The sequence below is a fragment of the Planococcus citri genome, chromosome 4 (assembly GCF_950023065.1).
Source record: "Planococcus citri chromosome 4, ihPlaCitr1.1, whole genome shotgun sequence".
In the NCBI taxonomy this organism is placed as follows: domain Eukaryota; kingdom Metazoa; phylum Arthropoda; class Insecta; order Hemiptera; family Pseudococcidae; genus Planococcus; species Planococcus citri.
In genome coordinates, this window is record NC_088680.1 from 59,810,779 (window position 1) to 59,954,545 (window position 143,767).

Genomic DNA, 143,767 nt, shown 5'->3' on the forward strand with positions numbered 1-143,767 from the left:
GGACCAGCTCAAGGTTTCGATCAACTACATGACGCTCATCGTTACATGGATTTCTGCACATTTTTGCTCTAGAACACACTTCGCAGGTAGTTGTAGTGAGACCAGAATTCGATGGTATGCCCTCAATTTTCTCTAAAACTTTATCACTTGGATGCCCTAGGCGCCGATGCCAGAGCTTAGCCGTTTCACTGACCGTCAGTACTCGAAATAGACTTTATTCAAACCACCAACAGGCTCAGCACGCGTAACAAACTCTCCCTTCGGATCATACAAATCAATATCTCTCGCCAAATCAATATGCCATCCACAGGTACGTAGTCTTTCAGTTGATAACAAATTTGCCGAAAATTCATCAGAGTATTTTACGTTCGACATGTAATATTCCTTACCGTTAAGGCGCATGTTTACTGTCCCTATTCTAGATACCGTTACGTGCTGACCGTTTGACGCAGTATTCACCAACTCATGGTACTCTGAAGATTCGACGAAATATTTCACATCATTAACAAAATGGTTCGTGGAGCCAGAGTCCAGAACCCATTCAATCACCTTACGCTCACCAGAATTTCTCACACCAACGTCACTACGCTCCGAATACGCCAACATAGCGGTAGGTTTTAAATCAGGCACTTTATTTTTATTTCCACTAGACCCAGAACTCGAACTATTCGGACAAACGACGCTAATATGTCCATAATTTCCGCAATTAAAACACTGTGTTTTAGACATGTCTCCACCATGATAATTTTTATCGCCGCCTCCTCCGCCTCCTCGACCATTACCTCTCTCATTATTACGAAAACCATTTCCACGACCGCCTCCAAGACCACGCCAATTATTCGAACCACCATTATATCCATTATTATAATTACTACGACCACGATTATTAAAATGATTAAAATTACCTCTAAAATTACGACTAGAATTTTGATTAAAATTATTACTGTTACCAGGTACATTTGAATAGCAATTTCTTGCCATGTGACCTGGCTTTCCGCAACGATGGCACGACGGACGGCTCTCCACAGTTTGAAAAGCAGTCGACTTAACATTCGTACCGGACACGGACGCTGTTGGATTTGAAGACTCGCTCGATTTATACACAGAGATGATTATTTCACGAATTCCGTCGGCAGATGAACCGCCCTGTAGCGCTGCAGTAATTGTGCCACGAAGGGAATCGCCCTTCTGATCGTGAGGTAATCCATTCGATAACCAGGTCGACTCATCATCGTCTCCAACGTCGATACATTGTTTTCTGATTTGATCCGCGTACTCCTCTACTCGTTTGAAATCAGACAACTTTGTCGAGGCCAGCTGTGTCTTGAGCTGACACACCTGGGCCTTAGTTCTCTGACCCCAACGATCTTTCATACTTTGTATGAAATCGTATGGGGTGTCGCCGGTAATTAACTGCGTCGTCGAATGTTTAACTTGTCTGATAATGAACGCCAGAGCTTGATTCTTCTCATCTTCGGTACCTCGTTTATTAGCATCTGCGTCTAACACGTGACTCAGACGCATGGCTCGGAGACAGATGGTAATTTTTCTCAGCCATGGTTCAAAATCCTTTCCCTCGAACATAAGGGAACTCTCAACCGCAGGAGGTACGTACGGCGGCGGCGGCCCTGGATTGTTGGGAGCCATAGCTGCACTTTGACTCGTACTGGCTAATTTCAAAACTTCTTCTTCTTCTAGGCGCTTCGTGAGACGATTTTTATATTTCTCTAATTCACCCGGTGACAGTGAATCTAGATCGACACGTTCAGCTGCTGCGACTTGGGCTAATCGTTCCAAAAACTGTTGCCTAGTTAGGCTTGGCATTCGTTTTACTCAATACGTAGGCGGTACGTTGACCACGCTATTGCTCAGGACCCAAGATACTCCGACTTGGACCTCAATTACACAAAAATTACGAAGATACAACGTACCAGCCTAAATTCTCTAATCCGACGAACACGTGCACAACTGTCTCAACATAATACGCTCAAAAAAACCGTTAAATCGAATTAAAAAACCGCGTCTCTGCTAACATGTTGTTCTATGAGCGTATTTTACGCATAAAAACGAAATCGATTTAAAATTCATAAAATATTTGACTAGAAAATACTCATTAAAAACTCGACTCGTAATTTTCACCATTTTTTATTAACGAATTCAAAATCATAATAACGTATAAAATCGTATAACAAGTTCAGCTTTTTGAAGCAGAAAAATCTAAAGTTATACAGACTTATCGATAACGTTATTTAACAGAAACTAAAACTAAACCTAGCTAATAAATTAAAAATAAAAATATTCATTAGCTAGTAATAACATTTTACCGGTAATTTACCACGCATCGCTCATCAGAAACCACTCATAAGTAAAGTTAGAGGTGTTTTTTTTAAAAAAATGCATGTGAAATAGAAGAAACTGTCGATTTATCTGGAATTTTCACGATTTAGGGTCATGAAGGATTGAAGTTTAAGGTAAAGATATTGCAATTTGACAATTTTTTTTTATTTTTGCTGTAAATTGCGTTTTTGCAACTACCTACACCAGAAAAAATCGACTCGGGGTAATTGCAAAAACAATTTTTTTTTAAATTTTTACACTTACCTACCACAAATATTTTTTTGCCCTAAATAACTTGAAAATGGTTTGAAATTACAAAAAAACAAACTTCCAAAGCCACACGATGAGTTTCACGTTGGAGAAGTGATTAACACTTTCACTGAATTTTAAAATTATTGCTCTTTTTTAACGTTTTAGGGTCATTCCATGTCAACTCAACCAACATTTTTAGGTCATGTCCTTCGATTTTGCTCAATTTTTTTTACAATATCTACCCACCCAGTAAGTAAGAAAGCCGCAATCAGTTTGGTCCCAGCCCCCTCAGAGTGCGGCTGGGGGAGAGCTTCCATTATTTTCACATTGTCTCGAGGTACTCAATTTCAGCAGCGCATTGCTCCAAAACTATGATACTTTGATCAAAACTGATTTCACAGTTCGAAAGGGCATTAAATTTTGAACTTATTAAGTATTTTGAAATTTTCAAAAGTTGAAAGTTGAACTTTCAATTTGAAAGTTCAAATTTCAAAATGGTGCTGTATGTGGGAGCTACCATTTAAAATTTTGAAAAAATTTCCATAGATGTACATTTTCATACTTTTTCGAAATATTTATGTTTCGAGATGGCACTCGTTGACAGAGGGGGAGCACCCCCACCCCCAATTTTAAGTGAAACTTTCAAAAGTAAATCTGGGGCATGTGATATATTGAATTGTATGTTTTCGACCACGTTGAACACGAATATGACGTCAAATTTGTGATTGGACACCATCCAAGGCCCCCGGCAACTCCCCAAAGGGGGTAAAAATTCAAAAAAGTGTTTTGTTCGTGCGACACATGGAATAGTATGTTTTTTGTAACGCTGAATACGAATATGACGTCAGATTTTCGATTGGACTCCATCCACGGCCCCCAGCACCTCCCCAAGGGGGGTTAAAGTCAAAAAAATGGTTTGATTCGTGTGACACATGAAATAGTATGTTTTCGATATCGCTGAACACGAATATGGCCTTAGTTTTTCCAACTGACCTCACCCATGGCCCCCAGCACCTTCCCAAAGGGCTAAAAGTCCAAAAAAATTGTTTGGGGCCGTGGATGGGATCCAATCACAAATCTGACGTCATATTCGTGTTCAGCGTCCCCGAAAACATACAATTCGATATATCACATGCCCCATATTTTCTTTTGATTGTTTCACCCAAAATTGTGAGTGGGGGTGCTCCCCCTCCGTCAACGAGTGCCATCTCGAAATCTAAATATTTCAAAAAAGTATCAAAATGTACATCTATGGAAATTTTTTCAAAATTTTAAATGGTAGCTCCCACATACAGCGCCATTTTGAAATTTAAAGTTCAACTTTCAACTTTTGAAATTTCAAAATACTTGAAAAGTTCAAAATTCAATGCCTTTTCGAACTGTGAAATCAGTTTTGATCAAAGTATCATAGTTTTGGAGCAATGCGCTGCTGAAATTGAGTACCTCGAGACAATGTGAAAATAATGGAAGCCCCCACCCGCCCCCTGAGGGGGCTGGGACCAAACTGATTGCGGCTTTCTTACTTACTGGGTGGGTAGATATTGTAAAAAAAATTTGAGCAAAATCGAAAGACATGACTTTCAAAATCGCCTTTTTTTGGTTGAGTTGACATGGAATAACCCTTTACGAATATATTTGACGAGAAAAGTTATTTCTGTGACGAGTTTTTTACATAAAAAACATCAGAAATGATCAATAGTTGATTTTTTGTTCATTTTAGCGAGTTTTTTAAAAAAATTAGTTTTTCAACATTTTTTCACTCCCCGAAAAATTTTTTGGGAAATGGAAAAGTTATCGCATTTGTTACCGAATCAAGACCACAAATACATCAAAAGTTAGCAAATGACATGTAGAATAAAGTGAGTGTGTTGAAAATGCAAAAGTCGATCGTCAAATTTTCAAATTGCAATTTTCTCCACGATTTGTGGATCAAATTGTACCAAAATTTCACCATTGATAGAGAACCCTCTGAAGTATAAGTGGTACAAATTTCAGCTTCATCCGTGCAATAGTCTTCTCACAGCTCCCTCTCAAAGTGTCACTAATTAAATGGTGCTTTGCAATTACCCCATTCTTCCTTACCTATTTATGTAATCACTTTTAACAACGAAGCAGTGTATTATTTACAACCAGTTTTCTTTGAACGTCTAAATTCGCAAACTACACCGCATTTTAAAATTATATCTACATTCGAAAAAAAAAACTCTTTCTTCATACTTCTGAATAGGCAACCTAATTCACTCCAACGTTTCATTTTCAAGACCCACGTTCGTATTTTTAAAAAGTACCAAATAAACGCAACTGTACATAAATGGTTTCATCATCGGTCTAAAAAATTTCAAAAATCGTTTTTGATCACTATTTCACTCATTTTGAGGTGCATAAAAAATATCTTTTTGATGGTTTCTTTTCTCTTCGAATTCTGGGAATGAAGAAACGATTGAAAAAATTGTTGAAAAAATCACAGGCTTTCTGAAGCTACAAATATAATGGAAACTTGTACGTATTACCCAGGATTTTTTTTGGCACAGAATCAAGCGATATAATATGAATTCCATACTAGGTACGTACAAAAACACAAGACATAATTATATTATAAACATACCAGAATTGATCATTATTGTTCGTTGATATATCTAGGTAACCTTGAATAATACAAAAATCGAAACTTGAGGTTGTTTACGGAATCATCACCGAATTTTTCATTAGTCGCGAACAAAAATAATACATCAAACGAGAATGAGAGAAGTCGTAAGAATAAACATCGTAGATTTTAAAGCTATAAGGTACGAGTACCTACCTAAGCTAAAATTCAAAACCACCACTCGTTTCGTAGGCGGGAAAAGACCAAAAAAATAACGACCCCTGATTTGTCCATTAAGGGATGTATTATGTTTGCGAGTATATAGGCAAATTCCACGAAACACCGAAAAAGAACTAGCATTTTCGGGTCAAGTAAAAAAATCAGCACAATGAAGTCATCTTAAAAGCGGGATGGACGGACTAGACAATAGGAAATAGGTATAATGGAAGTGATCTTTGAAAAAATGACGCGAGCAGGTACTTTGAGACAACCGGTAAAGTACATAATTTGTAAAAAAATAGACAGGTGGAGATTTCTATAGGAATTGGGAGAAAGCAGGATTGTAAATTTTGTGCCGATGCCGACAACATATATGTAAAAATAAAAACCATGTACCTGAGTTACATATATAAAATGAAAGACCACAATACACAATACATTATGTCTCTGTATACATCCCTAAAGACCTAAATTGAATAAAAAATGATGAAACATTTAAGGATAAAGAGAAAGGGAAAAAAACGAAGGAAAGAAAAAAAAGTAGAGTTCATGAGAGGTTAAACCTTACATAAGGTTTGCCAAGTCTGCCCCAGTGTGTGGTGTGTATTGGAGTAGGATTGTCGGTAGGTTTTAAAACAGCAGGAGGTGAAGAATTAAGTACCATGTTTGGCTTCAGCCTGTCAACAGATATTTTGACTTGAGTGCCATTACCATTCTATTGTGAAATTTTTATCTGTTTTATAAAGCACATTGAAAGGACTAGTGTAGGGAGGGATGAAGGATGTGTTAATGTACTTTGGTGCATTTTTTTAAAAACAAAAATCCGAGCCTGCGAACTATCTGGACACCTTCGAGGAAATGAATCGCAGTTTATGTCATGTTTTCTTATTATTAATTAGTTTTAATCATTTTTTAGCTCCTTCGAAATGCTGGTGACATGACGATTTTTTCTTAAAAAATAAGAACAGTACTTACTTATGCTGACGTCTTCGTAAACATGTTGTGCTCTTATTTTCATCTCGTTGGGTATTTTTTTCGTCTGGTCTATAGTTTAGGCAAAATTTAAACAAACCTGTTTTTTTTTTTGTTTAGAGGAAAACGTGCCAGTCTGGCAATGAAGAAATGAATGAAACAAATTGTTGAGAAAATCGTAGGGTTCCTGATTAATGGTTATGCAAATTTGTCCTCTCATCTTTCTTTGAACATTCACTATTTGTGTGCTAAATACTTACCACCTCCACTACAGGAAGGAATCTACCTAGTACCTACCCATATACACTGTACTAGGCACAATCATAATATGAAATTAAACGGAAATGTTTTCAAAAAATACCTACTTATCGTTATTTATGGTGATCACAAAATACATTGCGCATGAATTTTGTAAGTTTACGTTAGTTAATGGATTTTGTTTTGATACAATTTCATTTTAAAGACGAAAAAAAAAGTTAACATATCGCCTCTGTATTCTAATGCGACGTGAAATATCATATCAAAAAAATGCGTCAAAATGACAAAAAATTGAACAAAAATTATACCAAAATTGAATTGAAATTCTGCAAAAATTACATGAAATAGGTACCTACTATTTTTAAAAAGAGTTAAAACTTGAATCTAAAAAATTACCAAATAAAGTTTCAATGTTTGAGAATAAACTTACACAAATACCTATAGGTACATTTTCGTTGGTATTTATGTGGAACCTGAAATTTTTTTGATCCATTTCTGATTTTGTTGCTGTATTGGAAATTAGGAGATAAAGTACTTATGTGAAAAGTTGATAAGCAAGAATCAGAAAAGACAAATTTGGTTGAAAAAAAACTGATTTTTTTTCAGGTAGACCGCGAGGTGAGATCTTTTTTAGTTTCAAATACACTTAAATTTGACAATATTTCAGATACGAGGAGAACTCACAGTGAAATATCGAAAAAATACAAATCATGTCAACTCAACCAACGTTTTTGAGTCATGTCCTTCGATTTTGCTCAATTTTTTTTTACAATATCTACCCACCCAGTAAGTAAGAAAGCCGCAATCAGTTTGGTCCCAGCCCCCTCAGGGGGGGGGCTTCCATTATTTTCACATTGTCTCGAGGTACTCAACTTCAGCAGCCCATTCCTCCAAAACTATGATACTTTGATCAAAACTGATTTCACAGTTCGAAAGTGCATTGAATTTTGAACTTTTTAAGTAGGTATTTTGAAATTTCCAAAAGTTGAAAGTTGAACTTTCAATTTGAATGTTCAAATTTCAAAATGGCGCTGTAAGTGGGAGCTACCGTTTAAAATTTTGAAAAAATTTCCGTAGATGTACATTTTGATACTTTTTGAATTGTATGTTTTCGGCGACGCTAAACACGAATATGACGTCAGATGCAAAATCAAGATTTCTTAACAGAACTGACATCTCAAACCTCAAACAGACGTCTTCGTCCTAGGTTAGCACCAGATATACTCAACTTCACCTAACATATCTTTCGCGTGAAATAGCGTATACCGCTGAACCGTAAGATGTACAAATGAATAAAATATTTTTGATTGGACCCATCCAGGCCCCCGGCACCTCCCCAAAGGGGGTCAAAATTCAAAAAAGTGTTTTGTTCGTGCGACACATGAAATAGTATGTTTTTTGTAACGCTGAATACGAATATGACGTCAGATATTCGATTGGACCCCATCCACGGCCCCCAGTACCTCCCCAAGGGGGGTTAAAGTCAAAAAAATGGTTTGACCCACGCGAAAAAACACCAGTTGTAAAAGAAAAAACCATTGGTAAACCAGTGGTAAACCAGTGGTAAACCAGTGGTTTCCATTAGTGGCATTGCTTTCCCACTGGTGATTAGTTACACCATTGGTGGCTATGGTGGCACCAATGGTTATCCAGTGGTTCTATTTGAATCACCAGTAGTACAGTATCACTGGTGCACATTTTCCCAGTGGTAATCATTTGTACCACTCATTTACCAATGGTAAATAAACATGGAATTTTTTAGAAGTACAAGAAGAGATGTATTTCTTTGATATGTAATATAAATGTGCCTAACTAATATCATTGTAGGTAAATTTCTTTCAAAAAATGAAGAAAACATTTTTTGTGAATTTTTTCAAATTTTTTCAAATCTTGCCAGTTTTTACTTTCAAGTAAAATTAGAAACTTGAAAAAAAATTAATGAAAATACTTCGACTTTTTAAAAATTGGGTCTCTTTCAAAAATATATGTTTTCAGTTTTCAGAATTGAGAGTGTATGGCATGGCATACATTTTGATATTTTTGAACTAATTTTTTGTAATTTTTAATTGACTTTTTTCCAATAATTAAAGCACAATTTTTTTTAATGATGTAAAAATTTTCCGACCCTCAGAATTTGGCACCTTAGGTATAACCCAACAACATAGTCACATACGTATAAGCAGTTTTTATTTTATAAAATCATGTACTTAACTTGAAATTTTTACAACCTAACAAATTCAGTATAAACCTTCTCACGCAAGGTGTAATAATCTATTGATCATAAACACAAAAAAAAAAAAAACTTGAAATTTTTTTTAAAGTCCAGAGTGCTGAAAATGGTATATAAACGCTTCAAACACCAAGTCTATCATCTTCCCCAGTGGCTCAGTAGGTTAGGCTAGGTAGAGTAGAAGGTAACAATGCGAGGGGTCCCGGGTTAGAATCCGACTCTGAGCAAGAAATTTTTTTTCATTTTTAAAATTTTTAAAAATTTTTTCAGGAAGAATCCTTTGTTCTAGGAGGGTTTACAATGGAAAAAACAATAACTGTGCTGCCGTAAATTTGTTTCAAAAACTATTTTCTATTCAAAAAAACGTACAAAATACCACTGGGAACAATTCCCAGTGGGGTTTTTACCACTGGTTCATGCCGAAAACACCAGTTGTAATACCACTGGTAATTTTCTTGGTTTTTACAACTGGTGTTTTTTCGCGTGGGGATTCGTGTCGTGGCACATGGAATAGTATGTTTTCGATATCGCTGAACACGAATATAGCCTTTGTTTTCGAAAATTGAAATAAAAAAGTTTACGTTATCAGATTTTGATAAGAAGGAAACCAATCGTATTTATAATGCACGTTTTTAAAATTAGTTTCAAGTTTGTGTTCAAGATACCTACCAAAGTTTTCGATTTTTCAATTCTTTTTTTTCAGTGTTACAGACACAAAGGAGTACCTGAAGCTCCGTACATGAGGTTTATCAAGTAACAAAGGCTATGTTCAGCGATATCGAAAACATACTATTTCATGTGTCGCACGAACAATAAGACACTTTTTTGAATTTTTACTCACTTTGGGGAGGTGCCGGGGGCCGTGGATGGGGTCCAATCAAAAATCTGACGTCATATTCGTGTTTAGCGTCGCCGAAAACATACAATTCAACATATCACATGCCCCAGATTTTCTTTTGAAAATTTCACCCAAAATGGGGGGGTGGAGGTGCTCCCCCTCCGTCAAGAGTCCCATCTCGAAACTTAAATATTTCGAAAAAGTATCAAAATGTACATCTATGGAAATTTTTTCAAAATTTTAAATGGTAGCTCTCACTTACAGCGCCATTTTGAAATTTGAACTTTCAAATTAAAAGTTCAACTTTCAACTTTTGAAAATTTCAAAATACTTGAAAAGTTCAAAATTCAATGCCCTTTCGAACTGTGAAATCAGTTTTGATCAAAGTATCATAGTTTTGGAGGAATGGGCTGCTGAAGTTGAGTACCTCGAAACAATGTGAAAATAATGGAAGTCCCCCCCCCACCCACTACCTGAGGGGGCTGGGACCCAACTGATTGCGGCTTTCTTACTTACTGGGTGGGTAGATATTGTAAAAAAAATTTGAGCGAAATCGAAAGACATGAACTTTCAAAATTGCCTTTTTTTGGTTGAATTGACGTGGAATGACCCAAAATTGAGCAAATTATGTACCTACCTATATAAAAATTGAATTGAAATTCTGCAAAAATCACATGAAATACTCACTATTTTTAAAAAGTGTAAAATCTAAATAAAATTTTTCTGAAAAGTACCATACCAAAAAATTTGACGAAAGTTTTATTTTGAAACGTTAAAAATGACCATAAATTAATGAAACGTCTACGGATAGAAAATAAAAGAAGCGTTCAAAATGCAACGAAACAACTAACAATTTAAACAACGATTCATACAAATATATTTGTTTGTACCTACTGCTGAAAAAGAGCCAAAGCTGAAATCTATAACAGTAATTATAATGTACGTTTGTAACGAAATCAGGTAATATATTTTATTGGAGGATAAATACAATTTCAACAACCATTTATGTACATACTATATTACCATGGTTTTACTTATTAAACGGGAAGATATCTTTTCTCACTAAAAGTAAAAATCGAACTGCAAATCGGTGTAGAATGCAGTGATCAACGTCAATAATTTTCAACTACATTATTGTATTAAACTGTTGAATATAATTATACATATAAGAACGAATAAAAATAAGTAGGTATAGTAGGTAGCTAGGTACCTATTGCAAAAATAAGAACATATTAGGTATGTCTATTTATCATTGCAGTACAAAAATTTGCAAACCATTTTTCAACTCTTTCATCATGGGTAAGTAAGAACTCAAAAACACAGAACACAAAGAAACCCCGAATTTAAATCTGCACACATTCAGATAGGTACTAATTATTGAAATCTAACTGCAACCAAACGATATGTGTATGTGACGGGCTAGATTACTTTTCGTGCGATATTTTCTGCCGCATAAGGCGCATTCGAAACGAGAGCCCTCCACATGTAAACGTTCATGCTTTGTTTTATTATGTACGTATTTAAATCGCTGGTTACATATGCCGCATTTGAAGTTTTTTTCTTTACTATGCATCCTTTGATGTGAAACAAGTTGGCTTTTGGAAGGAAAGCTTGTGCCACAGGTTTGGCAACGAAACGGTTTTTTATCAGAATGTACTCGCAAGTGCTGAATGATAGAAGTCCTATGGTTGAACATTTTCCCACAAACAGCACATTCGAAACAAGCGACCTCTGTATGCATATATCGTTCGTGCTTTAATTTAGTATGATTGTGCTTGAATCGTGCGCCGCAAATTTCGCATTTGTAAGGTTTCATTTCAGTATGAGTTGCTTGATGGGCAATGAGGCAGGATTCTTTAGCGAATGATTTTTTACATTTCGGACACAGGAATGGCTTCAAAATATGTTTTTGCTGATGCCATCTCCAAGAAGATTTACTGGAATACGTTTTATCGCAAATATTGCAACGGTATGGAGGTGAATCCTGCATCAATACTCCTCGTACCTGGAGGAAAAAAACTATTGAATTAATTTTGTGGCTATTACATATTTTGCAAGTTACAAGTACATGTACCTACTGTTCTTTCAAATGATTGTGTGTAGCCTAAATGAGGGGAAATAATATTTACCTACCTACCTATTTTAAAAAAATGGAAGATTCAAAGGTATGCGCCGTCCCTAGGCAGTCGGAAATTTGCCGCCCCCGCAAGACTTTTTGGCAGAATATTTGCAATTTCTGGGGGTGGGGGCGATTTTTGTTCAAAAGCGAAACTTTAACAATTGTAGTAAAAAGGAGTAGCCTTTAAAATTTCTGACAAAATAGCGAAGCTTTTGACAATTTTTTGAACAAAATCAGATGATCTGGATTTTTCGAAAAAAATCACAATTTATAACCATTTTAATAAAACTCAAAAAATTTTGTCAATTTTTAAAGTGCAAAAAATTTTTGATAATGTGTATTAAAAAAAACCACACAAACAAACGTGTAGAGAATTATTGGTAATTTAGAGTCAAAAAGCGAAAAGGAAAACTTCAGCAAAAATCAGCCCACCTTATAAAAAGTAATCAAATGCAAAAAAAAAAATCCCGCAATTTCTGAAGATGAGCGCGACTTTTTGGAATTTTTTACAAAAAAAATCAACACTTTTTAGCCATTTCGCTGAAAAACGAAAATTTTTTCATTTCTGAAAAAGAAAAGCGTTGACAAATTTTTGCAGAAAGGAGTGCTTTTTAGCTCAATTTCTGGCAAACAGTGAAACTTTTTTGAAATTTTTGAAAAAAATTAAGGTATAAACATTTCTAAGTTGTGAAATTTTTAACAAAATTGAGCTAAAAAAAAGTGAGAATTTTTGACAATTTCAGCAGAAAACTGTAAATAATGGTACACATGATTATTGGCTAAAAAATACGATTTTTCACAATTTTTGTGGAAAAAACGAAACTTTTGGACAATTTGGGGAAAAAATGAAAGTTTTTGGAATTTTCTGCAAAAAACCGCAGTCTTTGGCCGTTTTTTTGCAAAAGCGAAAATTTTTGTCAATTTTTGAAAAAGGAGAAATTTTTGAATATTGTTGTCAAAAAACAAGATACCTATTGACAATTTTAGCAAAATGCAAATTTTCTGTATTTTTCAGCAATGCTGCCAAAAAGCGAGAATTTTTGTGAATCTTCTGGCAAAAAAGCAGGCCTTCCTGGTAAATTATTGGGACAAAAATTATACTTCTTCCCAATTTTTGGTCAAACAAGCGGGACTGCTGGAAAACGTTTTCCAGCAGTCCCGCTTGTACTTCGAGGAAAAATTGGGCTGTTTTGGAATTTTCTGAAAAAAAACAATCTTTTGCCATTTTTCTAAAAAGCATAAAATTTTGACAATATTTGAGATTGGCCAAAAAAGCAAAACTTCCGAGACAATTTTTGGAAAGCATGAAAATTTTTTGAAGCCTTTTGCAAACGAAAAATTTAAACCATTTTTTTAAAAAGCAAAAATTTTGTCAATTTTTGAACAAAGCGAGAATTTTTGACGATTTTTGTCACAGGGCTAAAAAATGGGGGACTTTTTGGGCATTATTAGCAAAATAGTGATATTTTTGACAATTCCTGTCAAACAAGAGAAACATTTGAGTAATTTTTCGAAAACAAAGGTGTGACTTTTTAGTAGTAAAAAAGCAAAAAGGAGAAGTATCGATAAGGTCATTTTTTGGGCCCGGACAGTTATCGACTCGACCACTCTTAAAATGTTGTAATGAATATACCAAATACGAATCCGTGGTTAGTTGACCCAAAATGACCACTTTTTGAGCTCCAGGGGTTCTCAAGGTTGCGAATAAAGAAATAATTTTAGGAATCACTGAGAATTATTTTCAAAAACTTTTTTAGCGTAATATATCTGTTTGAACCTGATAAACGTCATGCGAGATGATTTTTCTATTTTTGACCCTCGAGTGGCAGAAATTGGGAGGTTTTGATTTTTTGAAAATTTTGGAACCCCCATTTTGGACCTACCCATTTGAGCCTCGCTAAAAAGCTTTCTACAGTTAATTAGTATCTGAAAGACGTCCATCTTACCAAATTTTTGAGCTCCATAAAATTTTGCGCTGGTACTCAAAAATCCAATTTTCCAATTTTTCACAATTTCGATATTTTGGGAACCCCTGAAAAACTAGAAACATGCGATTTGCGCCAAACGTAACCTTTTGAGGTATATATTCAACGTAATTTTGAACCCTTTTTTCAGAGCCCCCCACTTTAGGCACCCCTAAAAAAAAGAGTTTATACATATTTTTTAAAATAAATTGCAGAATTTATTTTTGAAACACACCAGCAAGTGCTCGATAATTTTTCATATGATTTTTCCTGTAACATTCAAAATTGAGCTATAGTACTTGCTAGTGTGTTTCAAATGTAAATTCTTCAAATTATTTGAAAAAATATGCATAAACGCCTTTTTTAGAGGTGCCTAAAGTGGGAGGCTCCAAAAAAAGAGTTCAAGATTACGAATATGCAGGGAGCTTAATTAAACATTTTCATTCGGAAAATTGAATATATACCTCAAAACGTTACGTCCAGGGGTTCCCAAAATATCGAAATTACGAAAAATTGGAAAATTGGATTTTTGAGTACCAGCGCAAAATTTTATGGAGCTCAAAATTTGATAATATGGACGTCTTTCAGATACTAATTAACTGTAAAAAGCTTTTTAGCGAGGCTCAAAGGGGTAGGTCCAAAATGGAGGTTCAAAAATTTTCAAAAAATCAAAACCTCCCAATTTCTGCCCCTCGAGGGTCAAAAATAGAAAAATCGTCTCGCATGACGTTTATCAGGTTCAAACAGATATATTACGCTAAAAAAGTTTCTGAAAATAATTCTCAGTGGTTCCTAAAATTATTTCTTTATTCGCAACTTTGGGAACCCCTGGAGCTCAAAAAGTGGTCATTTTGGGTCAACTAACCACGGATTCGTATTTGGTATATTTATTACAAGCTTTTAAGAGTGGTCGAGTCGATAACTGTCCGGGCCCAAAAAATGGCCTCATCGATAATTCCTCCTTTGTATAAAAATCAAAGTTTTGAAAATGTCAACTAAAAAAGAAGGCTTTTTGGTAATTATTGATTTAAAAAAATGATACTGATTTTGTCGCGATTTATGTTAGAAAAGTGAGAATTTTTGCAATTTTTCGTGTTAATAAAAAAAAAACGTGACTTTCGGGTAATTTTTGGCAACGAAGCAATTTTTTGCGGGAAAACTGACAAGATAATTTTTAGTTAAAAACGAGGTTTTCGGCAATTTTTACAAAAGGTGAGATTTTTCACTATATTTAACCGAATTCGAGACATTGACAACTTCAGCAAAAGACTGGCCGATAGAAGGCAGTGCATCCAGTTGTGAAAAAATAAAACATCGTACCTACGCTTGCGCAAATTGCATCGTTAGTCAAAGGTATATGACTTACCCAGTTGACCACATGCTAGCAAAAAGCTAGCGTTTTATTCACGTTTTGATAAGTTGCTAGCAATTTACTCGCTTTTTGTGGCCAGCAATAATTATCTCGCTAAAAGTAAGCGATTTTCTTGCAGTTTTTCGCTAGCAAATTCAATTCTAGCAATTTTCGAGCTGTTTTCCAGCGACTCTCAGCTAGCTTTTACTTCACTTTAACTTGCTCGCCTTATGCTAGCGTATTACTGGCGGATACTTGCTCGCAATTCTATGCTAGGACAGTTCAAGAAATATTCTCGCATATCTCAGCTAGCTTTTACTTCACTTCATACATGCTCGCCTGATGCTAGCGTATCACTGATGGATACTTGCTTGCAATTCTATGCCAAGAAAGTTCAAGCAATATTCTCGCATATCTCAGCTAGCTTTTGCCTCACTCTATACCTGCTCGCTTAATGCCAGCGTATCACTGACTAATATGTACCTGCTCACAGTTTTATGATAGGAAACTTCAGGTAATATTCTTGCATCTCTGAGCTTGCATTTACTTAGCTATCTGGCTCTAAAAAAATGTAAGCATATCTCTAGTTTCTGCATCTGGTGACTTGGCGTTTTCTTTGTAGTCAAATGATAGGAACGTGCTACCAGATCTTACGCATTTCTCACCAGTAAACCTTTTTCTGCGTTATTTATTGTAGCAAAATGCGAGCAAATATATTTTCCATCCCTCAGCGCGCATACAAAAATCATTAAAAATATTCCTGCATATGACAATAGGAGTAATTGCACCCCCCTCCCCCGCCGATCTTCCGGGGCAACTTTTTTCTTAAAGGGGACAACAAAATTTCATCAAATGGACATGGAAAGCTGTAGTTTACTCTACACTCCAATTTCAACACCCTCTGAAGACGACTTCAGGTGGGTTCAAGTCATTTTAGAGCCTCCAGTAGGCTTTTGAAACTTTAAATTCCCACAACATTAATTAATCAATTGGAGTTGGCAAGCTGAAATTTACTTCGCAGGTTTCAAATGGTTTTGAAGCTTCCAGCTACTTTTAGGAAATTCCAATTTTCCAAAAAACGCCATACAACCTTCGAAAATTCGCTGGAGGCTCCAAAACGACATGAAATCCACAAGCAGTCGACTTCGTAGCGTATTAAAATTAGTTTGCAGAATGAATTTCGACTCTCCATCTCAGTTTGATGAAATTTTGTGAAAATTTAAAGTTTCAAAAATCTGCTGGAGGCTTCAGGAATTTTCAAAGAGTCGCTGGAGGCTCCAAAACAACTTGAAATTCACCTGCAGTACTTCGTAGCGTATTGAAATTAGTTTTCAGAATAAATTTGAGCTTTACAACTTCAATTTGAGTTTCAAAAATCTGCTGGAGGCTCCAGAACTACTCAAAACAAGTTGAAACCGTTTCCCATCGATTTGGCATGTCGAAAATAGGGTATATCCCAAATGTCAGGTTTCTTGGTCAATTTGGTAAAATTTCGATTTTTTCTCACATTTTGGCCAAAATTTGATTTTTGAAAATTCACCGAAAATCGAAAAAGGTACTTTACCACTTGAAATTTTGACAGGTGATGAATTTTTGCATGATCTTTCGATCTACGTTTGTAAGGTTTGAAAAATTTCGTGAACGTCCTATGTTGAAACGCGAAATCTGCGATTTCGGCTGACCTTTCAATCAAAATTGCCGCCATTTTGTAAGTAAGGCCAATTTTTTTTCAGCAAGTTTGCTTTAAAATGTTCCTTAGGATGTCCCCCATGTAGAAAAAAAACACTAGTTCTTCAAATTTACTAGTAGTTTTTGCAAAAATACTACAGGTTTTTCAAAATTACTAGTAGTTTTTCAAACAACACTAGTGGTATGAAGTGGATTCCTAGCAGTAATTTATGAAAACCACTAGTGATATTTTTTCACTTGTAGTGGTACATCACTGCCTCAAAGAATTACTAGAAGTTCTAAGATTTACTACTAGTTTTTTGCATTGCATAGTAGTGGTATATGAGTAGTTTTTAAAGAGAATAACTAGTACTTGTACTCACTACTAGATCTTACAAAATACTAGTCTTCTTGCACCACAGGTCCAAAATGATTACTGTGATTGCTCATTACCACTACTAGTTTTTTGATTCATACTAGTAGTGAAATACACTAGTTTGGAAACAAAGTGATAAGTAATCCTATTCACTACTGGAACTTTCAAAATATTAGTCCTGTTCCACTACAGCCCTAAAGTGATCTCTGTGATTGCTCATTATCACTACTAGTGTTTTTATTAATACCAGTAGTGGTGTACACTTGTTTCGAAATGGTTTCTTAATAGCACCACTATGATTTCTGTTATTTGAGAAAATGTTATGATATTCTCAATGGGAAAAAATTTAAGGTGTTTTTTAATAAATGAATCCTAAGATTACATCAGATCTGAAGTTGATTGGTCACCTGCATTCTTTTTTATCCGTTGGTAGCGATTTTTTTATGCAACTCTGAGAGTAATACTTACTTCAAGTTTTTTGAAAAGTTTCGCAAAAATGTTTAAAATAATAGAAAATTTTTGGTGTTGAAATTTTCATGCTGGTAATATGTGGTATATTGTTTTTTTTCATAAATTTTTGATATACCTATTCTGGCTATTCTGAGCCAAAAAAGCCTAAAAACTACAAAAAGACCAACATATTGTGTAAAAATAGTAAATGAAAACCGTTTTTCTTGTTCCTCTAATTCATTTATTTTTATTTTTACAAGTAGGCTGGCTACTTCATTCCCCCCAAAAAATAAAAAATTCATGAAAATTTATGTTTTGCGCATGATATATGTGTATAAATACTGAAAAAATATTTTATTCGTTTTTTAAAATTCATTTTATTGTAATTTTTACTAGTACCCCACATTATCTGTAACTTCTAACTTGCTAAAATGGTCAATTTTGAACTTTTTTTTTTGAAAAATCATTAAAAATAGGTAGTGAAAATAATTTTTTGAGGCCACAATTTTTTTCAAAGATAGGTAAATGTTTTTTTGTTTTTTTAATGTCACCAAAATTTTTTTTATCAATTTTAATAAGCGTTTTCGTCTATGTACCCCATATTACCTGTATTTATCCTACTAGGATTTTCAAATACTAGTAGTAATTAGTATGCCAATTTAATACTCTTAGATAAAGTATCGAGCAGTTTCTTTATAAGCCGAATGTTTACCCAGTCGATCTATTTAAATCATCTTAAAAAAGATGAAATGTAAAGGTGAGTTAATTTTTGGAGGTGAAGGGATGCAGGGGTGTGGATAGTACATCAAGGAGCGGGGAGATGTGCGACCTCGAAGGTCCCGCAATTACCGCATTGTGATTGTAAGATCATATTACTGTATGTACTATAATACAATGTCTTACACTACTAGTAATGTAAAATCTTAAAGTAATTTTGTCATTTCACTACTAGTGATTTTTTTGAACCACTAGTGTGTTACTATGCTCATCATGAATAAATACTAGTAGTGAATTGGAACATAAACTTCTAGTCTAGTGACCCTACTAGTGGTAAATCACTTCTAGTCAAGTGACCCCTACTAGTAGTTAATTACTTCTAGTAATCATTATTTTACTAGTGTTAAAAAGTGTTCCAATTCACTACTAGTATTTTTTTGTATTTTTTTTGTGCTCAACTAGTAGTTTTTTTCTACATGGGCCCCTTTAAGGAAAAAGTTGTCCCGGAGGATCGGCAGGGGGTGCAATTACTCCCATTGCCGTGGACTAAAATGTTGTTCAAATGTTTTTGAAATTTTTCATTTTCATGGTTTGTTTGATACTTCATTTTCAAATTTTAAATTTTGACAATTTTTCTATTTAAAAAAAAACAACTTCATTTTTTATTTAATAAAGAGATTTTTCAACCTAAGCGCTAGCATAATGCTAGCGAATTGCTAGTGTCGATCTCTCTCATGGTATAGTTTGCTACTCTTAGATAAAGTGTGTCATCAAGTTGAATATAAGCTCAAGGTGGTATCTTGTTGAAAAGTAAGAAGAGTGTGACATCACTCTTCTTATACTATCCCAAGATGCTAGCGTTATGCTACCTCTGAGCTGGGACAGTCGCCTAATTTTTGGAATTTCCTGGAAAACTACCACTTGTTAAAGGTAAACACCCAGAATTTTTAAAAATTAATTAATAGCAATTACTTTACTGATCAAAGTTTTTCTACGCTAGCAAAATGCTAGCTTCTTGCTAGCATAATTTGCGCTAGCGTAAATGGTGCCGGAATATGAGACACTTTTTGCAAAAATTGCTAGCAAATCAGTCGCGATTTAGTCGCATGTACGTAGCAGAATGCAGAGCAAAGTGCCAACAAAATGCTAGCTTTGTGCCAGCTACGTGCTAGCTATTTGTGCACAATTCTGCTACTCTAATGCGACCTAATCGCAACTGATTTGCTAGCATTTTTTTAAAAAAGTGTCTCAAATTCCGGCACCATTTACGCTAGCACAAAATTTGCTAGCATTTGGTCAACTGGGTAGATGTACTAACCTTTTTTGGAATGCTGTCGGAGGTTTGTATCGTGATAGCTACGTTAGGGAGTTCTTTTTTCTTTTTAATAGAGCGAGTAGACCGTCCCTCAACTCCTTTTTCTCGAGGTTTTGAGTACCCAGCTGAAGAAGAGGCCTGTCCATTGCGCTAAAATGATCAAAAATGAATGTTGTGCTGAAAATTTAATTGGCCTGAAGCAGAAAGCTAATTGAAAGCATACCAGTTATTCTTACCTGGCACACATTTAGCTCATCATTACAGTTTGGTCGTTGGGTTGTCATTTGCTCTTGTTCCATCCGCTGTGTTTGCCCCACGTGAGCTTTATCGAAATGTTCATTATTTGAACTGGTAACGGTATAACTCCTATGTCTGTAAACAAAAAATTAAAAATCTATAAAAATATAATTTATTACAATGTTGATATAAAAAAAATGCATTTAGGTATCGCTTACAACTGATAGTTAATTTGAGAATTGACAGAAATATCACTGACAACCTCATTGTCGTCGAGTATTACGTTGAAGAACACACAATCGGCCGCTTTCGTCGGATCAGAAAAACAGTTCTGTAAATCTTCTGAGGTGGGATCTAGTAAACAATTTCGTGAAATTTTTAATATGAAGCAATCTATACCTAATACATATGAAATCCTGTAGGTCAAGTTTTTTATGTGTACATTTTTTTGGAACAAAATCATTTTATTTACCCTGCACAAAAAACTTACTTACCATCTTCAAAACGTTGTTGATATTGAACTTCTGCGTTGCAACTACCGCCATCCTCTAATTTTTTTGGGGAGCTGAGAGCGTTCAAATTTGGAAATTGATCATCTTCATCAATACGTTCCTCATACGCTTCTGAGAAATAAAAATACAAATTACATTGTGATAGGTAATTAGAAGCCTATATAACCTTGTTCCTTCTTTTGAGAAATGAGAGAACCATTACCAATTTTGCCCCCGCCCCTCTGTTTTAAAGATCTATCCGGTATGTAGGTAATTAAGAGATGGTGAGAAATCGATATGCTATGTTATACCTATAGATAGGTTGGTAACTATAGGGTATAGGTATGGTATACTTTTATTAATTCAATTTTTTTTCATTTTCTACTCGTTGATACCTAACTTGGGTATTCAACCTTAAAATGGAACTTTTTCCAATAGTTAATTAAGGGTTTTGAAAGGCTTTTTGGTGATATAGGTGATATCATAAAAATCAGTGTTGCTATATACTTTTTTCTTACGAAAAATTAGCTCAAAAAGTTTCAAAACGTAGTTTTCATATCGTTCCGACTCTCAAAATTGCATGTTGAAAGCCCGTTCTTTTGAATGACTGTGCAGCCTATGTAGTTTTCGTATTGTTCCGATTCTTAAAAATTCTGAAAAAAAAAATATATTATGGACAACTTTTCATGCTGAACAACATATTGAAAAATTGGGATGGCATTAAGTATGTCGTAAAGTGGATTTTAAAAAATTGAAGGTTTGCGAAAAATGCGATTTGTTGATTGAAAACATGAAAAAAATGTTTTGACTGGTGAAGTTGATCCATTTTGACCTCTATTTTTACGTATCCGTAGAAAAAATTGAAAAAACCCCTTCAGTCGTTGAAATGAACTCGATCACAAAAAAATCAAAATTCGAAAAAATTCAAAAAGTAAACGAATTTTAATTTTGTTTGCCATGAGTGGTGTTTTTATCAACTTTTTCATGAAATAAGTACGTCAGTAAGAGGTCAAAATAAGACGACTGATTAAATTTAAACTTTTTTTTTGATGTTTGAATTTGAGAATTCAATTTTTTCGAATTTTGATTTTTTTGTGATCAGTTCATTCATCAAGTATTTAGGTTTTTTCAACTTTTTCAACGGATAAGTTAAAATAAAGGTCAAATGGGCCAACTTCACCGGTCAAAACTTTTTTTCATGCTTTAAATCAAAAAATCGTATTTTTTCGCAAACTTTAAATTTTTTTAAATCGACTTTACGACATGGTGTCATCCCAATTTTTTAATATGTTGTTCAGCATAAAAAGTTGTCTATAATATATTTTTTTCAGAATTTTTGAAATTCGGAACAATGTAAAAACTACGTTTTGAAATTTTTCGCGCCGATTTTTTGTACAAAAAAGAAGTGGCAACACTGATTTTTATGACATCACCAAAAAGCCTTTCAAAACCATTACTATTGGAAAAAGTTCTATTTTGATAGGTAGGTATCGCGGTTATCGAGTAATCCACTGCTGAAATGGATGATATTTAAAGTTCAAAGAAAACTTTGACACCCTCTAGCAGCCTTTAAACAAGGTCTAGAGAGCTGTGGTTTGCGTCATTGGAGATCCCTTCAAAAGGTCTTTCCACAGGAAAAATTTCAAAAAAATCGCCGACCGTCCATACCACTTTTTGGTCGAATTGGCGTGAAATGACCCGTATGCAATACCTACTAATCTTTTTTAGAGTGCTCCTCAGATAGTCGTATATTTGTAGTTGTACATATTACAACGATCATCGTTCGACTTTTCTACGAATAAGATTCAGTACCTAACTAAAAAGTAACTAGACAGACAGCTAAGCAAAGCTTAGCTGCAAAGTGTGCGTAGCTAGCTGCCTTTTCTACAGCTATAACCGTTATTACATCTAGGTAGTGCATAAGTGAATCAACCATGTCACAGTGATGAGAATTTTTGAAACTCTCACTGCTTCAAAATAATAATTGTTTTTCAGTGTTTTCATATTTTCCAAATTACAATAGGTATTTCAGAATAATTTATAAGCTTGTATTGCTTCTAAATTAAGAAATTTCTAGTTGTTTTTCATAGTTTGCATTGTTTTAAAATTTACAAAATTTCAAATCAATTTCCCGAATTCCCCATCGCTAAGTACAATTTCATAAAGTTTTCAATAAATTTTCAGAATTTTGCAATGCTGCTGAGTTAGGAAATTTGCAATCAATTTTTAGAATTCACATTGCCTCTAAATAGTCAAATTTTGAATAATTTTTCAGAATTCTTATTGTCTTTAAATTAAAAAATTTCAAATTCAATTTTCAAGTTCATATTGTCCACAAATTGTAAAACACTCAATTTTTGGAATTCACATTGCCTCCAATTTTTCTGAATTCTCATCTTCTTCATAAATATTAGGTACAATACTTATTTCATATAATTTTCAAGTTCACATTACCTGCAACTTACAGAACTTTTAATCAATTTTTGGAATTCTCAGCGTCTCTAAATACAAATTTTCATATTATTTTTTTTAGGATTTCCATTGTCTTCAAATTTATATATTTTCAAACCAATTTTCAGAACTTGCTTTTTATTCTAAATTAAGAATTAAATCTTATAAAATATGTTAAGAATTTGCATTGCCTCTAAATTACACGAAAAAAATATTGGTAATTTTTAATAAAAAAATTAACTAAATACTGTTATTTAGCACAATTAAGTACCAGATCCCATTCAATAATTTTTACTGTAATCGTATAGTAAAAATTATCATTTTAACCCTTAAAGACCCAGGCTAATCCTGAGATGTTGTGTGAAAATGCTTTCAATTTCCTGAATTAGATCATCACAAGCATCACTTTAACCTACAGTTTGCCCCCCAGCCCCTTAAAGCTGTCTCGTAAAAGCCGTACCAATTTATTTGATTTTCCTTGAAAACCGAGAAAGCAAAAACCCCAATGAGGTCAATCATGGAACTGAATGATATAGTATCATTAGGTGTACTGAATGAGTGAAAGCATATCCCCAAAGAACACCCCACCCCTTTTTGGGGGGCAAATTTTCAAAAAAGTTGGGATAAAAAAATTGGACCCATGCTCCATTTTTGGATAAACATATTGATGGTAGACCCTTCACAAAATGAAATCATGAAAGGTGTGAAAATGGTGGACCAGAGCGATTTTTTGAAAATTTGATTCGCTTGTCTCGATAAAAACCTGAAAAAACAGAGCATGAATACGCAAAGTACATAATATGGGAAATATTATCAAGTAGGCTTGAAATGACAGAAACAAGAATTGAAAGGAACACAGATGCTTTTAACAGCACATAAGTTCAGATAATCTACAATCCACCCATCAAATCTGTTTATCACTCCGTGGATATTCTTTCTCGATATTTGTCACCAAATAGTTACATCCTACAAAGGTTAGCAGTATGATTGTTTTTCTGCAGAAATATCGAAATAGGTTTATCAACTACTTTGAAAAGCTTTACACAGTCAAATTGCAGCACTCCCTGGCATTTCATAATGTTCAAGCATTCATGAAGAAGTCACTATCCCTTCCCAATCATAGATAATGTAGTTCTACATCATGAAAATTGCACGAGCAGAAGTCGTCGTTTACAATCATGAGATTGTGTCTAGCTTATGACTACAGGATTCAGGGGATTTGAGATTCAGTAAAAAGCTTTCAACTGTTGTTCAACCACAACTCTGAACTTTTGAATGTTTTGAGAAATTCCTGCTGAAGTTGATATTCTTTCTCGATATTTGTCAACAAATAGTTACATCCCGCAAAAGGTTAGTGGTACAATTGTTTTTCTGCAGAAGTATCGAAATAGGCTCATCTACCACTTTGAAAAGCTTTACACTGTCAAATTGCAGCTGTCTCTGGCATTTCATAATGTTGAAGCATTCATGAAGAAGTCACTATCCCTCCCCGATCGTTGATAGTGAAGTTGTACATCTTGAAAATTGCTTGAGCAGAATTCGTTGTTTCCAATCATAATATTTCATGATGTTGAACTACACTATCAATGATCGAGGAGGGATAGTGACTTCTTCATGAATGCTTCAACATTATGAAATGCCAGAGACAGCTGCAATTTGACAGTGTAAAGCTTTTCAAAGTGGTAGATAAGCCTATTTCGATACTTCTGCAGAAAAACAATTGTACCACTAACCTTTTGCGGGATGTAACTATTTGTTGACAAATATCGAGAAAGAATATCAACTTCAGCAGGAATTTCTCAAAACATTCAAAAGTTCAGAGTTGTGGTTGAACAACAGTTGAAAGCTTTTTACTGAATCTCAAATCCCCTGAATCCTGTAGTCATAAGCTAGACACAATCTCATTTTTCTGCAGAAGTATCGAAATAGGCTCATCTACCACTTTGAAAAGCTTTACACTGTCAAATTGCAGCTGTCTCTGGCATTTCATAATGTTGAAGCATTCATGAAGAAGTCACTATCCCTCCCCGATCGTTGATAGTGAAGTTGTACATCTTGAAAATTGCTTGAGCAGAATTCGTTGTTTCCAATCATAATATTTCATGATGTTGAACTACACTATCAATGATCGAGGAGGGATAGTGACTTCTTCATGAATGCTTCAACATTATGAAATGCCAGAGACAGCTGCAATTTGACAGTGTAAAGCTTTTCAAAGTGGTAGATAAGCCTATTTCGATACTTCTGCAGAAAAACAATTGTACCACTAACCTTTTGCGGGATGTAACTATTTGTTGACAAATATCGAGAAAGAATATCAACTTCAGCAGGAATTTCTCAAAACATTCAAAAGTTCAGAGTTGTGGTTGAACAACAGTTGAAAGCTTTTTACTGAATCTCAAATCCCCTGAATCCTGTAGTCATAAGCTAGACACAATCTCATGATTGTAAACGACGACTTCTGCTCGTGCAATTTTCATGATGTAGAACTACATTATCTATGATTGGGAAGGGATAGTGACTTCTTCATGAATGCTTGAACATTATGAAATGCCAGGGAGTGCTGCAATTTGACTGTGTAAAGCTTTTCAAAGTAGTTGATAAACCTATTTCGATATTTCTGCAGAAAAACAATCATACTGCTAACCTTTGTAGGATGTAACTATTTGGTGACAAATATCGAGAAAGAATATCCACGGAGTGATAAACAGATTTGATGGGTGGATTGTAGATTATCTGAACTTATGTGCTGTTAAAAGCATCTGTGTTCCTTTCAATTCTTGTTTCTGTCATTTCAAGCCTACTTGATAATATTTCCCATATTATGTACTTTGCGTATTCATGCTCTGTTTTTTCGGGTTTTTATCGAGACAAGCGAATCAAATTTTCAAAAAATCGCTCTGGTCCACCATTTTCACACCTTTCATGATTTCATTTTGTGAAGGGTCTACCATCAATATGTTTATCCAAAAATGGAGCATGGGTCCAATTTTTTTATCCCAACTTTTTTGAAAATTTGCCCCCCAAAAAGGGGTGGGGTGTTCTTTGGGGATATGCTTTCACTCATTCAGTACACCTAATGATACTATATCATTCAGTTCCATGATTGACCTCATTGGGGTTTTTGCTTTCTCGGTTTTCAAGGAAAATCAAATAAATTGGTACGGCTTTTACGAGACAGCTTTAAGGGGCTGGGGGGCAAACTGTGGGTTAAAGTGATGCTTGTGATGATCTAATTCAGGGAATTGAAAGCATTTTCACACAACATCTCAGGATTAGCCTGGGTCTTTAAGGGTTAATAAATTTTGCTATAGGTACCAATAGTAAAAATCATTTTGTTTTAATAATTTTTACTAATTCATGATAATAAAAATTACATGTTTCAATTGTACAAAAATTAGTTTAGTTACTCATTTTGAAGTAATTTTTAAATTATAAGTAAAAAGTTAAAAATTATTCATGTTAAGGTAGTTCTTACTGTATGGCTATAGGTAGACAAATAACTCAATTTCAGCATTATTTTCCCCCCATTATCATGTACTACATTAGGTAACTCCAAAGCATTTACCTATCCAATTTTCCTACGAAAAATCTGTCACCTACCTACTTACCTCACGGGGATTCGAACCTGGGTCCCTAAATTTCCTATTCCTACCTACATGCCCTAACCACTCAGCCACGAATTCACTACGAGGGTTAGGGCATTAAAATAATATATTTGTTTGGTAAACGCCCCACCAAACCACTCCCACTTGGAATTCACAGCTAACAGACCGGGGATGTAACAGGGTACAATGAAACACAGCTGGTGATGGAATAGACTGGGGGTATAGCAGGGTACAATGAGCGGCAGGTGTTCTACAAGTCCCCTTTTCCCTTTTTTAGGATTTAATGCATTAAAATAATGAACTAAAATTGCAATTACTCAGCAATTACCCATCCGAATTGAATGAAAATTAATCTATTCCCTCCGCCTTAATGATTCTCAAATGGTGTCCAATAGGTACAAAAAACGGTTGGATAGCTTAAGAGAACATTCATTGTAATTGAAATTTCAATTTCTCAAAGCGAAACCAATAGTGTGCTACGCACACTAAAAATATGGTAAAAATTCTGAAATTTTTGAAACGTTAGGTATATAAAATTAAACTGAACGAGTATGGTGGTTGGGTAGGTGTACGTTGTAGTCAAACAATTTTCTCATTTCTTGCTTCTTCAAGTAGGTACTAGGTACAAATAAGTATTTACCTATACTTACTAACCTTTTTCGTAATGTTTTGTAGGCAGTGCCTCCGTAATACAAGAGCTGTTGTCCTGTTTTTCTGAATAATAAATGGTCACTATTTGGTGGCGAGTATTTTCTGCTATGTTTCTGTCGATTTCTGCTGGCACAACTGAAGAAAAAAAATGAATAAAGTTAGATCCCAAAGTTGCTTCATCACTTGAACGTATAATCTGGTTCCAGATGAAAAGTGCTAATGAGCCTACCATCCTTAAATCGCCCTGAAAGGGGCAAAATATAAGCGAGAGAATTCAAAAGATCAAATTTACTCCTCTAACAGAAAACACCTCACATCACGATAGACCTGAGTACTTGAACGAATAAACTTATCTGATCATGAAAAATATAAGAATCATACGGTACTAACCATTGCATCTCTCGTCCAGTCGCTTGATTCTTTTTCTCAATTTGGCTACAGTATCTTCGAGATGAGAACATCGTTTTCTTAATTTGAAAATTTCAAATCGAGAACATTTTGTTTGCTGTTGACTCTGTTTAACTTTGAGTTTTCTCTTCAACTCCAATTTTTTTGCCTTGGTAGGAACGTCATCGTCATAATTACTCGTGATGTCTCTAAAATTCCTGCAGAATTGCTTATTTGAAGCATCGGTGGTAGTATCATCTAAATACGAAAGCAAAATTATAAAATCATCACAGTCATCAAAGACGTGATAATTGCTGTAAGGTTACTAAAGCACATTATGATAAAAAAATGAAATGTGTTTTACTTTGAAAGACAGAGCTGTATATCGCATTTTTCGATGTATTTTTATCCAACGTTGGGTTAGAAATGTTGATAGAATTGCCTACGTCTTTATCTTTCTTTAATAGCTCTTCAATTTCGTAAGGCTCACTGAAATTATGCATTGTCATAACAACCGATCCGAATAAAACATCAAAAACGATCGTTTTTCAAGCAAGTTTACTAAATGGGAAGTAAGTACACAACGATTCTATGTTTTAAAACTCATCTGTATCACTTATGCAAACGCAACACAATCACTGTTTGAATATTCCTTACAACATTATGCATGCGGATACGGTCTGATTATTACATAATATTGACAAGAACATGGTATTATGCACTTTTCACGATAAAGTAGTGTACAGTTCACAACCAGTTCTCTTCGAACGTCTGATTCACGAAGTCACACCCTTTTAAAAGATACATTCGGGGTATTCGGGGGAAATAACTCTTTCTTTTTCTGCATACTTCTGAATAGGCTATTCATTTTCGAAACCCTTTCTTCGGTACCTTTGTACAGGGTGCCCAGAAATATCGAGTACCTCAAAGAAAGTTTTCTGCCAAATACTTGAGATTGGTCACAGTGAATGATAATAATGATAGCACATGATTGGTTGTTGAACTGGAGAGATAATATTCCACCAATCATATGCATATATTTCACGTTACCAATGAAAAAATAGATACATACGATTGGTGGAATCTTATCTCTCCAGTCCAACAACCAATCATGTGCTATCATTATTATCATTCACTGTGACCAACCAAAGTGTTTTAGTAGAAAACTGTTTTAGGGGTACTCGATATTTCTGGGCACCCTGTACCTACATCTTTCTAAGTAGGTACCTACCAAATAAATGCTACGATTTTCCAAAGAAATCAGCTGGCTAAGTAATATATTTGACAACATCGTAGGTCAATTTTCAACTTTTTTTTCAATTTGAAAGAATTGTGCAATAAAAGGGGACGAAACAACCTTGAATGAACCATCGCAAAAGTTTGAGGTTTTGTTTTCCAATAATCAACTCTTTTTGTAACGTGGTATTAAAGCTGAAAGTTTCAAAGTTTGAAAATAAAATTACACAAAAGCAAACCTATTAGTAGGTACATTTTCGTATGTAATTTATGTAAGTAGAACCTGAGAAATTTCATGATTCACTTCTAATTTTGTTGCTGTATTGGAAAGTAGGGGATAGGTACTTATGTGAAAAATTGAGAAGTAAGAATCAGCAAAGGAAAATTTGGTTGAAAAAAATTGAATTTTTCAGGTAGACCGTGAGCTGTGGTCTTTTTCAGTTTCAAATTCGAGTACTTGAATGTAACAATATTTCAGGTACGAGGACCATTTAAATTACAAATGCCGCGTACAAAAACGGAAAAAGTGGACGTATCACCTCTGTATTGTAAAGATAAGTATCTACAAATCAAAAAATTACATAAAATTGAACAAATTTATATCAAAATTGAATTGAAATTCTGCAAAAATCACGTGAAATACCTATTTACTATTTTTGAAAAGTATAAAATCTAAATGAAATTTTCCCGAAAATTAGAAAAAAAAATCGACTAAAATTTTGTAAAGCAAAAATGACCATAAATTGATGAAACATCTCAGAATTTGAACGAAATTTTCTGAAAATTGCGTACATAATGAATCATTTTCAATAAAATTGTTTGAACGCCATCAAAGTAAAACAAAATTTGTCAAAAATTAGGTATACTTATCTAGGATCTTAAAATCTGTGCAATGGGCATTAATGTGACTAAAAAATGTCAGAAATTGGTGAAATTTTATTGTTAATCTTGGATGAACTCAACAACAATTGCTTAAAATATCATTTGTAGTCAAAATTTATTCAGTAAAATATTGTAAAAATCAAAAATATGTTTTGTCGTTCAATGAGAATAGTAGGGGAAAAAAAGAAAGAAAATAAAAATAACCTTATCTAATTCGAATCGTGATTCAAATAACGAAAAAAACGCTGGCGGTGTAGGTTGTGCCAGTTTTGAAAATATAATTGTTTTCATGTTTTCCCCTGTAGCCCAGTCAAATACCAGAAAAAAATAGGTGAACCCGAACATTATTGCGATCAAAGGTTTTTTTGATAAATATTGTCTAGGGTGGTATGCTGAACAACATACTAAAAGTCCCCGCTCCTACCCCACGAGCTAACCCCCCCCCCGTGAATTAAAGTCCCCAAAATCAGTTTTTCGTCAAGAACTCCTGAAATATTACATTTTGAGTAAAATGAGCTCAGTGATCATTTCATCTCCTCTCCAATACCTACCTAATGAGATATCGACAAACTCCCTAACCTCAAGGGGGTGGCGCTACGACCCCTCAATGTGACGTGATTTTAATAATTTTACATTTTATGACTTGGGACTTGTAACCTGTTCTGATTGATAAAATGAAGTCAAACTTGGGGAATGAATTCTTTTGGGAGCTAGAGTTGATCTCTGGAGTGGGGAGGGGCAAAGTTGAAAATTACAGAAAGGTCATTTTTTTGGAGGGACATAACATGATCCCAAATGGATGAAAAGGGTCCAAAATCATACCATCGGACAGTACCCTATCTGTGATCAACATATCCAAATTTCAGCTTCCTAGGTCATCCCCACTCCATTTAAAGCGGAATTAAGGTGAAAATCCCCTTATTTTGCCCCTATTTTCGGTTTTTTCCATCTTAATAGGAGTGGGGATTACCTAGAAAACTGAAATTTGGATATGTTGATCACAATGGAAATACTGTCTGATGGTATGATTTTGGACCCTTTTCATCCATTTGGGGTCATGTTATGCCCCTCCAAAAAAAATGACCTTTCTGTAATTTTCAACTTTGCCCCTCCCCATTCCAGAAGTTAACTCTACCTCTCAAAAGAATCCCATTCCCCAAGTTTGACTTCATTTTATCAATTAGAACAGGTTACGAGTCCCAAGTCATAAAATGTAAAATTATTAAAATTACGTCACTTTGAGGGGTCGTAGCGCCACCCCCTTGAGGCGAGGGAGTTTGTCGATAGCTCATTTGATAGGTATTGGAGAGGAGATGAAATTATCACTGAGTTCATTTTACTCAAAATTCAATATTTCAGGAGTTCTTGACGAAAAACTGATTTGGGGGGGCTTTGATCCACTGTGGGGGGGGGTTTAGCTCGTGGGGTAGGGGCGAGAACTTTTAGTATGTTGTTCAGCATACCACCCTAGACAGGGTCAAATTGCATTTTAACTGGGCTACTGAATTTTCTTTACTTTGGAACTATCACGCTGAATGAGCAAAAACCAAAGTTACAAGTGCTCAAGTTGATTTTTGTCCTCTTTTAAGCAGCTTGAAATGTTCGGTGAACATTTATAACTCGTTGCAGGCTTCAGAATGGTCTAAAACTAGTTATTTTTGAAGGGGTGTTGAAAAGTTTTTGCTATAAATAAAAATATAATCTTCTCTCTCTAAAAGTAAAAATCAAATGTAACGACGAACGCTACCTACTAATTCTTAATTAAATTATTTTGTTCAACTGTTGAATAATTATACATATACATTACCTACGTATTAGATAATTACCTATGTAAAAATAAATAAAAACAAGTAATACTATAAAACAAGAACACATAGGAGGTATGTCCATCTACCATTGCAATAGAAAAATTTGGAAACAATTTTTAGACTCTTTTGCCATGAGTAATATGAGAACGCAAAAAACAAAGAAAACCCGAATTTGAATCTGGGCGCATTTAGATACATAGGTACTAAGAATGCACTCGCAGGTGGTCAATGATAGAATTTTTATGGATAAACAGTTTGCCACAAATATCGCACTCGAAACAAGTGACAGTGCATACGTCGTTGGTGCCTTAATTTGTCGTAATTGTTCTTGAATCTTGCGTCACAAATGTCACATTTGTAGGGTCTTGTTTCAGTATGAGTTGTTTGATGTCTATTGAGGTGGTATTTTCTAGCAAACCGTTTGTCACATTTTTGGCATTGAAACAGCTTCAAATGACTTTGCTGGTGTCTTGTCCAACACCGTTTCACGGAAAACGTTTTATCGCAAACATCGCAACAGTATGCAGTTGAATCTTGAATCAATGCTCCTCGCACCTGCAAGAAAAAAAAAAGGAATTAATTTTGTGGTTGTTATCATTTTGCAAGTTGTAAAACGTGTTCTTTTGAATGACTGTGCAGCCTGTATGAGAAAAAAAATATTTCCTAGCTGTTCAAAAAGTAAAATACCAGAGCACTGTACGTATCGAACAATTACCTATAACATACGTACTTCATACACAGGCCATTCTACGCCAATTCGACCAAGAAGTGATGGAAGGGGGGCGGCGATTTTTTTGACATTTTTCCTGTGGAAAGTCCTTCTGAAAGGATGACCAATGACGTAAATCACAGCCCTCTAGCCCTTTTTTGAAGGCTACTAGGGGGGATCAATGATTTCAGTGCACTTGAAATATCATCCATTCAGCAGTGGATTACTCGATAACCGCGACACCTATCAAAATGGAACTTTTTCAAATAGTTAATGGTTTTTGAAAGGCTTTTTGGTGATATCATAAAAATCAGTGTTGCCGCTTTTTTCGTACAAAAAATTAGCTCGAAAAGTTTCAAAACGTAGTTTTCATATCGTTATTTCGACTCTCCAAAATTCTGAAAAAAATATATTATGGTTAACTTTTCATGCTGAACAACGTATTAAAAAATTGGTATGGCATTATTTTGTAAAATGGATTTTAAAAAATTGAAAGTTTGCGAAAAAATGCGATTTTTTGATTTAAAACATGAAAAAAAGTTTTGATTGATAAAGTTGACCCATTTGGTCCATATTTTTACATATCTGTTCAAAAAGTTGAAAAAAACCCTTTCACTCGATGAAATGAACTCAATCATCACAAAAAAATCAAAATTTGAAAAAATTGAATTTTCAAATCCAAACGTTAAAAAAAGTTTAAATTTATTCAGTTGTCTTATTTTGACCTCTTTCTGACGTAATTTCATAAAAAAGTTGATAATAATCACACTCAGGGCAAAAAAATTAAAATTCGTTTATTTTTTTTAATTTTTTCGAATTTTGATTTTTTTGTTTTTCAAAATTTCTCAGCGAATACCTAAAAATATAGGTCAAATGAGTCAACTTCACCAGTCAAAACTTTTTTTCGTGGTTTAAATCAAAAAATCTCAATTTTTCGCAAACTTTCAATTCCTTAAAATCCATTTTTCAAAATAATGCCACCCCAATTTTTTAGTATGTTGTTCAGCGAGAAAACCTGTCCATAATATATTTTTGTCAAAATTTTTGAGAGTCGAAACGATATGAAAACTACGTTTTGAAACTTTTTGAGCTAATTTTTCATACGAAAAAAAGTGGCAACACTGATTTGTATGATGTCACCAAAAATCCTTTCAAAACCAGTTTCATTTTGGTACGTATCGCGGTTATCGAGTAATCCACTGCTGAAATGGATGATATTACAAGTTCACTGAATACTTTGACACCCCCTGGCAGCCTTTAGAAAAGGGCTAGAGGGCTACGATTTGCGCCATTGGTCATCCCTTCGGAGGATCTTTCCACAGGAAAAATTTCAAAAAAATCGCTGACCTTCCCCCCTTACCACTTCTTGGTCGAATTGACGTGGAATGACCCACACTCTACACTAGTCAGATTGAGAACTCGCGCAATAATAAAACAATTTTTACCAATGACAAAATTTCTAAAAGAAAATTCAAGTACTTAGGTAAATACAAGGGTTGTAAGCACTTGAGATAAAATTTCTCTCCCAACGTTTTAAACATTTTTTCCAGGGATATTCAGAAAATGTCAAGAACCAAAAAATGTCATTCATAACAATAATGAAGGATTCAAAAAATCAAAAGTATGCGCAAGCTTGCTCTTATTAAGGAAGTATAAGAGTGCACCAGTATAGTCGGACTTGGTGTGAAACGTATTTCACGATGGAGCTAAATGTATATAGATGTACTGACCTTTTTTGGAACGCTGTCCGATGTTGGTATCGTGGTAGCTACGCTAGGGAGATCTTTTTTCTTTTTGGGAGAGCCCGGAGAGCGAGTAATCCGGCTCTCACCACCATTTTTTCGGCGCTTTGAGCACCGAGCTGAAGGAGAGGCCTGCCTATTGTGCTAAAGTAATCATAACATAAATGTTGTGCTGAAAATTTAACTCCCCTAAAGCTACTTGAAACCATACCAGTTAGGTACTCTTACCTGGGACGCATTTAGCTCATCGTTACAGTTTGGTTGTTGGGTTGTCACTCGCACTAGTTCCACTCGCAGTGTTTGCCTAACGTGTGCTTTATCAAATTGTTCATTATTTGAACTGGCAGCGATATCACTCCTATGTTTGTGAGAAAAAATTAAAAAGCTATACATGAAATTTATTGCAATGCTTTAATTTTCGGCATAGAAGTAGGTATTATGTTTCGCTTACAATTGATGGTTGATGTGAGGACTGACAGAAATACCATTACCAATTTCATCGTCGTCGAGTGCATTCACATCATCCGTCGCTTTCGTCAGATCGGGCAAACAGTTCTGTGAATCTATTGAGGTGGGATCTAGTAAACAATTTTTCGAAAATTTAAGTACCTACCTACTTATAACATGAAATCTTTCTAGTCAAATTCATACATTTTTCTGGAACAGAATCACTCCTAAACATTACTAAGAGGCGTGACAAAATATTGTGTCGTGAAGGCCCCCTCCCCCTTTGCAGTATTTTTCATGCTAATTAGCCAGAGGTGGTTCGAACAAATTAAGGAAAATGGTGTTGGAAACGAAAATTCTGAATAACTAATTTTGAATGTTCAAAAATGATAAAAAATTTGAATCGTTTTATTTCAAGATTAGCACTAAAATCAAAAATTGAAAATGCGAATTTTTTCGTATTTTTTTAGCCTTTAGGCTTTGGATTCCAATTTGAAAAGAGAACAGAACCTTTTCGATTTTGCCCAAGCAAAACTAAGGCTAAAACTTTGAAAAATTTACAATTTTTGAGGTACAAAAAAAACCATCTTTAATATAAGTTGATTTTAAATTTTAATAGCTTCAACTTTTGAAAATGTTAGAAATAGTTTTTGGGAAATTAAAATATTACCTACCTATCAAAAATAGGTAAATATTAAGACGCAAGTGAAGTGAAGGCAAATGCTTTCGAAAATGAACAATTTTTCAAATAGGTATGTAAAAAAAAACAACATTATTATCAATGTAAGAAGTCAATTTTTTAACCCTCCAACTTTGATCAGAGAAAAGAAAAGGAAAACGGTGTGGCTCGATCTGACCCAAGTGAAGGGAGGGCAAAAATGTTTTTAAAATTGAAGAAATGAAAACCCATGGTTCTTGATAATTTTTTAATTATCCCTGCTTACATAATTTATTCCCAAATTTCCCAACATTTTTCAACTTTTCCATTGTTCTAAAATTTCTCAACTTTTCGCCTAAATTTTTCTTGGGGTGGGGAGAGGGAATACATGTTCGGCATGCCTCCAACTTTACTATTGAAAAATGTTTTCAAATTTTATAACCACCCTCCTCTATGATTTTGATTTTCTTGACAAGATATGACGAAATTTGTGTTGAAAGTATTTTCAGGAATACTCGTATAAGCATTCGCGAAAGTTCCAATGGGTGCAACTACATAGAAAACAGAAGTACATAGGTAGGTAGGTACTCATTGTGAGTTTATCGATAGGTACGAAATATATAGCTATTCTAGTGGAATAATGAACGTGTTACTCATTGTCAGAATGATTTTTTTTGGCACAAAATCAAATGATACCTATTCAAGTATGAACAACATAGTTATTAAACAAGTACCTATCTATATGCGTACTAACCTCCTTCAGTTTTTTGCTCAGGTGTCGCATTCATATCACGACTGTCATTCGACTTTTCTCGCAAAAAAATACTTAAATTTGTTTTACGAACATCTTTGACAATACTTTGAGAAGTTTCTACGAGCTCAACTGAAACATTAAATTACTCGTATGAGCTCAAAGTAGTTTTCCCATAATTTGATTTAGCATTTAAATGAGAATGTCAGTTTCACTAAAAAATGATTTTATGAAACTACCAACCTTCATCAGGTAATTGTTCAAGTTGCTCCTCCGAATTATGGAGACCGTCATCGCTCGATATTTCTAGGGGAAGCATGAACGACTCTGCAGAGCAATAATCTTCAGTAACCTCTTCGATAAATTCAGCAAGCGAATCTAAAAAACAAACGAATTTATGATCCCGAAAATGTTTTTATAAAAAAAAAATTTGTTAAATAAATTTAAGAGTTTTTGCCGAAGTTGTCAATTTTTTTATCTTTTTTCAGTTCAGAGCTGAACTTAAATTTCAAAAAATGGTCTTCTCAAAAATGTTAGTTATTTTTCTAGGAATTCAAAAAATTTTACAAAAAAGTCATAAATGCGGATCCGCCCTTTTTCTGCGCTCAAACTCCACTTTCCCGGCAGTTTTGCGGAAATCTGACATCACCAGTCGATCCGCCGTACTTTGAAACCCCTATATCCGTGAAAAAAAATTTCCAAAAATGTGACTTGGTCCCTTTCTGTTCTCACTAATTCAATTTAAATCAACAATTTTTTTATTATTTTTTTTCAATTTTTAAATCAAATTAACAATTAGAAATTTTATTTTTATTCTTATAATAAATCAATTTTGAAATGTAAATTTATTTAAAATAATTTTTTTTATATATTTTTTTTGAGGAGTAAAAAATCCATAGCTTTCATACCCCTTCAAGTTGAACCTGCTTGGAAAAATACTACCTACTTTTTACCATCGAAATTTCTTTAAAAAATTGGATTGTTGGGGAGGATTCTCATCTCAATCCCCCCTCTCCTAAAAACCCACACCCTTTTTAGGTAGGTAGATACTGTTTTTTGAATCATAAACACATGTTTAATTATAATTTAGGTACCTTGTGTTGAGTATCTACTACAACCTTCATCAGAAAATTGTTCAAGTGATTCGTCCAAAATATGAACGGCATCGTTCGATATTTCTAGGGGAGGCATACTCGATTCTGTAGAGTAACCATCTCCATCTTCGGCAACCTTTTCGATGGATTCTACAAGCGCAACTGGAAAACAAAAACACTTACTTAGGTACTTAATAAGACAAAGTTGTTTCTTTCCATCAAACAAATTTCAAGATGAACATGCAACTCACAATCAAAATGGAAAAAAATGCACTAAAAAATTGAAATGCATTCAAAACAACCATAAAAATAAGCCAAAATTAAAAACTTTTGAATTTTTTCTTTCACCCAGCTCATGTGATTTAACAAGTACCTTTTTTTGAATGGTCTTCAGGCCACGCTGCATCTGCGTTAGAAAGACTGTCGATACACTCTACTTCGGAAAACATAGGCAAATTTGCTTTACAAGTAACTTCGGTAACATTTCCAGTAATTTCTGTGCTTGCAGTCGCATCTGAAATTTTAAAAAATGCCTATTTTTACCAATTGTTTTTTTTTTTTTTTTGGTACGATAGGTACAAAATCGAAGAATATGCTCTGTCTGTATCTGTATTAAATGAATTCGTAAAATTTTGAAACGTTATAACAGAAAACTGGATGCATTAGGTACGTGCATACGAGAAGAAAATCTTATTGTTCCAGATGAAAGGTGCTAATGAGCCCACCCTATTCTTTATTCGCTCTGAAATATACTATACTAACCAAAGCATCTCTCCTCCAGTTGCTCAATTCTTTTTGTGAACTCGGCTACAGTATCTTCGAGACGAGAACATCTTGTTCTTAATCTGGAAATTTCAGATCGAAAACATTTCGTTTGCTGTCGACTCTGTTCATCTTTGAGTTTTCTCTTCAACGTCAATTTTTTTGCCTTGGGAAGAACGTCATCGTCATAATTACTCGTGATATCTTTAAAATCCTTGTGGAATTGCTTATTTGAAGCATCGGTGGCAGTATTACCTAAATCAAAACCAAAATTATCAAATTATCACAGTTATCAAAGACGATAGTCAATGAACCAAAGTATCTAGATATGATAAAAAAAAACTATGCGTTTTACTTTGAAAGACAGGACTGCAGTATATCGCGTTTTTCGATTCATTTTTATTCACCGTAGGGTTGGAAATATTGATGGAATTTAGACCAGATTGTAAACTGTTGTTAATTGAAGGTGCGCAGCCATGTTTCCCTTTTGGTTGCCTTGAAGGAACACTCGTCGGTATCAATTGAATCGAGATTGAGTAATCACCAATTCGGAAGTGTTGGTCACAAAGTCGGAAATCCGGTTTTATCATGTCAAAGGGTAAGTCGCAGAAGGCAGCCCACTTCTGTCGAGTGTCAATATCACTTGGAAAACTAGAATTTTAAAACATTTCAATATATCGAATGTCTGCCTTTTGAAATGATACTAAAACATATTTGTAATGAGTTCATCAGATCAATGTGCTCACCAAAATAAGGTAGGTACCTACTCCTTACCTAAAAAATTCGTTGGCTGAGACATATCCACATACGATGCATACGTCTTTATCTTTCTTAAATAGCTCATCACTTTCAGTTTCCATTTCGTAAGGCACACTGAAATTATGCATTTGTAATAACAACCGATCCGAATGAAACATCAAAATATGATCGAATGCAAACAAATTATTTAAATAAAATATTGAATAGGTAACAATGGTTTTTCAATTGAGATCACATACCTTCTATGAGCAGATGGAGAACTCGCGGATTCTTCTTTCGGAAAACTATTCTGTTTCAAGTTAACGAACCATAATTTTTCACCATACTGAATAAATTATGTACAGCGAATACACTTCTTGTTCAAGGAATTACCCATAGATATACGTTTACAACAAAAAGTTCTCTGTATCACCTATGCAACCACAATACAATACTCTCCGAATATTTCTAACAATATTGCGCATACGAGCACTGGTTGATTATTGCAATGATAAGAACCTATCTATTTATGTTAGACGTCTAATCCATATGATTAGGTATGCGAGATTTCCTTTCGTCTTTCCTTTCTGCAAACATTCGTTTTTCGTGTGCTAAGTATATTCATGTAGGTAGGTATATTCCCCCATCCCATGGTAGTGATGATACGCTTAGGCTTAATCTCCCACCTGCACAAAAGAGGAAGGACCCTACCTACCTAGGTAGCTGTGTACTGTACTAGGCACGATCATAATACGAAAATAAATTTAAATTTTGACAAAAAATACCTAGGTATCTATTATCTACTCATTACATATTTCTAGTGATCAGAAAATAAATTTCGTACGAATTTAGTAAGCTTACGTTAGTTTTCATGGATTTTGTTGTGCTACTACCTACTTCATTTTTAAAACGAAAAAAGTTGACATGCAAATATTAGGTACCTCTGTATTCCAAGGTGACGTAAAATATCGAAAAAATGCATCAATATCAAAAAATATCTAAAAATGACAAAAAATTGAACAAATTATATCAAAATTCAATTGAAATTCTACAATAATCACGTGAAATACTATTTTAAAAAAGTGTTAAATCTAAATGAAATTTTTTGGAAAATTACCAAAAAATTTGACAAAGTTTTGTTAAATTTTGTAAAGTTAAAAATGATCATAAATTAATGAAACATCCCAGAATTTGAACGAAATTTTCTGAAAATCGTGTACATGATGAATCATTTACAATTAAATTAATTGAACACCGCAAAGTAGAAAAAAAAATGTAAAAATTTCATGTAGGGTTATAAAACTTGTGAAATAGGCGTGAAAATGACTAAAAATTGTCAGAATTTGGTGAATTGTTATTGTCATTGTCATTTGACACTCTTAATCGAACTCGAGAACAATTGCTTGAAATGACATTAGTTTTTCAACATGAAGACATTTTTTTCTCCAAAAGGAAAAATGGAACTGCAAATCGGTGTAGGATGCATTGACCAACGCTACAATGTAGGTACAACTTACATTAGGTATTATGTAAAAATTAATAAAAATATAGTAATACTAAAATGAGAACACATAGGTATGACTTTCTACCATTGCAATAGAAAAATTTGGAAACAATTTTTCGACTCTTTCGCAATAGTAGATAAGTAAGTAAGAACTCAAAAACACAAACTCGAATTTGGATCTACACACATTTAAATACTAATCACTGAAATTTAACTGCAATTAGATGATATGTGATTGGCTAGATTGCGTTTCTGGCGATATTTCTTGCCGCATAGGGCGCATTCAAAACGAGAGCCCTCCACATGCAAACGTTCATGCGATATCTTATTGCATAGTTGTTTGAACAGCTTGTTGCATATTCGACATTTGAAGTTTTTTTTTTTACTATGCGTTCTTTTATGGTCATCAAGGTGGCCTTTGCGAGAGAATCTTGTGCCACAGGTTTCGCAACGAAACTTTTTTCCACCAGAATGTACTCGCAGGTGGTAAATAATAGAACATTTACGGTTAAACATTTTCCCGCAAACAGCACACTCAAAACAAGCGACTTCCGTATGCATAATTCGTTCGTGCTTTAATTTAGCGCTGTTGAGATTGAATCGTGTGTCACAAATTCCGCATTTGTATGGTTTCTTTTTGCTATGAGCTGCTTGATGTCTAATGAGGTGGTATTTTCTAGCAAATGGTTTCTTACATTTTGGACACACGAATGGCTTCGAATGTTTTTGCTGATGTTTTGTCCAATCAGATTTATTGGAAAACGTTTTATCACAAATATTGCAACAGTATGGGGGCGAATCTCGTGCCAATGCTTTGGGTACCTGCAGGAAAAAAACGATTGAATCAAGTTTGTGGTTGTTATTATTTTTCCAAGTCCAGTTATTTTAAATGATTGTGTAGCCTATATAAGAAAAAATATTTCCTAGCTATTTGAAAAAGTAAAATTATTAAAGCCTTCCACATTAGGGTGGTCCTTATTTTTGAAGTTGGTTTTTTTCCGCTAAATTTTTGAAATTTTAAAATTTCGAGTTCCATCATCTCTAGAACTGTAAGCGTGGGTAACTTGGAACGGGGGTGTAACTTGGAACACTTGTGACTTTTTATGGTCTAGTAGTGGTCACACTGGATGTATGGTGGCTAGTGTGCTCTACGTGGTCTCATATTTTTCGTATGATTGTCGTCGATTTTATGCAGCAATCATACCTTATTATTTTTTATACCTTGGTCTTATTAAAAAATGAAGAAAACATGCTTTGAAAATCGCCAAAAATTAATAGTGTTGAAACTTCTTTTACCCAGCTATTCTGATAAAGGCGAGTGAAATAATTTTTCAAAGTAATTACAGTATGTGTTAATAGCTACAGAATGGCGTTGAATTCAAACCTGTACCTGTAATAGTTTCAAAATGACAGCCATTTAAAAAAAAAATTCATTTTTGTTCCAAGTTTTTTACCTGTTCCAATATTTTTTATAATTCTCAATTTTGAGATAATTTAAAAAATGAAAAACCCATCTTGTAGGAAATTTAATTTGCAACATGATAGTTTTTTTATTTTTTAAATTAGCTTAATATTTGAGCGAGTTATGTCAATTTGAAAAAATTGTGTTTCTATATAATTTTTTTTATTGATAAAAAACAAGGTTTTCGAGTTTTTTTGTCATTGTGAGTGAATAAAGCATTGTTATGATTTGGGGTGGGAGGGGATATTATTTGTTGATGTTTTTCTTCAATTTCAAGGGTTCCAGGTGCTTGCCAGAGCTATCTAACAGGGGAAAACAGCCAATTTATTTGAGTGTTCCAAGTATTTATTTTTTGGAAAAAACTTGGAACACCTATTTTTTTCAAAAAAAGAGGGTTAAACAATTTTTGGGGCACTTGATATTTACTACGTATCAAAGAGAACAAAGTGTCCCAAATTTTGAGCCAAAAAAAAAATTTCCATCGATCAGTCTTAAAATGATTCAAGTTTGAATATCTCAGTGTTCCAAGTTACCCACGCTTACAGAAGGTCCTTTTTGAGTAAAAAAGCCTCTCATGGCGATTTTGGCCCCCTCCCATGAAAACCAACTGACCCCCCCCCAGAATAGCTGAAATTCGTATATTATGTGAGATGTCCTAAAATTGGTTGTTTTTGGTCTTTCCTCCTTCCAACCCCACAAAGTGGTGTCCTTTGGTGAGAAAATAATTCCATATCTTTTATTTTTTCCATTTTCAAAAAATTCGGGTTGCGGTGGGCCCCTCAATTTTAAAAAAATTGAAAAAAAAACCAGAAAAATGTTTAAAATTTCAAAATTTCGAGTTCCATCGTCTCTACAAGGTCCCTTTTGAGTAAAATAGACTCTCATGACGATTTTAGCCCCCTCCCATGAAAATGAAGCTGACCCCACCAGAAAAACTAAAATATAAATTTCAGCTATTCTGGTGGGGTCAGCTGGGTTTTCATGGGAGGGGGCTAAAATCGTCATGAGATTCTATTTTACTCATCACCCGAGGTCACCACTTTAGGGGGTGGGAGCGGAAAAAATCGCACATTTTTTTTGCCATGTAGTTAAGGACCACCCTATTCCACATAATATTTTACTCTACGTAGGTACATAGGTACCTACTTCTACATTCTACACTAGATGCTGCTCACACATTGACCAACATGTCTGCAACAATTTCCAGCAGATATTCGTAACAACGTTGATTTACCACTATCTACCTGATTGTTACATCTTGAAAACAATAAGAGTGCACCAGCGTTGTAGGTGGATGTTTACCTACTTACTTGGTGTGAAACATATTTCATGGAGCAACGTATATACTTATGTACAATTGCACAATACAGATTATTGCTTATAAGTATGTAGGTGTACTAACCTTTTTTGGAACACTATCCGAGGTTTTTTTCGTGGTAGCTATGGTGGGGTGTTCTTTTTTCTTTTTGGCGCCACCAGTAATATGGCCTTCACCACCATTTTTTCGACGTTTTGAGCACCCAGCTGAAGAAGAGGCCTGCACATTGCTCTAAAGTGTTCAACATAAATGTTGTGCTAAAAATATTGTCTCAAAGCTACTTGAAACCATACCAGTGTTACTCTAACCTGGCTCACATTTAGCTCATCATTACAGTTTGATTTTTTGGTTATCACTCGCTCCAGTTCCACCCGCAGTGTTCGTCCAACGCGTGCCTTATCAAATTGTTCATTATTTAAATTGGCAGAGGTATCATTTCTACGCCTGTGGAAAAAATTGAAAAGCTATAAATGTATTGCAATGCTTTAATATTTAATATCAAAGTATTATAGGTAGGTATCGCTTACAATTGACAGTTAATTTGAGCACTAACAGAAGTACCATTGGCAGCTTCGTCGTCGTCGAGTACCACGTCATCGGTCGCTTTTGCCAGATCAGAGAAACAGTTCCATAAATCTTCTGAGGTGGGATCTACTAAACAATTTTGGGAAAATTTTAAAATGAAGTACCAGCTATGCAAGTATGAACACCATACTTATTAAACAAGTACCTATCTCCGCATACTAACCTTCTTTAGAGTATTGCTCAGGTGTTGCATTCATATAATGACTGTCGTTCCACTCTTCTCGCAGAAATATAATCAAATTTGTGTTACGAGCATCTTCGGCAATATTTTGAGCAGCTTCTACGAGCGGAACTGAAAAAACAAAATTACTCATATGAGCTCAAAGTAGTTTTCCCATAATTTGATGTTGTGTGATTAAATGAGAATGTCAGTTTGGCCAAAAAATGATTTTATGAAATTACCAACCTTCATCGGAAAATTGTTCAAGTTGCTCCTCCGAATTATGGAGACCGTCGCTCGATATTTTTAGGGGAAGCATGAACGACTCTGCAGAGCGAAAATCTTCAGTAACCTTTTCAATAAATTCAACAAGCGAAGCTAAAAAACAAACAAATTTTATGATCCCAAAAATGTTTTTTTTTCAGGAGTAAAAAATCCATGGTATGCTTTTCCTTTCAAGTTGAACCTGCTTGGAAAAATACTACCTACATTTCACCATCTAAACGTTAAAAAAAAAAAAAAAAATGGATTCTTGAGGAGAATTCTCATCTTGATCCCCCTCTCCTTAAAACCAGCACCGTTTTTAGGCAGATACTGTTGTTTAAAATCATAATAGACACAATAAACATATTTAGTTACAATTTAGGTGTACCTTGTGTTGAGTATCCACTACAACCTTCTTCAGAAATTTTGTCAAGTGGTTTCTCCGAACTATGAAGGTCATCGTCCGATATTTCTAGAGGAGGCATACTCGAATCTGTAGAGTAACCATCTTCATCTTCGATAACCTTTTCGACGGACTCTACGAGCACTGCTGAAAAATAGAAATAGGATCACTTAAGCATAAGGGTAAGCTTGAAGTTGCTATCAAACTAGCACACACGTCACGTGCAGGGATAAAACCAAAGGATGACTACAAAAATTGGAAAATTTTATGATTTTAACGTGTTACATGCCTACCTACTTACAGAATGAATCTAAAAAAAAAAAACAGACAAGACTCCCCTCATAAGAAATATCCTTCTTTTTTATATAGGTAGGTATGTACTTCTCGAAGTACAAAAATTTTTAAATGATGTTTCAAATTGAAAAAATCTTTGATGCCAAAAAAATATCTGCATAATTCCTCTTTTACATAAAAATATTTTTTTTCTTTCTTTTTGAAATTGAAATTTCCAAATGGTTGACCTCGTTTCCCTTGAGCCAACTCGTTTTGCTTTTCCTAAATTAAAGATATTTAATCTTCTCTTCAAGCTCATGAAGCAAAAAAAAACACCTGTAAAATTTTAGCGAGTGAAGCGGAAAATTTTGGTAACAAGATTTGACATTTCTAGCGACCCCCCCCCCCCCAGAATCCACTTCAGTTCGCACTGGTCACATTCTGCTCATTGTCTATGTAGAATGAAATAAGTGTGCAGATATTCTATGACTCAATTTCATATGATTATGTGTGCAATTATCCAATACAACTATTATTGAAAAATTTCAATTTTTGCACGAAGTGAAGTACATGGTGTACTGAGAACGAGGCGGAAGTACCAACTAACTTTCTTCAGAATGCTGTTCAAGTCTTTCTTCCGCATTATGCAGATCGTCATCCGACATTCCTGGTAAATGAAGGGTCGAGCTTATGTCTTGAGTATCTTTGAGAACATTTACGAGAGATTCCACAAGCGCAACTAGAAAACAAGAACACATTAATGAGGCAAAGTTGGTTCTTCCCATCAAACAAATTTTAAAATGAACATGCAACTCAGACGAGAAAAAAAGCACCAAAACATTGAAAAAAAAATCACAACAACCATAAAAATGAGGCAAAGTTAGAAACTTTTGAATTTTTTCTTCCAATCTGCTCAGGTCATCAAACTATAACGTAGTACCTTTTTTTGAATGGTCTTCAGGCGGCGCCACGTCAGCATTGGAAAGACTGTCGATACACTCTACTTCGGAAAACATAGTCAAATTTGAGTTACAAATAACTTCTGTAACATCTCCGGTAATTTCTATGCTTGCAGTCGCTACTGAAATTTTAAAAAATGTTACCTACTACTTACCTACTTATTACTTTTTTTAGTAAGTAGGTACAAAATTGCACAATATGCAATGCCTGCTGACCTGGTTCAGAATGCTGTTCAGATAGTCGTATATTTGTATTACAAGGGTCATCGTGCGAATTTTCTGGCAATAAGAGAGTCAAACTTTGGGGCTGGCGAGTACCTTCAACACAATTTACGGCAGTCTCTACAAAGGAAACTGAAACACATGAGTACATCATTGATTAACTATATAAAAAGTAAAAAATAGGTATGGTAAAAATTCGTACAATTTCGAAATGTTATAAAAGAAAACTGGACGAGTTAGGTACTTAGGTAGGTGTACCCTGTAGTCAGCATTTTTTCATTTCCTGCTTCTTTCAAGTACGAATAAGTGCCTATACGAACCTGTTTCATGATGTTTTGTTGCCAGTGTTTCCTTAATACAAGAGCTGACTTCAGATTTCTTTGAAGAATGAATCGTCAGTCTTCGATCGCGAGTATCTTCTGCTGTGTTTCTGTCAATTTCTGCTGGTACAACTTAAAAAAAAAATGAATCAAGTTTAGTCCTAAGATTGCTTCATCACATGAAAATATATCTGTTGAGCCCGGCCTATCCTTCATTCGCCCTGAAATGTACGAATAAGCGAGAGAATTCAAAATTTCAAAATTCCCTAATCCACCGCAATATACCGACCACGAACTCTTTTTGCTGAAAGTATTTATCTGGAGAATTTTTACATCACTGCAGGACCGAGTCGTTGGAAAAATTACCTTATCCTATCATGAAAAGTAGAAGAATAATACTGCACTAACCAAAACATCTCTGGTCCAGTCGATCGATTCTTTTTCTCAATTCGGCTGCAGTATCTTCGAGACGAGAGCATCTTGTTCTTAATCTGAAAATTTCAGATCGAAAACACTTTGTTTGCTGTCGACTTTGTTTAACTTTGAGTTTCCTCTTAAACGCCAATTTTTTTGCCTTAGAAGGAACGTCATAGTTATAATTATTTGTGATTTCTCCAACAATCCTGAGGAATTGCTTATTTGAAGCATCGGTGGTAGTATTACCTAAATACGAAAGCAAAATTATCAAATCATCACAGTCATTCATAAAAGAAAATAGTAGATGTACCAAAGTATGATAAAAAGAATTATGCGTTTTACTTTGAAAGACAGGACTGCAGTATATCGCATTTTTCGATGCATTTTTATTCAGCGTTGGGTTGGATAAATTGATGAAATTTGCACTGGATTGTAAAATGTTGTTAATCGAAGGTGCGAAACCATGTTTTAGTTTTGGTTGCAATGTTGGAACACTCGTCGGTATCAATAATTTACGTTGAATTGAGATTCGATAATCGTCAGTTTTAAAGTGTCTGTCACAAAGGAGAAAATGCGGCTTTATCATGTCAAAAGCCAAGTCGCAGAAGGTAGCCCACTGCTGTCGAGTGTCAACATCACTTGGAAAACTAGAATTTTAAAACTTGTCAATAACATCGAATGCCTGCATTTTGATAATACATAGGATGCTAATGTAATGAGTACAACAGTTCATATTGTGCTCACGCAAATTACCCCTCACCTATAAAATTCGTTGGCTGAGACATATCCACATATAATGCATACGTCTGTATCTTTATTGAATAGCTCTTCAATTTCGGTTTCCATTTCGTGAGGCACTCTGAAATGATGAATTGTTATGACAATAACCGTTCCGAAATCCGAATAAAACATCGAAAGGTAATCGAATGCAAACAAATTATCGGAATAAATTTATTGAATATCAATGGTTTTTTAATCAGGTTCACATACCTTCTAAAACTAGATGGACGAGCATCATCTCTGAACTGCCTCAAGTTATGGTTTTTAAACTGATGTGAGGCAGAATGACAGCAGTCGATGTTATGCACTCGTCTCGCGGATTCCTCTTTCGAAAAATTATTCAATAAATTCACATTGATAAAACATGAAAACTTCGATAAAATAACACAACGGTTTCACTTTGTCTTAAATTAACATCATCCGAACAATCATTTTTCATTACCGAATGAATTTCAGCGAATGCACACAGTCTTTTACTCAACTTCTCGTTCAAGAAATTATGCATAGATTCGGTTATAAAAAACGAAGTTCTCTGTATCACCTAAATAACCACAATCCAATCACTCTTTGAATGTTCTTAACAATATTTTGCATACGAGCACGGGCTGACTATTACAATGATAAGAACATGATATCTACTTATGTAGGTACCTGAACCTACCTATTTATGTGAGCACTTTTAACGACGAAGCAGCGTACAATTCACAACCAGTTTTCTTTGAAAGTCTGAATTCGCTAAATAACACGTTTTCATATTGATACATTCGAATAAAAAAACTCTTTCTTCATACTTACCTACTTCTGAATAGGCAACCTATTTCACACCAACTTTTCATTTTCAAGACCCTTCAATGCCTGGATAGATATGTTCGTATTTTCAAAAAGGTACCAAATAAACGCAACCCTACATAAATGGTTTCATCATTGGTCTGAAAAATTTTAAAGATCGTTTTCGATCACTATTTCACTCATTTTGAGGCGCATAAAAAATATCTTTTTGATACTCCCTTTTCTCTTCGAATTCTGGAAATGAAGAAACGATTGAAAAAATTGTCGAGAAAAATATCATAGGCTTCCTAATTAGTATGATTATGCGAAGAGTTCCTTTTGTTTTTCTTTGAGCATTAATTCGTTTTTGTGTGCTAAGTAGTAAGTACCTACCTACTGCATATTCCCACATCGCCTGGTAGTGATGATATGCTTAATCCCCCCCCCCCCTACTAAAAAGGGAATAAATGATAGTGTACAATCTTAATAGAATTTTTCTGAAATAGGTAGGTACACCAAAAAATTTGACGAAATATTGTTGCATTTTGTAAAGCTAAATAAAACATAAGTATAGAAGAACAAAGTTTGCCAAAATTTATATGAAGGGTCATAGAATTAGTGAATAAATGGGCAGTAAAGTGACTAAAAATTGTCAGAATTTGATGAATTGTTATTATGACTCTTGACTCCTAATTGAACTCAAGAACAATTGCTTGAAATATCATTATCGAGTCGAAATTTGACTAAAGTACATAGGTATTGTAAAAATCAACAGTACGAGTAGGTTTTGTCGTTAAATGGGGACAACTACAGTAGCAAGAAAAAATTGAGATTCATGAACGTGATTTGTAGCTCATCGTAATGAATCTCGATTAATTAATTACAGCTAGAAAAATCATTCGAATCTTTGATCATGAATCACGTATGAAAAAAAAGATTCAAATCGTGAATCTAATCATAAAATTTTTGACACGAATCATGATTCAAATAATGAAAAAATTTTTAAAAAACAGCAGTCGTGTACGTGCGAGTTTTGAATAAGTATACCTATCTAATTTTTTTCATTTTTCCGCTGGAATTTTCTAATTAGGCTACATTAGAACTGGATCTCTTGGAATTTCACGGTAACTATCAGAATCAGCCGACAAGATGCCCATTGCCCAACGAGCACCAACCAATGTTACATGTGCTTGATACGATAGCTGCGTTTTACAAAACAAAATCATAAAACATGAAATACGATGTTGTGTTGTGTGATCTTAGTCTTACGAATGTGCGAAGTTTCTTACGAACTACATAGATAATTCATTTACTTACTGCCTACCTACCTACCTAACAGGTTTTTTCTACATGAAGTTATATTCTCTCTAAAAGTAAAAATCAAACTGCAATTAGGTATAGAATGCAATGATCAACGCTATATTTACTAACTTGTAAATTATTTTGCCAGAATGTTAATATAATTATACATTCGATATTAGGTAAAAATGAATAAAAATAAGTTTTACTAAAATAACAACACATAGGTACGTCTATCTAATGTACCATTGCAATAGAAAAACTTGGAAACAATTTTCCGACTCTTTCATCGGGTAGGTAAGAAGAACTCAAAAACACAAAAAACAAAGAAAACCCGAATTTGAATCTGCACACATTTAGATACTAATTATTGAAATCTAACTGCAATTATATGATATGTGATCGGCTAAATTATGTTTGTGGAGATATTTCTTGCCGCATAGGGCACATTCAAAACGAGGGCCCTCCTCATGTAAACGTTCATGCCTTGTCTTATCCGATTGGTGTTTGAATAGCTTGTCGCATATGCGGCATTTGAATATTTTTTCTTTACTATGCGTACTTTTATGACGAACAAGGCAGTCCTTACGAGAAAATCTTGTGCCACAGGTTCGGCAACGAAATGGTTTTTGACCAGAATGTACTGGCAAGTGCTGAATGATAGAAGATTTATGGTTAAACATTTTCCCACAAACAGCACACTCAAAACAAGCGACTTCCGTATGCATATATCGTTCGTGCTCTAATTTATGGCGATTGTGCTTGAATCGTGTGTCACACATTCCGCATTTGTATGGTCTCTTTTCACTATGACTTGCTTGATGTCTGAAGAGGCCTTGTTTTGTAGCAAATTGTTTCTTACACTTTGGACACACGAATGGTTTCTTATGTTCTCGCTTGTGTAGTCTCAAAACAGATTTATCCGGAAACGTTTCATCACAGATATTGCAACAGTACGGAGGCGAATCTCGCATCAATACTCCCCGTGCCTGCAGGAAAAAAAACGATTGAGTTAATTTTGTGTTTGTTATCATTTTGCAAGTGACAAGTAAGGTACTGTTTCTATTGAATGATTATGTGTAGCTTATTATGAAAAAAAATTTCTTAGCTATTCAAAAAGTGGAATATCAGAGCCGTCTACATCTTGTACATACCTATGCATATGTGAGGGCGCATACGGAAAGGGACCTTACGACCAAAAACTCAATTTTTTATTTCTTCGCTAAATATTTGTAGGGACTCTTTAAAAATCTAGTAGAACCCTCCATAGGCCCCAATTTTTATCATTTGTGACGCTCTGAGCGATACCATACCATAAGTCGGAAAACTTTTTTTTAAGATAATCGCGTTTTCATGGAAAAAGTCAGAAAATATCAAAAAATTTTTTTTGTCGATTCATATACCTACTATGAAGCCTATACTTTGGAATGGGTGTACCCACCGATCTCAAACACGTCGTTTTAGTGGTGAAAAACCGGTTTTACAAAAGTGCTTTTCATAAAAAAATGTCAAAAAAAAAAAATATTATGATGTAACACCATTAAAAGATGAAGAAAATATAAAAAAAAAAAAAAAATTTAAAATGTTACAAAAATAACCCAAACTTTCAAAAACGTTTTTCTCAGAATTTTGGTTTTTGAATTTCAAAAAATACGCAACTTTGAAATTTTGCAAATTTGTCAGATTTTAATATTTTGAAAATCTGTTTGCACCATTGAAAAGAGGAAGAAAAACACTACCAGAAACCACAATAAAACGAAAAAAAATTTTGCCGACATATGGTATGGTATCGCTCAGAGCGTCACATTTCATCGATTTTTTTTTACTTTTAAGCAAAGCATGCATACATTTATCATTCTTAAAAGTTGAAAAATGATGCAAAAAATTTGAAAAAAGATGTAAAAACGCGTAAAAAATGAAAATTTTACAAAAACTCGTGACTTTAATAAGACATGAGTGGAAAAAGTCATTAAAAAAATTTTCCGATAGCAGAACTTGAATCAAAGACTTTCGGCAAGGTACATACACCTAGCCACCGGTATCGATTTACGAAATGTATTTTTTAACAATATATAACTAACTTTAATGTGAAACTATATAAAAAACACAAGTTGAACCGAAAAACACTGCCACAATCAGCAGCAAACGATTTTTATCAAAACTAATACCCTAAAATTCTTGATAATATCAACAGAATTGCTCGCTTTATCAACTTTTTAGTGCCTAATTTGGCCAGTACAGGTCATTGGAGGGTGTGTGTGAATGTGTGGTAATGTATAGGACCTTCGAAGTTGGAATAGCCATATGTAATCGTACCTTAAAACAAGGGAAATAACGCAAAACTTTAAACCCTCCTCTTGTGCAATTTTACTTTTGGTCGTTAGGTCCCTTTCCGTATGCGCCCTCACATATATACTTTACTTACATAGTGCTACATTCTACCTACACCAGATGCTGCACACATATTGACCAATATCTACTTCTGTAACAATTTCCAGGAGACATTCGTAACAACACTTTTTTTCCTACGTACTTACTCAAGTATTTTATAAAAATGAACGATTCAAAAGTAAGACAAGTATAATAACTCAAGTATCAGAGTGCACCAGCACAGTAGGTAGTAGGTAGGTGTTTGCTTATGTATTTGGTGTGAAATGAATTTCATGGAACTACACTCAATACACATCATTACTACTTGAAGGTATGTGTATGTGTACTAACTTTTTTTGGAGCACTGTTCGAAGTTTGTATCGAGGTATCTACGCTAGGAAGGTCTTTTTTCTTTTTGGCAGAGCGAGTAATCCGGCCCTCATCACCATTTTTTCGACGTTTTGAACACCCAGCTGAAGGAGAGGCCTGCCCATTGCGCTGAAGTGACCAACATAAATGTTGTGGTAAAAATTTAACTGCCCTAAAGCTATGTACCTACTTGAAACCATACCAGTTAGGTACTCTTACTTGGCACGTATCTAACTCATCATCACAGTTTGGTTGTTGGGCTGTCACTTGCACTTGTTCCATCCGCATTGTTTGCCCAACGTGTGCTTTAATGAATTGTTCATTAGTTGAATTGGCAAAGGTATCATTCCCACGCCTGTGGAAAAAATTGAGAAGCTATAAGTAAGTAAATGTATTGCAATGCTTTAATTTTCAATTTATAAGTACTTGTATTAGGTATCGCTTACAATTGACAGTTAATTTGAGGACTGACAGAAATACCATTGGCAACTTCGTCGTCGTCGAGTAAGTTCAAGAACTCATCATTGGTCGCTTTTGTCAGATCAGAGAAACAGTTCTGTAAATCTTCTGAGGCGGGATCTGGTGAACAATTTCGTGAAAATTTAAAATGATGTATTTATATCCTATACTTAAAGTAAGTTTTTCATGCATTCTTTTTTTTTTTTAGAAATTATTGTTTTTGGATTTTTACATAAAAATGGGACATTTTTTGATATTTCAGCAGAAGTTGTGACTTTCCAGTAATTTTAACTGGACTGCATCGGAGAGTCTTTTTTTGTTTTGGAAAATTTCACTTGTAAAAATTATTCTCTATTTTGATGTGAGAAGTAATTTTTCTACTCTTTAACTTTACTTGGAAAAAGGAAAAAGAAAATGATCTGCCCCCGAGCAAAGCAACAGCGAAAACTTTTGATAATTCGTAATTTTCAGAAATAAAACTCGCTGGTTTCGGTAATTCTGGAATTATCCCTGCCTGTACAGTTTTTTCCAAGTTTCCCAAATTTTCCAACATTTTTCGAGTCATTCAAGTTTTCCCAATTTTTTGAATAGGAAAATTTTAACACGCACACATCCCTTGTTCGGCACGCCTATGACTTTATTACTTTTGAAAAAACGTTTTCAAATTCGACGGCCTCCCTCCACCATCATTTCTTAGCATCAGTACCTGACCTACCGATGAGTATCACTAGATCGTAGACACTAACCTTCCAAATATTGAACTGGTGGTGCATTTGCATTATGAAGGATGTTGTTCGGGTTTTCTGCGCAAGGTAGGAGAATGATGAAATTTGTATTGGAAGTATTTTCAGTAATACAATTAGTATTCGTGGAAGTTTCAATCGATGCAACATTTATATTACCAGTATCTTCGGCAATATTTTGAGCAGTTTCTACGAGCGCAACTGAAAAACAAAATTATTACTTAGTGTGTGCCCAAAGTAGTTTCCCATAATTTGATTTTGCATTTAAATTGAATGTGAGTGGTTCCGGACAATGTCAGTTTCACAAAAAATTGAAAATATTATGAAATTAGTACCAACCTTCATCAGAAAATTGTTCAAGTTGTTCCTCCGAATTATGCAGACTGCCCCTCGATTTTTCTAGAAGAAGAATAAACGACTCTGCACAGCGATAATCTTCAGTGACCTTTTCAATAAATTCAACGAGCGAAGCTGAAAAACAAATGAATTTATGAGCTAAAAATTCTTTCTTCTCAAGAGGAAAAAATCCATAATTTTTTTTTCGAACCTTACTTTTCATTTTGAATCACTTTTTTTGGAGGGGGATAATTGGGTCCAAGCTAAGTATTTTTGTCATCTCATGGGGGGCGGGGGGAGCAAAAACCAAAAAACAATGTCATTTACTCACTTATTTTTTTAAAAAGAGGGATTTCGGGGATTGAATGTTTTTGAAAGGTATACCTAAAACCAATAGGTACTGTAGGCTTGAGAAGACGAAAAAATCCAATTTCTTTCGAAAAAATTTGAAAAATGAAGTGATATGTGCCCCAGTGAAAGACAGACCCAAAATTTTGAAGAATTTCCAAGATTTTTCTTACAATTTTAGAAGAAGCCAGAAAGTGCGAGACAGAGGTGAGTAATCGTTATCTGACCCTGTGAAACAAGAGCGCAGTATTCTTGGAAAATTACCACTTTTTACCATTAAACATTTTATATTGAAAGAACTTGACTGTTGGGGGAGCGGATTCCCACCCCAATCCTCTCCTTCCCTTAAAACCGGCACTGTCTTAGGCGGATACCGTTTTTAGCCAAATTTTTGTAAAAAATGATGGCTATTGCGGTAGGCCCAACTTTGGATAAAAAGGTCGGGGGTCAAAAATTTTGATAGTTCTCGACGTTTTGAGCTCAGACTAGACCATTCCCGGTGTGTCAGTTTTTATATATATATTTATATGTTTATATGTTTATATAGAAGTTTCACCGAAACTTGAATTTTTTACTTTATTAATCAAGAGACGTTCTAATGAATGAAATGAGATAAAACTTGGAGAATAGGGTTCTTTTGGGAGCTAGAGTTGACCCCTGCAGTGGGGAGGGTCAAAGTTGAAAATTACAGAAAGGTCATTTTTTTGGAGGGGCATAATATGGCCCCAAATGAACGAAAAAGGTCCAAAATCATACCATAGGTCAGTACCTCCATTATGATCAACATATCCAAATTTCAGCTTCCTAGGTCACCCCCTCCCCATTTTAAGTGAGAAAAACCACATTTTACCCCTATTTTTGACCCCCTCACCCCTAAAATTGACCTTAGGAGTCCAAATTTTCAGCATACAATGAGAGGGTGCCCCTTGAGTGCTTTCTGCAGGTTTCAACCTTCCAACCCCATTTGACCCCTCTCCAGGATCAAAAAAGTGGATTTTTGCGTGTTTTTTGACGTTTAGTCAAGCCTACAGCCCCTCCAAATTGACCTAGAGGGTCCAAATTTTCACAGTACATTGGGAGGATGTACCCGAAGTGCCTTTTGCAGGTTTCAACCTTCCAACCCCATTTGACCCCTCTCCAGGGTCAAAAAAGTGGATTTTTTCATCCATTTCACATATTTTTTTTGAAAATTTCAACATTTAGCCAAGCCTACAGCCCCTCCAAATTGACCTAGAGGGTCCAAATTTTTACAGTACAATGGGAGGATGTACCCGAAGTGCCTTTTGCATGTTTCAACCGTCCAACCCCATTTTTACAGAAAGGTCATTTTTTTGGAGGGGCATAATATGACCCCAAATGAATGAAAAGAGTCCAAATTCATACCATTGGTCAGTACCCCTATTGTAATCAACATATCCAAATTTCAGCTTCCTAGGTCATCCCCACTCCATTTTAGTTGGGAAACACCACATTTTCCCCCTATTTTTGACCCCCTCACCACTAAAATTGACCTAGGGGGTCCAAATTCTCAGCATACAATAAGAGGGTGCCCCTTGAATGCTTTTTGCAGGATTCAACCTTCCAACCCCATTTGACCTCTCTCCAGGGTCAAAAAAGTGGATTTTTGCGTGTTTTTTGACATTTAGCCAGACCTACAGCCCCTCCAAATTGACCTAGAGGGTCCAAATTTTCACAGTACATTGGGAGGGTGTACCCGAAGTGCCTTTTGCAGGTTTAAACCTTCCAACCCCATTTGACCCCTCTCCAGGGACAAAAAAGTGGATTTTTTTCATCGATTTTACGTGTTTTTTGAAAATGTTGACCTTTAGCCAAGCCTACAGCCCCTCCAAATTGACCTAGAGGGTCCAAATTTTCACAGTACAGTTGGAGGATGTACCCGAAGTGCCTTTTGCCAGTTTCAACCTTCCACCCCCATTTGACCTGTTTCAGGGTCAAGACAGGTTTGTTACCACATTTTTTGAAGGGGGAAGAAGAGAGTTGGGCGAAGCCCAAGGAGGGCCCCCGCAAATATAGGAAGGAAACAGTGGAAGAAGAGAGTTGGGCGAAGCCCAAGGGGGGTGCAGGGGGGACAGAGTCCCCCCGCTAACATAAGAAAGAAATCGTGGAAGGAGTGATTTAGGCGAAGCCCATGGGGGTTGTAGAGGGGACAACGTCCCCCTAAACGCAGGCGAAGCACAGGAGCGAAGCGAGGGTGCGAGTAGTTCAAGAGCCGGCTCAATGTTTCTTGCACAAAAATTTGGCTCTTACGTAGCGGCAGACTGCTACGACTTTTTTGAAATAGAAACACATACTTAATTATAATTTAGGTAGGTATAAGGAGGTACCTTGTGCTGAGTCTTCCGAAAACTGTTTAAAAACGTCATCGCTCGATACCTCTAGGGGAGGCATACTCGAATCTGTAGAGTAACCATCTTCAGTAATCTTTTCGACAGATTCCTCGAGCGCAACTGAAAAATAAAAGTAGGAAGTAGGAATACTAAGTACTTAAGCATAAGGGTGAACTCAGAGTCAGGGACGATAGGCTAAACTCCTCGTTCACATAAAAATTTAATTTTTTTTTTGAAGTTGGGTTTTTGAAGTGTTTGTCCTCGCTTTGCTTGAGCCAATTCACTTGTTTTTTCCATTATAAAAAATATTTTACCTTGTCTCCAACTAGTTCGTGAAACAAAAAGAAAAAAACAACACCTGTAAAATTTTAGTCGGTGAAGTGAGAAATTTTGGTAACATGAGTTGACAATTTTAACACCCCCCCCCCCCCCCCCCGAGAACCAATTCCGGTCGTCAATAGTCTCGTGTCACAAATGATTTACGTATTTTACTCATTGTCTATATAGAATGAAATAAGCATGCAGATCTTCTATGACACAATTTCATATGTGTTCAATGTTCAATCATCCAATCCCATTACTTTTGAAATGTTTCAATTTTCGACCCGTAGTTACATGGTGTTGAATGTAGATACTGAGAACGAGGCGGAAGTACCAACTAACCTTCTTTAGAATGTTGTTCAAGTCGTTCTTCCGCATTATGCAGATCGTCATTCGACATTCCTGGTAAATGAAGGGTCGAGCTTATGTCATGAGTATCTATGAGAACATTTACGACAGATTCCACAAGCGCAACTAGAAAACAAGAACACATTGATAATGGGCCAAAGTTGTTTCTTCCCATCAAACAAATGTTAAGGTGAACATGCAACTCAGACTAAAAAAAAGGCACCAAAAAACCGAAAAACATTCGAAACAACCATAAAAATAGGGAAAAATTAAAAACTTTTGAATTTTTTATTTCACCCTGCTCAGGTGATCAAACAAGTAACTTAGGTACTTTTTTTTTTAATGATCTTCAGGCGGCGCCGTTGCCTCTGCGTTAGAAAGACTGTCGATACACTCTACTTCGGAAAACATAGTCAAATTTGAGTTAAAAGTCACTTCTGTAACATTTCCAGCAATTTTTGTGCTTACAGTCGCAACTGAAATTTTAAAAAATGTTACCAAATTCTTAGGTAGGAACTTATTGTTTGGTTTTTTTTGTAGGTACAAAATCGCACAATATACTCTGTTTCTATAAATGTAAATACCTACTGACCTTTTTCAGAGTGCTTCTCAGGTGGTCGTGTATTTTTATTACAAGGATCATCGTTCGACTTTTCTGGAAATAAGGTGGTTAAACGTGGGTGCTGTTGAGTACCTTCAACGCCATTTATGGCAGTCTCTACAAGGGGTGCCTCCGGAATACAGGAGATGGCCTTCGGTTTTTCGGAAGAGTAAATCGACAGTCTTCGGTCGCGAGTATTTTCTGCTATGTTTCTGTCACTTTCTGCTGGTATTACAACTGAAAAAAAAATATCTAGTTATAGATGAAAGGCGTCCACCATATCCTTCATTCGCGCTGTACTTAAACGAGAGAATTCAAAATTTCAAAATTATAATCCACCAGCAGGTATACCTACCATGAATTCTTAACAGAAAATATGCTTGCGGTCGCGATTGAAATTTTAAAAAATGTCACCTACTGCTTACCTACCTATAACTTTTTTTTATAGTAAGGTAAGTAGGTACCAAATTGCACAATAATTATGCAATGCCTACTAACCTGGTTCAGAGTGCTGTTCAGATAGTCGTATATTTGTATTACAAGGATCATCATGCGACTTTTCTAGCAATGAGGGAGACAAACTTTGGAGCTGGTGATTATCTTTAACAACATTTACGGCAGTCTCTACAAAGGCCACTGAAAAACATAAATACACCATCGATTAACTAAAAAGTAAAAATATGGTAAAAATTCGTGAAATTTCTAAACGATATAAAATAAAACTGGACGAGTTGAGTGTTTAGGTAGGTGTGGCCCTGTAGTCGGAATTTTCCCATTGCCAGCTTCTCTTGAGTTTGAATAAGTACCTATAAGTACTAACCTTTTTCATGATGTTTTGTAGGCAGTGTTTTCGTAATACAAAAGCTGTCTTCTGATTTCTCTGAAGAATAAATCGCCAGTCTTCGATCGCGAGTATCTTCTGCTATGTTTCCGTCAATTTCTGCTGGTACAACTGAAAAAAAAAATGAATCAAGTTTAATCCCAAAATTGCTTTATCACATGAAAATATATCTAGAGAGCCCTCTCTATCCTTCATGTGCCCTGAAATGTACAAATAAGCGAGAGAATTCACAATTTCCTAATTATTATCCACCAATATACCGATCACGAACTCTTTCAACAGAAAGTAAGTATTTATCTGGAGAATTCTCACATCACTGGAGGACTAAGTAAGTAATTGAACGAATAAACTTATTCAATCATGAAAAATAAGTAGAAGAATCATACTGTACTAACCAAAGTATCTCTCGTCCAGTCGTTCGATTCTTTCTCTCAATTCGGCTACAGTATCTTCGAGACGAGAACATCGTGTTCTTAATCTGAAAACTTCAGATCGAAAACATTTTGTTTGCTGTCGACTCTGTTTAACTTTGAGTTTTCTCTTCAACGCCAATTTTTTTGTCTTGGGAGGAACGTCATCGTCATATTTATTTGTGATATCTCCGAAAATCCTGCGGAATTGTTTATTTGAAGCATCGATGGTTGTATTACCTAAATTGAAAGCAAAAGTATCAAATTATCACAGTCATCAAAGACGATAGTCGATGTACCAAAGTATGATAAAAATTATTATGTGTTTTACTTTGAAAGACAGGGCTGTATATCGCATTTTTCGATGCATTTTTATTCAACGTTGGGTTGGAAAAATTGATGAAATTTGCACTAGATTGTGAACTGTTGTTAATCGAAGGTTCAAAACCATGTTTCAGTTTTGGTTGCAATGTAGGAACACTCGTCGGTTTCAATAATTTACGTTGAATTGAGATTCGATAATCGTCAGTTTTAAAGTGTCTGTCACAAAGGAGAAAATGTGGCTTTATCATGTCAAAAGCTAAGTCACAGAAGGTAGCCCACTGCTGTCGAGTGTCAATATCACTTGGAAAACTAGAATTTTTAAAACAAGTCAATAATTATACTGAATGCCTTCCTTTTGACAAGGTATTACTTAATATTTGTAATGAGTTCATCAGTTCAATGTGCTCACACAAATTACTCTTTACCTAAAAAATTCGTTGGCTGACACATATCCACATACAATGCATACGTCTTTATTTTTCTTGAATAGCTCTTCAATTTCGGTTTCCATTTCGTGAGGTACTCTGAAATGATGAATTGTTATGACAACCGTTCCGAAATCCGAATAAAACATCAAAAGGTAATCGAATGCAAACAAATGGTCGGAATAAATTTATTGAATATCAATGGTTTTTTAATCAGGTTCACATACCTTCTAAAACTAGATGGACGAGCATCATCTTTGAACTGCCTCAAGTTATGGTTTGTAAACTGATGTGAGGCAGAATGACAGCAACCGTTTTTATGCACTCGTCTCGCGGATTCCTCTTTCGAAAAATTATTCAATAAATTCATATTGATAAAACATTAAAACTTTGATAAAATTAAAGTCATCCGAACAATCAATTTTCACTATTGAATAAATTGCAACGAATGCACATAGTCTTTTACTCAACTTCTCGTTCAAGAAATTACATACACTTAGATACGCTTACAAAAAAAGAAGTTCTCTGTATCGCCTATGCAACCACAATACAATCACTCTTCGAATATTTCTAACAATATTGCGCATACGAGCACCGGCTGATTATTGCAATGATAAGAAACGTCTACTTATCTGAGCACCTGAACCTACCTATTTATTTATATACTTCCAAGGATGAAGTCGTGCACAACTCGCAGCCGGTTCTCTTTGAACGTGTGATTTCTCAAGCATAGGTTTAGGTACACTCTTTTGAAATTATACATTCGGTGGAATAACTCTTTTTGCATACTTCTGAATATGCACCCTAATTCACACCAAATTCTCATTTTCAAGACCCCTTCACTGCCTGTGTGTGTTCATATTTTTAAATGGGTACCAAACAAATGCTGGAGTACCTACATAATAAGTATCAGTTTTTCCATCAATGGCTAAAATTATTGCAAACAAATCTAGAAAAGGGTATGGAGAGGTGGTTTAATCCGTAATACGCAATCTCAGTGGAAATTATTTTATCTGAATAGTGATGGGGTAACTCTTGCACAAAATAAATTTATGCATAAAAATTAAAAATTAATTTTGAAAATATTTGGAAATGTTTATTCTCTTGAAAAAATTACGAATGTAACAAAGTTGTACCTATCAATGAAATACATATAGGTACTTACCAAAAGTTGAATAATCCAAAAATTCATAACCCTACTAAAAACCTATTCTAATAAACCAAATCTAAAACCCTCTCTTCGCGGGTGTAATAATCTTGCAATTATAAACACCCTAAAACAAAAAAAATATTAGGTTATTTATATATTTTCAAAAACATTACCTATTTAAAAATTGATATTGGGTTCTTAATAATGGAAAAATTGCTAACGAGAGAATCGTTATTATTACAACCCATCAGCTCTCACAATGAAGATAAATTTCAGCTCGTTGAAAAAACATACCTATGTAGTATGTACATAGACCTACTTCTCATACCTGAGAGCAAAATTTTGAGTGACCGATAAAAGTTGAATCGAGGAAATAGGCATCTTAATAGTGCACTTTTAATGCATTAATTTCTTGAAAATTTAATGAAAGGCCAACTTTAAAATCAGAACAACTGAGCACGCGCGTGGTTTCAACTACTTTCGAGCGTATTTGAGGCCTCATTCGTAAATTTTTTTGCCAGTACTGTTATATGTAGAATTGCTTCACAGGGTAGTTTAAGCAACTTCGTTAGCAGAAAATTTGCCTAATCATAAGTTTGACATTAAGAATCGAATGAGTCAAGTGAGAAACAAATTCAAGTTTTTACGAAATAATGATTCGTATACTCGTACTATAATTCTAATTCATACATGACTACGAATCACGAATTATTAATTCTACAAAGTGATTTAAATCGAACAATTTTCAATTTATTTTTGAAGTTGTTCACTTGAAAGTTGAAATGCTTAAAGAATATTGAAAACTCGTCGGAGCTTTCAGAATGGTCTAAAAGAGATGTTTTTTTAAAAAATCTTTTCAGGGAGAGGGCTGAAATGAAATCTAATTCTACATATTATTTTCTTCACCGAAGAAATTATATTATGGGCCACATGTTATTGACTACCTGCAGTGGGTCACTATGTTAGCTGATCCATTATAATGGTGTAAAGAACTGAAAGGAAGTCTGGTGCAAACAAAGTGATTCCACACGTGCAATAAAATTTGCGCGATTAGGCGATTCCATAAGCCAAGAAAATATTTTGAATGAAATCGGTGGATTTCAAACAAAAACTTGAGTAGGTAATTGAAATGGAATGATTAAGAAGTACTTTATTGGTACATGGCGTGACTTCATGAATTTAATCTATGTATTAAGGTGGATTGAAAAAAACGTCGACGAATTTTGACCGAATTCAGCAAACTCATTCATTTTGAGTTTAATCTTACTTTAAAAAATTTTGAGTGTGCAGCTGGAAGAGTGTGTTTTTGAAAAAATCGTGGTTTTTTCGCTCCTGTCGCTTCATAACCTGTTAATTTTTTTTGGACATACCCTATTGACAATTTTACTAGCATAATGCTAGACTAACATAACTAGCATAAGTGTAGCATGACTAGCAGATTTTGGTGGCACCTGTTCAAAATGGTGCAAAGTGGGTGATCCTGAAAGTAACGAAAAGTCGTTAAAAGTCAATATCGTGAAGAGTAGATCATTTTCTATGTTCAACTTTAGAGAGGTCGAACTTTAAATTTTTGGGCATTTCAATGCTAGGAAAGTGCTAGCATAATCCTAGTAACAAGCTAGCATGAAGTGCTAGCATGGCTGATGAGCTAGCATAATACTAGCGAAGAATGCTAGCATTATGCTAGCTTTGATTTGCTAGCAAATTTGCTAGTAAGGTGTTCAAAATGGTGCTGGAGGTGCTAGCAAAAATGCTGGAAACACTACTAGCAAAATGCTACAAGATTTTGTCAATAGGGTATTTGTAATTTTTATATTTACAAAAACATCCAATTTCGGCAAAAATATAAAATTATTGTACCTATCCGAATTTGCAGTGGTATATATAGGCCACTTTTTTGTTTTTTGATATTTCAGCCGGAGTTGAGACTTTCTGGCAGTTGTGATAAAATGAATTGGAGAGACCTCTATAAATTATAGTTTTGGAAAATTTCATCTAAAACGACATTAATTTTTCGAAATATGAAAAGTCAATTTTTCTACTCTTCAAATTTGTTTGAAGTAAGAGTAAAGGAATTAAGTGACCTGGCTCGAGCGAAGCGAGAGTGACAACGTTTCAAAATTCATAATTGATCGTTCTTAAAAAATTCTCAGTTTTTCGCCATATTTCTATCTGGGGAAGGGGGTGGGACGGACACCGTTCCACACAAAACCTCTTTCCACACGCCTCTGTCGGCTTTTTAACATGTAGACATCTTTATTTCTAAACGTAAGAATCGAACTGCAAATCTAATTAGGTATTTTACCCAACTTTTGAATAATAATACTTACATACATTAAGTAACAGCTAAAAATGAATAAAAATAAGTTTTATGCCTACTAAAATAAAAACGCGTAGGTATATCATCAACCACTACAACACAAAAAATTTGTAAACATTTTGACTCTTTTGCCATGGGTAAGTAGGAACTCAAAAACACAAAGAAAACTCAAATTCGAATCTGCACACATTTAGATTATTAACTAAAGAAATCTAACTGCAATTAGATGATATGTGATTGGCTAGACCCCGTTTCTGGCGATATTTCTTGCCACATACGGCGCATTCAAAACGAGGGCCCTCCGCATGTGAACGTTCGTGCGTTATCTTACTGCATTGGAATTTGAACAGCCGCTTGCATATGCGGCATTTGAATTTTTTTTCTTTACTATGTGCCCTTTCATGAACAACAAGTTGGTCCTTGAACGAAAATCTTGTGTCACAGGTTCGGCAACGAAACGGTTTTTGACCAGAATGTACTCGCACGTGCTGAATGATAGATTCTCTGAAGTTGAACTTTTTCCCGCAAACAGCACACTCAAAACATGCGACTTCCGTATGCATATATCGTTCATGTTGTAATTTATTGCGATTGTGTTTGAATCGTGAGTCACAAAAACCGCATTCGTATGGTCTCTTTTCACTATGAGTTGCTTCATGTTGAATCAGGTTGGATTTTCTAGCAAACGATTTTTCACACTTTTGGCAGCGCAACAGCTTCACATGATCTCGCTGGTGTCTCATGCAATAACGTTTCTTGGAAAATGTTTTATCACAAATATTGCAACGGTATGGAGGCGAATCTCGCGTCAATACTCTTTTTACCTGTAGGAAAAAAACGATTGAATTAATTTTGTGGTCAGTTATCATTTTGCAAGTTGCATAAGTCCTGTTATTTTAAATAACACTAGGCAACGGCATGCTTGTGTTCGGGTTGAAAATGGGCTTAATCGATAGTTTAGACCCTAAAACAAAAAACAGAGTGGGATTTTTCAATTTGAATTGTTTTTGTGGTCAGGAGAGATGATCAAAGTTTCAAAAATGGCCGTTTTTGCCCTATTTCACGAGTTTCTGGCGACACCAGTATTGTTTTTCGAAAAAAACCAAGATCATATTCGGATTCTACGCACTTTTTTAAGTAAACATCTTTCCCGGATTTTCGATTTTCGAAGTTTCAAGCGCATACGGATGATTTTTGTTTGTAACATATTTTAAAACTCGGAGCGCGCGACGCTGGCGTTACTCCACGATGTAATCGTGGCGCGGAACCGTGTTCGCGCGGGCGAGGCTCTCGTGCAGTAATAAACTCGTGTTACAAACGAAAATCTGCCGTATGCGCTTGAAACTTCGAAAATCGAAAATCCGGGAAAGATGTTTACTTAAAAAAGTGCGTAGAATCCGAATATGACCTTGTTTTTTTTCGAAAAACAATACTGGTGTCGCCAGATACTCGTGAAATAGGGCAAAAACGGCCATTTTTGAAACTTTGATCATCTCTCCTGACCACAAAAACAATTCAAATTGAAAAATCCCACTCTGTTTTTTGTTTTAGGGTCTAAACTATCGATTAAGCCCATTTTCAACCCGAACACACGAAAAAAGTCAAAAATTGTTGCCTAGTGTAATTGTGTAGCCTATATGAAAAATATAAAAATATTTCCCAGCTATTCAAAAAGTGAAACTATCAGCACAGCCTTCTTGGTACATATGTATTTTACATCTATGTACTTAGTACTTTTACATTCTACACCAGATGCTGCCTACACATTGACCAATACTTCTGTAACAATTCTCAGCCGGTCCACTGCCCACCTGTGTTGAATCTTAAAAACAAGTTTTTTAAACCCTTAGATTTAATTTTTGATCCCAAATTTTTTTATCATTTTCACCAGAGATTCAGAAAATACTCATCTGAAACCGAACTTATTTTTACCTACCTACCTACCTACCTACCTACCTACACATTTCATTAAAATGAAAGATTCAAAAGTATGTGCATCACCACGTGGCATCACATCTTATTATAATTACACATAGGTACGCAAGTATGAGAGTGCACTAGCATAGTAGGTACATAGCTGTTTACTTATGCACTTGGTGAGTCACGGTGGGTCATTCCATGTCAATTCGACCAACGTTTTGAGTCATGTCTTTCGATTTCGCTCAAATTGTTTTTACAATATCTACCCAGTACCCACCCAGTAAGTAAGAAACCCGCAATCAGTTTGGTTCCAGCCCCCTCAGGGAGCGAGTAGGGGGACTTCCATTATTTCCACATTGTCACGATGTACTCAACTTCAGCAGCGCATTCCTCCAAAACTATGATACTTTGATCAAAACTGATTTCACAGTTCGAAAGGGTATTAAATTTTCAACTTCTTAAGCATTAATTTGAAATTTCAAAATGGCGCTGTAAGTGGGAGCTACGATTTAAAATTCTGAAAAAATCTCCATAGATGTACCTTTTGATGTTTTTTCGAAATATTAAAATTTCGAGATGGGATCTCCTAATGGAAGTGGAGCACCCCCACCCCCAATATTGAGCACAACTTTCAAAAAAAAAAAAAATCTGGGGCATTTGATGTATTGAATTGTATGTTTTTGGTAACGCTGAACACGAATATGACTTTAGATTTTTAATTGGGCCACATCCACGGCCCCCAGCACCTCCCCAAATGGGGTAAAAGTTCGAAATAGGGGTTTTTCGCGCGACACATCAAAATAGTATGTTTCTGGTGACGCTGAACACGAATATGACGTCAGATTTTCGATCGGTCCCATCCACGGCCCCTAGAACCTCCCCAAATGGGGTAACCTTTAAAGAAATTCGTTTCAATCGTGTGACACATGAAATAGTATGTTTTCGTTATCGCTGAACACGAATATAGCCTTAGTTTTTCAAATTGACTTCACTCATAGCTCCCAGAACCTTCCCCTAGTTGGTAAAAGTTCAAAAAAGTTGTTGGAAGCCGTGGATGGGGTCCAATCGAAAATCTGACGTCATATTCGTATTCAGCGTCACCAAAAACATACTATTTGATTTGTCGCACGAAAAAACCCTATTTTGAACTTTTACCGCATTTGGAGAGGTGCTGGGGGCCCGTGGATGGGGTCCAATCAAAAATCGAATGTCATATTCGTGTTGAGCGTTACCATAAAAACATACAATTCAATATATCACATTCCCCAGATTTTTTTTTGAATGTTTTGCTCAAAATTGGGGTGGGGGCGCTCCCCCACTATTGAGAGATCCCATCTCGAAACTTGAATATTTCGAAAAAACATCAAAAGGTGCATCTTTGGTTTCAGAATTTTAAATGGTAGCTCGTAGCTCCTACTTACAGCACTATTTTGAAATTTAAACTTTCAATTTAAAAGTTCAACTTTCAAATTTTGAAAATTTAAAAATTCTTAAAAAGTTAAAAATATCTCGAGACAATGTGAAAATAATGGAAGCTCACCCACCCGCCCCCTGAGGGGACTGGGAACAAACTGATTTGCGGGTTTCTCACTTACTGGGTGGATAGATATATTGTAGAAAAAATTTGAGCTAAATCGAAAGACATGACTTTCAAAATCGCATTTTTTTGGTCGAATTAACATGGAATGACCCTGGTGTGAAACGAATTTCATGGAACCAAACACAATACACATCATTACCTACTTAAAAGTATGTGTATGTAGATGTACTAACTTTTTTTGGAGCAGTGTCCGCGGTTATTTGTATCGATGTATCTACGCTAGGAAGTTCTTTTTTCTTTTTGGCAGAGCGAGTAATCCGCCGGCACTCATCGCCATTTTTTCGGCGTTTTGAGCACCCTGCTGAAGGAGAGGCCTGTCCATTGCGCTAAAGTGATCAACATAAATAATGTTATGCTAAAAATTTAACGGCGATAACTATGTACTTGAAACCCCATACCAGTTACTCTTACCTGACACACATTTAGCTCATCATTACAGTTTGGTTGTTGGGTTGTCACTTGCACTTGTTCCATTCGCAGTTTTTGCCCAACGTGTGCTTTATCGAATTGTTCATTATTTAAATTGGTAGCGGTATCATTCCTACGTCTGTGCAAAAAGTTGATCAGATATAATAAATGCATCGCAATGCTTTCATATTCAAAATATAAAAGTATTAGGCATCACTTACAATTGATGGTTGATTTGAGGACTAATACCAGTGACAACCTCGTTGTCGTCGAGTACTACGTTGAAGAACACATAATCGGTCGCTTTCATCGGATCAGAGAAACAGTTCCGTAAATCTTCTGAGGCCAGATCTACTAAACAATTTTGTGAAAATTTTAAAACTGAAGTATACTTATTATAATATAAGTAAAAGTCTGATCTAGTTTTTGCTCTCTTTTTTCTGGAATGAAATCATTCTGTTTACACGCCACATATACAGAACTTACCCTCTTCAGAACGTTGTTGAGACTGCGCTTCCGCGTTACAAGGGCTGTTGTCACTCAATTTTTGTGGGGAGACGGCGGTCAAATTTGGAAATTGATCATCTTCGTCAACATGTTCCACATATGCTTCTGACAATGAGAAATTAAGGTACAAATTACATTAGGCTTAGTACTTATTACGAAAGAACGATTTCAATTTTCAAATTCTACAGCCTCCCTCCTCCATGTTTTTTTTGGCATCACTACCAACTACCGAGTATCGCTTTCTCTTTCAAAATTTGTTCGGACCATACCTTGCTAATTAGCAAAAAAAAAAAATACTGGAAAATCGGATCTGGGGTGAAAAGTTGAGAAAATTTCCGTCCAACCACATTCCTCCCAGACTGATCATTTCGCCTCGTCACTGTGTATAAAGCTAGTGGAAAAGTGAACCTGTTACCCAGACCGACTTTTTGGCACAGAATCAACCGATATACATAAATGTATATGAACCGCATATTAAATTACTAGGTACCTATACCTACTAACCTCCTTCAGAATATTGTTCAGGTGTTGTATCCGTATCGCGACTGTCGTTTGACTTTTCTCTCAAGAAGATACTCAGATTTGTGTTACCAACATCTTCGATAATATTTTGAGCAGTTTCTACAACGAGCGCAACTGAAAAACAAAATTACTTGTATGAGCCCAAAGTAGTTATCTCATTATTTGATTTTGCGTTTAAATTACATATGTGACACTTGCAGTGGCAGAGAATGCCAGTTTTTCTCTGAAAAATGGAAATACGAGTATAATGAAATTACCAACCTTCATCAGGAAATTGTTCAAGTTGCTCCTCTGAATTATGCTGACTGTACCTCGATGTTTCTGGCGGAAGAATAAACGACCCTGCAGAGCGATAATCTTCAGTAACCTTTTCAATAAATTCAACGAGCGAAGCTGAAAAACAAATGAATTTATAAGCTCAAAGTTGTTTCTTCTCAGGATGAAAAAATCCATTGGTTTCTTTTCCAGTCAAGTTTAACCTTATTTTTCCAATTTTCGAGTGATGATTTCTATTAAAATGATGAAAAACTATATGAGTGAATTATAGGTACCTAGACCTACCTATCCTATAACATGTCATCAAATAGGTATTATAATTTGGTCCAAACCAAGTAATTTTGTCATATCATTTTTTGAACGAGAGAGGGAGGAATCAAGTTTCCCTGTGGTGGCAGAAACTGAAAAATGATTTCATTTAATCATTTGTTTTTTTCAAAAAAGAGAGACTTCAGCGATTGAAATTTGTTTGGAACGTAATATTTCGAGTAAATGGTGTACGGATGTCGGATATACAAATAATGTAATGTTGAGAGCAAAATGTTGAAGAAATTCCGAGACTTTTTGCAGTTTTAGAATAAGCCAGACGAAGTGTGTAATCGCTAATCGGTATCTGTCCCATAGTGAAACAAGAGCGCAGAAATGCTTGGAAAATTAAACACTGTTTATCATCATAATTAAAAAAAAAAAAAAAAAAACTGGACCATTTAGGGATTTTCACCCTCAATCTCCTCCTCGGCTCCTCCCCTTAAAACCAGTACTATCTTAGGTAAATATTGTTTTTTGAAGAAAAAAAACACATACTCGTACTAAATTATAATATAGGTACCTTGTGCTGAGTATCTACTGCCACCTTCTTTAGAAAATTTTTCAAGTGGTTCCTCCGAAGTGTGAAGTTCATCGCTCGATATTTCTAGTGGAGGCATACTCGAATCTGTAGAGTAACCATCTTCGTCAGCAGCTACAAGCGTAATGAAACACAGAATTACTTAGATAAGCTCATGAAGTAAAAAAAAAGAACTGTAAAATTTCAGTGGGTGAAATAGGAAATTTTGAAACCGATAATAAGACAAAGAAAGTTGTTTCTTCCCAACAAAATTTTTTAAAGATGAACACGCAACTCGAAATAGAAAAAAATACCAACAACAAAAAAATCGAAAAATATTCAAAACAACCGTAAAAATAATAATTATGTAATGAAAAATTAAGAACTTTTGAATTTTTTCTTTCACCCTGCTCAGGTGATCAAACAAGTAGGTACCTTTTTTTGAATGATCTTTCAACCATGACGCGTATACGTTTGAAAGAACGTCGCTACACTCTACTTCGGAAAACGTGGTCAAATTTGAGTTACAAGTAACTTCTGTAATACTTTCGGCAATTTCTGTGCTTGCAGTTGCATCTGAAATTTGAAAAAAATTATAGGTATATTCGTATCGATTGTATTTTTTTGGTAGGTATAAAATCGCACAATGCTCTGTCTGTATCTGTTTCTGTACTAATTGTAAGTGTTGATAGGTACCTACTAACTTTTTTCAGAGTGCTGCCTAGATAGTTGCGTCATTGTATTACGAGGATCATCGCTCGACTTTTTTGGCAATAAGGTAGTCAAACTAACTCCATTTACGGCAGTGTCCACAAAGTGTGCCTCCGTAATATGAGAGCTTTCCTCCGGTTTTTCTGAAGAGTAAATCGTCAATCTTCGCTTGTCACTTTCTGCTGGTAAAAAAGAGAAAACAAAGAACGGAATTAAGTTTAATCTCAATGTTGCTAAATCACGTGAAAATATATCTAGTTCCAGATGAAATGCGCCCACCATACCTATCCTTCATTCGTCCTAAAATGTACGAATAAGCGAGAGAATTAAAAATTTCAAAATATTATAAGGCTTATAGTCCACCAATAAGACTTACCACGAACTCTATTAACAGAAAATATTTATTTGAAAAGTTCTTATATCACTGGAGGCCTAAGTACCTAATTGAAGGAGTAAACTTATTCGATCATTAAAAATAAGAATTGTCATACAGTACTAACCAAAGCATTTCTCGTCCAATCGTTCGATTCTTTTTCTCAATTCCGCTATACTATCTTCGAGACTAGAACATCTTGTTCTCAATCTGAAAATTTCAGATCGAAAACATTTTGTTTGCTGTTGGCTCTGTTTAACTTTGAGTTTTCTCTTCAACGCCAATTTTTTTGCCTTGGGAGGAACGTCATCGTCATAATTACTCGCGATGTCTCTAAAATTCCTGCGGAATTGCTTATTTGAAGCAACGGTGGTAGTATTACCTAAATTGAAAGCAAATATTATCAAATCATTGCAGTCATCAAAGACGATATATTCGATGTACCAAAGTATGATAAAAATTAATATGTATTTTACTTTGGAAGATAGGGCTGTATATCGCATTTTTCGATGTATTTTTATCCAGCGTTGGGTTGAAAATGTTGTTGGAATTTAGACTAGATTGTAAACTGTTATTAATTGAAGGTGCGCAGCCATATTTCACGTTTGGTTGCAATGTTGGAACACTCGTCGGTATCAATAATTTACGTTGAATTGAGATTCGATAATCGTGAGGTTTAAAGTGTCTGTCACAAAGGCGAAAATGCGGCTTTACCATGTCAAAAGCTAAGTCGCAGAAGGTAGCCCACTGCTGTCGAGTGTCAACATCACTTGGGAAACTAGAATTTTAAAATAGGTATGTCAAAATTTCGAATGCCTGCCTTTTGATAAGTATAATGATAATATTTATATGAGTACATCAGTTCATGTGATCACACAAATTACCCGTTACCTACCTAAAAAATTCGTTGGCTGAGACATATCCACATATAAAGCATACGTCTTTACCTTTTTTGAATAGCTCTTCAATTTCGGTTTCAATTTCGTGAGGCACACTGAAATGATGAATTGTTATTACAACTGTTCCGAAATCCGGATAAAACATCAAAAGGTGATCGAATGCAAACAATTAACAATTTATAGGAATAAAATATTGAATAGCAATGATTTTTTAAATAGGTTCACATACCTTCTGACTCCAGATGGATAAGCATCATCTCTGAACTGCCTCGAGTTATGGTTTGTAAACTGATGTGAGGCAGAATGACAGCAACCGATGTTATGCACTCGTCTCGCGGATTCCTCTTTCGAAAAATTATTCAATAAATTCATATTGATAAGACATGAAAACTTTGATAAAATTACACAACGATTCTACTTTGTTTCAAATTAACGTCATCCGAACAATCATTTTTCACTACCGAATGAATTTCAGCGAATGCACACAGTCTTTTACTCAACTTCTCGTTCAAGAAATTATGCATAGATTCGGCTAAAAAAAAAAAATTCTCCGTCTCACCTATACAACCACAATACAATCACTGTTTGAATTCTTAACAACATTCTGCATACGAGCACGGACTGACTATTACAATGATAAGAACATGTTATCTACTCGTCTGAAGCACCTGAACCTACTTATATTTTATGTAAGCACTTTTAACGATGAAGCAGTGCACAACTCACAACCGGTTTTCTTTGAACGTCTAAATTCGCAACCTACACTAATCATTTTAAAATGATACACATTCGGAAAAAACTCTTTCTGCATACTTCTGAATAGGCAACCTGATTCACACCAAGTTTTCATTTTCAAAACCCTTCACTGCCTGTAATTGTAAAGTGTAAATGTTCATATTTTTAAATAGGTAAGTACCTGAAAATTTTAAAAATCGTTTTCAATCACTAGTTTACAAATTTAGAGATGATTTAAAAAGTTCTTTTCAGTGTCTTCTTTTCTCTTGAAATTCTGGAAGTGAAGAAATGAAATCATCATTTCTGGTAATCAACGTATAAATTTTACATCGAAAAAATTTCCCAAAATTACAAAAAATCGAACAAATTATAAACCAACATTGTTTGGAAAAACAATATTTGAAAAAAGCTGTAAAAAGATCACAGTGAACAATTTTTCTTCAATTTTTTCAATTTTCGAAAACTTACCAAAATTTTTAAAATTAAGTGCACCACCTAGAATTTTGATTATGTATGCTCTTTCGATAGCCAGACTTCCAATTTACGTGCTCTAATTTGAAAATTTTTCAAATTTATATTATTTCGTTAATTCTTTTTCTTAATTGATGTAGTTGATGCACTGCTTCAGCCAATTTTTAAAATCCCTCAAAGATTGAAAATTTTTTTTCCACAGTTCAGAATTTTGTCGTGAGGTGCAAAAGTTTTTAGCAAATATTCTTCAATACAAGTTTCCATATTTGAAAGAGGGATAGAGGTGAGAAATCGCCTAATAACGTTACATGAGAATTCTACAGCCCTATGCATAGTATTATACTTACCAAATTTCTTAACATGAAGAAATCTTTTCTCTCTAAAAGTAAAAATTGAACTGCAAATTAGTGTAGAATGCAATGATCAATGCTATACTAATTTTTAATTAAGTACACCGTTAAATAATTATACATTAGGTAAGTATTGGGTAAAAATGAATAATATAAGTAACTACCATACTAAAATAAGCACACATATGTATGTCTATGTGGAAAACAATCTTTCGACTCTTTCGCCATGGGTAAAATAAAAACTCAATTAAGAGCACAAAAAACAATGAAAACCCGAATTTGGATCTACAAACACTTAAACACTACAAATTATTGAAATCTAACTGCAGTTGGATGATATGTGATGGGCTAGACTGCTTTTGTGGGAATATTTCTTGCCACATTGGGCACATTCAAAACGAGAACTCTCCACATGTAAACGTTCATGATTTGTCTTATAGTGTTGGTATCTAAATACCTTGCCGCATATGCGGCATTTGAAGTTGTTATTATTATTATGAGTCAATTCGTGTCTAGTAAGACTGCCTTTAAAACAAAACTTTTTGCCGCAGGTTCGGCAATGGAATGGTTTTTGACCAGAATGGATTCGTAGGTGGGCAATGATAGAATGTTTATAGTTAAACATTTTCCCGCAAACAGCACACTCGAAACAAGGAACTTCCGCATGCATATATCGTTCGTGCCTTAATTTAGCGTAATTTTGCTTGAATCGTGTGTCACAAAAACCGCATTTGTATGGTCTCATTTCACTATGACTTGCTTGATGTCTGAAGAGATCATGTTTTTTAGAAAATGTTTTTTTACACTTCGGACACTGGAATGGCTTCGCATGTTCTCGTTGGTGTCTTGTCCAATCAGATTTATCAGAAAACGTTTTATCACAAATATTGCAACAGTATGGAGGCGAATCTCGTATTAATGCTCCAACTACCTGCAGGAAAAAAGTGATTGAATTAATTTTGTGGTTAATATAATTTTGCAAGTTATATAAATCCTGTTATTTTGAATGATTGTGTAGCCTAATTGAAAAAAAAATCCTATCTACTTATTCAAAAAGTGAGATATCAGAGCCCTGTACCTACATATTGTACATCACTACCTACATACCTACTTCTACACTCTACACTAGATGAATGTAGTATGTAGGTCTAGGTACTAACCTTTTTTGGAACACTGCCCGAGGTTTGTGTCGTGGTAGCTACGCTAGGAAGTTCCTTTGTCTTTTTGGCAGAGCAAGTAAGCCGGCCCTCGTCACCATTTTTTCGACGTTTTGAACTCTCAGCTGAAAGAGAGGTCTGCTCATTCCGCTAAAGTGTTCAACATAAATGGTGTGTTGAAAATGTAATTGCTCAAAAGCGACTTGAAACCATACCAGTTACTCTAACCTGACTCACATTTAGCTCATCATTACAGTTTGATTCCTGGATTGTCAAAGGCACTCGCACTACTTCCACCCGCAGTGTTCGCCCAAAGTATGCTTCATCGAATAATTGTGCATTATTTGAACTGGCAGCAGTATCATTCGTAAGCCTGTGGAAAAAAATTGAAAATTGATGAATGCAATATATAAGATACGAGTATACAGGGTCAATCCACGCCAAATCGGCGGGTATTTGCACAAAGGGTCTTCGATTTTTTTTCAAAACCTGATCATGTTTAGAGGTTATCAAACGATGACGAATGACGCAAACCGAGCATTTTTTCGATTTTTTTTGGCGGAGCTGTGAGGCTTCAAAGTTCTCCAAAATGACCGGAAATGGAAAATTTCAGTTGCAAATTTCTCCGGTTGTACGTGGTATAGAATTTTGATTTTTTTTTTTTCAAATTGTAGTACTTTGAGGGGGTAATTGACGAATGATGTCAAAATCAGTGTTGCCACTTTTAAAAATCTAAAAAAATCGATTTAAAAACTTATAATTTAAAATTATAACCGCGATGTTCGCGAGTAAAATTTCTGAAAAAATTCTCAGTTTTAGTTCTCTTCATGTAGAATAACATATAAAAAAATTGGACTGGCATTTTCCTTCATTTTTGAGAAAAAAAATTACAAGTTTGGCAATTGTGGCAAAAATACCACCAGAAACCTAAAAAATGAAAATTATTGCATTTTTGAAATATTTTACCAATGTGTAGACGAACATTTGAAAAAAATTCCCCTCCCTCGCAATTTGTCAACGAATTGAAGAGAAATACCATTTTTCGTGCTATATATAATTTTAAGATATGAAACATTTTGAAAAAATTTCACTGCTGTTTTAAACAAAAGTAGAAACCTAAAATTTAATATATGTATTTGAATTTTTGAAATATTTCGCCAATAGGTACATATTATGTAGATGGACATGTGAAAAATCCCCCCTCCTAATTTGCCAGTTTACTGGCTATGATTTTGCAAGTGATACATCTACAAAATGACTCCTCATTTTTCAAGTTGATCCAAAAACTTGGGTTCCAGAATTTTTTTTCTGAGCCACCTTTTTTTGTTCCATTTGACCCAATGATGTGTTCAAGTGCAACAGAAGGGTGGGTCAAGTGGAACTAAGAGTTTCTCGACCACAGGAAATAATAGAAAATTAACGTATGATTCTGAATTTTTTATATGTTCTTCGCCTCAAGGAGAGCTCTAATTTGACATTTTTACAAGCTTTCTACTGTTAAAAGTAATGTAGACAGAAAGATCCGAAATTAGCATTTTGAGGCAAAATTTTTGAAATCACAAATGTTCGTGTCAAGAGAAACCTATTGAACCGATATGAGTCCAATTTTGTACTGTGATGTAAATTAGCGTGTTTGTTCAAAATATGGTGTCATTTTTCAAAAAAAATCATTTTTGACCGCCTTTTTTTTAATTTGAAAATTCTTTCTCCCTCAAAACCTTCCAAAATAAAAAGGTTTTGTTTTACCATAGAAAAGGGTCATTTACATCATAATTGCTATTGCTGTGCAAAATATCAATCAAATCGGTTCATTTGGAGAGGCTGTAGCTTTGTCAACGGAAATTTCATCATGAAAATTCATCGTCAATTCGTTGGCAAATTGCGGGAGAGGGAAATTTTTTTCAAATGTTCGTTCTACACATTGGTTAAATATATGTACCTACCTACTTAATCTCAAAAATGAAAAAATGTTCATTTTTTAGGTTTCTGATGGTATTTTTGCAACAAGTGCCAAACTTGTATTTTTTTTCTCGAAAATGAGAAAAAATGCCAGTTCAATTTTTTGATATGTTATTCTACATGAAAAGGACCAAAACTGAGAATTTTTTCAGAATTTTTGCTCGTGGACATCGCAATTATATTTAAATTATAAGTTTTTAAACCGTTTTTTTAGGTTTTTGAAAGTGGCAACACTGATTTTGGCATCATTCGTCGATTATACCCTCTCAAAGTACTACGATTTGAAAAAAAGTTCAAAATTCTATAGTACGTACACCAGGAGCAATTTGCAACTGAAATTTTCTATTTTCGGCCATCTTGGAGAACTTTGAAGCTCCACAGCTCCGCCAAAAAAAATCGAAAAAATGCCAGGTTTGCGTCATTCGTCATCTTTTGATGACCTCTAAACATGATCTGATTTTGAAAAAAATAGAAGACCCCTCGTGCAAATATCTGCCGATTCGGCGTGGAATGACCCACAATGCTTTGATTTTCCATAAGTAGGTACATAGTAATTTGAGTAGAACTGGTTATAGAGGTATCACTTACATTTCACAGTTAGTTTGAGGACTGACAGAAATACCACTGACAACCTCGCCGTCATTGGTCGTTTTCGTCGGATCCGGGAAACAGTTCCGTAAATACTTTGAAGGGAGATCTATTGAAACTTGAAACCAATTTCGTGAAAATTTAATTTTTTTTTTGAGGAAAGAATTCGTTCTATGTATTTATGCTGCACAAAAAACCTGCTTACCCTTTTCAGAACATTGTTGAGATTGCGATTCTATGTTATAACGACTGTCGTCATTGGATTTTTGTGGTGAGAGGACGGCAAAATTTGGAAATTGATTATCTTCGTCATCATGTTCCACATACACTTCTGAGAAATGAAAAAAAAAACAACAAAAACATTAGGATAGGTATGTACTTACTTACGTAGAAGCCTATGTACGTATAACCTTGTTTCTTCTTTTGAGAAATGAGAGAATTATTAACAATTTTGCCCTCACTTCCCCGCTCTGAATGGTAATTAAAATGTGGTGAGAAATCGATGAACTACGAGTAGGTGTACCAGGTATCTGATGCGAATTTGATTTTTTTTCTTTCGTTTTCTGCTCGTGAGTATACTTTATCTTTTCTCTTTTTTAATGAAATCGTACGAATGTGATTCACTTCAACTTCATTCAGAAACGTGATGAAGTGACGTGTCGTGTGGTTGATGGGTTGGGTGGGGGGGGGGGAGATTTTTATAATTTTTTTTGCCAACTTTTTTCAACTTTTCACTCCAGATCCCTCTTACTAGTATTTTTACCTGACTCCCGTACGAAAAAAAACCATGGTTGACTATGAGAAAAAACTGCTATAGTCAACTATAGTATTTTCGCGACTATAGTTACTATAGTATATCATAGTATAGTATAGTATAGTGTAGTACCAAAATTTTAGGTAAAAAATTGTGTAAAAACACTGATAATGGATTGTCCATTGATAAATTGTGTATTTTCAGGCATTGTAAGGTGATAAAATTTTCAAAAAAAGTAAAAAAAATTTCAAAAATTTTACGGCACCGGTGGGGCTCGATCCCTCGACCCTTGCATCACGTTGCATGCGTGCCTACGTTCCATCCACCTAACCCACTCGGCCACCTCGTTGCATATGTGGAGAGGGTTTATTCGTGCATATATTCTATATTTCTAGGTCTGGACTTGTACATTTTTCAACTTTTTGATTTTTTTTTTTTTTTTTTTTTTTCATGTTACAACGTATAGGTGTTTTTGACAATCGATAAACATTATTTTGAACAGCAATGATGAATATTTTTAGATGAATTAATAAATGATTTATTTGGGTATTACGAATAAAAAAAACTAAGCTAAAATTTTTTTATAAAGTGTGATGATTTTTTAAAAAATTAATTTCTTTTTTGCCGAAATACCCGCTGAAAATTTTTAATATTTTCATTTTCATCTTCAAAATTTTCTACAGGTTTATGGTGCAAAGTCCTTTAAAAATACACAAAAAACAATCTGAATTTGGATATAAAATGTGTGTTAATTGATTTTTTTCCCCATAAATTGCGTCATATTCTCATGTCATCAAATAAAAAACGTGTTTCTCTTTGAATTTTTTTTTTTTAGTGATTTTCAATGTGATTTTTATAAAATTTTTGCGAAATTTTTGTTTTATAGGTAGTTATTATATTAGTTGACTACGAAAATTTTCATAGTTATCATAGTTTACTACAAAAATTTTTATAGTTAGTATTGTTGACTATGAAAATTTTTGTAGTTACTATAGTTGACCATGAAAATTTTCAAAGTTACTATAGTTGACTATAATTTACTAAGTTGACTACAATAATTTATCGTAGTAACTATAGTTCACTATGAAAATTTTTGTAGTTACTATAGTTAACTAAGATGTACTATAGTTGACTACAAAAATTTACATAGTAACTATAGTTGACTTTAGTCAACCATAGTATTTTTCCGTACGGGTCCCCTGCCCGACTCATCATTTCGCCTCGCGACTGCACATTAAATTGCTGGGTATCTACTAACCTCCTTCGGAATATTGTCCAGGTGCTGCATTCATACTGAAATTTGTGTTACGAGCATCTTCTGCAATACCTTGAGCAGTTTCTACGAGCGCAACTGAAAAACAAAATTACTTCTTTAAGCCCAAAGTAGTTTTCCCATTATTAGATTTTGAGTTTTAATTACATATGTAAATATAGTGCAAGAGAATGTCAGTTTCACTAAAAAATAAAAATATTATGAAATTACCAACCTTGATCAAAAATATTTTCAAGTTGTTCCTCCGGATTATGCAGATCGTCGCTCGATATTTCTAGAGGAAGCATGAACGACTTTGCATAGTGATGATCTTCAATAATATTGTCAATCAGTTCAGCGAGCGGACCTGAAAAACAAATAAATTCGTGTTATGAACGCACGGAGAGACATTTTGAAACGTGTTTATTGATTAACGAACATAATCGAACTGATTCGATTCTAAAAACTAACTTACATAGCTAAGATATACTGAGACGTCATCTATGACTAATCTATCTATACACATGTACATAACAATTCTTCCCCACTAAGGGAATTCAAAAGTTATAATTCAGCCTTTCCGGGGCTTTCCTTGAACGATTTGATCGCCGCAAAACTTTTTCCACCTTTTTGGATGAATCTGGTTCGGAATTGGGCTGTTGTTGAGCACTTAGATTGGACTTTGGATGTTTGACCTCGGAAGAAAATTGGACAGCTTTTTTGAATTTTTCCACTTCTGTGGAACGCAATTGATCAACATGACGTTTGATGATGTACCCATCATCTAATTCGACGAGATAGTGAAGTTTTCCCAACTTTTCCACGATGACCCCATATTTCCAAAGTGAGGATGAGGTATAATTTCGACTTTGGACACGTTCTCCGAGTTTGAATGTTTTTACTTTCAGGTTGGATTTTTGTGAAGGTGGATTTGCGTTTTTTGGCAGCAACAAATTTAGTCTGGTGTTGATATCTTTTTGAAAAACGAGCTGAGACGGTGTTTGACCATTTTCGAGAGGTGTGATGCGATATTTACGTAAAATTGATGAGACTAAATTTCGCAACATTTGTGTGTCAGTGGTAGGCTCGGCCTTTTTCAGTTTGGATTTGACAATTTGGACAGCTCTTTCTGCTTGGCCATTCGTTGCCGGATGACCTGGCGCGATGAGACGATGCTTAATACCATGGAATTGAAGAAATTCTTTGAATTCGGCTGCAGTGAAAATACTGGCATTGTCACTGACTAGTTCATCAGGTGAACCAAATCGAGCAGTAAAATCTTGAAGGTAGGTAATCGTAGATTGTGTTGTTGGTGCAGTCTTTTTTATGTAGACTTCGAGCCACTTGGATTTTGAATCAATGATGATGAAATAAAAATGATTTTGAAACGGACCGGCATAATCAATGTGAATTCGTTGAAAATTTTCTTGAGGAGGTTCCCATTTGTGAAGCGGAGCTTTTTTTGGATTCTTATTTCGATCTGCACAGTTTTGACAACTTTTGACAATTGATTCAATTTCTGAATCAATTTTTGGCCACCAAACGAATTTACGAGCGATGGCTTTCATTTTAACAATGCCGATGTGTGTATCATGTAATTCAGCCAAAATTTTCTCACGAAGTATTTCAGGAACATAAATTCGACCATTTTTGAAAATAATTCCATCGTTGAGTGAGAATTCAGGTTCGGAGTTGGTGCCAGATTGCAACTCTTTCAATAATTTTGACAGTGAAGAATCTTTTAAGGTTTCTTCTTTCAGCTGGCTGTGAGTAATCGGAGAAGATGATGTAACCTGGTCTATTTTTGAAGACTGTATAAAATAGCATTCGTCAACAACGTTGGTGTTTTCGATAGGTAGTGGAAAACGTGATAGATAATCGGCGTTGGAATGCTGACTGGCTGGGCGGTGCTCGATTTTATAGTTGAACTGAGATAAGAAAACCGCATATCTTATCACCCGCGATGCTGTGAAGCTAGGTAGCTCTTTGTCTGGATTTAAAATATGATGTATTGGTTTGTTGTCTACGATGAATGTGAATGGACGACCATAGATGTAGTAGAAAAATTTTTTGGCACCCCAATACACTGCCAGAGCTTCTCGATCAAGTTGACTGTAGTTTTTCTCAGCTTTTGTGAGGGAGCGAGATGCGTATGCGATAGGACGTTCGTCTCCGTTGATGCGATGTGATAGGACAGCTGATATGCCATATGGACTGGCATCTGTGGCGAGATATAATGGCAATTCCCTGTTATAAGGTGTTAGAACTTCGTCACTGGTAATGATTTGCTTTATTTTATTGAATGATTTTTCACACTCAGGAGTCCATTCGAATTTGGCATTTTTTCGGCGCAGTTGGTTGAGTGGATATAAGATGTGTGATGAATTTTTTATGAATCGTTGATAGTAGTTGACAAGACCAAGGAACTGCATAACTTCATCAGCATTTGTTGGTCGCGGAGCTTTGACAATGGCCTCAATTTTTGACGGAGCTTTATGAAGACCATTTTTGTTGATAACATGACCCAAGTAAGAGACCTCAGTGACGAAAAATTTGCACTTTTTTTCATTGACATGTAGATTATATTCTTGAAGGCGTTGCAAAAGTGCACGTAGGCGAGCTTCACACTCTTCAATGGTGGATCCTTGCACCAATAAGTCGTCGAAATAGGCCACAGTTCCAGGTAAGTCTCGAATTACCTGGTCAATGAACCTTTGGAATAATTTTGGAGCCACTTTTGAGCCATAATAAAGTCGTTTGACCCTAAAAGTGCCTCTATGAGTCACAATTGTTTGCAATTTTGCTGTCTCTTCATCTACTGGAAGGTGTAAAAACGCATCACGTAAATCAAGTTTACAATAGTAAGTGCCATTTTCGAGTTTATTGAAAATATCCTCAACAGTTGTAAGTTGATATCGGATATCTTTGATCATTTTATTGATCGTTTTCTTATAATTTCCACACAATCGAACAGAGCCATCAGATTTTTCAACATAGACTGAAGAAGTACCCCATTCTGACACATCAACTTTTTCTAGAACACCAAATTTAATCAATCGATTGATACATGCGTCAGCTGAGGAGGTAACTTCATGTGGAACTTTTCTGGCTTTCATATAAATAGGCTTGGAATTTTCATTCAATTCGAAAGAGGTAGTATAATTTGGAACCTTTCCTATTTCATCGGAGAAAACACTGGCGAATTCCTTCTTGATTTTATCCATATCTGGCACATTTGACTTTCCGAGAAATTTTACATCATCAGTTTCATCTACTTTTATAATGCCGAGAGGAATAGACCATTCGCGACCCATCACAGATGATTCAGACCTTTCTGTGAAATATAAACGACTGTTGATTTCTTTATCTTTATACTTGACTGATACGTTGACGTAGCCTAATGGTTTGAATAAGTTACCAGTATAATCTTTGAGAACTGTGTTATCATGCATGATAGGTTTTTGCAAATTCAGCTGCTTGAAAAAATTATAAGACACAACAGTTCGCCGACTACCAGTATCACATTCTAATTTCCGTTCAATATTATCAATACGGATCGAAGTCATGATTTTCTCGGAACCATCATTCAAGGTATGGAGCTCTTGAATGTCGTCATCGTCATGTAAATACATCGTTGAGGAATTTGAATTTGAATTACCATACTTTTTTTTGACCAGAGTTGTAATACACACTCTATCAACATGGCCAGTTCTTTGACAAGTTTTACATTTCAATTTTTCGTGTGGAATTTTACATTCCTTGGTAAGATGATTATTTCGGCCACATTTTATGCATAAATTATCTATCCCCAACTGTTTAAAATCGATTCTGGGTTTTGATTTGGCTCGAAAATCTCTCGGAGAGTGATGTTCTCTCTGAGGTGTGCGACTACGATTTTTTGAAAATGACCTCTTTTGTTCACTCATTTTATTTACAGACGAAGAAGCTGCTGTTGAGTTTTGAGCAGTTTGACTTTTATACACTTCTTTATTGTCACTTTTTGACAGTTCAATAGCTAAAGCAGTTTGGACAATATTGTCAAAAGAATGTGTATTTTGATCAGGTAACTGAAGCAATTTTTCTCGAATTTCTGGATCAACTAGGCCTCGAATAAATTGGGCTCTCAAAATAATTGTAGTAAAAGGCTTACCGCATTGAGCTTGTGGACAATTCCAGTCGCAGGTTAAAGCTAACTCTTGAAGGGCAGATACATAGTCTGCAATTGACTCATTTGTTTTTTGAACTCTGGATAAAAATTTGTGTTGCTCACTGAACATGTTTGGTTGAGGAGCGAGTTGCTTTTTAAGTAATTCGACTAAGTCATCATATTTTTTGTCTCGTGGACTTACTGGAGCACAAATATTGATCAAAAGTTGCGTGTACTTGGTGCCAATGGTGTTGATTAGAAGTTGTGTTTTTGCCTTGTCTGTAGATGCATTTGTTGCAGTAAGCTTCTTCATATCGAAGTAGTTTTCCAAACGAAGCAGGTAGCATGTGAATTTTTCACATTTTGGATTGAAAGGCTCGAATTGAACAGCTTGCTTGGACAAGTCAGACAGATCAGGTTGAGCTGGAGGCGAATTTTTTCCTGGAGTTTTCTTCCTCTCCTCTGTTAACAATTTGATGAGCTCGGATTGACTTTTGATGAGATCTGACAGGTCCTGTTTTGATACAGCCATTTCGAAAATTGAAGTTGAAAATTAAAGTTGAACTAGTTGATTGAAGCGCGAACGATATTCGATTTCGGACGCACTTTCACGTATAAATTGAACAATAATTTCGCAAAATACTGTAATATTGATCATTTTCGAATAGGCGCAAAATTTAGCGCGATTTTGAGCACGAATTCGCGAAAGATCGAGGCGCGATGCGCAAACTACTTTGATCCTCGTCGCCAATTTGTTATGAACGCACGGAGAGACATTTTGAAACGTGTTTATTGATTAACGAACATAATCGAACTGATTCGATTCTAAAAACTAACTTACATAGCTAAGATATACTGAGACGTCATCTATGACTAATCTATCTATACACATGTACATAACAATTCGTGAGCTCAAAGTTGTTTCTTCTACGGAGGAAAAAATCCATAGGTTTCTTTTGCCTTCAAGTTGAAAATTATTTTTGAAATTTTCGAATCATATAAGGGTAAGATAGCCCAATATGGACCACTGCTTAATATGGACCACCGGCCGATTTCGTTTGCTATGAGCACTACCTATTGGGAACAAGCTTTATCTAGTGTATTTTTCACAGAAAAACACAATGAGACCAAAATCAAAGCCCTAAAGTCAAAATTCGCGAACTGAGAGGGAAAAAACGAAATTGATAGGGTCAGAATTTTTTTCAATTAAACATTATTTCAACGGAATTTCAGCAATTGAATGTATTTTTACAACATTGTAGCCTTTTTAAAAATTAATTTTCAAAGTGGTCCATATTAAGAACCCGAAATTTAATTTCCGATTTTTGACACTTTTCAGAAAACATTTTTTTTGACCCACTTAAAATTTCTGAAAACTTTTACGTATTTGGTGTATGATAGTAGACAGATGTAGGTACATTTTAAGCTATCAAAGAAATTTTCAGCTCAATTATTACAGCGGTCACAGCATTCAAAAACAAAAATGTGGTCCATATTGGGCGCCCTTACCCTTAGCTTTTATGAAAATAGGCAATAAAAAACTACATGTATCACCTAATATCTACATACAAACAAACGGGATTTCTAATCACTCATTCTATACGTCATCAAATAGGGAGATAATACGTATTACGTACGTATCTTATCTATCTACATACAGTGGGAACATCTATACCAATATTGTTAGCTTGTGAAGAATAAAAAAGCCACTTCCTCTTAAAAAAGATGAAAAAACGAAATGATGTGTTCAAGTGAAGAAATGATTCAAAATATTGAAGAATTTCCAATTTTTTTTTTTTTAAATTTTTTAGAGCAAGCCAGGCTCTTGTTCCAGTGAAACAAGAGCGCCAAAATGCTTGGAAAATCACCAATTTTTACCATCAAAATAATTTTATTAAAAAATCGGACTTTTGGGGTACTCTCATCTGATACTTGATCCCCTCCCCTCCCCCAATTCAAAACCACCAGTGGCTAGTAAAACTTTTTTCTTTTTTTGAAACAAAAACACGTACTTCCACTTAATTATAATTTAGGTACCAGGTACCTTGTGCTGAGTAGAGTGAGTACTTATATTACTACAACCTTTTTCAGAAAATTGATCGAGTGGGTCCTCCAAACTATCAACGTCATCGCTCGATATTTCCAGGGGAGGCATACTCGAATCTGTAGAGTAACCATCTTCGTCGGCAATCTTTTCGACCGATTCTACGAGCGCAACTGAAAAACAGAACAACAGAAGTAAGAATACTTACATTTAAGCGTACAAGGGTGAGCTCGGATTTGAAATTAAACTACATAAGTCACGTGTAGGTACGATAAGCTAAGCTAAACTCTTCGCTCACACGAAAAAATTAATTTTTTTCTAAGTTGAATTTTTCAAGTTTTTGCTATCGCTTTGCATGCAGATATTCTATGAAACAATTTCATATGTGTTCAATCATCGAATCCCACTCGAGAATAGAAGAGCCGGTATAGCGAGCCGGAGCGAGAGTCTGAAAGAGCCGGATTTTTGGAGGAGCAAGAGCCAGAGTCAAAAGCAAAATAAATGAAAGTGCAGAAAAACATCAAGACCTCTCTTGCAAAAGAGCTCCTTATTTTACTCAAGAGAGCGATCACCATAAGGAGTGTTCAGTGTTCAACCTGAAAAGAGCTAGAGCCGAGTGGGAGCCCTCAAAATTTTTCAGGCTGTTTAGCACTTTTCCGTTTTTTTTTCATCCAAAATAACTGTCAACCGTAACAGAATTGTGGCTAAAAATTGAATGATGATCTGTTTGGGCTTTGGTTTGGGCCTCTGGCTTACCATTCCATGCTTAAAGTCCAAAAAGGGCTAAAAATGTGCACAATTTTGTATCAAAAATTCAATTTAAATTTGTGAAGAAATTAGGAAATGTGTTTTTTTTAGTTACTTTTTAAATAGGTAAGTAGTACTTTCTACGTTTGTTTTCTCATTGAGAAATGAAATGAAAATGAATGCAGCATATCATTTTTTTCATCGTTTTTCACGAATTTTAAATTCTAATTTGAAGAGCCAAGAGCGAGAGCGGGAGCTGGAGTCGGAGCCGAGCCGAGAATCAAAGAGCGGAAAGGGAAAGAATTGAGGAGCAAGCAAAGAGCCAAAGAGCACATGGAAAGAAAAAAAGCCAAGAGATGAAGAGCGAACGAGAGCTAAAACTTGCCGGGAGCTGAGCGAGAGCCAAGAGCAGGAGCCCTAAACTCAAGGCTCTTCCATACCTGAATTCCCCACTAATTTTTTGCACGAATTTACGTGGTACTCTGAGAACGTGGCGAAACAATCAACTAATTTTCTTCAGAATGTTTCATACTTCTTACTTATTGTTTCTTATCATTTTTTTTTTGTGAGTACAAAATTGCACAATACACTTATGCTCTGTCTGTATCTCTGTAGATACCCACTAAAATGTTAATAAAAATACCAACTAACCTTTTTCTGAATGCAGCTGCTGCGGCTCGAATAGTTGTGTATTTGTATTACAAGAATCATCGTTCAACTTTTCTAACAATGAGGTAGTTAAACTTTGGTGGTGGTGAGTACCTTCAACATCATTTACAGTTGTTTCTCCAAAGGCAACTGAAAGACAGAAATACAAACACATTAGTGCAAAGCTGTTCCTCCTCATAAAGGAATGCTTCAAGACAATAGTTCTATTATTTCATTGATAATGAGTTATGCTGGTGTTCGCTATCTCTCCCTTCCATTCTCGATGAACTAAAAGTAAACATAATAATATGGTAAAAATTCGTAAAATTTCGAAGAATTTTCTGATTGTCTGTTTCTTTTATGTATGGTACGAATAAGTACATATACTAACCTTTTTCATAATGGTGTGTAGGCAGTGCCTTCGAAATAGAAGAGCTGTCTTTCGATTTCTCTGAAGAATAAATCGCCAGTCCTCGGTCGCGAGTATCTTCTGCTATGTTGCTGTCAATTTCAGCTGGCACAACTGTAAAAAAAATCAAGTTTAATCCCAAAATTGCTTTATCACGTGAATTATCTATCTAGTGCAAGATGAAAGGTGCCACTGAGCCAATCCTATCCTTCATTCGCCCTAAAATGTGCGAATAAGCGAGAAAATTCCAAATTTCAAGATTATAATCTTTCCATATACCCACTACGAGCTATTTTAACAGAAAATATTTGGAGAATTCTCACGTCACAGCAGGACTGAGTAATTGAACGAATAAACTTATCCCATCATGAAGAGTAGAAGCATCATATGGTACTAACCAAAGCATCTCTCGTCTAGTCGCTCAATTTTTTTTTCAATTCGGCTACAGTGTCTTCGAGAAGTGAACAACAGGTTCGTAATTGGTAAATTTCAGACTGAAGATTACCTAAATCAAAACCAAAATTATCAAATCATGTTAGTGACCAAAGATGATAGGATACTATGATGAAAAATTAGGTATGTAAGGTATCTTTACCTTGGACGACAGGTCTGTGTGTCGCATTGTTCGATGTATTTTCATTCAACATTGAGTTGGAAATGCTGATGCCATTTAGACTAGATTGTGAACTGTTATTAGTAGTTGAAGGTCCGAAGCCATGTTTCAGTTTTGGTTGCAATGTTGGAATACTACTTGGATGTATCGAACGTTTCATCGAGATTCGATAATCGTCAGGTTTAAAGTGTCTGTCACAAAGTCTAAAATGCGGTTTTATTTTGTCAAGAGGTATCTCGCAGAAGGTAGCCCACTGCTGTCGAGTGTCAACATCATTTGGAAAACTAGAATAATTTTAAAACATGTTAAAATTCGAATTCCTGCAATTTTTGACGTGGTGCTTTGGTATTTGAATCTATAGATACATCAGTTCCTGTGCTTACACATAAATTACCCTTTACTTACCTAAAAAATTCGTTGGCTGAGACACACCCACAAACAACGCATAAGTCTTCATCTTTCTTGAAAAGCTCTTCAATTTCGGCTTCATTCGCGTAAGGCTCGCTGAAATTATGCATTTTTATGAACAACTGATCCGAATGAAACATCAAGAAGGTAATCGTTTTTCAAGCACGTATCTGGGTCATTCCACGTCAATTTTACCAAGAAGTGGTAAGTGAGGTGGGTGATTTTCTTGAAATTTCTCCTGTGGAAAGACCTTTCGAAGTGATGACCAATGACGCAAATCGTAGCCCTGTAGCCCTCTTTAAAAGGCTGCTAGGGGGTGTCAAAGTTTTCAGTGAACTTGAAACATCATCCATTTCAGCAGTGGATTATTCGATAACCGCGATACCTACCAAAATTGAACTTTTTCCAATAGTTAGGGATTCTGAAAGGCTTTATGGAAATATCATTGCACTTCAACGAGTTTTGAATAAAAAATTTCGATTTTACCCAAAATATGTACATTTTTTCGAAATTTTTCAGTTCCCCTAGGGGTGGGGGGAGATATTGACAAATGAAAATTTGAAACCGACATATCTCCTAACCTAATTCTTGCACACAAATTTTTTTTTCTTCTGAAAACATGTTCAAGTAAGTACTATTTTTGGAAATTTTTTCAAATTTTTTCTCCAGGTGGATCATCTTCAAAAACTCAAAAAACTCTTCAAAATATGTTTTTTGTGTCATAGCACCGCCAATTAAAAAAATACTCGTAGTGAAGTTCTGAAGCTTTGCACATAAACCTTAAAAAACTGTAGAAGATGCAACAGGTCCTCCAAAAGCTCATTTTGGCCCCATGGTGACCTCCCCACCCAATTTTGGGTCTGAGAAATGTTGGCAATATGGGTGTCGTTTTCATATAAATCGAACCCCCTGAACACGAATATGAAGTTGGATTTACAGTTGGATCCTTCCAAGAGCCCCATTGGGAGGGGGGGGGTAGAGCGCCCCAAAATTGATTTTTTTCGCAAAAAACAGTTTATTCTAGTGCTTGGGTATAAAATACACAATAAAGAAATTATTTTACATGTATTAATATATGACATAGGTACGTAGAAACTAGTTGTTTAAGAAGGCATTGTAAATGTTCATCCCCACTGCCATACCAATCACCATGTTGCCAAACGTTTCGAATGGAATGTATGTCCTTTGTTATTGCGTTCAGTGATTGCTATTGTGTACAGCCTACATAGGATAGTATAATGCTTTCAGCACAGGTACCTACCTATTGCGAAAACGACTTTTTAGAAGTTTAGTGTGTTCTTTAGGACACAGTTTGACAAGACGCAATGAAAATTTTTTTAAAAACAATGAACCAATCAACATACAGCCAGGAGACAGTCGAATATTTTTTTAAATCTTGTGATAGTTGTCAACATAGGTAGAGAGGGAGAGTAGGAGAAGGGGGTTGTATAATGGTATTTTCAACAAAGACCATGCAGGGTCAACCTTAATTAAGGAAGTTACAGGGCTTAGGTAACGCTAAAATAAACTGTTTTTCGCGAAAAATTCAATTCTGCGGCGCAGTACCCCCCCTTCAAATGGAGCCCTTGGAAGGCTTCAACTGTAAATCCAACTGCATATTTGTGTTCAGGAGGTTCGATTTATATGAAAACGATACCCATATTGCCAACATTTTTCAGACCCAAAATTGGGTGGGGAGGTGCTCATGGGCCCAAAATAAGCTTTTTGAGGACTTGTTGCATCTTCTACAGTTTTTCAGAACTTCACGGGCATTTCACGCATCTTATCTGGGAATACATTACCTTTTGCAAAAAATGTGATTTTTTGATTTAAAACATGAAAAAGTTTTGACTGGTGAAGTTGACCTATTTGACCCCTATTTTTACGTATCCGTTGAAAAAGTTGAAAAAACACCTTCACTCGATGAAATGAACTCATCACAAAAAAATCAAAATTTGAAAAAATTCAATTTTCAATTCCAAACATCAAAAAAAATTCAATTTATTCAGTTGTCTTATTTTGACCTCTTTCTGACGTATTTCATGAAAAAGTTGATAAAAATCACACTCATGGCAAAAAAATTAAAATTCGTTAATTTTTTGAATTTTTTTGAATTTTGATTTTTTTGCGATGAGTTTATTTTATTGAGTGAAAGGGGGTTTTTCAACTTTTTCAATGGATACTTGAAAATAGAGATCAAATGGGGCAACTTCACCGGTCAAAACTTTTTTTCATGTTTTAAATCAAAAAATCGAATTTTTTAACATGTTTTTCATCATGAAATGTTGTCGATGATATATTTTTTTCAGAATTTTTGAGAATCGGAACGATTTGAAAACTACGTTTTGAAACTTTTCGAGCTAATTTTTCGTACCAAAAAAAAGTGGCAACACGGATTTTTATGATATCACCAAAGTATCGCGGTTATCGAGTAATCCACTGCTGAAATGGATGATATCTCAAGTTCACTGAAAACTTTGACATTCCCTAGCAGCCTTTGAAAAAGGGCTACAGGGCTGCGATTTGCGCCATTGGTCATCTCTTCGGGAGGTCATTCCACCGGAAAAATTTCAAAAAAATCGCCGACCCTCCTTACCACTTCTTGGTCGAATTGACGTGGAATGACCCACTTACTTTTCTCAATGTGAATTGTGAACATTGAACAAATTATCCGAGTATAATAATTGAATAGCAATCGTTTTTTTAATCAGGTTCACATACCTTCCAAGACCAGATGTACTAGCATCATCTCTGAACTGCCTCAAGTTATGGTTTGTAAGCTGATGTGAGGCAGAATGGCTGCAGCCGATGTTATGCACTTGTCTCGCGGATTCCTCTTTCGAAAAACTACTAAATGAATTCATATTGATGGATCATGAAAACTTTGATAAAATTACACAACGATTCCACTTAGTTTCAAATTATAACGTCTTCCGAACAATCTTTTTTCACTACTGAATGAATTGCAGCGAATTCCCAGTCTTTTACTCAACTTCTCACGCGCATAGATACGTTTGCAAGAGAACAGTTTCCTGTACCACCCATACAATCACTGTCCGAATATTCCTAACAGCATTGTTCATACACCGGCAGCGATTATTAGCTAGTGATAAGAACAATGGTAAACTCTATCTACTCATCTAGGAACCTAAACCTTCGTATCTATATCTACTATCTTTGTTCCTATTCATGTTCTTTTAACTATGAAACAGTGCAAAATCCACAACCGATTCTCTATTAACGTCTGAATTTGGAAATTTACACTCCTTTCTAATGATGCATGGGGGGGGGGGTAAACTATTTCTGCGTAGGTGGCCTTCTTTTGTGAAAATTTCAGAAAATAAGAATTAGCAGAGAAGAATTTGATTGAGATATAATTTCAACTTTTAACTGTTTACCTATGGGGGAGGTCTTCGGAGCCATGGATGAGGTCCATTTAAAAAACTAAGGCTATATTCGTGTTTAGCGATATCGAAAACATACTATTTCATGTGTCACACGATTGAAACCATTTTTTTTGGTTACCCCCCCCCCCTTTGGGGAGGTGCTGGGGGCCGTGGATGGGTCCAATCAAAAATCTGACGTCATATTCGTATTCAGCGTCACCAAAAACATACTATTTGATATGTCACACGAAAAAAACCCTATTTTGAACTTTTACCTCATTTTGGGAGGTGCTAGGGGCCGTGGATGGGGGCCCAATCAAAAATCTGACGTCATATTCGTATTCAGCGTCACCAAAAACATACTATTTGATATGTCGCACGAAAAAACCCCTATTTTGAACTTTTACTCCATTTGGGGGAGGTGCTGAGGGGCCGTGGATGGGTCCAATCAAAAATCTGACGTCATATTCGTATTCAGCGTCACCAAAAACATACTATTTGATATGTCACACGAAAAAACTCCTATTTTGAACTTTTACCCCATTTGGGGAGGTGCTGGGGGCCGTGGATGGGTCCAATCAAAAATCTGACGTCATATTCGTATTCAGCGTCACCAAAAACATACTATTTGATATGTCGCACGAAAAAAACCCTATTTTGAACTTTTACCCCATTTGGGGAGGTGCTGGGGGCCGTGGATGGAGCCCAATCAAAAATCCAATGTCATATTCGTATTCAGCGTTATCAAAAACATACAATTTGATAAATCACATGCCCCAGATTTTTTTTTTAATATTTTGCCCAAAATTGGGGGTGGGGGTGCTCCCCTTCCATTAAGAGATCCCATCTCGAAACTTGAATATTTCGAAAAAGCGTCAAAAGGTGCATCTATGGAAATTTTTTCAGAATTCTAAATGGAAGCTCCCACTTACAGCGCCATTTTGAAATTTAAACTTTCAATTTGAAAGTTCAATTTTCGAATTTTGAAAATTTCAAAATGCTTAAAAAGTTCAAAATTCAATACCTTTTTGAACTGTGAAATCAGTTTCGATCAAAGTATCATACTTCTGGAGGAATGCGCCGCTGAAGTTGAGTACCTCGAGACAATGTGAAAATAATGGAAGCCCCTCCCCACCCACCCCCTGAGGGGGCTAGGACCAAACTGATTACGGGTTTTTTACTTACTGGATGGGTAGATATTGTAAAAAAAAATTGAGCGAAATCGAAAGACATGACTCAAAAACGTTGGTCGAATTGACATGGAATGACCCACCTGTGAAATGTGCATGAAAGTGACTAAAAATTGTCAGAATTTGGGAGGACAACATAGTAGGCAAAGAAAAAAATTATTCGTGAACGTGATTCATAGCTCATCGTAATGAATCTCGAATAATCAATTAGGTACCGCTAGAAAGATGATTCGAATCATGGATCATGAATTACATCTGCAAAAAAATGATTCAAATCGCGAATCAATTCATAAAATTTTTGACACGAATCATATAAACCCATTACTCAATGAGCAGCAACCAAAGTTTTAGGTGCTCGAGTTGATTTTTGGCTCGTTTTAAGCAACTTGTTGAAAGCTTCAGAATGGTCCAAAACACGTGGTTATTGAATTTGAGGTGAAATGAAATAATTACTCATGCTAATTCATTTTATTTGAAAAAAAAGTATCAATCTTTTTTCTAAAGCTACATATCACGGTAATTTTTTTCAATTTTCGAAAATTCTCCAAAATCCCAAATAAGATATCAAGTGCAGAACAAAAATTTTAATTATGTGTGCTCTTTCAGTTTTTTTTTGAATTTCTCAAAAATAAAAGGTTCAGTATGAGTTGCACTGTTACTAGGTAGGAAAAATGGCTTACCTACTTAATACTTATTCAACTCTGGAACACCCTTACATTCTACATACGTAATAATACGTATGTATAATAAGTAGGTATTGTATGCTGTATTGAACCTTCCTACTTGTGCTTGATAGCTGCATTTACAAAATCATAAAACATGGATCACGACGTTGTGTTGTGTGTTCTTACGAATGTGTGAAGTTTCTAACGAACTCAGTAGTAATACATTTTTTATTAGATAAATACAATTTCCTCAACCCTGTATATTACCAGGTTTCTTAACATGAAATATCGTTTCTCTATAAAAATAAAAATCGAACTGCAAATTGGTAAAGAATATAATGAACACTAGTTTTTAATTCAATTATTTTGCCAAACAACATGTTAAATAAATTATGCATAGGTACGAGTAAAAATGGGAAAAAAGTAAGCATTACTAAAATAAGAACACATAGGTATGTCTAAGTATCTACCATTGCAATTGAAAAATTTGAAAATACAACTCAAAATCACAAAAAAAAAAAAAGAAAAGAAAAAGGAAACCGAATTCGAATCTGCACCCATTCTGATTATGATTATTGAACTCTAACTGCAATTATGTGATATGTGATAGGCTAAACCCGTTTTCGTGCGATACTTCCTGCCACATAGGGCGCATTCAAAACGAGAACCCTCTGCATGTAAACGTTCATGGCTTATCTTACTGCAAATGTGTTTGAATAGCTTGTTGCATATGCCGCATTTGAATTTCTTTTCTTCACTATGCGTCCTTTTATGATCAACAAGGTGGTCCTTACGAGAAAATCTTGTGCCACAGGCTTGGCAACGAAATGGTTTTCGAACAGAATGTACTCGCAGGTGCTGAATGATACTATGTTTGTAGTTAAACATTTTCCCGCAAACAGCACACTCAAAACAAGTGACTTCCGTATGCATATATCGTTCGTGCCGTACTTTATTGTACTTGTGCTTGAATCTAGTGTCACAAAAACTGCATTTATGGGGTTTATTTTTGTTATGAGTTGCTTCATGTTGAATGAGGTGGGATTTAGAAACACACCGTTTGTCACACTTTCGGCAGTAAAACCGCTGTGGATGTTTTCGCTGGTGTTTCGTCCAAACACATTTATCGGAAAACGTTTTATCGCAAATATTGCAACAGTATGGAGGTGAATCTCGCATCCTCTTTTCACTTTGAGTTCTTTGATGTTTAATGAGGTAGGATTTGTAAGGAAACTGTTTTCCACACTTTCGGCACTTAAACCGTTTCAAATGTTCTCGCTGATGCCTTGTCCGAACATGTTTATCGGAAAACGTTTTATCACAAATATTGCAACAGTATGGAGGTGAATCTCGCATCAGTACTCCTCCTACCTGCAGGAAAAAAAGAAAAGATTGAATTAATTTTGTGGTTGTTACCCTGTAGCAAGTTACAAGTTATGTTCTTTTGAATAATTGTGTTTGTGTAGCACTGTAGCCGATACTCATGAGTCATGTTACGCTGATAGATACGCTATGGTAAAATAGTATATTACTATATAGGAGGCGAAAGTGAACGTTTTCTGTCGAGTGCGAAGGGTGGCGGAACGAGCCGAAGGCGAGTTCCGCCATCGCACGAGACAGAAATGTTCACACTCGCCTCCTACATTGTAAGATATTTTTCTTGATATACGCTACGAAAGTAGAATATAAACGTTGAAATTCATATTTTCATAGGAAATTAGGAATTATTAAAAATAATATTAAACAGACAGAACTTTGATGATTGATTTGATGTGTTGTTCAAGATAATTGTAATCTTTTTGGTGTTTTTTTCGCTGTATTTCTGAAGTAAGTAAGTATGTATTTGTATCATGATGAAACGAAAACTTCGGCTGCGGAGATCAATTTGAAATGAAATAAAATAAGGATGACAGCTAGATTACTTATATCCTTTCATTTTATGAAGCTTTCTTCAGTTCAAGGCGAACTAATGTATGTACTTAGACTTACCTTATTCGAGTTTTTGTAGTTATACTTACAATCTTTATCAATATCACAATACAAAACAATTCTTCCCTACGTCTTATTCTTGAAAGAATTATGTATGTTGGAGAAATTTTCAATGCAACATCCGAAGTCTTCGTTTCACCCATGATACATACAATTAGCTATCGATCTTCACAAACAATGAATTGCGGTTAAATCAAATGAACTCGATCACCGCATAAAATAAGTTTGAAGTAATTTCAAATAAAGCAAAAAGAACACGGAAACGAATAATTATCACGAACAACACACTAATTAATCATAATGGGTGTTATATTTAGATTATTTAGACAAATTTTTTCAATTCAACATCCGAAGTCTTCGTTTCACCCATTATACATACAATTAGCTATCGATCTTCACAAACAATGAATTGGTTAAATCAAATGAACTCGATCACCAATAAAGCAAAAAGAACACGGAAAAGAATAATTATTACGAATAACACACTAATTAATCATAATGGGTGTTATATTTAGATTATTTAGACAAATTTCGAGTCTGAGTGAGTGAGAAGTCTGTGTTACGTACTACTCGCCACTCCGTTTCTCGATAAAACTGATAACGTTCGTTTACGTTTCTAGGGAGATAATCTGCTACATTACCTCCCGCTCGCTAATCGCTCGGCGGACAAATTAGCGATTCTCTCCCTTAAAAACGTAAAATATTTTATGGAACTGGGGAGATAATGTGACTTTCAACCATTTTGAGTTACTTCCCTCGCTTCGCTCGGGAAATAAACCTCAAAATTCGTTGAAGATCACATTATCTCCCTAGTTGCATAATATACTATTACGTACTCGATGTACTCGTACTTGATGCGTTCGTGCGTTCTTTTCATCTCAGTGAGACGAAAAAGCGTTCTTTTCGTCTCACTGAGATGAAAAGAAACAGTCGCGTAATATCAATGAGTTTCGCACGTTATCGAACGACAGATATTCTACAGTTTCGTAGCGTGTATCAAGAAATAGTAGGTAGTATAATAGTCGTAAGTATGACAATTCTGCTTACTCTTCTTAACATACTGCAATGGGCTTTCCATCTCCGTTTGATGAAATTGAAACCTACTGGAGGCCCGAAAACGACTTAAAATCTACCTGAAGTTGACTTCGTAGCGTATTGAAATATGTGAGTTTGCAGAATGAATTTTAGCTTTCAAACTCCATTTAATGAAATTTTGTGGGAATTTCAAGTTTCAAAAATCTACTGGAGGCTGCAGAACTGCTCAAAACGGTTTGAAACCGTTTTCAATCGATTTGGCATGTTGAAAATAGGGTATGACCAAAATTTCAGCTTTCTTGGTCAATTTTGTAAAATATTGAATTTTTTTCATCATTTTTGGCTTAAAACTTGATGTTTAAAAATTCGTCAAAAATCGAAAACTGCACTTTAGCACATGAAATTTTGGTTGGTGATAGTTTATTACACTCCCTTTCGATCTAGCTTTGTTGAGTTCAAAAAATTTTGTGCGAGTCCTATTGAAAAACAAAATCTGCGATCTCGGCTGACCTGTCAATCAAAATTGTCGCCATTTTGTAAGTAGTGCCACTTTTTTTTAGGACAAGAGTTAGAAATGTTCCTGAGGACTCCCCCTTTGAGAAAAAAATTGTCCCGAAAGATTGACGTTGGGGGGGGGGGTGCAATAGATCCTTATGCGGGCTCCCCGACTATAGGCAAACATATCTACATAGACTTACAATTAGTATGGGTTGCACATTTTATTGGATAAGTAAATACAATTTCTGCAACCCTATTATACCTAGTTATTACCCGTTTTTTCAACATGAAGATATCCTATTCTCTGAAAAAGTGAAAACCAAACTGCAAATAGGTGTAGAATGTAATGATCAACGCTACTAACTTTTAATTAAATTATTTTGCCTTCTGTTAAATAAATTATACATTAGGTATCGGGTAGAAATGAATAAAAATACGTACCTACCTATGATATTGAGATAAGAACACATAGGTAGGTGTCTACATATCTACCATTGCAATACAAAGATTTGGAAACAATTTTTTGACTCTTTTGCCAATGGGTAGGTATCTACCTACATAAGTAAGAACTCAAAAATACAAAAAACAAAGAAAAATCGAATTTGGATCTGCATACATTTAAACACTAATTATTGAGATCTAACTACATCGAGATGATACTCGTATGTGATAGGCTAGAGACCTTTTATCGCTATATTTCTTGCCGCATAGGGCGCATTCATAACGAGGGCCCTCCTCATGTAAATGTTCATGCCTTGTCTTCTCCTGTTGATGTTTAAATAGCTTGTTGCATATGCGGCATTTGAATTTTTTTTCTTTACTATGCTTCCTTTGATGTGTAACAAGATTGATTTTCTGTAAAAATCTTGCGCCACAGGTTTGGCAACGAAACGGTTTTTGACCAGAATGTATTCGCAGGTGGCCAATAATAGAAGACTTATGGTTAAAGATTTTCCCGCAAACAGCACACTCGAAACAAGCGACTTCCGTATGCATATATCGTTCGTGCTGTAATTTATTGCGCTTGTACTTGAATCCTGCGCCACAAATTCCGCATTTGTATGGTTTCTTTTTGCTATGAGTTGCTTCATGTCGAATGAGGTGGGATTTAGAAGCACACTGTTTGCCACACTTTCGGCAGTGAAACAGCTTCAAATGTTCTCGCTGATGCCTTGTCCAAACACGTTTACTGGAAAACGTTTTATCACAAATATTGCAACAGTATGGAGGTGAATCTTGCATCAATACTTCTCCTACCTGCAGGAGAGAACGATTGAATTAATTTTGTGGATGTTATCCTTTGGCAAGTTACATGTTATGTTCTTTTGAATGATTGTGCTTGTTGTAGCCTATACCCGTGAGGCATTTTACGCTGATGGATACGCTATGGTAAAATTGTAGTATAATAGTCGTATATTGGGGTAGGCATAAGTCACCTGGCAAATTTGCAAAATTTGAAAAAAAATTCCAAAATTTAACTTTTATTCAATCACAACGCGAAAATGTTTAGTGTAAGTGCTCGAAATGGTCACCACTGACCCTAATACTCTTTAAATAATGTTTTTCGATGGATTTGACAATATGAGTGAGTATCATGTTGTCTTCATATCAATATGAAACACTACAGAAAAATGGAATTCACACATTTCACGAAATTTTAGTTTTTTGAGAAAAACTCGAAAACTAAGCATTTTAGAAAAAAACTAACGACATTATGTCGATTGGAAATTGAATTCTCTACAATTCCGCCTCCAGATCACTTTTAATGAAACCAAACAACTCAAAATTTTTTCCAAACATTGAAATTTTTCTTTATAAGAACTCATTTTTCCAAGAAATCTCATTTAATCACGAAAAACGGAACAAAAAGCACGGATATCACAATAAACATAGTCCCAACCGGTCGCGTTGCTAAGCAACGTTGTGGTGAGCGAAGCCACAGCAGTAAAACTGACGCATGCGCCGTTTGTATCGCCGCCAGGTGACTTATGCCTACCCCGTATGACAATTCTGCATACCTACTCTTAACATACTGCAATGAGCTTTCCATCTCCATTTGATGAAATTTTGGGGAAATTTGAACTTTTAAAAACCTACTGGAGGCTCCAGTAATTTTCAAAAGTCACTGGAGGCTCCAAAACGACTTAAAATCTACCTGAAGTTGACTTCGTAGCGTATTGAAATTAGTTTGCAGGATGAATTTCGGCTTTCCAACTCCTTTTGATGAAATTTTGTGGGAATTTCGAATTTCAATAAAATACTGGAGGCTCCAGAACTGCTCATATGCTCAAAACGGGTTGAAACAATTTCCAATCGATTTGGCATGTTTAAAATAGGGTATGACCAAAATTTCAGCTTTCTTGGTCAATTTTGTAAAATATTGATTTTTTGCATCACTTTTGGCTTAAAACTTGATTATTAAAAATTCGTTAAAAATCGAAAAATGCAATTTAGCACTTGAAATTATGGCTGGTGATAATTTATTGCACTACTTTTTGATCTAGCATTGTCAAGTTCAAAAAATTCTGTGCAAGTCCTAAGCACATTGAAAAGCAAAATCTGCGATTTCGGCTGACCTGTCAATCAAAATGGCCGCCATTTTGTGAGCAGTCACCTTTTTTTGAGGATAAGGGCTAGGAATGTTCTTCAGGAATACCCCTTTAAGAAAAAAACTGTCCCAGAGGATCGACATAGGGGGGCTCTTAGATCCTTATGCGGGCTCTCCGACTATAGGCAAACATATCTACATAGACTTTTTTAACATGAAGATATCCTTTCTCTGGAAAAGTAAAAATCAAACTGCAAATACGTGTAGAATGCAATGACCAACGCTACTAATTTTTAATTAAATTATTTTGCCAGACTGTTAAATAATTATACATTAGGTAGGTATCACGTAAAACAGAATAAAAATAAGTATTACTTAAATAAGAACACATAGGTATGTTTTTCTACCATTGCGATAGAAAAATTTGGAAACAATTTTTCGACTCTTCCGCAATGGGTAAGTAAGAACTCAAACACACAAAAAACATAGATACGCCGAATTTGAATCTGCACGCATTAAGACACTAATTATTGAAATCTAACTGCAATTAGATGATATGTGATGTGCTAGATTATGTTTCTGGCTATATTTCTTGCCGCATAGGGCGCATTCAAAAGGATGGCCCTCGGCATGTATACGTTCGTGCACTGTCCTATTACTTTGGTATTTGAAAAGCTTGTTGCATATGCGGCATTTGAATTTTTTTTCTTTACTATGCGTCCTTTGATGATCAACAAGGGTGCATTTTTGAGAAAATCTTGTGCCACAGGTTAGGCAACGAAATGGTTTTTGACCAGAATGTGCGCGCAGGTGGCGAATGATAGAACCTTTATGGTTAAACTTTTTCCCGCAAACAGCACACTCAAAACAAGCGACTTCCGTATGCATAGATCGTTCGTGATGAGATGTATCGTATTTGTGCTTGAATCTTGCGTCACAAATTCCGCATTTACATGGTCTCTTTTTGCTATGAGTTACTTCATGTCGAAGGAGGAGGGACTTAAAAGCACACTGTTTGCCACACTTTCGGCAGGGAAACAGCTTCAAATGTCCTCATCGCTGATGCCTTGTCCAAACACGTTTACTGGAAAACGTTTTATCACAAATATTGCAACAGTATGGAGGTGAATCTTGCATCAATACTTCTCCTACCTGCAGGAGAGAACGATTGAATTAATTTTGTGGATGTTATCCTTTGTCAAGTTACATGTTATGTTCTTTTGAATGATTGTGCTTGTTGTAGCCTATACCTGTGAGGCATTTTACGCTGATGGATACGCTATGGTAAAATTGTAGTATAATAGTCTTATATTATGACAACTCTGCATACCTACTCTTAACATACTGCAATGGGCTTTCCATCTCCGTTTGATGAAATTTTGGGGAAATTTCAACTTTTAAAAACCTACTGGAGGCTCCAGTAATTTTCAAAAAGTCGCTGGAGGCTCCAAAACGACTTAAAATCTACCTGCAGTTGACTTCGTAGCATATTGAAATAAGTTTGCAGAATGAATTTTGGCTTTCAAACTCCATTTAATGAAATTTTGTGGGAATTTCAAGTTTCAAAAAAATACTGGAGGCTGCAGAACTGCTCAAAACGGTATGAAACAGTTTACAATTGATTTGGCATGTCAAAAATAGAGTATGACCAAAATTTCAGCTTTCTTTGTCAATTTAGTAAAATTTTGATTTTTTAAAAATCATTTTTGGCTTAAAACTTGATTTTCAAAAATTCATCAAAAATTTAAAAATGCGCTTTAGCTTATGAAATTTTCACTGGTGATAATTTATTGCACTCCCTTTCGATCTAGCTTTGTTGAGTCCTATTGAAAAGCAAAATCTGCGATCTCAGCTGACCTGTCAATCAAAATTGTCGCCATTTTGTAAGTAGAGCCACTTTTTTTTGCGGACAAGGGCTAGAAATGTTCCTCAGGACTCCCCCCTTAAGAAAAAAGTTGTCCTGGAGGATTGACCGGGGGGGGGTTGCAACAGATCCTTATGTGGGCTCCCCGACTATAGGCAAACGTATCTAAGTACATAGACTTGGTCTGAGTTGCACATTTTATTGGATACCTAAATACAATTTCTACAACCTTATTATACCTGTGTAGTTATTACCCGATGTTCTAACATGAAGATATCCTATTCTCTGGAATAGTAAAAATCAAACTGCAAGTTGCAATACAAAGATTTGGAAACCGTTTGTTGACTCTTTTGCCAGTGGATAGGTACCTACCTACATAAGTAAGAACTCAAAAACACAAAAAACAAAGAAAAGCCGAATTCGGATTTGCATACATTTATACTAATTATCGAGATCTAACTACATTGAGATGATATGTGAAGGGCTAGGCAGTTTTTATAGTAATATCTCTTGCCGCATAAGGCGCATTCAAAACGAGGGCCATCCATATGTAAACGTTCGTGCGCTGTCTTATCCCGTTGGTGTTTGAATAGCTTGTTGCATATGCGGCATTTGAATTTTTTTTCTTTACTATGCGTCCTTTTATGCTGAACAAGGTAATGTTTGTGAGAAAATCTTGTGCCACAGGTTTGGCAACGAAATGGTTTTAGACCAGAATGTATTCGCTGGTGGCCAATTATATTATATTTATAGTTGAACATTTCACCACAAACAGCACACTCAAAACAAGCGACTTCCGTATGCATATATCGTTCGTGCTTTAATTTACTGTAATTGTGTTTGAATCGTGTGTCACAAAAACCGCATTTATGGGGTTTCTTTTTGTTATGAGTTGCTTCATGTTGAATGAGGAGAGATTTACTCGTAAAAGCACACTGTTTGCCACACTTTCGGCAGTGAAACAGCTTCAAATGTTCTCGCTGATGCCTTGTCCAAACACGTTTATCAGAAAACGTTTTATCACAAATATTGCAACAGTATGGAGGTGAATCTCCCGTCAATACTTCTCCTACCTGCAGGAAAAAACGATTGAATTGATTCTTTGGTTGTTATCCTTTTGCATGTTACAAGTACTGTTCTTTTGAATGATTATGTTTGTGTAGCCTGTATGAGAAAAACTGTTTCCTAGCTATTCGAAAAGCGAATTATCAGAGCCTTTTACATATTGTACATCTACCTACAGTCCTACATTTATGTACCTACCTACCTACGTACTTTTACATTCTACACCAGATGCACACATTACATATTGGCTGTATTTTATGAAAGGTAATGACTCAAGGGTATGCGTATCATGACTTATTAGGCTATTATTATGCATATCAAGGTATGAGAGTGCGTCAGCATAGTAGGTATGTATCTATCTACTTGATGTGAAGCGTACTCCTGTCTCCTATTCCACGATGGAGCTAAACACAATACACATCATTAATCAGAGGAGTATGTAAGTGTACTCACCTTTTTTGGAACACTGTCCGAGGTTTGTATAGTGGTAGCTGCACTAGGAAGTTCTTTTTTCTTTTTGGCAGAGCGAGTAGTCGGGCCCTCGTCGTCATTTTTTTGGCGTTTTGAGCACCCAGCTGAAGTAGAGGCATGCCCATTGCACTAAAATGATCAACATAAATATTGTGCTAAAAATGCAGCTGCACTAAAGCTAATTGACACCATACCAGTTACTCTTACCTGGAACACATTTTGCTCATCATTACAATTTGGTTGTTGGGTTGTCACTTGCACTTGTTCCATTCGCAGTGTTTGCCCATCGCGTGCTTCATCGAATTGTTCATTATTTGAATTGGTAAAGGTATCATTCCTACGCCTGTGGAAAAAATTAAATAGCTATAAATGTACCTATTGCAATGCTTTAATTTCCAATCTTAAAAGTATTAGGTATCGCATACAATTGACAGTTAATTTGAGGACTGACAGAAATACCACTGACAACCTCATCGTTGTCGAGCACATCCAAGGGCACATCATTCGTCGTTTGTGTCAGATCAGAGAAACAGTTCTGTGAATCTTTTGAGGCGGAATCTAGTAAACAATTTTGTGATAATTTTCAAATGAAGTACCACTAATACGAAATTGTACAGGTTAAGTTTTTCATACATTTTTTTGTTAGAATAAAATCATTCTACTTATTTATGCTGCACAAACAACCTATAAGTACTACTTACCCCCTTCAGAATGTTGTTGCGATTGCACTTCTGCGTTACAACGACCGTCGTCATTCAATATTTGTGTGGAGAGGGCAGTCAAATTTGGAAATTGATTATCTTCGTCAACATGTTCCACATAGGCTTCTGAGAAATAAAAATATGTACAAATTACATTAGGATAGAAGAAGCCCAACATTGTTCTTTCTTTTGAGAAATGAGAGAATCATTTACGATTTTGCCCCCTCCACCCTCCCTCCACCAGCCTTTCTGAACAGGTGAGCACTCGATTTCCAAAAATAAATACCCTTTTTTTTTCATTTTCTACTCGTATGTAAGTATATACTGCGTCTTTTCCCTTTTTTAATGAAATCATGACTGTGATGAACCTAGAATCTCCAACTCTGCCTTAACAACCCATATACTAACCTTTTTCGAAGTGTTCATTTGGTTGTGTCTCCGTATTACATGGACTGCTATTCGAATTTTCTAGGGAAGCCACAGTCGAAAAATTGCGATTATTCTCACCAACATTTCTGGAAGTTTCTGAGCGCGCAACTGAGAAGCAGAAATGCATAAATGGTAAGTATGTGTAAGCTTCAGGTTATAATTTAGGTGCCTTGTGCTGAGTATCTTCTACAACCTTCTTTAGAGAATTGCTCAAGTGGATCCTCCGAACTATGAAGGACATCGTTCGATATTTCTAGGGGAGGCATACTTGAATCTATGTATATGGAATAACCATCTTCAGCAATATTTTCGACGGATTCTGCGATCGCAACTGAAAAACATGGGAAAAGTTGGCATTTTATCAACTGATAGATAGCAAATAAAAACAAAACACAATAAATCATTAAAAGTTGATAAAAATTTTTAACTGTTCAGAATCGCTTGAAAATGCCAACTGACGATCTGGGTGATTTTTTAAAATAGATTTTGAAAAGTTGACGACATCAAACAGCAAAGTTTATAATTTTGACCACACTAGTGAAATTTTTTTTTTTTTAAATTTAAAAATTATGAGTACAATAATTGGCAATTTTTCTGATTTTAACGCGTTAATTAAGCGAAATTGTTCAGAGACAATTGAAAAACAGAATAAAATTTGGTAGATTTTTTAATGTTGACAAAATTGTTTGTACAAATGCTTTGAAGTTGAAGCAGGAAACATTACCTACTACATATGAATTTCAAAGTGTTAAAAATTACAACGGTGGAAAAATGGACTTTTTTCAAAAATATTTCGTAGTTACGTTAATATTTTATAAATTGCAATTTATTCTAAAAAACTGCCATCCAGATCAAAAAAATATTAAGTATTTGACGCAAAATAAACTCAGCTCGACTAGTAAAATTTTAGTGTGCGATGTGGGAAATTTTGGTAACAAGAGTTGGCCTTTTTTTAATAGCGATTTTGCCCCCCCCCTATGAGAAACCACTTGGTTCGTCAATGGTCACGTGTCGCAAATGAATTAGACGTTTTTCTCATTGTCTAATCAGAATGAAATGAGCGTGCAGATATATGTATACTATGACACAATTTCATATGTGTTCAATCATCCAATCCCCCTGTTTTTGAAAAGTTTCAATTTTGGCTCGAAGTTACGTAGTGTACAAAGAACGAAGAGGAAGTATCAACTAACTTTCTTCAGAATGTTGTTCAAGTCTTTCTTGCGTATTATGCAGATCGTCATTCGACACTCCTGGAAATTGAAGGATCGAGTCTATGTTATGAGTATCTTTGAGAACATTTTCGACAGATTCCGATTCCACAAACGCAACTGGAAAACAAAAACATATTAATGAGACAAAGTTGTTTCTTCTCTCCAAAAAATTTCAAGATGAACATGCAACTTGAAATAGAAAAAAATACAACGAAAAATCTAGAAACATTTTTAAAAAACATAAAAATAGGGCAAAATTAAGAACTTTGGAATTTTTTCTTTCACCTTGCTCAGGAGATCAAACAAGTATGAACCTACCTTTTTTTGAATGGTCTTCAGGCGGCGCCACGTCTGCGTTAGAAAGACTGTCGATACACTCTACTACGGAAAACATAGTCGAATTTGAGCCACAAGTCGCTTTTGTAACATTTTCGGCAATTTCTGTGCTTGCAGTCGCATCTGAAATTTATAAAAAATTTAGAAACTTCTCACCAATTGCTCCCATTTTGGTAAGTATAAAATTGCACAATATGCTCTATCTGTATTTGTACTTAATGTAAATACGTACTAACCTTTTTCAGAGTCCTGCTCAGGTAGTCGTGTATTTGTATTACAAGGATCATCGTTCGTCTTTTCTAACAATAAGGTAGTCAAACTTTGATGCTGGGGAGTACCTTCAATGCCATTTATGGCAGTTTGGTCGCCAGTATCTTCTGCTACGTTTCTGTCAATTTCTGCTGGTACAACTGTGAAAAAAAATGAATAAAGTTTAATCTCAAAATAGCTTCATCGCATGCAAATTATATATCTATAGTTCCAGATGAAAGGTGCTACTGAACCCATCCTATTCTTCATACGCCCTAAAATGTGCGAATAAGCGAGAAAATTCAAAATTTCAAAATTATAACCCTTCAATATACCCACCACGAACTATTTTAATAGAAAATATTTGGAGAATTCTCACTTCACTGTAGGACTGAGTAATTGAACGAATAAACTTATCGGATCATGAAGAGTAGAAGTATCATACGGTACTAACCAAAGCATCTCTCGTCTAGTCGCTCGATTCCTTTTTTCAATTCGGCTACAGTGTTTTCGAGAAGTAAACAACCAGTTCTTAATTTGAAAATTTCAGATCGAAGATTACCTAAATCAAAACCAATATGATCAAATCATGTTAGTCATCAAAGATGATAGTCGCGATGTAGCAAAGTAGGTAGGTACCTACTATGATAAAAAATTATGTATTTTACCTTGGACGACAGGGCTGTATATCGCATTTTTCGATGTATTTTCATTCAACGTTGGGTTGGAGATGTTGATGGAATTTAAACTAGATTGTAAACTGTTGCTAGTTGAAAGTCCGAAGCCGTGTTTCAGTTTTGGTTGCAATGTTGGAACACTACTTGTCTGTATCAATAATTTACGTTGAATCGAGATTCGATAATCGTCAGGTTTAAAATGTCTGTCACAAAGGTGAAAATGCGGTTTTATCTTGTCAAGAGGTAAGTCGCAGAAGGTAGCCCACTGCTTTCGAGTGCCAACATCACTTGGAAAACTAGAATTTTAAAATATGTCAATATATCGAATGCCTGCCTTTTGACATAATATCAAATATAGTAATATTTGTGATGAGTTGATCTGTTCATGTGCTCATCAAAATTATTCGTTACCCACCTAAAAAATTCGTTGGCTGAGACCCATCCACATACAACGCATAAGTCTTTTTCTTCGGCTTCATTCTCGAGAAGTTCACTGAAATAATGCATTTTTAGAACAACCGATCCGAATAAAACATCAAAAAGGCGATCGTTTTTCAAGCAAGTTTACTTACTTTTCTCGATGCAAACAAATAATCGGATTAAATTATTGGATATCAATAGTTTTTTTAATCGGATTCACATACCTTCTAAGACCAGATGTACAAGCATCGTCTCTGAACTGCCTCGAGTTATGGTTTGTATATTGATGTGAGGCAGAATGACAGCAGCCGATGTTATGCACTCGTCTCGCGGATTCTTCTCTCGAAAAACTATTCAATAAATTCATATTGATGAAGCATGAAAACTTTGATAAAACTACACAACGATTTTACTTTGTATCAAATTAACGTGATCCGAACAATCATTTTTCACTACTGAATAAATTGCAGCGAGTGCACACAGTCTTTTACACAACTTCTCGTTCAAGAAATCGAGCATAGATACGTTTGCAAAAGAGAAGTTCTCTGTATCACCTATGCAACCAGAATACAATCATCTTTGAGTATTTTTAACTACACTGTGCATGCGGGCACTGGCTGATTATCGCAATGATAAGAAGATTTACTAATCTAAGCACGTGAACCTGAACCTACCTATTTATGTACACTTCTAATGATGAAGTAGTGCACGATTCACTACCAGTTCTATTCGAACGTCTAACTCGTTCTGCATAATTCTGAATAGGCAACCTAATTCACACCAAGTTTTCATTTTCACAACCCTTCACTGGCTTCACTGCCTGTAAATGTTCATATTTTTTAAATAGGTACCTACCAAATAAACGCAACCCTACATAAATGGTTTCGTCCTTTGGTCTAAAAAATTGAAAAATCGTTTTCGACCACCATTTCACTCATTTTGAGGTGCATAAAAAATATATTTGTAAGGTGCTTCCTTTTCTTTTCGAAACCTGGGAATAAAGAATTGTATGAAAAAATTGTTTAGAAAATTATAGGCTTCCGAATTAATGTGAATATGCGAATTTTCCCTCTCGCCATTCTTTAAACATTCAGTTTTTTTGTGATAAGTAGGTCTAGGTACATACGTTGCCCCATCGCCCGGTAGTGATGTTATGCTTACTCCCCCACCCCACAGAAGAGGAAATATTAGTGTACAGTCTGAATAGGATTTTTCTGAAAATTACCAAAATACTTGGCGAAGTTTTGTTATAGGTATGTATTTGGTAAAGATAAAAATGACCATCATTCCCAATAAAATTGATTGAACGCCACAAAGTAGAACAAAATTTGCCAACAATTATAGTATGTAGGGTCATAAAACTTGTGAAATGGGCGCAGTAAAGTGACTAAAAATTGTCAGAATTTGGTGAATTGTTATTGTGACTCGTAATTGAACTCGAGAACAATTGTTTCTGATATTATTAACTTAGTGTCTCAAAATTTGAATAAAATACCTTATTGTAAAAATCAAAAGTACCAGTAGTTACGTTTTGTCGAATGATGAGGGACAACTAATAGCAAAAAAAAAAAGGATTCGTGAACGTGATTCATAGCTCATTGTAATGAGTCTCGAATAATCAATTGCAGCTAGAAAGATGATTTGAATCATGGATTATGAATCACGTCTGAAAAAAATTATTCAAATCGCAAATCAAATCATACCTATAAGTAAAATTTTTTACACGAATCATGATTCAAATTACGAAAAAACAGCAGTGGTATACTTACATGCCACTGTGCCAGTTTTTAATACATAATTTTTTTCATTTTTCCTGCCAGAATTTACGAATTTACATTAGAACTGGATCTCTTGTAATTTCACGGTAACTGCGTGAGTCAACCGAGAAGATGCCCAACGAGCACCAACCAATGTTATAGGTGCTCAAGTTGATTTTTAGCCTATTTTAAGCAACTTATTGTTGAAATGTTTGGAGTATTTGAGGCAATTCAGAATGGTCTAAAGACGTTGATATAATGGGGATAGGCCGCACTACCTAATAATGATATAGTGATAATTAATACCATTGGGGGTTAAATTTAGAAATATTCCTTAGGCGGGGAATATTTGCCAATACCTAGATAGCTCAGAAGGGCGTAGTTCGACTAAACTCACTATACATCATTCAAAGATGATATGTAATAAACAAGACATTGAGATGCTTACTATGTATACCTACTTATTTACAGTTTTGTACATAAATTCATTGGTTTGGCTATAATTTTGATCAATAGTATAAGACCTAATGAATTTCTGAGAGAGAAAGATCTTGCCATATGTGTGATGGCTGAGATCGCCAAAATTGAGACAATAATCTATTGATAAGATTTTACTCTAAAAGACATAACAGATAGGATATGCAAAAATAGGCACATGATAATATTTACATGAAAATGAATAATTTATTTAATCATCGTAGGTCACAATACCATGGTTGAGAACCTAATATTAAAATGAAGTAGGTGCCAGCACCACTTACTTGAACTATACACGTTTTCCATCTCTTCTATAGCCCACCTAATACTTAAGGGCGGCGATGGAACTTAACCAAAAGAGACACTTGTTACACTTTGCGTAATAAGGATATGCCCGGGTGCATTCCCCAACACGAAAAAGGTACACTGGTTATTAATTGATAGAAGATCAATTAATCTAAAATTATTAACTAGTACATATTAACCATGCGTGAGATGGCGTAGGTAAATTGAAGAACTATATACCATGGTCTCAAGAAGAGGCGCATCCATGGTATCTTTTAGTTAACGTTGATGTAAGAACCAACTATCACGAATTGCCGAAACCAAGTGAAGTTTGAGCATGAAGATCAGTATTATAAAGGAAGCGTAAGATGGTCAATCTCCCACCACTAAATGTGGTGGACCAATCACACACTTGCTAAGTACATTTACTTACACATAAATTGGAGAATATATGTGACTTTCCTTATTTATGTCCAAAATCCCTATCTTGGGCCATAAATGTCAAAGGCTCGCCAACCCTTTTATTTTAAGAAGGGTGCGCAGCCTTATATGCGTGAGTACATCGCGACTATATTTGTACTTAGCCTATTTCTAACACATTTCAGACGTTACCAATATTTTCAATATAAGGGGTTCATAATATAAGCACTACCTTCGGCAGGGGGGCCAATCTGCCCTCTGTCAACGTGGTTAGGTATTGAAGTGTGGTGGTGGGGAGGGGTGGTATGAAATAATTACTCACGCTGATTCATTTTGTTTGATAAAAAAATAATGATATTTTTTCAAAAGCTAAAAATTACAATTAAAATTTTTTTTCTCAGTTTTTTTAATTTACGAAAATTCTTTAAAGTTCTAAAAATCAAGTGCAGCACTTTTTTTATTAGTTATGTGTGCTCTTTCATTTTTTTTTCAAGTTTTAAAAAAAAGGCTCACAGTCAGAATATGAGATGCACAGTTACTAGGCAAAACTGCTTACTTACACTCCGGGACACTTTGTACATTTATGCACAATATATACATATGTGACCCGCTCTAACAAAACTGACCATTTTGACTTATTCGACGAATTTTCAAAAAATGATTTTTTCTCAAAAATCTGATCTTTGAACCCTTGAAATTCATTTTAAACATCATGTACTTAGTGGGAGAAAATCACTTTACTGGGAGAAAAATATTATTTTCCTGTCACTTATGCTGGGAGAAAATTATTTCTCCAAATTTCAGTCGCCTTATGTGGGAGAAAAATAATCTGTTGCTTTGGCGATGGAATTTTTCTCAGTTGCTTAAGTAGGAACTAGAGCTGAAAATGGTACTCGCTGACAATGGGTAACTATCGTATCTGTATCGTAAATTCTCGCTACTCACTAGTAGCGGGTAGCTAGTTGAAAAAATGTCGCACCAGTTCACGATATAACTAGTAGCGCATTGAATGCGTAGCCCATAGCCAGTGTACTGGCATGACATCATCATTGTCATCAATCATGTCAAATGTCAATCACACAAATGAACGACAGGTGTCGAAGCGTAACTCCTCCCACTTACTCATTATCAAATTTTGGGGTGCGTGCGCAGACCAAGTGCGAAAACATTCGGGTTGTACTCGCTATATGCTACTATCTATATCCGAATCAACCGGATACAACCACTAGCGGGTTTAGCCGGTATTTTAACCAGATACCGGTTAGCGGGTAGCATAACTGTTTTCAGCTCTAGTAGGAATGTATTTTTCTGTCCCCTTGGATGACAGATTTTAGTGACCATTTATGATGTAACAAAATTTTATTTTTCCGTTTATGGTAGTTTTTGAATTTTTCCCCCTCCACAATCATTATTTCGGAAACTATTTTTCGTCGAAACGGGGTCACATACATATGTAGGTAGGTATTGTATGCTGCACACATAATTGAAGTGTTTCCGATAATATTCCTCAATATAAGTTTATATGTTTGAAAGGGGAGGGAGGGAAAGTAATCTCCCTATGTAGTGATAGGTACCTATACTTGTGCTTGATAGCTGCATTTTACAAAATCATAAAACATGAAACAGGATGTTGTGTTGTATGATCTTACGAGTGAGTGAAGTTTCTAACAAACTTTGAGTAGTAATAATAATACAATTTTATTGGATAAGCAATTTCGACAACCCTATTTATATTACCCAGTTTTTCAACATGAAGATGAATAGGTATCATTTCTCTCTAAAAGTAAAATAGTCAAACTGCAAATCGGTGTAGAATGCGATGATCAACGCTACTAATTTTGAATTTAATTATTTTGACGCACTGTTACATAGTTAATTATATGTACAATTGGTATTAGGTAAAAATGAATAAAATTAAGTATTACTAAAACTAATTTTTAATTTAATTATTTTGCCCCACTGTTAGGAACATATTTATACATTTGTTTATTAGATAAAAATGAATGAAATTCAGTACCTATTACTAAAATATGAACACGTAGGTACATATTAGGTATGTTACATACGAGTATGTACATCCAGGCATCCGCCATTTCAATAGAAAAATTTGGAAACAATTTTTAGACTGATTCATCATGGCTAGTTAAAAACTCAGAAACACAAAAATTATGAGAACCCAAATTTGAATCTGTACACATTTAAAAACTTATTATTGTAATATAACTGCAACTGTGCGATAAGTGATAGGTTAGACCCTGTTTCTGGCGATATTTCTTGCCGCATAAGCTGCATTCAAAACGAGGGCCCTCATGTAAACGTTCGTGCCGGGCCATAGCTTTTTGGTATTTAAATCGCTTATTGCAAATGCGACATTTGAAGTTTTTTTTTCTACTATGCGTCCCTTGATGTACAACAAGGGTGCTTTTGTCAGAAAAACTTGTACCACAGGTTTGGCAACGAAACAGTTTTTGATCAGAATGCACTAGCAGGTGGTGAATGATGAAATTTTTATTGTTAATCATTTTCCCGCAAACAGCACACTGGAAACAAGCGACTTCCGTATGCTTATATCGTTCGTGATGTAATTTAGTGTCATTATGCTTGAATCGTGTGTCACAAATTCCGCATTTGTATGGTTTCTTGTAACTATGAGCTGCTTGATGTCTAATGAGGCGGTATTTTGTAGCAAATGGTTTCTTACACTTTGGACACACGAATGGCTTCGAATGTCCTTGCTGGTGTCTTCTCCAATAACGTTTAACGGAAAATGTTTTATCACAAATATTGCAATAGTATGGAGGCGAATCTCGCGTCAATACTCCTCGTACCTGCAGGAATAAAAAACGATTGCATTAATTTTGTGTTTATCATTTTGCAAGTTACATAATTAAGTCCTGTCATTTTGAATGATTGTGCATGTAGCCCTGTGCGTATGTAGATGTACTAACTTTTTTTGGAACACTGTCCGAGGTTTGTATCGAGGTAGCTACGCTAGGAAGATCTTTTTTCTTTTTGGCAGAGCGAGTAATACGGCCCACATCACCATTTTTTCGGTGTTTTGAGCACCCTGCTAAAGGACAGGCCTGCCCATTGCGCTAAAGTGATCAAATAAATGATGTTCTAAAAAATAATGTAATTGCCCTAAAGCTAATTGAAACCATACCAATACTCTTACCTGGCACACATTTAGCTCATCATTATAGTTTGGCAGTTGGGTTGTCACTTGCACTTGTTCCATGTGCAGTGTTTGCCCAACATGTCCGGTATCGAACAGTTCATTTTTTGAATTGGCAGAGGTATCATTCCTACGTCTGTGCAAAAAATTCAACAGCTATTAATCTATTGCAATGCTTTACCTAATATTCAATTTGTGCAGTAAAAGCATTAGGTATCACATACAATTGACAGTTAATTTGAGGACTGACAGAAATACCGCTGACAACCTCGTTGTCGTCAAGTAATACGTTGAAGAACACATAATCGGTCGCTTTTGTCGGATCAGAAAAACAGCCCCGTAAATCTTCTGAAGCGGGATCTACTGTAAACAATTTCGGGAAAATTTTACAATGAAGTACCTATAATATTATGAAGTTTTAGTCAAGTTTTCTTTATTTCTGTTTTTTTTTTTTTTTTTTTTTTTTGGTACAAAATCATTCTATTTACGCGGCACAAAGAACTTACCCTCTTCAGAACGTTGTTGAGACTGCGCTTCTGCGTTACAAGGGCTGTTGTCATTCAATTTTTGTGGAGAGACGGCGGTCAAATTTGGAAATTGATTATCTTCGTTAACATGTTCCACATACGCATCTGACAAGTGACAATGAGAAATAAAAATACAAGTTAAGTACATTAGGATAAGTAGGTATGTATATATTATGTAGGAGCCCATGCAACCTTGTTCCTTCTTTTGAAAAATGAGAGAATCGTTTACGATTTTGCTCCCACCACCCCTCCTTTTTAAAAAATCTATGAACAGGTAAGCACACAATTTTAGAGTTGTCATGCCAATTGAACTGAAGCTTTCGTACTCGCAATTTGCTCGAGCGAAATCGAAAATACTCGGTTCTGTTTTTGAATTTTATTTTCAAATGCCAAAAAGTAAAAAAAAAGCGAAAAAATTCCGAATTTTTGATTCATGACTTCAGTACCAAAACCTTGCGCTGGAACAATCCAAATTGTTTGTTGAGTACTTCTGTATATAGAAGCATTGTTTTTGAATACCTATTTTTTATTAAACATTCTTGTTTCAACTCCCCCTTCCAAAATTTGTTAAGACCATATCTGGCTAATTAGTATGAGAAATACTGGAAAGTGGGGTCTGGGGTAAAAAGTTGGGAAAATATCAGTCTCCCTCCTTCCACCTGGGCTCTCCCTCCAGGACACCGTCTCGATGACTTTTTTGGCACAGAATTAGCCGATATACTTAGTTTGAGAACGCGTATTAAATTGGTACCTACTAACCTGCTTCAGAATATTGTTCAGGTGCTGTATCCGTATCACACCCGTCATTCGACTTTCCCCCCAAAAACGTACTCAAATTTGTGTTACCAACATCTTTGACAATATTTTGAGCAGCTTCTACGAGCGCAACTGAAAAACAAAATTACTCCTATGAGCTGCAAAGCTGTTTTCCAATTATTTGATTTTGCGTTTTAATTACATATAAATGGTGCCAGAGAATGTCAGTTTTTCACTGAAAAATGAAAATATTATGAAATTACCAACCTTCATCAGGAAATTGTTCAGGTTGTTCTTCCGAATCTTGATGATCGTCGCTCGATATTCCTAGGGGGAGTATAAACGACTCTGAAGAGTGATAATCTTCAGTAACTTTTTCAATAAATTCAACGAGCAAAGCTGAAAAAAAATTAATTTATGAGCTCAAAGTCATTAATCCTTCTCAGAATGAAAAAATCCTTATGTTTCTCTTCCCTTCAAGTTGAACCTTATTTTTCAAATTTTCGAATCATGGTTTCTATAAAAATAATGAATGACTACGAATTCATCAGATCGATAGGCATAATTGGGTGCAAACTGCAAACTAAGTAATTTTGTCACCTCATTTTTTGATCGAGTGGGACCAGAAACTCAAAAACTATTTCATTTTATCATTTGTTTTTTCAAAAAAAATATAGACTCTAAAGATAGTATTTCGAGTAAACGGTGTATGAATATACATACAAATAATAATATAGTCTTGAGAAGAAGAAAAAGGCCACTTCCTCTGGAGAAAGGACACAAAAAGTTGATGAAATTCCAAAACTTTTTGCAATTTTAGAACTAGCCAGACTTAGGTGTGTAATTGGTGTCCGTGCCAGTGAAACAAGGACTGGACTACCTATTTGGGGATTCTCACCCCCATCCCCTCCTCTCTATAAAACCAACACTGTCTTAGGGAGATGTTGTTTTTAGAAGCAAAAAACACATAGGTACTAAATTATAATTTAGGTACCTTGTGCTGAGTATCTGCTACATACCTTCTTCAGAAAATTGTTCAAGTGGTTCCTCCGAAGTATGGAGGTCGTCGCTCGATATTTCTATGGTAGCCATACTCAAATCTGTAAAGTACCCATCTTCGTCGGCAACCTTTCCCATAGATTCTATGAGCGCAACTGAAACACAGAATTACACATAGGCCTAGATAAGCTCATGAAGCAAACAAAAAAGCTCCTGCAAAATTTCAGTGGGTGAAGTGGGAAATTTTGACATCAAAAGTTGGCATTTTTAGCGATTTTGTTCCCTCCCCTGAAGAAACCACTTTCGTTTGGCATTGGGCACTTGTCACAAAAGAAGCCTTGTTGTTTCTTCCCAGCAAACAAATTTTAAGATGATCATGCATCTCAAAATTGAAAAAAAAAATCGAAAAACATTTAAAACAACCATAAAAATAATGCAACATTGAAAACTTTTTACTTTTTTCTTTCACCCTGCTGAGGAGATCAGACAAAGTACCTTTTTTTAAATGGTCTTCAGGTTGCGCCGCATCTGCAATAGAAAGACTGTCCATACACTCTACTTCGGGAAACATGGGCAAGTTTGAGTTACAAATGACTTCTGCAACATTTCCGGAAATTTCTGTGCTTGCAGTCGGATCTGAAATTTAAAAAAATCTTACCTATTTTTACCAATTGCTTTTGTTTTTTGTTTTTTTTTTTGGTATAGGCACAAAATCGCACAATACACTCTGTCTTTATCTGTACTAAATATTAATACCTATCTACTAACCTTTTTCAGAATGCTGCTGCAGTCCAGATAGTCGCGTCATTGTATTACAAGGATCATCGCTCGATTTACTTTGGTGCGGGTGAGTAACTTCAACGTCATTTACGGCAGTCTCTACAAAGGCAACTGAAACACATAAATATACCATAAATTAACTGTAAAGTAAGAATATGGAGAAAATTTGTAAAATTTTGAAACGTTACAACAGAAAACAGGACAAGTTAGGTATTACCTTTTTCATAGTGTTTTGTAGGCAGTGCCTCCGTAGTACAAGAGCTGTCCTCCAGTGTTTCTGGAGAATGAATCGCCAGTCTTCGGTCGCGAGTATCTTCTGCTATGTTTCTGTCTATTTCTGCTGGAGCAACTGGAAACAAATGAATTGCGATGAGTTTAATCCCAAAGTTGCTTCATCACGCGAAAATATAGGTAGGTACATAGTATTTTCAGACGAATAGTGCTAACAAGGGAACCTCTTGAGGTGTCACACTCCGATTTGAACAGGACCGCGATTTTTGGAAAGAGTATAGTCTAAACCCCCCCCCCCAAACCAAATTTTCAGCTTCCCAAGTTCATTTTTCGATTTTTGGCGAATTTTTGAAAATTCAAAATTGACTGTTTTTGGCGATTTATGTTTTTTTTTTAAAGTACGTACTTGATCAATAAAAATGGTCAAAATAAGTTTCAAAACTAATATTAATTACCCAAATCCAAATTTAACCATTTTCAGCCATTCTGGAGCCTCCAGCGCGATTTTTCAATTTCTCCAGAATTTTGAATTTGCTCCAGAAGGCGTCAATATGAAGTTGGGCAGCTAAAAATCGAGTTGTATATTACACTCGACCTGTTTAACGAGTTTATCCACATTTGAGCCGATTTTGAAAGTGACACCTCAAAAGTGGTTTTTTGATCAGCTTTTTTCAAAATTAAAAAATCCAAAAAATCAAAAGATAACAGTTTGTGTAAAAATTTTCGAAATTCACGCGAATCGCTGTATTTTGTCCAAAACTAACCCCCAAATTCAAATTTCACAATTTCCAGCCATTCTGGAGCCTCCAGCGCGATTTTTCAATTTCTCCAGAATTTTGAATTTGCTCCAGAAGGGGTAAATATGAAGTTGGACAGCTAAAAATCGAAATGTATATTACACTCGACCTGTTTAACGAGGTTATCCACATTTGAGCCGATTTTGAGATTGACACCTCGAAAATGGTTTTTTGACCAGCTTTTTTCAAAATTAAAAAATCCAAAAAATCAAAAGTTAAGAGTTTGTGTGAAAATTTTCGAAATTCACGCGAATCGCTGTATTTTGTCCAAAACTAACCCCCCAAATTCAAATTTCACAATTTCCAGACATTCTGGAGCCTCCATCGCGATTTTTCAATTCCTCCAGAATTTTCAATTTGCGCCAGAAGGCGTGAATATGCAGTTGGGCAGCTAAAAATCGAGTTGTGTATTATACTCGACCTGTTTAGCGAGTTTATCTACATTTGAGCCGATTTTGGGAGTGACACCTCAAGAGTGGTTTTTTGACCAGCTTTTTTCAAAATTAAAAAATCCAAAAAATCAAAAGATGACAGTTTGTGTGGAAATTTTTGAAATTTGCGCGAATCGCTGTATTTCTTCAAGAACTATCCCCCGCAGCACAAATTCTACCATTTCCAGCCGTTTTGGAGCGAGAGTGACAACTCAAAAAACCACTCTTGAAGTGTCACTCTCAAAATCGGCTCAAATGTGGATAAACTCGTTAAACAGGTCGAGTGTAATATACAACTCGATTTTTAGCTGCCCAACTTCATATTCACGCCTTCTGGAGCAAATTCAAAATTTGGAGAAATTGAAAAATCGCGCTGGAGGCTCCAGAACGGCTGGAAATAGTGAAATTTGGATTTGGGGGGGTTAGTTACGGACAAAACACAGCGATTCGCGCATATATCAAAAATTTCCTCACAAACGGTTATCTTTTGATTTTTTTGATTTTTTAATTTTGAAAAAAGCTGGTCAATAAACCACTCTTGAGATGTCACTCTCAAAATCGCCTCAAATGTGGATAAACTCGTTAAACAGGTCGAGTGTAATATATACAACTCGATTTTTAGCTGCCCAACTTCATATTCACGCCTTCTGGAGCAAATTCAGAATTCTGGAGAAATTGAAAAATCGCGCTGGAGGCTCCAGAACGGCTGGAAATGGTGAAATTTTGATTTGGGTAATTAATATCAGTTTTGTGACTTATTTTGACCATTTTTATTGATCAAGTACGTACTTTAAAAAAAAAACATAAATCGCCAAAAACAGTAAATTTTGAATTTTCAAAAATTTGCCAAAAATCGAAAAATGAACTTGGGCAGCTGAAAATTTGGTTTTGGAGGTTTTAGACTATACTCTTTCCAAAAATCGCGGTCCCGTTCAAATCAGAGTGTGACACCTCAAGAGGTTCCCCCCTATCCTTCATTTGCCCTGAAATGTATGTACGAATACCTAAGCGAGAGAATTCAAAATTTCCAACTTAGAATCCACTATTCAGCAATATACCAACCAGGAACTCTTTTAACCGAAAATATACGTGTTTGGAGAATTCTCACATCACTGCAGGACTGAGTAATTTAACAAATAAACTTATCCGATCATGAATAATAGAAGAATCATAGGGTAGGTACTAACCAAAGCATCTCTCGTCCAGTCGTTCGATTCTTTTTCTTAATTCAGCTACAGTGTCTTCGAGACGAGAACATCGTGTTTTTAATCTGAAAATTTCAGATCGAAAACATTTTGTTTGCTGTCGACCTTGTTCAACTTTGAGTTTCCTCTTCCACGCCAATTTTTTCGTCATAGAAGGAACGTCATCGTTATAATTATTTGTGATACCTCCAAAAATCCTGCGGAATTGCTTGTTTAAAGCATCGTCGGTGGTATTAAGCATATTACCTAAATCAAAACCAAAATCATCAAATTACTTATGACTGTCATCAAAAACGACAGTCCATGTACCAGAGAATGATGAAAAATTAAGTATGCAAGTATATTTTACTTTGAAAGACAGGGCTGTACATCGAGTTTTTCGATGTATTCTTATCAAACGTTTGGTTAAAAATGTCGATGGTATTTAGACTAGATTGTAAGCTGTTGTTGATTGAAGATGCGCAGCCAGGTTTCAGTTTTGGTAGCAATGTTGGAACACTCATCGGTATCAATAATTTACGTTGAATTGCGATTCGATAATCGTCAGGTTTAAAGTGTCTGTCACAAAGGCGAAAATGCGGCTTTATCATGTCAAAAGCTAAGTCGCAGAAGGTAGCCCACTGCTGTCGAGTGTCAACATCACTTGGAAAACTGGAATTTCAAAACATGTCAATATGTAGAATGCTTTCCTTTTCACATGTTACTAATATTTTTGTAATGAGCTTATCAATTCATGCGTTCATCAAAATTACCCGTTACCTGAAAAATTCGTTGGCTGAGACATATCCACACACAATGCACACGTCTTTATCTTTCATGAATAACTCATCAATTTCGGTTTCAATTTCGTAAGGCTCACTGAAATCATACATCGTTATAACAACCGATCCGAATGAAACATATCAAAAGGTGATCGAGTGCAAACAAATTATCGAAATAAAATACTGAATAACAACGGTTTTTTAATTAGGTTCACATACCTTCTAAAACCAGATGGACAAGGATCATCTGGGAACTGCCTCGAGTAATGGTTTGTAAACTGATGTGAGGCAGAATGACAGCAGTCGATTTTATGCACTCGTCTCGCGGATTCCTCTTTCGAAAAATTATTCAATAAACTCATATTGATAAAACGTGAAAACTTCGATAAAATTACGCTAAGATTCTACTTTATTTCAAAGTAACGTCATCCGGACAATCATTTTTCACGACTGAATGAATTGCAGCGAATGCACATCTTTGTCTTTTACTCAACTTCTCGTTCAAGAAATAGTGCATAAATACATACTTTTACCAAAAAAAAAAAGTAGTTCTCTGTATCGCAAATGCAACCACAATACAATCACTCAATCAGTCTTTGAATATTCTTAACAACGTTTTGCATACGACCACATGATAAGAATGACTCCACTAGTCTAGGTACCTGAACCTATCTATTCATGTATACTTTTATCGATGACGATGACGCAGTGCACAATATTCACAACCGGTTCTCTCTGAACGTCTGAATTCGCAAACTATACACAATTTCAAATGATACTCACATTCTGCAAAAAAAAAAACTCTTTCTGCATAATTATGTACTTCTTAATAGGCAACCAATTCACACCAAGTTTTGCATTTTCAAGACCCTTCACTGTCTGTGTATTTTTAAATTTTTAAATTGGTACCAAATATGTAAATAAAACCCTACATAAATGCTTTCATCTTGGTCGAAAAAATTGAAAAAAATTGTTTTCGATCACTATGTCACACATTTGGAGATGCATAAAAGATATCTTTTTGACGCTCCTTTTTCTCTTTGAATCCTGGGAATGAAGAAACGAATGAAAAAATTGTTGAGAAAATGATAACACGAAAATAAACTGGAATGTTCATCATAAAAACCTACTCATCGTTCTCGACCACTAGTTCATCACACATTTGAAGGTGCACGAAAAATGTCTTTTTGGCGCCACCATTTCTCTCGAAATAAACGAAAAATTATTGAAAAAATCATAGAGTTCCTGATTAATGTGTTTGGGTGAATTTTAACACGAAAACACGTAAATCGAAATGTTCACAAAAAATTAAAATGCATCAATATTGTGCTTGATATGTAGCTGCATTTTACAAAATCATAAAACATGCAACACGATGTTGTGTTGTGTGATCTTACGAATGTGTGAACTGTGAAGTTTCTAACAAAGTAATAAGGTTAGGTACCTGATACATTTTATTAGATAAAATACAATTTCGTCAACCCTGTATATTACCAGGTTTCTGAACATGAAAATATCGTTTCTCTATAAAAATAAAAATCGAACTGCAATAAATTGGTAAAGAATGCAATGAACACTAGTTCTTGATTTAATTATTTTGCCAAACTAAGTACATGTTAAATAATTATGCTTAAGTAAAAATGACAAAAAGTAAGCATTACTAAAATAAGAACACATAGGTAGGTAGGTATGTCTATCTACCACATGCAATTTAAAAATTTGAAAACAAAAAGGAGGAGTTGCGATAAGGCCATTTTTTGGCCCTACCTAGTTTTCAACTCGACCACTCTAAAAATGTTGTCACAAATGTCCGAAATACGAATCCGTGGTTATAGTTAACCCAAAATGACCATTTTTTGAGCTCCAGGGGTTCCCAAAGTTGCGAATAAAAAATTATTTTAGGAACCACTAAGTATTATTTTCAAAAACTTTTTTAGCGTAAAATATCTGTTTGAACCTCAGAAACATTATGTGAGGTGATTTTACTACTTTCGACCCTCGGGGGCAGAAGTTGTGGGGGGGGGTTCAATTTTTTGAAAATTTTGGAACCACCATTTTGATGCTACCCCTTTGAGCCTCGCTAAAAAGCTTTTCACAGTTCATTAGTATCTGAAAGACCTCCATTCTACCAAATTTTGAGCTCAATAAAAATTTTCGCTGGTACTCAAAAATCCAATTTTCCAATTTTTCGTAATTTCAATATTTTAGGAACCCCTGGAAAACTAGAAACCTGCGATTTGCGCCAAACGTAACGTTTTGAGGTATATATTCGAGTATCGAAGTGAAAAAGTTCAGTTGAGCTCTCAGTATATTTGTAATTTTCAACCCTTTTTTTAGAGCCTCCAATTTTGGGGACCCCTAAAAAAAGCGTTTATGCATATTTTTTCAAATAAATTGAATAATTTGAATTTGAAACGCACTAGTAAGTGCTTGAGAATTTTTCATATGATTTTTCCTATAACATTCAAAATTCAGCTATTTTGAGTCAAATTCTGAGAATTTTACTTCGTTTACATCGTGAAAACGTGATTTTAATGTACATATTTTCGAATAGTTGAATCTCCGAATTTGACCCAAAATAGCCCAATTTCGAAAGTTACTAGAAAAATCATTCGAAAAATTATCGAGCACTTGCTAGTGTGTTTCAAATGTAAATTCTTCAATTTATTTCAAAAACTACGCATAAACGCCTTTTTAGGGGTGCCTAAAATGGGGGGGGGTCTAAAAAAAGGTTCAAAATTACGAACGTAAAGGGAGCTTGATTGAATTTTTTCACTTGGATAATCGAATATATACCTCAAAACGTTACGTTTGACGCAAATCGCAGGTTTCTAGTTTTCCAGGGGTTCCCAAAATATCGAAATTACGAAAAATTGTAAAACTGGATTTTTGAGTACCAGCGTAAATTTTTATTGAGCTCAAAATTTGGTAGGATGGAAGTCATTCAGATACTAATGAACTATGAAAAGCTTTTTAGCGAGGCTCAAAGGGGTAGCATCAAAATGGTGGTTTCAAAATTTTCAAAAAATTGAACCCCCCCCCAATTCTGCCCCCGATGGTCGAAAGTAAGAAAATCACCTCACATAACGTTTATCAGATTCAAAAAGATATTTTACGCTAAAAAAGTGTTTTAAATAATACTCAGTGGTTCCTAAAATTACTTTCTTTTTTGCAACTTTGGGAACCCCTGGAGCCCAAAAAATGGTCATTTTGGGTTAACTAACCACGGATTCGTATTTTGGACATTTATTACAACATTTTTAGAGTGGTCGAGTTGAAAACTAGGTGGGGCCAAAAAATGGCCTTATCGCAACTCCTCCTTTTCGACTCTTTTGCCAATGGGTAAGTAAATAAAAACTTGAAACGGAAAAAAACAAAGAAAAATCAAATTTGGATCTGCACACATTTAAATATACTAATTATGTACTGAAATCTAACTGCAATTATGTGATATGTGATAGGCTAGGCCGTTTTTATTGCGATACTTCTTGCCGCATAGGGCGCATTCAAAACGAGGGCCCTCAACATGCGAACGTTCGTGCATTGCTTTACTGTGATCATGTTTGAATAGCTGGTTGCTTATGCGGCATTTGAATTTTTTTCCTTTACCATGCGTCCTTTTATGATAAACAAGGTGATGTTTCTGAGCAAATCTTCTGCCACAAGTTTTGCATCGAAATGGTTTTTGATCAGAGTGAATATTCAAGTGGGCAATGATGGAAGATCTTTGGTTAAACACTTTCCCGCAAACAGCACACTCATAACGAGCGCGTTCCGCATGTGCAAGTTCGTGCATTGTTTTACCACTGTTGGTCTTGAATGGTTTGTCACAAATTCCGCATTTGTAGGGTTTCTCATCACTATGAGTTGCTTGATGTCTGGAGAGGTCATATTTTCTGGCAAATGGTTTTTTACACTTTGGACACACGAATGGCTTCGAATGTTTTCGCTGGTGTCTGCTCCAATCAGATTTATCGGAAAACGTTTTATCACAAATATTGCAACAGTATGGAGGCGATGAATCTCGCATCAATACTCCTCGTACCTGCAGGAAAAAAAACAATTGAATTAATTTTATGCTTGTTATCATTTTGGAAGTTATGCAAGTACTGTTCTTTTGAATGATTTTGCACCCTGTGTGAGAAAGAATATTTCCTACCTATTCAAAAAGTGATGTAGATAGAGAAAAAAGCTTGGAACAAAAGTTGTAGAGCATGAAAAATTACACAATTCTGTTCAATCATCATTTTGAAACCAGTTTATTGGTTCGTATTTAGCAACCATGTTGTTGACAATTATTACCTTGAAATTGGAGATAGCTAGAGAAAAAAAACTTGGAACAAAGTTGTAAAGCGTGAAAAATTGAACCATTTTCGCTGATCAGATTTTGAAACCGGTTCATTAATTTGCAACCAGTTTCCAAAAATTACCTAAAAATTGAAGATCGAGAAAAAAGCTTGAAACAAAAGTTGTAGGGCATGAAAAATTACCCAATTCTGTTCAATCATCATTTTGAAACCAGTTCATTGGTTCGCATTTAGCAACCATGTTGTTGACAATCACTTTAAAATTGGAGATAGGGAAAAAAGTAGGAAACATAAATTGTGGAGTGTGTAAAATTGAATTATTTTCGCTAATCAGATTTTGAAACCCGTTCATTAACAATTTGCAGCAATGCCATCGAAAGTTATCTGGTTGCAAATGGCCATTTTCAAAATCCGATCAGTAGAAATGGTTCAATTTTTCACGCTCTACAACTTTTGTTTCGAGTTTTTTTCTCTATCTTTAATTTTAAGGTGATTGTCAAAACCTGGTTACCAAATGTGAACCAATGAACCGGTTTCAAAATGTGACTGATCAAAATTGTGCAATTTTTCACGTCCTTCAACTTTTGTTTCAAGCCTTTTTCTCGATCTTCAATTTTTAGGTAATTTTTGGAAACTGGTTGCAAATTAATGAACCGGTTTAAAAATCTGATCAACGAAAATGCTTCTATTTCTCATGCTCTACAACTTTTGTTTCAAGTTTTTTTCTATCTTTCATTTTTAGGTGATTGTCAAAAACTGGTTGCTAAATGCGAACCAATGAACCAGTTTCAAAATATGATTGAACAAAATTGTGTAATTTTTCACGCCCTACAACTTTTGTTTCAAGTCATTTTCTCGATTTTCAATGTTTAGGTAATTTTTGGAAACTGGTTGCAAATTAACGAACCAGTTTCAAAACCTGATCAGCAAAAATTGCTCAATTTTTCACGCTCTACAATTTGTTTCAAGCTTTTTCTCTCTATCTCTAAGTTTTAGGTGATTGTCAAAAACGGCTTGCTAAATTCAAACCAATGAACCGGTTTTAAAATATGATTAGACAGAATTGTGTAATTTTTCATGCTCTACAACTTTTGTTCCAAGCTTTTTTCTCTATATACAATTTTTGGGTATTTTTCGTTAACTGGTTGCAAATTGATGAACCGGTTTGAAAAAATTCATTTCGCGTTTTTGTCGCCTTAGTGTGTAGAATGCACTCTGCCAATAAAAACCAGTTTGAATTTTTTGACCAAACCGGTTTTTCAATTTGTGTGCACCCAGTGCATGGCCCAGAAATTTTCAAAGTCACTTTGGAATGCCCTTATTTTTCCCTACTCAACGCCGCTTCATTCATCTCGCTAGCTCCTTTCAACTTAGAAATGAAAGACACTGAACAGTAGGTACTTTTGTGTCATACTGCATACCTACTTGATGATGCTGCTAAAAACAATACACATCACACTACTTAGAGGTATAATGTAGATGTACAAACCTTTTTTGGAAAACTGCCCGAGGTTTGTATCGTGCTAGCTACGCTAGGGAGTTCTTTTTTTTTAGCCAAACGAGTAATCCGTCCTTCACCGCAATTTTTTCGGCGTTTTGAACACCCAGCTGAAGGAGAGGCCTGCACATTGCGATAAAGTGATCAACATAAATGTGGTGCTAAAAATGTAACTTGCCCTAAAGCTAATTGAAACCATACCAGTTACCCTTACCTGGCACAGATTTAGCTCATCATTACAGATTGGCTGTTGGGTTGTCACTTGCACTTGTTCCATCCGCAGTGTTTGCCCATCTTGTGCTTTATCGAATTGTTCATTATTGGAACTGTCAGAGGTATCATTTATACGCCTGTAGAGAAAATTGAAAAGCTATAAATGAAATTCATTGCAATGCCATAATTTTCAGAATAGAAGTCCATAAAATGTATCGCTTACAATTGATGGTTGATTTGAGGACTGACAGAAATAACGCCAACAATTTCGTCGTTGTCGCCGAGTACGTTCAAGGACACATCATCATAGGTTGCTGCCGTCGGATCGGAGAAACAGTTCCATAAATTGTTTAATGCGGAATCTAAAAAACAATTTCAAGAAAATTTTAAAATGAAGTACCTACCTATAGTATGAAATTCTTCAAGTCAAGTTTTTCATGCATGAGAAATGAGAAAATCATTTACAATTTTTAGGTCCACCCCCCCCCCTCCGTTTTGAAAATCTATGAACAGGCGAGCGCCCATTTCCAAAAATAAATACCCAATAATAGGTATCTAAGTAATTGGGTCATTCCACGTCAATTCGATCAAGAAGTGGTAAGGAGGGTCGGCGATTTTTCTGACATTTTTCCTGTGGTCGCAGCCCTCTAACCCTTTTTTGAAGCCTTCTAGGGTGAGTCAAAGTTTTCAGTGAACTTGAAATATCATCCATTTCAGCAGTGGATTACTCGATAACCGCGATACCTACCAAAATGGAACTTTTTTCAATAGTTAGAGGTTTTGAAAGACTTTTTGGTGATATCATAAAAATCAGTGTTGCCACTTTTTTTCGTACGAAAAATTAGCTCGAAAAGTTTCAAAACGTAATTTTCAGACCATTCCGACTCTGAAAAATAGCGAAAAAAATATATTATAGACAACTTTTCAGGCTGGACAACATGATAAAAAATTAGGATGGCGTTATTTCGTAAAGTAGATTTTAAAAAATTGAAAAATTGTGAAAAAATGTGATTTTTCGATTTAAAACATGAAAAAAAGTTTTGACTGGTGAAGTTGACTCATTTGACCCCTATTTTTACGTATCCATTGAAAAAGCTGAAAAACCCCTTTCACTCAATGAAATATACCCATCACAAAAAAATCAAAATTCGAAAAAAGGAGGAGTTGCAATAAGGCCATTTTATGGTCCCAGCTGATTATCGACTCGACCACTCTAAAAATGTTGTGATAAATGTCCGAAATACGAATCCGTGGTTAGTTAACCCAAAATGACCATTTTTTGGGCTCCAGGGGTTCCCAAAGTTGCGAATAAAAAAATAATTTTTGGAACCACTGAGTATGAATTTCAAAAACTTTTTTAGCGTAAGATATCTGTTTGAACCAAATAAACGCTATGTGAGGTGATTTTTCTACTTTCGACCCTCGGGGACAGAAATTGGGGGATTTCAATTTTTTGAAAATTTTGGAACCACCATTTTTATCATACCCCTTCGAACTCCGCTAAAAAGCTTTTTACAGTTTATTAGTATCTGAAAGACCTTCATCCTATCAAATTTTGAGCTCAATAAAAATTTTTGCTGGTACTCAAAATTCCAATTTTCCAATTTTTCGTAATTTCAATATTTTGGGAACCCCTGGAAAACTAGAAACCTGCAAGTTGCGTCAAACGTAACGTTTTGAGGTATATATTCGATTATTCAGATGAAGAAGTTGAATTAAGCTCCCTGTATATTCGTAATTTTGAATCCTTTTTTTAGAGGCCCCAATTTTAGGCATCCCTAAAAAAGACGTTTATGCATAATTTTTCAAATAAATTGAAGAATTTACATTTGAAACACACTAGCAAGTGCTCGATAATTTTTCTTACGATTTTTCCTGTAACTTTCAAAATTGAGCTATTTTAGGTCAAATTCAAATCATGAAAACGTGATTTCAACGTCTTTTCGAAGAGTTAAACCTCAGAATTTGACTCAAAATAGCTCAATTTTGAATGTTACTGGAAAAATCATTCGAAAAATTATCGAGCACTTGCTAGTGTGTTTCAAATGTAAATTCTTCAATTTATTATTGAAAAATTATGCATGAACGCCTTTTTAGGGGTGCCTAAAATTGAGGGCTCTGAAAAAAGGGTTCAAAATTATATACTTAGAATTTAGATACAGGGAACTTAGTTCAACTTTTTCATCTAAATAATCGAATATATATACCTCAAAACGTTAAGTTTGGCGGAAATCGCAGGTTTCTAGTTTTCCAGGGGTTCCCAAAATATTGAAATTACCAAAAATTGGAAAATTGGATTTTTGAGTACCAGCGCAAAATTTTATTGAGCTTAAAATTTGGTAGGATGGAAGTTATCGCAACTCTTCCCTTTAATTTTCAATTCGTCCAAACATCAAAAAAAGTTTAAATTTATTCAGTTGTCTTATTTTGACCTCTTATCTAACGTATTTCATGAAAAAGTTGATAAAAATCACACTCATAGCAAAAAAATTAAAATTCGTTTTTTTTTTATTTTAATTTTTTTGTGATGAATTTAATATTTCATTGAGTGAAAGGGGGTTTTAACTTTTTCAACGGATATGTGAAAATAGGGGTCAAATAGGTCAACTTCGCCAATCAAAATTTTTTTTCATGTTTTAAATCAAAAAATCACATTTTTTTGTAAACATTCAATTTTTTTAAATCGACTTAACGAAATAACGCCATCCTAATTTTTTAATATGTTGTTCATAATATATTTTTTTCAGAATTTTTGAGAGTCGGAACGATATGAAAACTACGTTGTGAAACTTTTCGAGCTAATTTTTCGAACGAAAAAAAGTGGCAACACTGAATTTTATGATATCACCAAAAGGCCTTTCAAACTCCTTAACTATTGGAAAAAATTCCATTTTGGTAGGTATCGCGGTTATAGAGTAATCCACTGGTGAAATTGATGATATTTCAAATTCACTGAAAACTTTGACACCCCCTAGCAGCCTTTAAAAAAGGGCTAGAGGGCTGCGATTTGTGCCATTGGTCATCTCTTCGGAACGTCTTTCCACAGGAAAAATTTCAAAAAAATCACCGACATCCCTTACCACTACTTGGTTGAATTGACGTGAGATGACTCAATTGAAAGATGATAAGAAATCGATATGCTATATCTATAGGTAGGTACCTATATCTAATATTATTTCGATTTTTCCCTTCATTTTCTGGGTATACCTTCTCGTACGTATGCTTGCTGGCCATTTTCTCTTTTTTAAATAAAATGATGTGATGTCTGGAAGATAGTATTTCGAGTAAACGGTGTACGGATGTACGAATACTTTTTTGCAATTTTAGTTCGAGCAGGACATAAGGTCTATAGGTCTACAATCGGTATCCGTCCCAGTAAAATATGAGCGCAGAAATGCTTGGAAAATGACTACTATTTGTATTTACCATTAAAATAAAACTTAATTGTTGGGAGCGGATTATCACCCCATCCCCTCTGTCTTTAAAACCAGCACTATCTTAGGTAGATAACTATTTTCTTTTAAAACAAAAACACATAGACCTACTTAATTATGATTTAAGTACCTTGTGCTAAGTATCTACTGTCACCTTCTTCAGGAAATTTTTCAAGTGGTCCCTCCGAAGTGTGAAGTTCATCGCTCGATATCTCTAAGGGAGGCATACTCGAATCTGTAGAGTAACCATCTTCGTCGGCAACCTTTTCGACAGATTCTACGAGCGCAACTGAAACACAGAATTAGAAACACTTAAGTATAATGATTAGCTCAAAATTGCTATAGATATTATTCAACTGTATTACACAAGTCTCGTGCTGGGACGAAACCGAGGTGTGCCAGAACATGCTTGCCTCCTGGGCATCTAGACACTTGGAAAAGTTGACAAATTCGTCTGTTTGATTGTTGGAAGCTGGCAAAGTTGACATTTTACTAACTTCTGGATAGCAAATAAAAACCAACTAAATATTATGTAAATTAGCACAATTAATTAATAAAAGTTTACGAGAATTTTCGACTGTTCAAAATCGCTCGAAAATGCCAATTGACAACCTGAGTGAAATTTTTCAAAAAGAAAAGAATGTAAGATTGACAACTTCTATGATTTTAACGCGTTACTTACGCGGAATTGTTCAAAAAAAATTTAAAAATTGACCAAAAATTAAAATATTGTTGACAAAATTATAAAAAAAATATTGTAAGTAACCAATGTTTTGAAAATTCGAAAAATACGACAAACGTTATCTCACAGCTTTAAAAATTCCAATGGTGGGTAAATTTAATTGACTTCTTATTTTTTTAAAATAAGTACGTAATATTGTTCAAAATTGATATTTCTAAAAAACTGCCCTTCAGATTCAAAAAATATATAATGCAATATTAATATAAGTAGGCATCGTAAGGTACTAACCAACGGGTCTCTTGTCTAGTCGCTCGATTCTTTTTTTCAAATCAGCTACAGTGTCTTCGAGAAGTGAACAACGAGTTCTTAACTTGAGAACTTCAGATGAAAGATTACCTAAATCAAAACCAAAATTATCAAATCATTTCAAGTTAGTTATCAAAGATGATAGTCGATGTAGCAAAATTGGTAATATGATAAAAAAATTATGTAGGTATAGGTACCTATTTTACCTTGGACGACAGGGCTGTATATCGCGTTTTGTGATGTATTTTCATTCAACGTTGGGTTGGAAATGTTGATGGAATTTTGACTAGATTGTAAACTGTTGTTAGTTGAAGGTCCGAAGCCCTGTTTCAGTTTTGGTTGCAATGTTGGAACACTACTTGTCTGTATCAATAATTTACGTTGAATTGAGATTCGATAATCGTCAGGTTTAAAGTGCCTGTCACAAAGTCGAAAATGCGGTTTTATCTCGCCAAGAGGCAAGTCGCAGAAGGTAGCCCACTGATGTCGAGTGTTAATATCATTTGGAAAACTGGAATTTTAAAACATGTCAATATATCGAATGCCTGCCTTTTGATATAATATGTACCTAACTACCTACTAATATTTGTGATGAGCTAGTTCATCAGTTCATGTGCTCATCAAACCCATTACCCACCTAAAAAATTCGTTAGCTGAGACAAATCCACATACAAAGCATAAGTCTTTATTTTCGGCTTCATTCTCGTAATGTTCACTGAAATAATGCATTTTTAGAACAACTGATCCGAATGAAACATCAAAAAGGCGATCGTTTTTCAAAGCAAGTTTACTCACTTTTCTCGACGCAAACAAATGATCGGAATACATTATTGAATAACAACAGTTTTTTTAAACCAGGTTCACATACCTTCTATGACCAGATGGACTAGTATCATCTCTGAACTGCCTCGAGTTATGGTTTGTAAACTGATATGGGGCAGAATGACAGCAGCCGATGTTATGCACTCGTCTCGCGGATTCTTTTTTCGAAAAACTATTCAATAAATTCATATTGATAAAACATGAAAACTTCGATAAAATTAACCAACAATATTCTACTTTGTTTCAAATTAACGTGATCCGAACAATCATTTTTCACTACTGAATAAATTGCAGCGAATGCACATAGTCTTTTACATAACTTCTCGTTCAAGAAAACGAGCATAGATACGTTTGCAAAAATAAAGTTCTCTGTATCACCTATCCAACCAGAATACAATCACTCTTTGAATATTTCTAACAACATTGTGCATACGGGCACTGGCTGATTATTGCAATGATAAGAACGTCTACTAATCTAAGCACCTGAACCTACCTATTTATGTACTTTCAACGATGAAGTAGGTAGTGCACGATTCACAACCAGTTCTATTCGAATGTCTGAATTCGCTAAATAACACCTTTTTGAAATGATGCATTCGGAGTTTTCATTTTCACGACCCCTCACTGCCTGCAAATGTTCATAAATGTATTGTATTTTTAAATAGGCAACCACCAAATGAACGCAACCCTACATCAATGGTTTCATCTTGGTCTAAAAAATTGAAAAAATTGTTTTCGAATTTCGATCACTATTTCACTCATTTTAAGGTACATAAAAAATATCGTTTTGGTGCTTTTTCTTTTCGAATTCTGGGAGTGAAAAAATGAATGAAAAAATTGTTAGGAAAATCATATGTTTTATCCCCCACTCTCACAAAAGAGAAAAAAATGAGGGAAAAAATCAAAATTTCACCAAATTGACCAAAAAAACTGAAATTTGGGATATACCCTATTTTCGACATGCCAAATCAATTTGAAACGGTTTCAACCCGTTTTGAGCAGTTCTGGAGCCTCCAGCAGATTTTTGAAACTTTAGATTTTCACAAAATTTCATCAAATGGAGATGGAAAGCTGAAATTTACTCTACACTTCAATTTTAACACCCTCTGAAGACGACTTCAGGTGAGTTCAAGTAATTTTAGGGCCTCCAGCGACTTTTTTGAAAATTACTAGACGAGCCTCCAGTAGATTTTTGAAACTTGAAATTTCCCCAACATTAATTTATCAAATGGAGTTGGCAAGCTGAAATTTACTTCGCAGACTACATGGTGGTTTCAAATGGTTTTGAAGCTTCCAGCTAGTTTTAGGAAATTTCAATTTTTCAAAAAAACGTCATACAACCTTTCAAAAAGTTGCTGGAGGCTCCAAAACGACTCGAAGTTCACCGGCAGTCAACTTCGTAGCGAATTGAAATTACTTTGCAGAATGAATTTCGACTCCCCATCTTGGTTTGATAAAATTTCGGGGAAATTTCAAGTTTCAAATATCTACTGGAGGCTCCAGTCATGTTCAAAAAAGTCGTTGGAGGCTCTAAAATGACTTGAAATTCAACAGAAGCCATTTTCAGAGGGTGTTAAAATTGGAGTGTAGAGTAAATTTCAGCTTTCCATTTCTATTTGATGAAATTTTGTGAAAATTTAAAGTTTCAAAAATCTGCTGGAGGCTTCAGGAATTTTCAAAAAGTCGCTGGAGGATCCAAAACGACTTGAAATTCACCTGCATGTACTTCGTAGCGTATTGAAATTAGTTTTTAGAATAAATTTTAGCTTTACAACTTCAATTTGATGGAATTTTGTGGGAATTTCGAGTTTCAAAAATCTGCTGGAGGCTCCAGAACTGCTCAAAACGGGTTGAAACCGTTTCCAATCGATTTGGCATGTCGAAAATAGGATATATCCCAAATTTCAGTTTTCTTGGTCAATTTGGTGATATTTTGATTTTTTCCCTCATTTTTTGGCCTAAATTTGATTTTCAAAAATTCACCAAAAATCGAAAAACGCACTTTAGCACATGAAATTTTGACAGGTGGTAAATTTTTGCATGATCTTTCGATCTACCTTTGTAAAGTTTGAAAAAGTTCGTGTAAAGTCCTATGTTAAAACGCAAAATCTGCGATTTCGGCTGACCTGTCAATCAAAATGGCCGCCATTTTGTAAGTAAGGCCAACTTTTTTTTGGCAAGTTTGCTTTAAAATGTTCCTTAGGATCTCCCCTTGAAGAATAAAGTTGTTCCGGAGAATCGGGGGGGGGGGGTGCAATTACTCCTATTGTCATATGCCGGACTAATAGTGACTCTTAAATGAACTCTAGAACAATTTCTTAAGATATCATTTTGTCGTTTAATGAACTAGCAGCAAAAAAAAAAAAAAAATGGATTCATGAACGTGATTCGTAACTCATCGTAATGAATCTCGAATAATCAATTACAGCCAGAAAAATATGATTCGAATCATGGATCATGAATCACGTCTGAAAGAAACGATTCAAACGCGAATCAAATCATAATTATGTAAAATTTTCCACACGAATCATATGATTCAAATTACGAAAAAAAAAACAAACAAAAAACAGCAGTGGTATACGAGCCAGTTTTGAATAGGTACCTATATATATTTTTAAATCTTTCTATCTAGAATTTATGAATTTACATTAGAACTGGATCTCTTGGAATTTCACGGTAACTGCCTGAATCAACCAAAAAGGGGCTCAATGAGCACTAAACAAAGTTGTAGGTGCTCAAGTTGATTATTGGCCCCTTTCAAGCAACTTGTTGAAATGTTTGGAGAATTGTAGGCAATTCAGAATGGTCTAAAGACATGGTTAAGTAGGTACTGAAGTGTGATGGTCGGGGAGGGGTGAAATGAAGTAATTACTCTTGCTGATTCATTTTGTTTGATAAAAACGTATTGATATTTTTTCTAAAGCTAAAAATCACAATAAAAATTTTTCTCCCCAATTTTTTCAATTTTTGAAAATTCTTCAAAATTCTGAAAATCAGGTGCAGCACTTGAAGTACGGTGTCGTGTTGTGTGATCTTACGAATGAGTAAAGTTTCTAATAACGACCTACCTATAGGTAATAATACATTTTATTGGATAAACAATTTCGACAACCCTATTTATATTGTGCATTATCCAGTTTTTTAACATGAAGATGAGTATCATTTCTCTCTAAAAGTAGAAATCGAACTGCAAATTGGTGTAGAATGCGATGATCTCAACGCTAATAATTTTTAACTTATTTATTTTGACCCACTGTTATATTGATGTTACATTTTTTGGTATTAGCCATTAGGTAAAAACGAATGAAATTAATTATTATTAAAACTAATTTCTAATTTAATTATTTTGCCCAACTGTAACATATAATGATACATTTGGTATGAGGTAAAAATGAATGAAATTACCTATTACTAAAATATGAATACATGTAGGTACATTTAGGTACCTATGTATTTGTATGTCCATCCACCATTACAATAGAAAAATTTGGAAACGATTTTTTAGACCGATTCATCATGGATAGATAAGAACTCAGTATTTAAATCGCTTATTGCATATGCGACATTTGAAGTTATTTTTTTTTACTATGAGTCCCTTGATGTACAACAAGGCTGCATTTGTCAGAAAAACTTGTACCACAGGTTTGGCAATGAAACGGTTTTTGATCAGAATGTACTAGCAGGTGGTGAATCATGATGGCATTTTTATGGTTAAATATTTTTCCGCAAACAGCACACTCGAAACAAGCGACTTCCGTATGCATATATCGTTCGTGCTTTAATTTAGTGCGATTGTGCTTGAATCGTGCGTCACAAATGTCGCATTTGTAGGGTTTCTTTTTGCTATGAGTTGCTTGATGTCTGATGAGGTGGTATTTTCTAGCGAATAGTTTCTTACACTTTGGACACACGAATGGCTTCGATAGTTGTTTTCGCTGGTGTCTGCTCCAATCAGATTTATTGGAAAACGTTTTATCACAAATATCGCAATGATATGGAGGTGAATCTATCATCAATACTCCTCGTGCCTGCAGGAAAAAAATGACTGAATTAAGTTTGTGTTTGAATTCTTTTTGCAAGTTATAAATCCTATATTTTGCATGATTGTGTTTGCGTAGCCCATTATGAGAAAGAATACCTACATTATTGTACTACATCTACCTTTGTACATACTTCTACATTCTATACCAGATGCATATAAATACGTATTGACTCTATTTTATGAAAAACAAAGACTCAATTAGGTATGCATATCATTACTTATTATTATCACATATCAAGGTATGAGAGTGCGTCAGCATAGTAGGTACCCAATTGACAAAATCGTAAGCGTTTTGCTAGCGGAACCTCGCGTTTACCTCGCTGACTCGCGTTTATCTGGCGAATTTCTCGCGATTTCCAGCTAGCAACATTTCCTTCCTTACGCAAATCAAGCAGTTTACTAGCGATTGTAAGCTAGCGTTTCAGATGCTCGCAAAAAGCTAGCGATCATCTAGCACATTTCAGCTACTTTAAAAATGGTTAGATTTGCTCGTTTTATGCTCGCGAAAAGCAAGCGATCATCTCGCGCACTTGAGCTAGTTTGAAAATGCTTAGATTTGCTCGTGTAATTCTAGCGATCTGCGAGTGAATTTTTGCTAGCTTTCCTACTCATGACGCATGACGTCACAATCACATGATTACGGTTATAGTCTTTGTTTTTAAAGGGTATTCCAGAGTAAAATAGATAAAATGCCCCTGCCCTTGGAATTTTTGAAATTTTGATGAAACATTGTTGGGTTCAACCCCCTCCCCCCATATTTACCACTCAAAATGCCGTTTTTTAAAAATTTTTTATGCCTATTAACAATCAAGATTGCGAGGTACAATTTTGGAAACACGTTTTCTGGATGTATTCTTGACCCTCAGACATCATATACTATATTCGAAATTTTTTCTTTGGTGCGCCGTGGTGAAAACTTGGAATAATGCATTGTAGGGGGATGGGGGGTGAAATGGGAATTTTGAGAAAAATGATTATCAATGAGTGGGGTATCGTTTTCATATGATTCAATACCGCTGAGCACGCATATGACCTCAGATTTTCTGCTACACTCACCTACCCCTCCCCAGAGTCCCTCAGCCCCCCTCAATTTTCACAATTTTTGAAATAAAGTTATTTTGATGACATTGGTGTCGTTTTCATATGATTCGATACCGCTGAGCACGAATATGACTTAAGATTTTCTGCTGCACTCACCTTCCCCTCTCCAGAGCCCCTCAGCCCCCCTCAATTTTCACGATTTTCGAAATAAAGTTATTTTGATGATGTTGGTTTCATTGCTATGGGAAAATCACATAGGTTCATTGTTATTGTACATGACATTTCTCGTAGAATGAGCTACAGCACGGGCTCCCCCTCATAACATTCTTTACTTTTTTTTTATCAGTATTTCGTTACCATATTTTTTTCTCGTGATTTTTCATGTAGGTAGTCATTGAATTATAAAATACATACTCATACGTACTCAAGTTACAGTTATCATGAATATTATTATGCCACATATGCTCTGTATACCTATACAGTGCAGTACACATACAGATTTGTAACGTTTTCTGTGTAGCAAAAAAATCAAGGGTCCACCCCCTCGGGGGGAGTCATGTGCTGTAGCTCATTCTACGAAAAATTTTATGTACAATAACAATGCACTTATGTAATTTTCCCATAGCAACAAAACCAATGTCATCAATACAACTTTATTTCAAAAATCGTGAAAATTGAGGGGGGCTGAGGGACTCTGGAGAGGGGTGGGTGAGTGTAGCAGAAAATCTGAGGTCATATTCGTGCTCAGCGGTATTGAATCATATGAAAATGATACCCTACTCATTGATAATCATTTTTCTCAAAATTCCCATTTCACCCCCCATCCCCCTACAATACATTATTCCAAGTTTTTCACCACAGCGCACCAAAGAAAAAATTTCGAATATAGTATATGATGTCTGAGGGTCAAGAATACATCCAAAAAACGTGTTTCCAAAATTGTACCTCGCAATCTTGATTGTTAATAGGCATAAAAAAATGAAAAAAACGCCATTTTGAGTGGTAAATATGGGGGGAGAGGGTTGAAAATTTTTGTGGAGATACCTACCAAGGATATACATAACTTCCAGAAAAATTTTCAAAATCGGCTGAAATGGAGCTGAGAAAAGTGTTATTGAAATTTCAAAAAAGGGGGGTTCCCAAAAAGGGGAGGTGGTGTGGATCTAAAATTTTTCACGCGGTAGCTTCTCGATGGTACCTACTTTCCATGCTAGTATCAACCCGAACGCTCTCGGGGGGCCGTTTCACCCCTCCTATGCGCCGATAGTTTTTTTGTGTTTTTTAGACAACCCCTCTCATTTGAATGGTTCCAGCTCCGGCCCCCTTGGGGGTGGAAGGAAAATTGATGTATAACTAGATCGGAAATTTGACGTAGATTCTTTTATCTAACCACATATTTTTCGCTAAAATGCAATGCGGGGGAGAAAATTGCAAAAAACTGGTTTGGGGGGCTTAGTTCCGCAATAGGGCAGAACGCTCACCAGGGACGAGCGGGGACTCATCGGATTCGTGTTCAGCACACAAAAATGGACCGGTATACCAATTTTAAGCTTTCTACCTCACGTTTCCCAATGACCCTTTTTTTTGTCCAATTTTCCTGGACTATGATGTAAATTTTTCAATTTTTTATTGAGGTTTTAAGTAGGTAGGTCTACCTACCTAACTGAAAATTCAATTTATAGATAAATTATTGATAATGAACATTCTTCTTTAAAAAATTTGCAATGAGAAACACTGATTCACACACTGCAATCCAATAAATGCCACATTACAAACTTGTACAGTGATACACCAATCAATACTTGGAGGGCCTGAATCAAATATCTCCGTGGTGGCCATGTCGTTAAGCATAGGTAGTTAGGAACATAGGGTTGCTGGTTCGAATCCCCGTTAATTAGGTAGGAAAATTTTCGTAGGTAAATTAGGTCTTAAAAAATTCGTTGTGATAAGGGGAATTCAGATGTGAAGAAATTCTCAAAATTGAGGGTACCTAACCCCACTCTTTTAATTTTTGAAAATAAAATTTTGACTTTAATGGGTGATTATTATTTTATTTAGTGGAATGCTAGCGTATAGCGAGCTGAGAAAGAAGCAACATGTTCTGCTAGCGTTTTTATCGCTCAAAAAAATCCGAAAACTGCACAAAACGCTAGCTTTCTGCTAGCTTTTTCCTAGCTGAGGCTCGCTTTCTTTTAACGAACACGCTAGCTTTTTGCTAGTGATTTTCTAGCGTGAAACACTGGCGAAAAAAAGCTAGCAGAGAGTCCCAAAATCACGCTAGTGCGCTAGCGCAATTGTAGCGTAGTTAGCTAGCTATTGTCTAGCATTTTAATCCAAATTTTTGTCAATTGGGTAGGTAGGTATGTATGTATTTACCTACTTGATGTGAAGGTTATTCATATTTTATGCTGGAGCTAAACACAATACTCATCATTACTCAGAGGTATATGAAAGTGTACTAATGAACACAAGTTTTTAATTCAATTAGTTTGCCACACTACATGATGAAAAATTATGCACAGGTAAAAATGAAAAAAAAAAGTAAGCATTGCTAAAATAAGAACACATAGGTATGTCTATCTACCATTGCAACTTAAAAATTTGAAACAATTTTTTGACTCTTTTGTCATGGATAAAATAAGAACTCAAATAAAGCCACAAAAAACAAAGAAAAATCAAATTTGGATCTGTACACATTCAAATACCTACTAATTAAGGTAAAGTACCAGTTATGGATAGGTTTTCAACAATTTTTTTAGGTAATGGATGAACCAAAACTAAGGCGTCCAATAATTGGAAAAGAAAAAACTCTCTCCTTATTTTTAAGCTTTATATTGCAAAGATTTTTTCAAAAAGTACAACTTTTCATCATCAGGCGAGAGCACTTGCACCTGTACAACAATGACCATGCTAATTTCAATGTGAATGTCGACCCATCCACATTTTCGACTCTGTGTTGAGCCAATTGTTGATGTAATTGTCGACCAATGTTGATCGGCATTTTTGTCGACCAATGTTAATCGGCATTTATGTCGACAATTGGCTCGACACAGGGTTGAAATTTACATTGACAAGTGGAGTCCAAATGTGACGGATGTGGATGGATCGACATCGGCATCAAAATTTACGTCGACCTCCAGCTACGCAAAATTGTTAAATTTTAGTTTCAAAATTGAAATTTTTTTCCAAAAATCATTTTCTCTTACACACTTAGGTGGCCATTGCTCATGCTGAAAGCGAAAGCAGCATCGACGCAGAGGCCACCTCTGAGAAGTACACACAGAAAGTCCATATTCAGTATAGTTGAACATTAAACTCTTTATACTGAAAGGTGCAAAAGGTTATCTAATTGTAAGAGTACTAAACTAATACATTTTCATGTCGACGACACGTCAATGTTAATGTTGATGTGAAATTCGACATCAACAAATACATCCACAATATCAACTTAATTTTTCAAATTTGAGAAATCTTTGAAAATTCGGTCGATGTTAGTCTCGATGTATTTTTGGACGATCGACTTTCACATCGACATAACATCGATAACTCCAAACTATGGAAAAGTGAATAATTTTATCAAGGCCATTAAAAAATTTTTCTCCCTTCAAACAAAGATCATCTTTTCAAATGTTTACTGAGCTTTTAAACACTGAAACAGAAATTTTAATTCTGAAAAATTGGTCGACATAGTTGTGGATGTAAATTTCAAGCATCAAATTTTACATCAACATGTCAACATTGCATGTCGAGGTATCAGAAATAATGAGAAAATTTCAAAAATTTCCATTAACCTGGCTTCTTTATGGACAGAAGATTCCTATTAAATAACTTTTTGGTCACTTTTCCATCATCATGTTGGAAAGAAACATAGTCAATGTAAATGTCGACGTCGACAATTGTTGTATGGGCAACACTAAAATAATTGAGTAAATCAACATTCTCTATGATGAACATCAAATTTTAACTGGCCATATTGCCCAAATGCGTCTATTTTCTCTAAATTAATCGAGAAAATAAAAGCCTGGTTGAGGATAGGTCCGAACTAAAGAATTTGAGGCCCGGGTGCGGATAAGTCCTGCTTGAGGATAGAATTTTTTTTCAAATTTAGAAAAAAATTTACCGGAAATACAGTTTACACCACAAATAAGTAACGTTTAAGCGACACCAGTACTCCAAATTTGAAAACATGCTCAATTATCACACATTTTATACCTCATCAAATAAGCATGTACCAATGTGACTAAACAGTAAACATTCGCAAAAAATTTTGAAACCCTCAAAAACGGATTCTTTGACTTATTTGCTATCAGAATAGTCCATCAACCGCAAAAAATAACAAATTTATTTACCTTTTTCCATTTTTCCAAAATTTCACAAAATGAAACACTTCGAAAATCACCAGAAATTTTACACTTTCATTTCAGGATTATTTTTTAGGACTTCAGAGTTGAGAATCACAATGTAAAGTTGTACACATGTTAACTAGATGACGAAGAAAAAGATATATGTACATATTAGGTAAAGTACATACCAGTTGCAGATCCTGTACCCAGTTATGGATCTTCATTTTGTGGCGTTCCAAATTGTCAAAAATGAAAATACGAAGCTTGATATCTTTTTCTGTGACATCCTTACAACACAAAAACAACAAGTTCAACGGAAAAAAGTTTTATGGGCGCGGAAAAAATAATAATTGATAACTGTGTGAAAAATTTTGGGTAAAAATTTTGACGTGTAATTTCAAAAATTCAAAAAAATTATAAAACGTGGTATTTTTTCTGAAAAAGTGATTCAATGGGAAGTGAGCAGTGCCTTCTTTGAAAATTTCAATGTTTCATGAGTGGAGAATGTGAGTGACCCATTTGATAGGCATTTGTTCCAACAAAAACAAATTTATGAATAATTTGCCAAATTTATGTCAATGCATATCAAACCCAGGCTATAACTTATCGTTTGATGAAGGAGCGATGATGATCATTTACATTTGATTGGAATTTCGTGAATTTATTTTTGATCTGCAAGCCGGCCAGAAATTTTTGATCCGCAACTGGGCTTTTAAATTTTTGATCCATAAGTGGTATTCATTTTTTTCATTGAATTTTTAGCTACTCTCTCAAATTTCGAATAAAATGCAATCGCAGTTGGGTGAAAATCTGCCCTTCTGCCAATAAATACACGGTAAAGAGCAGTTTAATTGGCGTTTTATACTTCAACACAACTTTAAACTGCTGCCATGCAGCAGATTTTACAATTTCCAAAATTGCACTCCAATTCATGGGCGTAATTTGAAGGGACTGTTTAGGTTGTCACATTTTCTGCACAGCAGATGCTGATAAACATGCCACAAGAATATTTTGTAGCGCATTTTTATCGCGTAAAGCCGCAACGCTTCTAATTATGTGGCGTATTTTTGCATGTTGAAAAAACCAGCCACAAAAATACGCTAAGCAAATATTTCGTAGCATATTTATTTGCATATTTGCTGAAAAACGCGCTTAAAAGGGGTATTTTGCGCGTGTGTTCCAGCTTAGTATATAAATCTTTAGTCACTTCTTCCAAGTGCTCTGGTGGCGTAGGTAGCAAGGATTCCACTCACAGATCCGGGCTGGTGCAGAAAAAGCATTGGCGTAAAGTGTTAAATCTCCTGCCCACGTTTTTATGTCGCGTAAGAGCAGATTTTCACCCAACTGGGATAGGTATGAATACAGAAATCGGTGAAGCTAAATATAAGTTTGGACAAATACAACCTTGAGTTGGAAAATTTTCAAACAAATTGCCATTAAAATGCATCCTAAATTTATAAGGGCCCGCTTGTGGATCTGAAATTTTTGATCCGTAATTGGTACTTTTTTGGTCTCAGATTTTTTCCCTGTAACTTATCCGTGAAACATTGAAAATTTTCCCAGTGATAGGTTGTTATGGAAGTTATCTTCTATTGATGTATGGGTATTGGGTATAACTTTATGATTGGGTGGGAACACCGCAACCGGTGATTATTTCAGAGGGTTAGGAAGGTTCCCTTTACAAACATTGATGATAAAATTTTGAAAAAGGTTGAAATTTACGCCCCACCCTACAGAATTTTTTAAAAAACGTGATCCAAAACTGGTACTTTACCTTATATATGTATTTTTTTTGGCCACATAGAGGGAACTCTACAAAATGATTATCCATATCTGGTGTCAATATCCGAAACTGGTACTCTACCTTATTGAAATCTAACCACATCGAGATGATATGTGATAGGCTAGATCTATTTTCCGGGAATATTTCTTGCCGCATTGGGCGCATTCAAAACGAGATCCCTCAACATGTAAACGTTCGTGCCTCATCTTATTCTGTTGGTATTTGAACAGCTGCTCGCATATGTGGCATTTGAAGCTTCTTTCTTTACTGTGAGTCCGTTGGTGTCTAGTAAGACTCTGTTTCAAGGAAAAGCTTGTGCCACAACTTTGGCAGCGAAACGGTTTTATACCAGAATGTATTCGCAGGTGGCGAACAAGAGAAGGTTTATGATTGAACATTTTCCCACAAACAGCACACTCAAAACAAACGACTTCCGTATGCATATATCGTTCTCGTGCCTTAATTTAATGTTATTGTGCTTGAATCTTGAGTCACAAAAATCGCATTTGTATGGTCTATTTTCGCCATGACTTGCTTGATGCCTAAGCAGATCGCATTTGTAAGCAAACGAATTTTTACACTTTGAGCACAGGAATGGCTTTGAATGTGTTTTCTGATGTCTAGTCCAATCAGATTTTTCAGAAAACGTTTCATCACAAATATTGCAACAGTATGGAGGTGAATCTCGCATCAATACTCCTCGTGCCTGCAGGAAAAAAACGACTGAAATAATTTTATGGATGTTATCCTTTAGCAAGTTTCAAGTCCTGTTCTTTTGAATGATTGTGAAAGAATATTTCTCAGCTAATAGAAAAGTGAATCATAAGATTCTTGTGCATATTGTATATCTATCTACGTATACTTCTGCATTCTACACTAGACGCATACATATTGACACTATTTCATAAAAAAGAAATATTCAAAAGTATGGATGCGTATCATGGACTTACAATTTTTACTTAGTGTCAATGTATGAGAGTGCGTCAACATAATAGGTTTAGGTATGTATTTACCTACTTAATGTGAAGCGTACTCGTATCTCATGATGGAGCTTAGCACAATGCACATCATTACTCAGAGGTAGGTATATGTAGGTTTACTAACCTTTTGTGAAACTATGTCCGAGGTTTGTATCGAGGTAGCTACGCTAGGAAGTTGTTTTTTCTTTTTTACAGAGGGAGTAATCCTGCCCTCACCGCCATTTTTTCGGCGTTTTGAGCCCGCAGCTGAAGGAGAGGCCTGCTTGTTGCGCTAAAGTGATCAACATAAATGTTGTGCTGAAAAGGTAACTGCCCTAAAGCTACTTGAAATCATATCAGTTACTCTTTTACCTGGCCCACATTTAGCTCATCATCATTACAGTTTGGTTGTTGGGTTGTCACTTGCACTTGTTCCATCCGCTGGGTTTGCCCAACAACGTGTGCTTTATCGAATTGTTCATTATTTGAACTGGCAGAGGCATCATTACTACGCCTGTGGAAAAAATTGAAAATCTATAAATGTATTTCAATACTTTAATTTTCAAAAAATGTATTTATTAAGTAAGTATTGCTTACAATTGACAGTTAATTTGAGGACTGGCCGAAATACCACTGAAGTTTAACCTTGTCGTCGTCGAGTACGTTCGAGAACACATCATTGGTCGCTTTTGTCGAATTAGAGAAACAGTTCCCTAAGCCTTTTGAGGCGGAATCTAGCAAACAATTTTGTGGAAATTTAAAAATGAAGTTCATACATTTTTTTAAAGTACAGAATAATTCTATTTATGCTACACAAATTTATTTATTAATTTCCTACTCGTAGGAACCGCGTATATTCTCTTTTTTAATAAAATTATTTAATGTCCCTACGAGCAGAATTTTTTCCTCAGGAAAAATCTCAAAAAAAATCGCCAAACCCCCTTACCACTTCTTGGTCGAATTGGCGTGGAATGACCCTATAAGAATCGAATTCTATTTTTTCCTTCAGGATAAAAATGTGAAGAACCTTGCGTAGAACAATTCGCATTTTTTGTCAAGTCAACAAGCATCATAATTATTTGAAGATTTGAAATTATTCAACATTTGTGTGTCCATACTCCCCTTTCCAAAACATGTTCGAACCACTTCTGGCTAATTAGCATGAAAAATTTTGGAAGGAGGTCTGCGGTAAACAGTTGGGAAAATGTAGCGAAAATCAGTGAACAAAATTTCATTCCCCCCCCCCTCATAGCCCAGTCAAATTACGATTTGACCCGGACATAATTGGGATCAAAGGTTTTTTTTGCGAATATTGTCTAGGATGGTGTAGTGAACAACATACTAAAAGCCCCCGCCCCTACCCCTAGAGCTAATCCCCCCACAGTGGATCGAAGCCCCCCAAAATCAGTTTTTTGTCAAAAAATTACTTTTGAGTAAAATGAGCACTGATTATTTAATCTCTCCTCAAATACCTATCAAATGAGCTATCAACCAACTCCTCAGCCCCAAGGGGGGCGATACGACCCCTCAAAGTGATGTGATTTCAATAAGTTTACATTTCATGACTTTGGGACTTGAAACCGGTTCTAATAGATCAAATAGATAAAGTCAAACTTGGGGAATGAGATTATTTTGGGACCTAAAGTCGACCCCTAGGGTGGGGGAGGGTCAAATTCGAAAATTATGGTAAGGTCATTTTTTTGGAGGGCCATAATATGGTCCCAAATGAATGAAAATGGTCCAAAATCATATCATTGGTCAGTACCCCCATTGTGATTAACATATCCAAATTTCAGCTTCCTAGGTCATCCCCACTTCTTTTAAGGAGGAAAAAACCGAAAATAGGGGTAAAATAAGGGGTTTTTCACCTTAATTCCGCCTTAAATGGGGTGGGAATGACCTAGGAAGCTGAAATTTGGATATGTT

General features: G+C 35.2%; 9 protein-coding genes across 26 annotated transcripts; all 9 read right to left on the reverse strand.

Annotated features, from left to right (window-relative positions):
* Positions 1-10,467: 10,467 nt before the first annotated feature.
* Positions 10,468-30,041, reverse strand: LOC135843340 (zinc finger protein 3-like). The gene is made up of 8 exons (XM_065361185.1): positions 27,840-30,041; positions 27,479-27,733; positions 27,092-27,223; positions 20,382-20,510; positions 20,106-20,241; positions 19,887-20,022; positions 19,654-19,800; positions 10,468-11,695 (listed from the first exon to the last, which is right to left on the reverse strand). Exons 1-8 carry the CDS (start codon positions 27,982-27,984, stop codon positions 11,075-11,077), a joined length of 1,701 nt encoding a protein of 566 aa, XP_065217257.1. The 5' UTR covers positions 27,985-30,041; the 3' UTR covers positions 10,468-11,074.
* An 818-nt stretch (positions 30,042-30,859) lies between these two features.
* On the reverse strand, positions 30,860-38,653 carry LOC135843341 (uncharacterized). The gene is made up of 12 exons (XM_065361186.1): positions 38,563-38,653; positions 38,339-38,437; positions 37,920-38,215; positions 37,565-37,819; positions 37,176-37,316; positions 36,803-36,964; positions 35,952-36,086; positions 35,712-35,840; positions 34,304-34,430; positions 34,081-34,210; positions 33,841-33,996; positions 30,860-31,956 (listed from the first exon to the last, which is right to left on the reverse strand). Exons 2-12 carry the CDS (start codon positions 38,422-38,424, stop codon positions 31,642-31,644), a joined length of 1,932 nt encoding a protein of 643 aa, XP_065217258.1. The 5' UTR covers positions 38,425-38,437; positions 38,563-38,653; the 3' UTR covers positions 30,860-31,641.
* LOC135843332 (zinc finger protein 286A-like) lies at positions 38,653-47,641 on the reverse strand. The gene is made up of 15 exons (XM_065361173.1): positions 47,180-47,641; positions 46,950-47,048; positions 46,532-46,836; positions 46,181-46,435; positions 45,773-45,904; positions 45,447-45,584; positions 45,212-45,352; positions 44,879-45,010; positions 43,984-44,145; positions 43,578-43,709; positions 43,335-43,463; positions 43,114-43,240; positions 42,895-43,030; positions 42,671-42,817; positions 38,653-40,628 (listed from the first exon to the last, which is right to left on the reverse strand). The coding sequence occupies exons 2-15, from the start codon at positions 47,033-47,035 to the stop codon at positions 40,017-40,019; spliced, it is 2,634 nt and encodes an 877-aa protein (XP_065217245.1). The 5' UTR covers positions 47,036-47,048; positions 47,180-47,641; the 3' UTR covers positions 38,653-40,016.
* A 1,492-nt stretch (positions 47,642-49,133) lies between these two features.
* LOC135843329 (zinc finger and BTB domain-containing protein 11-like) lies at positions 49,134-59,923 on the reverse strand. Of its 3 annotated transcripts, XM_065361166.1 has the most exons (15): positions 59,507-59,922; positions 59,280-59,378; positions 58,862-59,163; positions 58,516-58,770; positions 58,100-58,231; positions 57,778-57,915; positions 57,271-57,516; positions 56,673-56,804; positions 56,007-56,129; positions 53,317-53,448; positions 52,981-53,178; positions 52,222-52,354; positions 51,995-52,130; positions 51,758-51,904; positions 49,134-50,025 (listed from the first exon to the last, which is right to left on the reverse strand). In XM_065361166.1, the coding sequence occupies exons 1-15, from the start codon at positions 59,647-59,649 to the stop codon at positions 49,414-49,416; spliced, it is 2,928 nt and encodes a 975-aa protein (XP_065217238.1). In that variant the 5' UTR covers positions 59,650-59,922; the 3' UTR covers positions 49,134-49,413. The 3 variants fall into 3 exon arrangements, with proteins under 3 accessions (XP_065217238.1, XP_065217240.1, XP_065217239.1); XM_065361168.1 differs by lacking the exon at positions 57,271-57,516 and having other exon boundaries at positions 59,507-59,923; XM_065361167.1 differs by lacking the exon at positions 56,673-56,804 and having other exon boundaries at positions 59,507-59,923.
* Positions 59,924-62,778: 2,855 nt separating this feature from the next.
* On the reverse strand, positions 62,779-71,555 carry LOC135843331 (zinc finger protein with KRAB and SCAN domains 3-like). 3 transcript variants are annotated; one of them, XM_065361172.1, is made up of 14 exons: positions 71,021-71,555; positions 70,788-70,886; positions 70,369-70,670; positions 70,020-70,274; positions 69,513-69,698; positions 69,244-69,384; positions 68,812-68,943; positions 67,968-68,099; positions 67,689-67,820; positions 67,164-67,289; positions 66,899-67,031; positions 66,681-66,816; positions 66,443-66,595; positions 62,779-63,573 (listed from the first exon to the last, which is right to left on the reverse strand). In XM_065361172.1, the coding sequence occupies exons 1-14, from the start codon at positions 71,161-71,163 to the stop codon at positions 62,962-62,964; spliced, it is 2,682 nt and encodes an 893-aa protein (XP_065217244.1). In that variant the 5' UTR covers positions 71,164-71,555; the 3' UTR covers positions 62,779-62,961. The 3 variants fall into 3 exon arrangements, with proteins under 3 accessions (XP_065217244.1, XP_065217241.1, XP_065217242.1); XM_065361169.1 differs by having other exon boundaries at positions 69,513-69,701; XM_065361170.1 differs by having other exon boundaries at positions 66,899-67,028; positions 69,513-69,701; positions 71,021-71,554.
* An 872-nt stretch (positions 71,556-72,427) lies between these two features.
* Positions 72,428-87,183, reverse strand: LOC135845213 (uncharacterized). The gene is made up of 12 exons (XM_065363678.1): positions 87,071-87,183; positions 86,648-86,949; positions 86,035-86,166; positions 85,647-85,793; positions 84,287-84,421; positions 78,293-78,424; positions 78,064-78,156; positions 76,257-76,382; positions 76,052-76,169; positions 73,733-73,877; positions 73,508-73,654; positions 72,428-73,278 (listed from the first exon to the last, which is right to left on the reverse strand). Exons 1-12 carry the CDS (start codon positions 87,181-87,183, stop codon positions 72,667-72,669), a joined length of 2,202 nt encoding a protein of 733 aa, XP_065219750.1. The 3' UTR covers positions 72,428-72,666.
* On the reverse strand, positions 78,464-83,104 carry LOC135843140 (uncharacterized protein K02A2.6-like). The gene has a single exon (XM_065360902.1). The coding sequence runs from the start codon at positions 82,734-82,736 to the stop codon at positions 78,615-78,617; it is 4,122 nt and encodes a 1,373-aa protein (XP_065216974.1). The 5' UTR covers positions 82,737-83,104; the 3' UTR covers positions 78,464-78,614.
* Positions 87,184-92,712: 5,529 nt separating the features above from the next.
* Positions 92,713-119,093, reverse strand: LOC135843352 (zinc finger protein 551-like). Of its 6 annotated transcripts, none has more exons than XM_065361200.1 (15): positions 118,631-119,093; positions 118,410-118,508; positions 118,000-118,301; positions 117,633-117,896; positions 115,204-115,335; positions 114,975-115,097; positions 114,702-114,842; positions 114,227-114,361; positions 113,475-113,606; positions 113,211-113,339; positions 112,431-112,556; positions 112,149-112,287; positions 111,925-112,060; positions 101,767-101,913; positions 92,713-93,685 (listed from the first exon to the last, which is right to left on the reverse strand). In XM_065361200.1, the coding sequence occupies exons 1-15, from the start codon at positions 118,771-118,773 to the stop codon at positions 92,897-92,899; spliced, it is 2,937 nt and encodes a 978-aa protein (XP_065217272.1). In that variant the 5' UTR covers positions 118,774-119,093; the 3' UTR covers positions 92,713-92,896. The 6 variants fall into 6 exon arrangements, with proteins under 6 accessions (XP_065217272.1, XP_065217275.1, XP_065217277.1 ...); XM_065361205.1 differs by lacking the exon at positions 92,713-93,685 and adding an exon at positions 99,273-99,532 and having other exon boundaries at positions 101,763-101,913; positions 118,631-119,077; XM_065361204.1 differs by lacking the exon at positions 92,713-93,685 and adding an exon at positions 99,273-99,536 and having other exon boundaries at positions 118,631-119,074.
* A 754-nt stretch (positions 119,094-119,847) lies between these two features.
* On the reverse strand, positions 119,848-130,214 carry LOC135843355 (zinc finger protein 239-like). 9 transcript variants are annotated; one of them, XM_065361215.1, is made up of 10 exons: positions 129,720-130,214; positions 129,489-129,566; positions 129,049-129,362; positions 128,834-128,941; positions 128,231-128,335; positions 127,994-128,152; positions 124,653-124,791; positions 124,431-124,566; positions 124,208-124,339; positions 119,848-122,456 (listed from the first exon to the last, which is right to left on the reverse strand). In XM_065361215.1, exons 1-10 carry the CDS (start codon positions 129,860-129,862, stop codon positions 121,845-121,847), a joined length of 1,926 nt encoding a protein of 641 aa, XP_065217287.1. In that variant the 5' UTR covers positions 129,863-130,214; the 3' UTR covers positions 119,848-121,844. The 9 variants fall into 9 exon arrangements, with proteins under 9 accessions (XP_065217287.1, XP_065217283.1, XP_065217288.1 ...); XM_065361211.1 differs by having other exon boundaries at positions 128,231-128,359; XM_065361216.1 differs by having other exon boundaries at positions 129,058-129,362; positions 129,720-130,212.
* Positions 130,215-143,767: the final 13,553 nt, after the last annotated feature.

Bases quoted from the DNA above. Each gene is read 5' to 3' on its own strand.
- LOC135843340 (XM_065361185.1), bottom strand. From the start codon at position 27,984: ATGACAATGCATAATTTCAGTGAGCCTTACGAAATTGAAGAGCTATTA. The intron at 27,224-27,478 runs GTTAGTACCGTA...TTTTTTCTTCAG, and splicing joins ACTGGACGAGAGATGCAATG to TTGTGCCAGCAGAAATCGAC. The intron at 19,801-19,886 runs GTAAGAATAACT...TGATCATTTTAG, and splicing joins ATGAGCTAAATGTGTGCCAG to CGCAATGGACAGGCCTCTTC.
- LOC135843140 (XM_065360902.1), bottom strand. From the start codon at position 82,736: ATGGCTGTATCAAAACAGGACCTGTCAGATCTCATCAAAAGTCAATCC.
- LOC135843355 (XM_065361210.1), bottom strand. From the start codon at position 129,862: ATGAATTTATTGAATAGTTTTTCGAAAAAAGAATCCGCGAGACGAGTG. The intron at 129,567-129,719 runs GTATGTGAACCT...GCATTATTTCAG, and splicing joins AGTCCATCTGGTCATAGAAG to TGAACATTACGAGAATGAAG. The intron at 129,363-129,488 runs GTGGGTAATGGG...TTAAAATTCCAG, and splicing joins TCAGCTAACGAATTTTTTAG to TTTTCCAAATGATATTAACA.
- LOC135843332 (XM_065361173.1), bottom strand. From the start codon at position 47,035: ATGGAAACCGAAATTGAAGAGCTATTCAATAAAGATACAGACGTATGC. The intron at 45,905-46,180 runs GTTAGTGCAGTA...TTTTTTTTTAAG, and splicing joins ACTGGACCAGAGATGTTTTG to TTGTACCAGCAGAAATTGAC. The intron at 42,818-42,894 runs GTTAGAGTAACA...TGAACACTTTAG, and splicing joins ATGAGCTAAATGTGAGCCAG to AGCAATGTGCAGGCCTCTTC.
- LOC135843331 (XM_065361169.1), bottom strand. From the start codon at position 71,163: ATGAATTTATTGAATAATTTTTCGAAAGAGGAATCCGCGAGACGAGTG. The intron at 69,702-70,019 runs GTTAGTACTGTA...CTTTTTTACCAG, and splicing joins ATTGGACGAGAAATGCTTTG to CAGAAAGTGACAAGCGAAGA. The intron at 67,032-67,163 runs GTAAGTTCTGTA...AAAATTGTTTAG, and splicing joins TCAACAACGTTCTGAAGAGG to TAGATCTGGCCTCAGAAGAT.
- LOC135843329 (XM_065361166.1), bottom strand. From the start codon at position 59,649: ATGAATTTATTGAATAATTTTTCGAAAGAGGAATCCGCGAGACGAGTG. The intron at 58,771-58,861 runs GTAAAACACATA...CTTTCAATTTAG, and splicing joins ATACAGCCCTGTCTTTCAAA to GTAATACAACCATCGATGCT. The intron at 50,026-51,757 runs GTTAGTACACAT...TTTTTCCTGCAG, and splicing joins CGAACAGTGCTCCAAAAAAA to GCACGGGGAGTATTGATGCG.
- LOC135843352 (XM_065361200.1), bottom strand. From the start codon at position 118,773: ATGAGTTTATTGAATAATTTTTCGAAAGAGGAATCCGCGAGACGAGTG. The intron at 114,843-114,974 runs GTTAGTAGATAG...TTTAAATTTCAG, and splicing joins GCAGCAGCATTCTGAAAAAG to ATCCGACTGCAAGCACAGAA. The intron at 113,340-113,474 runs GTTGGTAATTTC...TTTGTTTTTCAG, and splicing joins TGAACAATTTCCTGATGAAG to TTGCGCTCGTAGAAGCTGCT.
- LOC135845213 (XM_065363678.1), bottom strand. From the start codon at position 87,183: ATGCATAATTTCAGCGAGCCTTACGCGAATGAAGCCGAAATTGAAGAG. The intron at 76,383-78,063 runs GTTAGTAGATAC...TTCATTTCTCAG, and splicing joins TGGACAATATTCCGAAGGAG to AAGTGTATGTGGAACATGAT. The intron at 73,279-73,507 runs GTTAGTACCTAG...TTTTTCCTGCAG, and splicing joins CGGGCAGTGTTCCAAAAAAG to GTAGTTGGAGCATTAATACG.
- LOC135843341 (XM_065361186.1), bottom strand. From the start codon at position 38,424: ATGGAAACTGAAAGTGATGAGCTATTTAAGAAAGATAAAGACGTATGC. The intron at 36,965-37,175 runs GTACTTGTTAAA...TTTGTTTTCCAG, and splicing joins TGAAGACCATTCAAAAAAAG to TTGCGCTTGTAGAATCCATC. The intron at 34,431-35,711 runs GTTAGTACGCAT...ATTGTTTACTAG, and splicing joins TGAGCAAAAAACTGAAGGAG to ATCCCACCTCAATAGATTCA.